General features: G+C 43.2%; 2 protein-coding genes and 1 non-coding gene across 12 annotated transcripts in view; 1 reads left to right on the top strand and 2 right to left on the bottom strand.

The window, feature by feature from the left end:
* Positions 1-25,252: 25,252 nt before the first annotated feature.
* On the bottom strand, positions 25,253-94,263 carry Npnt (nephronectin). 5 transcript variants are annotated; one of them, XM_021157580.3, is made up of 14 exons: positions 94,003-94,263; positions 92,154-92,254; positions 75,766-75,816; positions 61,205-61,297; positions 58,118-58,210; positions 53,645-53,764; positions 52,126-52,245; positions 50,493-50,627; positions 50,164-50,286; positions 48,477-48,872; positions 35,152-35,238; positions 34,317-34,415; positions 29,219-29,475; positions 25,253-27,974 (listed from the first exon to the last, which is right to left on the bottom strand). In XM_021157580.3, the coding sequence occupies exons 1-14, from the start codon at positions 94,071-94,073 to the stop codon at positions 27,891-27,893; spliced, it is 1,830 nt and encodes a 609-aa protein (XP_021013239.1). In that variant the 5' UTR covers positions 94,074-94,263; the 3' UTR covers positions 25,253-27,890. The 5 variants fall into 5 exon arrangements, with proteins under 5 accessions (XP_021013239.1, XP_021013240.1, XP_021013241.1 ...); XM_021157581.3 differs by lacking the exon at positions 75,766-75,816 and having other exon boundaries at positions 94,003-94,261; XM_021157582.3 differs by lacking the exon at positions 58,118-58,210 and having other exon boundaries at positions 94,003-94,260.
* LOC115030683 (U6 spliceosomal RNA) lies at positions 84,366-84,472 on the top strand. The gene has a single exon (XR_003836287.1). It is a non-coding gene; the product is annotated as a U6 spliceosomal RNA (small nuclear RNA).
* Positions 94,264-125,948: 31,685 nt separating the features above from the next.
* Positions 125,949-135,485, bottom strand: part of Gstcd (glutathione S-transferase C-terminal domain containing) — a 104,115-nt gene continuing 94,578 nt past the window's right edge. For 5 of the 6 annotated variants that reach the window (XM_021157659.3, XM_029475262.2, XM_085835512.1 and 2 more), the window contains 3 exons: positions 135,369-135,399; positions 130,336-130,405; positions 125,949-127,397 (listed from right to left, as the gene is read on the bottom strand). In XM_021157659.3, the coding sequence (XP_021013318.1) occupies positions 127,261-127,397; positions 130,336-130,405; positions 135,369-135,399 (238 nt within the window). In that variant the 3' untranslated portion in view covers positions 125,949-127,260. Of the gene's footprint in view, positions 127,398-130,335; positions 130,449-135,368; positions 135,400-135,485 lie in introns of those variants that run through there. The other variant, XM_021157660.1, reaches the window with a different exon arrangement.

Below are 135,485 nucleotides of genomic sequence, written 5' to 3'. Positions count from 1 at the left end.
CTAGCCAAGAAAAACAGTGAGCCTGAGTTGGCATTTCTATTTCTACCAACTACATTTTCCAGTCCTCTTATAAACATTTTGTAACATGTATCCGATTCTCTTAAAATGAAATTTACAGATAGTTCCTATCAACACTGATAAGTAAATGTACAGATGATCTTTGCAACAGTAAACGTGATAGAATTAAAAGATACCAAGTCGTAATAAAACCATGTTTCATAGAGGATGTGTGTGACGAGAGCAGCCCAAGGCTGTACCCACATAGAAAGGGCATGCTTGCACTGCAGGTACTGTCAAGGTGATAGAGGAACATCCGGGTGAGAAACTCAAAATCTAAGATTGGGTGGAGATTTGTAAACTGGCCCACACTTAACAGATTGTCTGGCATTTCTGTCCAATAAAGGACAATAAAAATGCCCAGTTGTCACAACAAAGATTGGCATGTGTTTCCCGAGTGAAGGAGACATCCTCTCCCAGCTGAGTCCCTTATCCTGTGAGGGAGGAACCTGGAGCTCTCTGCTTCCTCTGCACCAGCTCTTGCTCCTGCCCAGAGGCCAAGCCTCCTGGCATCAAAAGCACTTAGTGTCATTTCCTGCTCCGATTTCCAGGCCAGCTGAACCAAAGGCCCTCTCGGTGAGCAATATCAGATTCAGCAAATAAAAACGCAGTCTGCACAGTTAAACTCGGACTTCCGGTGAACTATGACTTATGAGACTTACTTTAAAAAATGTTTGTACACACTGAAATTAACTGATGTCTGTACACCTCAGTGCAGTGGACTACACAGAGGATCATCTGAAGCTTGGCCCTTCATATTGGATTTTACATGTTTGCTACTAGAACATAGAACCTATTTTACGCACCTTTTTACTACCAAAAATGAAAAATAAATGACAGAACTCTAGGTAGAAAAAAATATTATTAGCTTTAATTCTTTTTTGCAGCACTGAATGCCTACATTCAGTGAGAATTATTTAAATTGTGTTCAAAAGATTACATAAGACCTATTTTATACTGAAAAAAAATATTAATTGCTTACCTGATATTTGAATTTGGCTGAACATTCCAGATGTTATCTGGCACTCTTGTATCTACTATCAACAGAAATAAATAGTAGTCCCACCAAGAGAGTAGGGGAGGGAGAGAGAGAGAATGTTGAATCCCTAAACTATAATATTTGTGGTCAGAGAGAAAGCCCACCAATGGGTATTCTTCAGCATTTGAGGGAGACCCACCCACCCACCCACTCACTCAGAACATTCTTTTGTCAACAATTCACACAAAGAACTTTGTGAGTTTGCAGTTCTTGAGTTAAAGTCTCCATGATATTAATGCCACAGAGAAATGCCTGCTTTGAAAGTTAAGCCTAGGGTACCAATATGCTTTCAGGATCAAAGGTAGGAATTGAGACACCAGACCACATGTAACCTGGGCTCTCTGCAGAATATATCTAGTTATATCTGCCCTGTTGGTAGGCAAAGGCACTAAGACAGTGGGACAGACACCTTGGGGCACCATGGTACAGGACCGGAACTCCAGTTCAGAAAATGTGGTTCCCAGAACAGTAACTGCAACATTCTTGTAAGTATAAAATCTTGAGTTCTATTCAGATTTACAAAATAAGGATATGTGACTCCTGCTTTTGACACGATTGTAGGAAGTAATAGGCTGATAACCACTGGTCTAGAACATTGACCTGCTATCTGGCCTAGAATGTTATCCACATGTCACAGAAAGGAGGGCAGCAGAGACAGGGTCATGTTCTCACAGATTGCTTATAGCCTGGCAGTGTAACTGTGGCTTGGGAGCCAAGGTGACAACGTGGAGGAAATAGTGTGACTTCATTCCAGTGAGAGTCCAGACAGAGAGCAGCAGTCCCTGGGCACCCTCTCTGCTGCTGAGCTGGGCCACAGCAAATGGCCCATCTAGGCTGCTCTAATGACCACTGGAGCCTTGCAGAAGTAAAGAAGGTACAACCACACTCACATGGCTTCTAGGTCCATTCTTCCCCATGGGAATCCTAAAAAGAGTAGCATTAAATAAAAATAAAAATAATCCATTCTTGAGGTCACATGAGATCTCACTGAGGAGGTAGCTAACCCTGGATGGGTCACTGGTGGAACCAGACTTTCATGCCCTGCTGCTATCAACAGTGCAGGAGCTGAGGACATGCTGGAGGCAGCCATGTGTGTCATCCTGTAAGTCCGAGGAAGCCTGACTTCAGGAGGAAAGGAAATTCATCTTAGTGTAGGGTTAGCCCAGGAAATGTTCATGCCCTCACTTTCTTGATGACTCTGTGGTGTCCACAACACAGAGAAATGTCTTGGCTTGTACTTAAAGGCAAGAGAACCACAGCCCCCTACACACATGCACGCACGCATGTGCAATCGTGGTCTCCTTGGTGCACTGTGGTGAGCTACACTGAAGGTTTCCTGGCTGACAATGAAAGCCTGCTGTCCAAGCATCAATCAAATCCACGGCCTCCCTTCACAATTATCCCATCAGCTTCAGCCCCAGGAAAATAAACAAGCTATTCAAAGCCTTCTAGACGTGGTAGTCCTAGCCAGACCCACCTCATAAACAGTGGTCTGGCAGTGTGGGATTTCTCGGTGCTATCACAAACGGAGATCACATTTCTGACCACCCTTCCTGTGGTTGGGCTAGTCCCTGTCTTTGAAGATGCTAATTTCTGAACACTGGCATCTCCATTTTCTTTCTGCCTTGTTTAGCCACTGGAAACTTAAAGGGTCTTAGGTCCAAGTCAAAGATACTAATTGCCCTGTTGAGCTTCTGAACAAAGAGTTGGGGCTGACTCTTGCCAGGGCCTCCAGGATGTAGGTTTTGTGCTGGCTTGGCTGTGTATGGCTGGTGCCCACACTACATATTTGCTCCTCTGTGGAGCTGCCTCCACAGGACAACAGGTCAGTCCCTCATGTGACTACTCTTCGAGTTGCTTGGGAACTTGGGCATTTTCTTAAAATATTTTTCTAAAAATAACTTTTGATGGGTTATATTAAAATTAACATCATCATCCAAATTCACTTTGGATAGTCTTGTCTTGATTCGCTACTGACACAATTAGTAGGAAAGCACTCACTGGCACAGGTTCCTCTGGAAAGTATCCCCTGGGCACCAGGAGATCATCAGCCCCTTGTGAGCCAAGGATGCTACATTTCTTGTCAATGGCTCGGTGCCTACCCTTCCTCATCCAGGGTGGCTTTGTGCCACCAGGTCCTGTAAGATAAACCTTGTCTTGCTGCTATCTTTTATAGCTGAGTTTCCTGTGCCGTAGAAGAGGAAAAGTCAAAGGATACAAATATTTTCCAGTGTCAGGATCTGCTCAGAGCTCGATCCCTCCCTCAGGTCTGCAGCCTGGAAGGTTGAGCTCACTCCAGGCAGCCCTCTCACAGAAGGGAGCCTTCTAGTGTCTGTCTGTCTCTCAATCATCGGTGAGGGGTGCGGCAAAGGAGACTTGATGCAAGCAGAGCCAGAAGGGAGAATAGAGATACTTGGTCCTCACCAAAAGCAAAGAACTGCGGTGGGCAGAGACAGCCCCTGTAGAAGCAGCTGGCACCACTCACGCACACACACAACTGGCTCCCCAGCCCACTGGCAAAATGTGTGTGCCACTCAGGTCCTTTCACCTCGGGACAGACTGCTTTAGTTCTCCAGCCTTTAAAGCAGGATCAGGTGTTTCCTGTTTAGGCCAGAACACCAAGCACGTAACAAAGGCTTCTTTGGTGTTCTGGAAACGGAAAGCTGCTGGCATGGCTTGCCCATCTCTCTACTGAGTGACACTGCTCCATCTTACTTGTCTCCCTTCCTTCCTTCCCTCGTCCTGGGTGATAAACAGATCGAGAAGTATTTTCCGTTTCACCTTGAATGAGCTCCTTATCCCCCATAGCCGTGCACTGACATTCGATTCTGAACTAGTCCAACAATGAGGGGTTTTTTTTTGACACATGCTCAGTGGGGCCCAGAGGAAGAGGAAGAGAGAGGACTTTCCTTGGGAGAAAAGATAACAGAAATAAACAGTTTGTTGACACTGTCTGTAGGTGCCTCCCAGAAAAATGGCACAATATCATGGTGGTTTTCATTACCTCCAGGGAAGGAGTACAGAGTAGAGGTAGAAGAAAGCTGAGTCCTTCATCTGGGGACACTGTGCATGTTGGTTAATGTGGTTTCTCCTTCATTGAAAGGTTTGCTGGCCTGAACTAAGGATGCTAATGTGAGGTCGTTTGCTGGGTTCCCTGGCCGTGCTTTCCTCATTAATCAGAACCACATTTTGCTCATTTGTGTTCTTGAGGAAGCTGGTGCTGAAGTATACAGCATCCTCTGTTTGGGGACTGATGGAATAGTTCGCCAGTGAGACGGACTTTTCCAGATACAGCGTCCAGGCCCCACTTTACAGAAACTAGTCTGGACTAGTTCCTGAAAGGCAAAGTTTGACTTTGTAAATGAAGGAGTGAACTCCGACCCCAGAAGTTTCCATGGTCGCTGGCCCTTAACCTGTTGTTTGACAGAATGTACCTGGGCTCTGGAGTTACAGTGGCATGGCTTCCACTCCTGGTACCGCAGCTCACTGACTGGGTTTAGGAAATCACATATCTCTTTGTAAGTCCCTAAACCAGAAGCAACAATAGTCATCTTGTTAAGATTCAGTCACCTAATTTACGTTAAATTCTGAGAGCGTTCACCAGCCGATGCCTTTCTCTGGCTTCATTCTTGTCTTTCCTATGTACCTACCCTAAAATATTCTATTCTCTGCCCTATTACTTCAACTTCTGTCAATGAACAATGAACAGGCAGAACACTTAGTGATTAGGAATAGTTTCCACACAACCCCTCAGGTTAAGAGAGGATCAGAATCCTTCCTGAATTTGATAGTAATTATGTTTCTTTCCAGATGTGGGAGCTGGCTCCTAAATGTATTTCCAAGCCAGATTTCTTTTAACACCAATTTGATGTTTCACATGATCTTAGCAGCTTCTTACCTAGAAGTCTAGTTGGAATCCAAGAAGGTCTGGATCTTTCCACAAACTCCCCCCTCCCATAGTCTTCTAAATCATCAGCAGTGGGGGGGTCTCCACGGCTCAGATGTAACCTTAGACCTGCTCTGTGTGCTTCTTGAGCCTCTATGCAATCAGCCAGTAGAAGCCATTGGCTCAGCCCTCGTCAGCATCCACAAGCCATGCACATCTGCAGGACATTGTCATCTCCCTGGACCATACTTCCTGGTAGATGCTGGCACAACTAACTGGGCTCCAACTGACATTGGAGTCCTGGTCATATGTCTCAGTTACCAAGCACATTCCAAACTCAGGGCTTTCCTGCTGTGTTGGGGAGTCTCTTCTCTGGCATCTGCATAGCTCCTGTCCTGTCCTCTGAAGGTCCACACCCAACACACTCAGGCTCAGCCATGCCTTTGGGTCTTCCTAATCAAGCATGATAAGGAAATCAGTGCTTATTGTCTATCCTCCTTCACAGCTCTGCAGAGCAAGCAACGCCATCAACCATCAACGCTGCTGTATGACTACCACCTCTTCACTACGAATGACCAAGTGGCCATTGGCTTTATTTAACCCAGTAGGGCTGCAGTACCTGGGCATGACAGTTTCTGTGTGTACTTCACTTTATCAACTTTCTCTCAGAGTGCTGTTCTGAGAACTTAAGAGTGTCTTCTCAAGAGTCAGTGGGTGCAGAGAACCAGGCTCAGTTAGAAAGTGTGGTGAATTATCTTAGGCATATGTCAAGGTGCACACTATGTAGAGGGCCAATGAATCGCCCCACATCTCTGTCTGCAAGGTACCTGTGACGGAACACTTGACTGCTAAATTCTTTCGTTCACTTCCTCATGTCACATCACCTCAAAAGTCACAAGACCCCAGAAGTTTCTATGAATGTTTTTGAGCCTCAGGAAGTCATCCAGCTTCCACTAGCTCTCTCAGGAAAGCAGTGTGCAGCCTGCCTCTGGCCATCAACAATGACATGAGACCGATGCCTTTCCACCACGGAGCCAAAGAGCAGGACCAGAGTGTGAAGTGGTTCTTGAAATGTGTGTTGCAGAAGCCAGGGAAACGTGTGTGCACCCCAGCAGCTCCCCTCCTAGGGATCCACAGTGTGAGGGAGACAAAGGTGCTGGGACCCGGAACAATAGACTGAATTCTCGAGAAGACCACATGAGAGTTGAGAGAGAGAGAGAGAGAGAGAGAGAGAGAGAATTTTTTCACCCTGAAGTTGAACAAACAAGTACTATATTTCAAATTGTCTAAAGTAAGGACCGCTCTGTCATTGATTGAGCAGGCGCACTCTATTGGAGACCTGATATCAAGCAATTCACAAACAGATTTAACTGCCATTTGACTTGGGCCTCCAATGCTTCCTCTCCCCCTCCATTTCGCACTATTAGTTCCCTCTGGTTCCCTTCACTCATGATCTAAGGTTCACCCTGGAAATTTCTTCAGTGCCTGCCCTGCACCCCAGTGTCACTGCAGAGGGTAATTCTGTTCCACCCATCCTTTGGCTCGTCTCTCTTGGAACTTTTATCATAGTATGGTATGCGTTGTTCTTTGCTGCTTCTGTAGCAGTTTGTGGTTTCCATGGAGACTGTTGTGTGTTTGCGAGTATGAGTTAGCTTTCCCTCAGCAAATCAATGTCAGGTTAGACAGAGGGTAGACAGGTATGAGTAGACAGATGACAGCGATGATACATAGATAAAGCACGAGTGAATAGATGCCCTCATTTTAAAGAGAATGTAGGAAATTAAGGCAGGATAGGAACCCTTGCCAGCCTCAAATCCAGTCCGGGGCTGCTGGCCAGGGCCATACTGTGCTGCCCACTGGTAACATTCTTAGATAATCTATGAGAGAAGGCTGCCATGCTTTGTGCTTTCTCCTTCAGTCTGTACCAGTCCTGTAACACCCATGAGCCCATGCCCCCTTACACACTGCAAGGTGTTCAGTGGGTTGAGCCCCTGCTGTCTTAACACACAAAGTCTGGACCCAGGAGCTGGGCTTTTGTGGCTTTCTCGCTTATCTCTCTCTCTGCTTTGCAGGCACCCACACCTCACAGTTTGCCCTTCTGTAAAGAGACCAGGAGAAACAGGTCTTTCCTTGTCGGAATCACAATTAGAACTATCCTCAGATCCTGTTAATAACTCCCAGACAGATGCATCATCCAAGCAATCCCACGTGCTACCTGATATTCCAGTGGAAACGTGCGAGGAGCTGCCCTGCAGCCAGAAGGTCTGCCTTTACACAAACAGGAGCAGCTCCTCAGCGCCTGTGCAACCTAGGCAGGTTTCGCAACCTTCCCTGGCCTCTGAGCCTCCTTTTGCAATCAAGTGGGACAATGGTATCTGACTGGGGTTGTGTAAGGACGAAGTAACACGCATGAAGTCGACATGTCTGGCACAAGTGCAAGCTCATTAATCGGGGCTGGATTCCCCATGATGCTTTTGTTGCCAGCCATGGAAGATTGTGATTCAAGGTACTTCGAAATCAGCAAGTCCTCTGTGGGAGGGGTGGAGAGATGGAGGGACGGCTGTGGGGTCAGGACGGTGCTCAGGGTGCGCAGTGAATTCAGGGTTACTTCCCGAACCTAGCTGCAGCTCCACCTTGCCAACTCCCATATCTGTGATCTCTACCCGTAACCCTGATATCCTCTGAAAGCCTCCAACCCCCAATCCATAATCCGATGTTACCAGCAACCAGAAAAGATGTTTTTACATGCCCCAACCACTGCTGTTCACAGTGTAATACTTGGATCTGATCAGAGAGTGATTGAGACTACAAGACCCATTGAAGCCACCATTCTGCTTATCCAGTGTCCTCCTCCCCAAGCACGGGGAGCCAGCCCTGAGAAATGTCAGATTCTCTTTGCTGGGCCTGCCTTCTTATGCCCCCTCCTAAAATTCTCAGCCCCGTGGATCTTACCTGAGACAACCTGTCCTGGCTAGCTCCTGCCTCCCTCCAGAGCACCAACCTAATTTCTGGCTCGATGCCACTTTGAGCTTTCGAGGTGGGAGCCAGAGAGTCTGAGCTGCTAAGCCGCAGCGATGTGGGTTGGTGGTTAGCTCGCTGGAGCTCGCATTTTGAAATAGTTCTCACATGAAAAATTGATAATGGTAGAAATTTGGGAATGGCTCAGTGAGAATAATTAACATTTTAGTAAAAATGAAGAGCTGTTTTGGTAAAGTGCCCTTTTCTTGTTTGTCTTTGTTTGCCTTAGTTTGTCAAATACAAAATCTCAAACCAGTAAAATGGGAAGACCTCCCCCCACTCCCCAAATCCAATAAAAACAGAAAGATAAAAAAACAGCCTCCATCTCACACAACTGAGGAGTTTCTAGGATTCTCACTACGGAACTACTTGAACTACTTGCCCACCTAACCAATGCGACATGGCTTGATGGTTAGAGTCCCATTTCCTTGCAGTCTTTAACAGTATAGATCATTGCATTCCGTGGTTTACCACGATGCATTTCAGAAAGCCCAGGCATGGGAAGCATTTAGTCATGATAAACAGGATCTTGCTGACGCCTACACAGATCAGATGGGCTCATTGGGTGAATGGGGATGTGTGTTTTCAACCATGTGACTCTGAGTAAAGACTGTTTCTTTTAGTATTTGCTTTGTTCATCTTAAAAGGGAATAGGGCATATTACTGCCCCCCCCCCCAGATATCAATGAGGCAATGTGGAAAACCATGAGGTGTCCTAAATGGAACTGGCTTGTGATGACTGCTTCTGGGAACAGTTACCCAGAAGGCAAATTAAGACAGGGATTCCTCTATAAACCCCTCCCTCCTCGTGATCACAGCAGACAAAGACAGATTGAGCCCCACTTCATCTGGGTGAGCTGGTTGCTGTGACATAGGATCATCTTCATCATTTCTTTCTCCTTCTCAAACTTTCTGGTTTCAGGTCTAAGAGTCCTTCCAGGGACATGGGCTGTCCACAGCCAGTGCTCATGGCTGGCTGGTGGCTTTCCTGCAGAAGTTCCCAGGAGCAAGCTCCCTGGGCACCCCTGGATAATTTTTAACCTTGCAATACAGGCCGTAAGTTCTTGTCAGGGGCTAGATGGATTGATGTGGAACGTAAAGGGTTATTTATTTACAAACCTTCTCACATGCAGGGTTATGTTACCAGTGGTGAGGATGTCTTGCCATGCAGGACAAATGTGCAAAGCAGACATTCTTGGAGCCAAGACCTAAGTGGGTGCTGTGATACTCTGATTGCATTGAGTGGTGATTTTCCATAGCAGTAAAAAGCTTTGAAGATACAATGGTGGCAGAAGCCCTACCATTCTGCAGAGGAGGACCTGCACCACCTCCACACATGCTTTCCAAAGCCATCTTTAAAGCCAAGTCATGTCTTCATCTTGAAAATCTCCCTTGTCTGTGGAGAGCAGGTGAAGACCTGAGTATGTATGTGTGTATGTATGTATGTAATGTATGTATGTATGTATGTGTGTATGTAATGTATATGTGTATGTATGTATGTATGTGTGTATGTATGTGTGTATGTAATGTATGTATGTAATGTATGTATGTAATGTATGTATGTAATGTATGTATGTAATGTATGTATGTAATGTATGTGTGTATGCAATGTATATGTGTATGTATGTATGTGTGTGTATATGTATGTGTGTATGTATGTATGTATGTATGTATGTATAACATGAGTACAGCCAATGTTAAGGACCCAGAGCCTCAGATCCACAGGAATGTAAAGGCCTTCCCTAGGCTATAGCTGTTGATACTGTATGCAGAAATTCCCAGTCACAGCTTTCTCCTCCCTGGTGACTATAGTCTGAGACTGTCCCCTACAAAGACCCCCTACCAATCAGCTAATCAGCTTCCTAGTTCTGTTGAGTACATAAACCTATCTTCTCAGACAGCTGTATGTAATAAATGAGATCCGATTCCTGGTCTTCTGATGTGTCTCCATCAGAACACACAGCCCACCCGAGCACAGACTTCCTGTCCATTTCTTTACCTTGCATTTCTGTATTGCCATCACCCAAGGCAGGGCAACCTCAGAGCTGTGAAGGTCATGGCATTTGACCCCTCTTACCATCTCATCTCAATATCCCTGTAAAGTCACTGTAGCATAAACTCTCTCACTTCATTGTGACCTGCCTTGTCTGCTGGTACCTTATGTACACTTATCATCTCTGAACAGGTGAGCTCTCTGGGGTGAGCTCTCTGAGGTAACCTCTCTTAAGGTGAGCTTGCTGAGGTGAGCTCTCTGAGGTGAGCTGTCTGAGGTGAGGGCCATGTACTCTTCTGCTTCCAGAAACTTTAGCTCAAGTAAATCGCCAATCAACCAAACCTTTGGAAAAATTCAAAACAGGATCAAACATCCTTTTTTCATGGTCCATGCTGCAGACAAGTGTCTCTGTGGGTGGGGTTATGTTGAGTCACCACTGAAGAACACCACAGATGCTTTGCAATATAAACTGTGTGTCACTGCCTGACATTCTTGTCCCCTCCTTGGGTATTTAGCAGTGTCCTTCCACAGAGTAGGTGGGAAACACCACGTGAAGCATACTTGACAAGAGTTGGGGCTGGAGAATTCTGGCGTGAGCATCTGTGATTTTCACTCAGCACTTCAGGTTGTTTGTGATGGGAGAAAAAGAGAAAGGAATGGCTGTTGTGGTATAGATGAGTAGACATGAAGACTCATCTCTCCGGTGATGCCATATGCTGGGAAATTGTGCCTGCAGGCTCCACCCTCACTGTTGGCTCTACTGAGTAGTGCAGAGGAAGAAAGGGCTGCTCACCATCTTCCCACACAGTCTATATCCAGCTTCCATAGCACTTTGCACTGTTCATCCACCAGGTAGAACGAGAGGGCTCTTCACAGTCTTGGTAAATCTGCCCTCTATAGCATGTTTCTGGACTGCAAAGTCACGGGGGTGATCCCTGGACTCAGGGAGTAGTGACTGAATGAGGGATACTCAAGAAAGCAGTGCTAGTCCAGGAGACCAAGGTGCAGTCTTTCGGTGCTTCTCAGAGGCCATAAATTCCAATTACCAAAAGTTTCAAGGTACGGCTAGAATCACAGTCAGAATCTTCATAATATCAAGGATTAACAATGATGGCAACAATTAGGGAGTTACAGAGCCCAACTGTCCTTGTAGAGAAGTTTTGGCCCAGAAACACTGTGTTCCGTTCAAGGCATCAAAGTTTCAGCCATTTATACAAAAGGCTATAAAGCCGCCTGCATTCCTCAGTGACAGATACCACATAAGCTGCGCTGTTCAGTGAAATTAGATGTCATGATTCATCATAGTAATAGACTCTAAGCATTTAATTAATCTAATTATATGGGAAATCTTAAGAATTTCTCAGGGATATTTCTTTTAATAAGACAACTCCCCAAAAGGAAAAAGAATCCACAAACTCAAATTTAAAAATCACTTAAAGCCTTCTCTGGATGGTCCTTGAAGTGCTTGCTGGCAGGGTCACAACAGTCCCATCTGGGGTCAACATGATGTGGCTAACAAACTTCTGCCTAAATCCTGATGCCTCTACCTGCAGCGTTCAGTGTGTATCAGAAAACTGCAGCATCCCAGCCTCGCACTGGCAGGTACTTTCATGTGTCTAGACAAGCACACATTTTGTGCACCAAGGGAAATTATGTGAGCAATATCAGCCCAAGCTGATTTCACAGCTGCACTGAGTTAATTAAATGATAGTCTTTTTATTTTGCAAAGTGTGTTTGGGTTATTCGTTCAAAAGACATCAGCTGAGCCTTATGTGCAAAGCATGGGGCTTGCCGATATTCAAGTGGCAAAGAGGAATTCAGCATAGAAGCTGAGGCTCAGTCTTACAGGGAAGGGAAATGGGCTCAGAACTCAAACCTGACTGGCTGACATAAGGCAAAGCAAGGGGAAGAAAGGCTCTAAGAGAGGCTTGATATGATGGTGCAGCCTCCAAGTTCTGTCCCTTCAGTGGGACCTTCTGCAGGTGACAGTGAAATACCCGTGGTATCTGCTTGGAGATTTATTGAGAGGTGAGACAAGGTCTCTAGAGGAAAGGATTGTAGTAACTGCAGCAGAGTTTGAAATGGGAGTCACCCTCTCATTCTCTCTAGGCAATGTTAACATCTGGGTGCTTGACACCTTACTAACTCAGCGAGCTTAGGAAACCTACCTTATCCTCTATGGCTTCTGTTTTTCTTTTCTATAAGCTAACCATGGTAATCCTTATTGTTAATATATAGGGAAGATCAAAAGGCTAGCCCACTTACACATGGCTAACTCCCCTTACACATGGCCTTGCAGTTCTGCTGTTCTCCGGAGGTTAGCTGGCCATGATCCAGGGCTGGCAGGAGAAAGCTGATGGTATCTATGGAAAGGTTTCCTGCTTCCTAAATAGCCCCTATTTCTAAAGTGTCAAAGTCAGAAACCTTTGTGCAGAGCAAAGTTAGGAAACTTACAACAATGACCAGGAGAAGTCACCCTGGACTCCAGGGCTGCTTCTCTCCCAGCTGTGAATGTACCTGCCACCTACACACAGTCCTTCAGTGTGCCAGGGCTGTAGAGCCTCTGCGTTGAATTTAACCTCTGTTTGTAATATAGTCAAGCACCCTGCACTACAACTTCAGAGCCATTCTGTGTAGAAGACGAAAGGTAATAAATAGTATTTACCATCCCACAGGGCTAAGGTTAATGAAAACATTCTATTCTTGGCACATCAGGCTAGTGGCTGATGACATGAGTTGTTAGAGCCATCTTCATTACTCTGTTTGGAAATTTTGGTTTGGAAAATGATAACCTCTTTTAAAACGTGAAATTTCTAATAAAATAAAAAGTACAGAGTGTTGACGCGTTAAAAGTCAGCTAGTTGAGGGGTCCAGAGGTTGCTTTGAAAGATGGGTGATGAGCTGCTGGTCTCATGGATGTCAATGCTTCCTTCCATTGCAGGATTCCAGCAGGCAAGACTCTGAGGAGAGCAAGAGAATCCCTGTCCACAGGCCTCCCTCACCCCCAACTGTGGCCACTGTGCTTCTGCAAGAGTGGACACAGACCCAACCTGTCTTTACCAACCAGTGTGGTTTCGGCCAAACTCTTTAGGTCTCCATTCTTTGTGTAAAAGATAAGGAAAATACCCTTTCTTCTTACAATGAGAAGTTTCGAAGAAACACTATGGGTCAGCAGCTTGACTCTGTGAGTTCTCCAGGAGGAGTTATAATTAGTCACAGTGTCTGTGCCAGCTTCCTTTTCATATTTTGTTCTGACTCTCAGCAAGTGGTAGGGACACTTGCTCTGTGCCATGCCATCCTTCCTAGGTTTAAACTCAAGCAATATCTAACTCAAGAAAGAAAGAAAGAAAGAAAGAAAGAAAGAAAGAAAGAAAGGAAGGAAGGAAGGAAGGAAGGAAGGAAGGAAGGAAGGAAGAAAGAAAGAAAGAAAGAAAGAAAGAAAGAAAGAAAGAAAGAAAGAAAGAAAGAAAGAAAGAAAGAAAGAAAGAAAGAGAAAAAAAAGCATGCCTTGCCCGATTGGCTAATTAATAATTTATCTAGTTTAGATGCCAAAGGTTTATGCTCTTTAGGAATCTGAGCTGCATAAACCTAGACGGGGTTTGGATTCCCCATGCCTTTTGACTCACAGCTATTTATTCCAAGGTTCTCTTACTTCAAAGGTCGGTAGTCATGGTCTTATGACCACCAATGGATTTCTTTGTCTGGTATCTGTTCCCTAAATAGGCTTCTTTTCCACGAATGTGCCATGTAAGGTTGTTTCTGTTCACATTCTGCTTTCTACCCTGGACAATCTCCAAAGCCTTACTGGACTGAAGGTAGCTCGGTGGGTGATGGCAGAATGGTCCATTCACCTTGCTCCTTATACAACTGTGATTTATGCACAGTCTAGCCTTGGGGGTTAATATCCATTGACCTGTGGTCTGGTCAGGTAAGCTCTAGCCATCACGTACATAATCTCTGCCTCCTGGTGTCAGTCATTTGAAGAGCTATGTGCTTTGAGTTTGGAACCGGAATGTAAATGTTTGGATATATACACATGTATTCACTACCAATATGTTAACACTAGACAATCTAAACCTCCGACGAGCACAATGTTAATAATAAGAGGAAAGACTTTCTAGTTCTGTGCTAAGTTCTAAGAACACATTACTCCTCAAACTGATCTGCATTAAACCCTGTAGATTACAGTAAGTAGGGATCTAAACAGAAAGAAGGCATATCAGTAGCCAGGTACTACTGCTTCGAATTCCTGGGCTGCAAAGGCCGATAAGGATGCTTGGGATTCTGATCCACTAGGTACGTGATGTGATAAGAATGAAACTCTAGAGGTTTAAAGTCCTGTAACTTAACTTCCCAGACAGGGCCCCTACAAGAGAAGGCACGGGGCCTGCAGACAACCCAAATGGAGGTCTGATTCATTTGCAGTTCTTATGGTGTTGGCTTTGCTATGGCCAGGGATTCTACCATTGTTGAGAGTCGATAGAGACATCGTTGAAGCCTCCTGCTCAATATGCTTGCCCCCATTGCCTGGGAGGAATAATGAACACTTGCTGGACGACCCCTCTGTATGCCCCCAAATCTTAAATGGACTGAGCCCAGCCCACATCTGAGTGGAACAAGAGGTTGCTGGGGCACTTGGATGAATCCTCGATTTGGATGGCATGGAGTGTTTCAGACTCTGTAGGGATGTCAGGCCCAATATGAAGTCCACTGTCTACACTCCTCTCCTCATCAAGCAGGCCACGCCTTTCCCTTTAGTGGAGTCTCTGAGTTCCAGTGCAGAATGCGGTCACCTCAAGGGAGTCTTTTTGTTAGAGCATTGACTCTTGATTTCACTCACAGAGATAGATTCTCTCCCTGGACCCTCCTCCAAGACTCCGGAGCCCACAGCACCACCGCTGAGTCAGCTCAGATTCTCTCAGGTCATTACCAGCTCGGAGCCCACAGCACCACCGCTGAGTCAGCTCAGGTTCTCTCAGGTCATTACCAGCTCGCCCTTTCCATCTGTGTGAGTCACTGAAAAAGTCAACCTCGGTTCAGTTTCTGTGCCCTGGGTACTCACCAGCCACGGTGTTAGTAGGTAACACAGGCCTGGCTTCCTGCCCAGAGCTCCTTTGGCCTGGGTTTATGCAATTTGGCTGGAAGCAGGAAGAACTAACCTTGGTTTGGTGGCCCACATCCCGAGTGCCCTCTTTTCACAGGACATCCGGCTTTTTGTCTGCCTTCCTGACCAGGTCCTATGAAGTCACTAGTGTTGCTACAAAACTCCTACTCCATTACACCAGGTCCCCTGTGAGAGACAGGAGACCGTAGAACCAGGCAGAACAGCACTATTGGGCAATCAGGGATCTTAGTGAATAGCATCTCCTCTCCTCTGAATAAAGAGTAAACTGAAAAAGACCAAAGCAGAGCCTAACACATCAGTTCCACCAGGGATTTAAGAATGCTGCTTGCATCTGTGACCACAATGGCTTCCTCCTCAGAGATATTCTTGACCAGAACTGCTAAGCAATTCTAGACACCAAGACTGTCTTCTTCTCTGGGCAGTCTTTACTAGGGCCTTAGGAGTTTGGAAAACAACTGAACCATGTGGAGACTTCAGGGAGGCCTGGGAGAAGAGGCTCCATCAGTCTTGCTTGACAGGGAATCATGGGCCACGAGTATGGGCAGAAACATTAGTATTCACCAGTCTATCCTTATAGGGTCAGAGAAAAGGCAAGCAGGGAATGTAGCCAGATCCTAGAAAAGATAGAACTTGCTAAATTCACAGGTCGATGGGAGCCCAGGCAAAGGGAATTACCAGTCTGAACCCCACCCAAGAACTTCCATTTCTACACATGTAAGGAGGACTTATATGAAAAGAAAGAACCTAGAGGCAGATGAGAAAGGTTAGAGGGACTAGAAAGATGGCTCAGTGGTTAAGATCACCAGCTGCTCTTCCAGAGGATCAGGGTTCAATTCCTAGCAACCATGTGGATGGATGCTCACAGCTGTCTGTAACTCCTGTTTCAAGACACCCTCATACAGACATACAAGCAAAACACAAATGAACATAAAATAAAAAAATCAATTTATTTTTTTTAAAAAAAGCTCATTTGTTATAAATGAAAAAAAATTAAAAAATCTTTTAGAGTGGGGAGAAAATGGTTAAGAAGAGAAGATTTGGGGAGAATGTAAAGATGGCAGGAAGTACTATGTTTCCAAACATGGTGACATATGCTTATAATGCCAGTGCCAGGAAGCAGACCAGCCATCCTAGCTACTTGGCATTCCAGGCCTGTGAGAAACCCTACTTTTAAAAGCAAGGGTGGACAGTTCTTATAGAAGGACACCTGAGATTGTCCCCCAGCTTACACACACACACAGCACCACAAACATGCTTCAGGAAACATTAAACAGAGCGAAGGACAATTTAGAGAACTAAGTGCTCACTGTCTCGTCGGGTTTTTAAATGGACAAACACATGCGCTGGAAACAAAACACACTCAGTCTGCAGAGGAAGAAGTAAGAGAGGCTGACGTTTCTAAACAACAAATGATTACTCAAAACCTTCTAGAAGCTCTGCTCCAACGGTAACTTTGAAAGAAATCACTGCCTCTGTTTACGAAAGCAGCAAAGAGCTTCGTGGAATATAAACCAAGAACTGCGTCTTCATATTCACGTACTCTTGAGTTTTAAATATAACTAGATTGACCCTGGTTTCAATATGAGACTTCTAATCTCCTTTGAGAATGCCCGGAGTTCAGATGTGGTGGTGCTGGGTCGAAGGGAAGTCTTATACTGGGGACAAAATAGCCACTGACCTCACATCAGAAGCTGCCAACCACTCCCTTCAATGTGAGGATTTCCTTCATGCCCAGGAAACCACAGGGTTTCTATAGTAGGTGAACAGAAGGGTGGGGTCAGGCCACGACTTGACGCTGTGTCCTCCCGAGGGGGCATGTGATGAGGTCAAAAAAACTTGGAAGCAACAAAAAGGGACTTGTTTAGAACAGCTGGCTAATCTTCCTGGATTAGCCAAGATGGAATCAAACTTGACAAGACACTTGTGAAGTGTAACAGGTCACAGCAGATAGAAGTCGCTATTAGTGGCAGTTTTAAAAATACCCAGAGATTTTAAATTTTTTATAAAAATAACCCATTACTCCTTGCATACGAGTGTGACCCATTTAAGGAGACATTTATGGCAGCTCACTTCCTTGGTGATTTCATAAAAAACATGAATGAGAGACATTTGCCTTTGAATGTGAGGGGAAGTGAGCATATCAAAGTAGAAGCGGTATCTTGAAGTTTTCCTCCCAGAATTACCAGAGCCCTCTGAAAATTCACTGCATAGGAAGTTTCATGAGCTGGAGGGGAATGGAGAATGCAAGAGTCTTGATTTGAGCTTGTTCAGGGCAGAACTGGGAAAAGTCTCTCTGTTACAAACCAGGCCTTTAAAAGAACAATCAGAAGGTTAGATGTCTGTAACAATACTCCAGAACATTTTAGTGCCCATTTTCCTGGATCTTTCCTGCTCTGAGTAAGGACACAAGCGTGGAACCCATGTGACAGACACTTGGGAAGCCTTGAGGTGAAGACAGCCTTCAGCCAGACAAAGAGAATACAGTTAAAACAACAGACTGAATCCGGTTAATCTTTTGAGTTTAGAAGTGGACCTTTGACACAACTGTGTCATATGAGGCCACTTTCCTGACTGTGCTCATAATGGTGGCCTTGTAAGACCTTACAAAGAAAAAGACCCTGAAATGGAGAAGCCAATTATCGCATGTCCTGAAAAATTAAAGATAATAAATATATGTTGTGTGAAGCTGACATTTGTGGAAATATTGTCCACCTTTAATCCCAGCACTTTGGAGGCAGAGGCATGTGGATCTCTATGAGTTCCAAGCCATCCTATTCTACAGAGTGAGTTCTAGACCAGCCAAGGGTTTATATTGAGACTTTGTCTCAGAAAAGCCAAACCCAAAATGCTAAAAAGTGTTTATTTTATGATGGTTGTAGTGGCATCTGCCTTTAAACCCAGCACTCAGGAGACAAAGTCGGGTGTGTCTCCATGAGTTTACAGCCAGACTGCTCCACATACTGAGTTCCAGGTCAGTCAGTGATAGAGAGTGAGACTCTGTCCCAAAAACAAACAAACAAACAAACAAACAAACAAACAAAAAGATATCCATAGGGTGGATGGGGTAGAGACATCTTCTGCCAAAGCCTAAAGCCCCAAGTTCAATCCCAGGAACTACATTATGGAAAGAGAACAGATTCTAGCAAGTTACTCTCTGACTTTCAAATGCTGGCTATGGCATGTTGACTCAAACAGACACACAGACAGGCAGACACACACACACGTCATAAACAATGAAGCATAACACAAATATAAAACCTACACATTTCTCATTCCCTAAAACAAATTATGGGCATCTTAACAAGCAACACTCAAGAGCACGTTACTTTTCTTCCATTGCAGCAACTAATATGATTAAGTATAAAGGGTTAGTTTTCTCCCTTCTCTGGGCTCAAGCCGTCACAGAGCAAGAAGTCCTTTGGAGCAGTTCAGTAGCAATACTGCAAAGCAGTCCTACTGGCCCAGGGCAATGAAAGAGGTGGCATGCAGAGGAATGAGGGAAGCGGTTTGTCTGAGTCTCCAGAGATCCATTTCTCTCATACCTCTGTGGTTGGGATAGCTCAGCTCTTTCCCAACTCTGGAGGAAATAGTTACAAAGGTTGGTAGGGTTCATGCAGCCATTTAGCGCAGTGGTTCTCAAACCTGTGGGTCAACCTGTGAGACCCCTTTGGCAAACTGCTATCTCCAAAAAATTTATATTGTGATTCATAACAGTAGCAAAATTACAACTGTAAAATAGCAAGGGCATAATTTTGTGGTTGGGGGTGGGGGTCAGCACAACATGAGGAACTGTATTTAAAGGGTTGCAGCATTAGGAAGGCTGAGAATCACGCCTACAGCATTGTTTGGAGGCTGAAGTACCAACTCCAGTTTTATTGACTGTGGGTTTGTTTATCCCACTGGTGTGCTTTCTGCAGAGTATAGAGAGGTACCCCAGGAAGGGGCCCACACACCTCCTGAGCCCCGCTAACCTCCAGTGCAAACCTCCCCACGGTAGTCAGCCTGAAAATAACCCACTTCTAAGAATAAGGCCACTGTTGTTTTGTCTTCGCTATTTTGTTTTCAAATATAACCCTGAAACGTCCACACATTTCTCCTGATGTTTTATAAAGAATTCTCTCAGAATCTGATCCTGTGGAGTGGTTTTTTGTTTTGTTTTGTTTCTGGTATCCAGCAACTGAAGCACTTGTTGGGATAAAAAGCTATTCTCAAGCAAATTCATTGTGCAGTGTCGTGGCTATGAGGCAGGTGCTCTGGCATTAGCGATGAGTGATGAGTATGGGTGATTTTCTTCCAGGACTGGCATGAGTCACAAATGCACCTGATTTCTCATCTCTGGTTAGCCTCACAGGTAATCCAGCCTTCAGTCTTCCAGAACGAAACTTTGTTACAAACAAAGGTATCTAAACATTGACTTTTAAACCTCAATGCAGTAAAGTGTTAACTAAAACAGCTTAGAGAACAGTGTGGGTGGGTTTACCCTAGAGCCAGGAAACCCACTCCATAGCCAGCCATTGCTAAATCCTCTCTGAGGATCACTGAGTAGATGGGACGCAACATTGCGTTTTGTTGTTCTTTATCTTGTGTGGTGGGGAATGGGGCAGGGGTAATCAAATGCTTTTGGATAGAGAAAGAGATTGACATTAGACAGCCCCCCACCTGTCTGTCTCTAAAGGACAACCATCTGGCTGCTCAGGTCTGGCTTTCCAGAGAATCTGACCTACTGCGCTACATCCCAGGGCCTCCAGGGAATTCCCTGGATCACTGGAGCAAGACAGGGAAAGAAAAGAGGCCAGCAATTACAAAGGGGCTGTGAACCATGTCCCAAAGCATCGTTAGGTTTCTGGAATCTCAACGCGGCTTCTCTCCAGAGACGGCCAAAGTCCCTGAGAAAAGATCACATGTTTATGCTGTCTCCTTTCCAGAGATTTCTACGCTGCCATGCATATGAGGTACTAAACACAGGTTCAAAGTCAAGGAGATTGAGTCTGTAAGTGTACGTATGTCTGGCCTTTACCGGTGGGGTTAGAGATCAGAGGTGCTAATAGGAGAAAAAAAAAAAAAAAAAAAACTCTCAGATGGTTTACACCAGGTTCCAGCCAAGATTTCCAGGAGGAGATCGGAGTTTCCCCTTCTTCCTTCCTTGTGACTCGTACATCATCCCATAATGAGTATTTATGGTTTTTTGTGCATTTACTAAGACAGTTTACTAGATTTCTGGAGTATAAACATGTGGCTATTCAGACCCTCAGCCTCTTTCCACCCCAGCAACACATTCCATTCTCTGCTGCCTGTGCTATGGGAAAGAAACTGAAAACTAAGGTCTAGATATAAATCATGGCTACTAGTACCTAGTGCCCACTTGACCTTTGTGGATTTGGTTAACACAATGACCCTGTCTCTGATGTAAGGGCCTTAAGAGTATCTACATTCAAACACTAGAGTTAGATGAGGACGTTTTATTTTTATGGCAGGATGGTGCCTGAGAAGTGGGCTAGGGGTATGTGGAGGCAAAAATTCATTCTTGACGGAGATGCTAGTGTCTAAATTGGATTTCCCTAGTTGTCTCATGAATGTTCTTCCTAGCTATTACACACACACACACAGTTTAACCAAAGCACTAGCTACGAAATCTGAGGAAAGTGGTATAAGATGAAGGAACAGTTTATAAAATGCCCTGAGCTGTAGCCAAATGCGGTCACTAGCCACAGTGTTTGAGAATTACAGCTGAGTGCAGCAGCAAATGAAAGCCAGATCCTCTGTAATCCCCAGGACTGCGCTTCGGGACCTGTGGTATGAGGCTAGAGTCAGATGGAACCTAGAGCGTGGTAACAAAAATAGCCTGCTCTTCTGACCATCCTCGACTGCCTTTGTGGGGAACATTAGCATGAATGAGTGTCAAGTCGGGGTGGGGGTAGATCTTTATCACATTACAGGTGCAGATGGGCCTTTTAATTTTACAAATGGCTTCACCAAAGACTTGAAAACATAACTAAAGATGCAGAAAAAGCATAGGGTCTGATCTCCTTGGGTACACAGATAAATACCAATCATTCCTTGAATTTTTGTTTTTCAAAGTGAAGTTGCTAGCATTGTGCAACAAAACTCCTAAATCCTTACTTGTGAGCCCTGAGACCCTGCACTGGTATGAACACAGAGCCTATGAAGTTGCCGATTGCAATTTTCCTGAGTACTAATATAGATTTCTCCAATTAATTTACCAAAGACCTAAAGACACCCTGTCACCAGAAACACTTGTTCTTACCACTGAAACATCTGTTGGATCTTTGTGAGTCTGTCCTGTGGGGTCTAGGTGGCTCTCCACTCTTCAATAGCGATATGTTGTTTAGCAAGGCACTTCATCTCAAGTCTGCCGTGGGAAGCAACAGTTTTTATGTCCTTAGATTACAGTCGGGGCTCAATAAGACACTATGGAAACCAGCCGGGAAATTTTCAGAGTAGATACAAAATGTTGCAAGTCACACGGGTGGCAAAATATCCCAGGTTCTCCTGATTGAGAAGCCACCCCAACATGGTGGTGAACCTTCAGGGCCTGCAAAGCACTAGGTGACTGGGGAAGATGCTCCACAAACTGAGGCAGGACAGGGGGCTCACTCTTGTTTGTAACCCACAGCGTCCATCTCCACAGTGAGGTCCTCGAGCTTTAGGTGGGGTGGCCGTCAGCGTCGGGATGGCTGATAAGTCGAGAAAGCCAAAATGCGGCTCTGCCCCAGGGTCTGATTCTAGGTCCGGGCTGAGCTTGAGGGTCTTCTAACAGGTTCCCAGGTGGTGTTGACTAGAGGGATACAGGCACCGGCTTGGGTAAAAGATGGTGGTGCTCGTTCCATGGGAGACTTCTGTGCAGGAGAGAGCTGAGCTCTGTAGAAATACCCTATGCGCTAATGAGACTCTTTCAGGGGTATGGGCATCACCTGGGCAGCCTCGTTATGGGAATTTGCTTCAACTAGCCCTAGGTGGGCTGCACCTCGCAGGTGGGGCTTGTGCTGCTGAGCACAGCCACTGGGGAGGCAAAAGTATTCAGTTGTTGCCTGATGAATTGTGAAATCCCATGCTTCCCGTCCCTTCTCAGACACCTATCTTGCTCTTCATATGACTTCAATGCCACAAGAAACAGTGTCTACTTTAAAAACCAAACCAAAACAACAACAACAACAACAACAAAAAGCTAACTAAACTATCCTTTCTCATTTAACAACAGATTTGAAAACATGTACCAAAATAATACACTCCCTATAGAAAGGTAACAGAACAACTGGTCTGTGACAATGTAGCTTTGTGCTCTGTTATGTAAATTGCTTAGGTATTAAGCCATCATGGAAGAGTTCACTCTTTTATCTCCAAATTGAAAGTAGTGTCATCCACAATATTATGCATTTCCATGAAGGGGGGATGCCACACTTTTAGAACTGCCAAAGACTCAAATAGATAAAAAGAAGGAACATAGAAAATGAGCAGATTTTAAGGATCAAAGAAATTAATAAGGGAGTTTTTTCATCCAGAGAAGGAAGGAATTAGGGGAGAGGAGGCTTGTGGGTAGGCCACTAATAGTTGGCTGTAACTAATACATTGGGGCTACAGTAACCTGACAGTTAGTGACTAGGTCAATAAGGGATTGACTCATAGAGGCCATGGGAGAACCTTCAAGGATTATGAAGTGAGAAATCACAACTACCAAATTCTACCGTGGTAGGTGTGGATGGAGACTGAGGAGGGTACCCAGGTTTCCTAGGAACATTTAAGGAGTCACCTCCATGAGTGGTGGAAGTAGAGATGGCAAGCAAACCTGATGGCAAGGCTAACCTGTGCCAGGGTTAGCTACAGAACTTGCTTTGGTGGTGCTGGGCCCACCTCAAGCTCCGCCTCCTATAGACCTGATGTGGAGGTGGAGAAGTTTCATTTCTAACATTCCTGTATTGATGTTGGTTAGGGTGTTGTGTCGATCCGCATTTAAGATAATCAACTTAAAAAGCGGAAATGTATCTGGGCTCAAATTTCAGACTATGTTCCTCTGGCAATGGGTTTGCTTCGCGCCTGTTGAGGGGTAAGGAGCCAGTGGTGGGCAAAGCTGCTCATGTCGTGGCAGAGAGGATGCAGAAGGAGGGAGATGAGAAGGGCTGGGATTCCTACCACCCCCCTTGAAGACACACCGCAGACATAAGGACAGAAGGACATAAGCAGAAGGACATAAGACCTTCTGCTGGCCCCGCTCCTTAAAGTTTCTCCATCACCAACAGTACCAAGTTGGACCAAGTTTCTCCATCACCAACAGTACCAAGTTGGACCAAGCCCCATACACCCCACTGGAGGAGACTGTAAATTCAAATATATATATATATATATATATATATATATATATATATATATGTCTTCCTCGCCCTCCCTCCCTCCTAGTGTATGCTTTAATTCATTTAATCTTTTGAGACAGGGTCCTTCATTATGTAGTCCAAGCTTCCTTGAACCCATACTCCTCGTGCCTGTATACCCCACTCTCCCCACACTGATGCCACAAATCTACACTGCCAGCCTGGTTCATTTATATTTATGTGTTTTCGATGATAAGTTCCGGCTATCTGTTCGAAGTAATGTTCTGTACCAGGTAGGCACATTTATATATGTATATATATATATATATATATATATATATATATATATACATATATATATATAATGCTCAGAGTTTTTCAGAAAAAAAGTACTATTACTATGGTTAAGTGTTTTATTCATGTAGATCTTGCCAATGCTGACCTTCAGCCCATCTAACATTAGCACTAATAAAGTCCCTGCCCAGTTCACTGTCACTGAAGCCTTGCCACCCATGGTGTGGCCTCTGGATCAAGAGTGCCTCAGACATCACCTGCAAACACCTTAGAAATGGAGAATCTTGAATTTCATCCCTGCCAGGAGGAACTGGGAGTCTAACTATGCCTGCAGGGGATTCCCAGGCACGGTGACACTCAGAAAGCTTCAAGAAGGTCCTCAAGTCCCCTCAGCCTCAGAACCCTCCAATACATATCTCAGAATGCTAATTCTGCTTTTGTGATTTTGAAAAGATGTCCCTTCCCATCTCTAGACAGAAACACCTCATGGGAAAGTCTGCTCGGCACTGGTCTCCAGAGCCACACACATTGCTCAAATATCTGTTACCATTACACCCCGATTTCCTTCATATCTGCTTCCCCCAAGCTCAGCAGAGCTTCAACTGGATTTTCTCAGATCTTGAAGCGATTAGAAAGAATCCCTGAGGTGGGAGAGCAGAATTGAATTGGAAGACTTGGGTCCCCAGCAGTTAAAGAGTTCCCTGAGTGCAGGGGAGAAAGAAAACACTCAGCGTTGCCAGGACACGGTCCAAGAATGGAGTTGTATGAGGAGAATTCTAAATGCTTGTGAGAAAACAAGCCTTGTGACGTCAGTCTCTTGAAAACTAGGAATTGTTCTTGGAGTGTGTTTTTGTGTTCCTCCCAGGTGTGGCAGAGAGGGGTGTTTACCTCAGCTTACTCATTATTGCTTGTTGTTGTCACTCAATTAAATGTATAAAGTATCCATTATACAGCTCCATGGAAAACATGCTTTTGCCACTTGCAGCTTGCCAGCGTGATCCTACCCCCCTTGAACTCACGAGAAAGTTGATCGTGTGATTTCTCTAGAGCAGTGATAAACGTGTTCTCCCTAACTCCCTGCAGACTGCTGCTACTCCTGTATGTTTTCATCTTCTTCCTTTACAGTTGGTTTTCTTTCCACCTGAAAGTGACTGGGGAATGAAATGTTATAAATTAACAAGATCACTAGTAAAAGGTTTATGTAATACATAATATATACCTAAGGATTTACTCATAGCCTAGCTTGGCATATAAAGCAATGTTTTCAGTAAATTACAGAATGTAACTAATTTACTGGGGCAAGCATGGGTCCTCAGTGACCTGATCTCTCCCCTGTCTGGGCATGTGATGAGTGGGCTGTATATTTTAAACCCAGAAACCTTAGTGATATCTGTCTTCCACACTTCCAGGTGGTAAAGAAGATTTCAGCATGGCTTTGAAACAGTAGTGTGTCACCTCGGGAGCCCGGTCCCAAAAATCAGAAGTCAAAAAACCAAGGAAGAGGCAGGTAGCAGTAGGAACAGTGATTTTTATTTACAAAGATTGCTTTTATTTTTTCATTTTGAAAACCACAAACAATTCTCACTTTAGAAAACATTAAATAATAGACAAGATGTTATACAGTACTTTGGATAACTTCCTCCATCAGTGTAGTGCAATGGCTTATTGGCACCCAGGAGTGAAATTCTCGATTGCATTCCCCTTTCTTCCGAATCAGCTGTGCAGTTACATGACCAAGAAGGAAATGAATCATTTAAAAAAAAATGCACCTAAGAACATCTTAGGTGCTCTTTACTTCTACTTCAGAAGCCCCAAATGGCAAAGTCACTTGGAGCTGTTCAAAAAGCATTACCAGCTTGTGGAACTTGGAAGGCTCCTGGTGAGAAAGTGAGTCATGGAAGGAGGCGAGGACGAGGGCTAACGGTGCTGTGGTTGACACACCTTCAGTAGCCATATTAACTTGTCAATGCAAGCCAGAGGCAATGCACCAGACAGAATCTCTCTGCCTCATGTTTCTTGGGGGTCTCTTTGAAAAACAAGTCTAAGCATCTACTGAACAAACCGTGGGGGTCACACCCTTACCCAGGAATCAAACATTAACACCACCATAGTAGGACATTATTAAGATTCGATAGCACCTGTGTGACACATCCTCTCCAGGAATAAAGAATTTGGGAATTTGTTCTGTTAATACTGCTGGGTTGGCTGTTGAGTGAAGACCCTTTCAGTGAGCTCAACATCTCCTTTTGTGCCCTTTACAGGAGGAGGCCAAGAGTAGAAAGCCTACCTTGGAGCTCAGTCCAAACTGCTCAGTTCTGGAGATGGCCATTATCATGGACTACTGTGGAGACCAAAGTGTCTTCTAGTGTCCACGATCAGGGACTTTACCCTGAAGTACGTACACCTTAAATACCTAACATTTTATGTAGGGTTTTTTTTTATTTTAATGGAGGGAAGGGAGAAAGAAGATAGAGAGGAAGAGAAGAGAACAGAAAGGGAGAGAGAGATGAACGTAGAAGTAAGGGGGGGGAAGGAGGGAGGGAGGGAGGGAGGGAGTAGGAGGAGAGAGAATGAATATGATCACACTTCTTTTTTGTAAAGGATTGGGCTTAGCAACTGTCCCTGCCAGGAAAGTCCCCCTCACACTCTAGCCTAAGCCTGTTCCCTCTGGTCCTATTCTCGGGACACATGGAGAACTCTTGGTGCCAACCCTTCGCAGCCTGGAGGAGCCCCCACGGTCTGCCCCTCAGTCTTCTCTTCTCCAGGCAGAACACTCCCAGTTCCTTTAGTTTGTCACCATAGATCTTTTTTTCCAACCCTTTAATCATCTTTGTGTCTCCTGGCAAAAACAGCAGAAAATATTTTGATTACTTACTTAATCAGAAGGGAGAGAAACGTTAAGGAGAAAAGTTGACTCTCTAAAGTTATGTGTTTTTTTAATACAGAGGTCTGACAGGGAGGAGATGAAGTTGGGGCTCTGTCGATATTAAAATTCCAATATTGTCCTCCTTGACGGTGCTAGTGTTGCTCCATCATCGCCAGCGTCACCTCTGTGCACAGGCCTGCTTCCTAGCCCAGCCTCAGGTAACACATTAGCTGCACTCGTGGAAACCTTGCTGATTTAAAGCTCATTATAAGCACCTGTCTTATGGGCCGTCCTCTGGTCCTCCGCTCCCCACCCCCACCCCCACAGAATCTTTACAAAACTTCTTACTGGTGGAGGGAGGCATGTAACAATGGTGAAAGCTGTCAGTTTAAAGTATAACTGGAAACATAGGGGTTTTATATATTAACTGCAGGTCCTCACTTCCCTTTAATGGTTTTCTGAATAGGTCAAACTCAAGGACACAGAAACAAAGCCATCATGACACTACCCCAAGCTGCACACCTTTGTTAGTTTTCTTGCTGCTGGTTTAAGTCATAGCATAGATGACAGGTCACCATGTTTGTTTGTTTTTTAACTCAGGGGATCATAAGCTGCCTTTGACCTTGCAACTAGAGTCTGTGGATATTAGGAACAGGTAAATACTTATAGTAATAGCACATTTACACAAACACAGTACTGCTAACCAGGAAATTCCATGCCCACCCTATATAACTGTCTTTAACAGAAAGACACAGTTTACAAGAATAAATGCATCTTAATATGTTGCACACCCCTCCGTTATAAAGAGTATGGATTGAGGTCAGGCCAGAAGTAACTGAAGTGAAAAAGATACACTAGTTTCACAAGCACGCTGTACATCATACTGTCATACTGTAAGCAAAGTCACTACTACTCATGGTACAACACTGGACAGATCACAGAATTCCATTTGCACAGAATGAAAACGTCTCCCGTAGTTGGCTAGCAGGCCCACTCTATAACCAGGAGGAAGGATGGCCCCGGTCACACATGCCAAAGGCCTTCCTAAAGAAGACACCAGTATAAGGTAGCACCCCAGAAGGGATCTCCAGATGCTCCTGTACGTCGAGAGTGTCACTGTTCACTGGGATTGCACCAAAACAGGCCACAGAGACCCAAGTCACCAAGCAACCTTCCTCCTGACCCACTCCTGCCCTAGGCCTGATAAGAGGGAGACAAGAGGGCAAGCATTGGGAAATGAGGGAGAGCGACAAATTCACTGCTAGCTCGGGAGCTGCCAGGGGTCTTCTCAGCAGCGACCTCTTTTCAAGCTCACATCATCCAATCCAATCTCCCCCGTGTGACCACGCCTTTTTTCACCCTTGAAGATGACCTAGGGAGAGAACGCATACACTGGTCAGGCCTCCTCTGCCCCTTTTCCAGTGCTCACTCATGGAGCATGGTAAGACAACCCTTCCCCCAAACCGAAGATCAGATTTCTATGGCAAGTGGGAACACTAGAGCTCAAGGGCCAGCCTTATCCCAGGCCCTGGCCTTTCGGGATGCCCTCCAACTGCTCGTCCAGCTGCTCACCAGACCAAATGGCCCAGAATCAGTTACTCTTCAAACTGGCATTCTCACTACACACTCGTTTACTGCAGAAATGTTGACAAAGTAGACAATGGTCAAAGATTGCCAAGCTTTGGAAGGAAGAAGAGTAGAGTGTGACACAATGCTGAGGAAGTAGGGGCTAAAGAGCCCCCAGCTTTTAGAGATTTCACTCTTTCACATTTTATCCTCTGTAGGGTATCCCTGCTCCCTTAAAACTGGACCAGACCTTTCAATACTATGGCACGAAGCAATGCATTTAAAGGAGGCAAAGGCAAAAGGTACACAGACATCTAATGGCCCCCCTGAAAGCTGTAATGGGGTCTGTGCTTCTAATGTGGTCTCAAGAAACTCTGTAAGAATGATGTAGACACTTCAGGGCAAAGTTGTATAAGCGTCTACCTCAGGATGACATTTTCTGAAAGTCACCCGTTATATTTGGTGACATGTGACAGATCATTTTCTCACTACCCAGAACTTGGTTATTTAAAATAAAATTTAAAAATTAAATACAAATAGCATCCCCATTCAATACTTCCACCATAACCCCTCCTGGACAACACTGTTCAACCCTGGAGCTGGGCTCCCACCTGGAGCCGCTTAACTCATCTTTGGGCCAAAGGGGGAAACGAATTTCAAAGAAACACTTAAAATTAGAAAGAAGAGTTACTGCGGCCACAGAGGTAAAAGTTGGAAGGTTAAGGAAGTGAAGGTAGAGGAAAAGCAGGCACCGTTAACCACAACACTCAGACCCTGGATGTGTTTAACAACTCCTTTTTTTTTTCCTTAAATTTTCTATTACTAATTTTCTCTCATTGGAAACAATTGATCATCACAACTGAGAGAGGGTCTGGTGGTCAAGGTTGCAATGAAGAAGAAGGATGAAGAAGCAGAAAAGAATTTCAGGAAGAGGCGATGGATGGAGCCCTCCAGGAAAAGCCACAAAACACTGGACCTGAATTGTACAGAGCAAGGCTCCTTGCCAGGCTCTCCCATGAAAGCAGCACTTCCGTTTGGGGATCTACTTACGCTTTTGACGTCAGCCCCTCGCAAAGTGATCTGGGTTTGCCTCCAGCCATGGCCACCATTTCTTCCCCACAGGGCTGCTCCGTGGGTACCGTGTTTCCTCACAAACACCTGCAGTGTGCCCGAGTGCAGCCCAGTCACCTTGTGCCTAAAGGACAGGCACAGGTCCCCTGAATTCATGAGGTGGCCAAGAGGTAACACCAAGCGAGCGGCTTTTCCCCCCGGGGCTTTGGCTGCAGACACTGTGAGATACTGTCCACCTGCAATGGCAAAGCAGGGCCTCTTTCTAGCACAAACTGCATGGACAGGAGATTTTTAATAAACTTCATACAGTAACATTCATTGATAAAGAATCGCAGATCTCTATGAAGAAAAACAATAGCTTATTTCTATGCCTGTTGTAAATGCTATGATGTTCACAAATAACACCCACTTACTTTGCCCACAGAGAACAAAGACAATGTACCATGATTTCAGGATTAGTAACCGAACACTGGCTGTTTCCTTGGAATAGAGTCAGACCCCTAGCACATACATGCACTGCCTCCTGATCCTCACCATCTCTGTGCTGGTGGGCATCCCACACTGTTTTAGTAAAAATGACCCAAAATTTCCCTGGTAAGATTTATTTGTAGACAAGTAATCTCAGGGCAGTAAAACACACAGCTTGTATACACACACACACATACAAGTTAAAAACTGTATATCTCTGTCTGTCTGTGTGTCCAAATGTCTGTCTTGTTGTATCTAAGAGAACATAAAAACTTAATAAAAGCCCTCCACTTTTGACAAGTCACCTTGGCTGACCTCAGACCCCAACATCTATAGAGCAGTGCAATTTAAAAAAAAAAAAAAAAAGAGCTAAGCACCAGTAAAGTGGGGGCAGCTGCTTTGCAAGGGAAGGTCATGAGTGTTTCAAAAATCAGCGCTTGTACGGATGACAATTCCTGCAGGCGGTTTTTGTCACAGGCAATTGAGGGTTTCAACATTGATTTGTCCATGGGAAGAATGTGGTTGGAATGCTGGGCACTTGTTATCTGCTGTGGGAGAAACCTCACTTCCTTTTCAAAGACAGACCATCACCATCACCACCACCACCACCACCACCACCACCACCACCATCACCATAAGCTTCATTTCTACACGACATGGCCAGAGACTTGGGTGTTTTTCTCTACCAAGTTCCTGTTGGCATTTCTCCTAGGTAACAAAGGACTTTGAGTTACTGTGATATACCCTTGCCCTGTGCTAAGTGTGTTCCCTGCAGGCTGCAAAAGCTGGAACCAGTCAGTCCCATCCCCACCTCAAACTTCCCCACCAGCATCCTAGGACAGAGTGGGGAAAATTAAAGTTATTTGTATGGCCGATGTTCCAAAAATATAGCAAAAATAAAATAAAATAAAAAAAAAATTTAAAAAGCCAGAAATTTGCTGACTCATGTACCGAGTCAATGAAAACACAAAGCAAACACAAGGCGTTGGCTTCCTCCTTCCTTATCTTGGCTCCCTTTCCTCACATATTGACAGCCCCAAAATACTGGGCCAAAAGTTTTATGTGCATGTTAAGTGTCTGTCTAAGTCTGCTTCTGTGGTTAAGACTAAGGTAAGATTATTACGGTGAACCTGCCAGGTTTAAGAAAGCAGGGATTATCTTAAGCCCTAAGGAATGTATGCTAATACCATTTTCTAGACACTGCATGCAAACAGCACATCTAACAAACCAAGGTGCCCAAGACCCCAACAACCCTTTTCTACACATATTCAAAACTCTACCATTGTAACAGTGATGAATACAGTTGCTTCACTTCTTCCTCCATGCAGCCGCGCTGACTTGGGTTTAATTTCTCTTTAATTTTGTTCACTGGGTGACTCATTGTTGGGAGGAGTGGGAATGCCCACACGCCATAGCACACATGTACATGTCAGAGGTGTATGGCTGGAATTCCCCAGCACTCCGAGGACCCATTCTGAAGGGCATACTGACACGAGCTGTGCACTTGCTCAATCTGTCAACTCTCTGCCATCTTATGCTCTTTCCATCCTTTTCTCCAATCTAAAACATTGCCAATCCCCTTAGGGTTCCAGGGGACATTTTCTGAATGACCACAGACCCTCACAACTGGATTAAGAGGTCATCTCATCTCAGGTGAAGCTTTAGTCCTTTAACAACATCTTAGCAGAGTCCACCCCACCAAACACCTCCAGCAGAAGGCTCTTCCCCTCATACCAGTCTGCTCTTTCTAGCAGCTCTACTGAACGTTCTTTTTGAGAGTTTAAATCCATCTACATTGTTTTCTGGCACAGATCCTACTTCTTATGCCCGTTTGAATCACAAAGAACAACTGGTCAACCTTGGGTCAATTGTTTCAAAGCAGTACATTCTGTTGCTTCTTCTCTAGGTGAAACATTCTGGCCTTCACCTACTTTTCACAGGTCAAGGAAGATACACCTCTCCATCCAGGTCACTCTCTCTCTTCTGAATGATGTGCAACTAAGTCCCAGATAAGAACGGCTGCCCAGAAGTGGACCAATCACTTCACCATAGCATAATTTACATTGTGGAAAAGAATCATACCTATAGACATAGTCTATCTTCTTAAAACAAGTCTCATGAGATTCACCCATAATAAAGTCCTTATGTACCAAATCCTTCACATTTAGGTCTTGCTTGCATCTTTTCACAGTTGTGGTTGGTTTCTAGAGCTTGAGACACACTTACCATCAGAGTTTAGCTCTGTGTGTAGCCCATTAACCTAACCTCATGGATGCTGGGTCTGTTAACACACACAATCACTTTCCACTCTGAGTCACAATTAGGTCAAGTTTTCTTCAGTATCTAAATTCCATTTCCATTTCATCCAAGTTTTTTGGTTTTTTGGGTTTTTTGTTTTGTTTTGTTTTGTTTTAAATAAAAACTAGAAACCAGCCTCTGGGAGGCAGATCTGTGCTGAGGGGTTAGCCCAGCTAAGCTGCTGCCATGGCTGCCACGATCTTTGCATTTGCTCTGCTCTAACACAGTCCGATGACCACGTAAGATATGCCCCCATCATTCCACATTTCATCTATCTCCTACTAGAGGACAAGAAGAATGTGACCCACAGCCTGAAACATCTGCAAATATGGTAACAATGAAAGGTGCTCAATAGTAGCACATGGTTCTAAAAAAGTGTTCTAAAAAATCAGTTTAGTTTGTTGTACAAGGACTATTACAAACAGCCTGTTTCTACAAAACAAATGAATTTTTTAAAATTTAGCATGAGTGCATGTACCTTCATGCTGTACCTTACCCTTCATGGTGTACCTTACTCAAAAGGGTTATTTCACTACAGCAGTGAATATTACTGACAAGCTCCTCACCCAAGCCTGTACATCTTTCTGTTGTGCATCACTCAGGTCGGACCCAGTCGCTCTTAGAGGCTGGATGTACTCAGTCCAGGCACTGAGCTGACTCTACAATATACTACATTTCTTTACTCTAGCTTGTGGCCTGAGGAGGCTTGCATTTGCCTCAGGGGATCAATGCTTCTCTTGTGAGATAAAGACAGTATCACCTGATTCGCTGGATGGAGATGAGGATTAAATAAAATTAGTGAGGTGAAGACTGTGCTGGCATTATATCAGATATTAACATCTGTTGAGTCTATGTTATTTATAGACACTGTGACAGTTACATTATACTTGGAGTTAATCCTACATGAGTGTGAGTAATTCAAGACATAGAGATGAGTACAATTAAATTGTTGTGGTATCACAAAAACTCTCTCTCTCTCTCTCTCTCTCTCTGTGTGTGTGTGTGTGTGTCTGTGTCTGTGTGTGTCTGTGTGTGTTATGTTTTGACACAAGTTCCTCTGTGTGGCCCTGGCTATTCTGGACCTCACTCTGTAGACCAGGCTGGACTTAATCTCAGAGATCCACTTGCTTCTACCTGCCAAGTACTGGGATTAAAGGCATGCATGCATGACCACCAAGTTATAGCAACAGACTTTAAAAACTATATCAATTTATTGGATAATCATATCTTAAAAGTTTACCTCAAATATTTATTCTTAAGTATCTTTCAATTTTAATTCAATATTCCTTCAATTATATTTAATTATTTTAGAAGCGCTAATGAAAGTACTTTGGACTAGTTATTTGAAGCCTTGTTTCTGAGACTGTACACACCAGAAGGACACTCTTAGCACTATTGGGATCCTTGGGGAGCCAACTACCACCCCTCAGACCTGTGTGCCTCAAAGCCCCATCCACCTGCACCACTGTTAGGGTAGATTATACACGCTCACACACTAGCTTTTCTGTGTTGTGTTCTAAAGACTGTGGCATGTGAAAACTGGGCTTTAGATGCACATAAAACAGTACTTTTCCTCCATAGCTTGTGTGTCTTATCCTTAGAAGCTAGAATCAGAACCAAAGGAAAAAAACAGAACCTAGATTTCTCACCCTTCCATTAAGTTGGCTTCACACTAAAAACCCCCACTTAATTACAGAGGGAAGGAAGAGTCCAGGGTGGAGCTTTCCTTCTTGAAACGAGGTAAAGTACCGAATGAGCCCTGAATGCTCACATTAGTAAGCAGTGTATAATTTACAAGTCTACCAATTTCCCGAGAGTCCATGTCTAAGTCCAGCTTTGTAATAAGCTTCTCTTGGAAGCAGGGTGGTAGCATGGACTCTTGCCTCTAGGATCTGACTTGGAGTAAATTGTTTCCAGAGGGCCACTGTGCTGTGTAATTGTCACACTTCAGTTTCAATTGCTCCATCATCTACAGCTCAAATCTTCATTAACAAATCCAGGGGCATAACTGACCAAAATACTTGCAAACTGTTGACCGGGGGGATAGGCCACTGTGTTACTGCTTTTACATGGAGGAATTGGGTGCGACAAGTATTTTGAAAAGTATGATGCAGGACAAGCCTAAATGCTATTTACCAAGCTTTTTGAGGCAAATCACCTGGCCTCCTGATTAACTACTCATGCTAGGAGTCTAACGGACAGCTAGCAAATCGTCTCTCTTAAAGAAGATGGAATATACATAATAGGGGCAATTTTTTAATGGTCAAGAGGATCAAACAGAGCCAGGAGGTGTTACATTGTGTGACTTTACCTGCTGGGTCCCTGGCTGTCTCCCAGTGCAAGTCACTATCTTTTTCTCTGATCCATCCACAGAGTCCATGGTCAAAATTGCAGCTGTGTATGAGAATACCTGCAAGGAGGCGGCCAGAGAGACAAGATGACAAACTCAACAGAAAACAGCTGGCAAGTCGCAAATAATAGGTATCTATCCATATAGCAGGAGTTTTCTCCTATCCAAACTTAATATCCCAACCGAACACTTTGCCCTGAACTTGAAAGACGATGATGCACATCTTTTGCCAGCACAACTGGAATAGATGCTCAGCTGAGAAAACAGAACCAAGAGCACTCCCGACGACTCATGACCTCATTGGGTTGTCACTGTTAAAATCTGACTTCCTTCTCACAATTCAAACAGTGCTTTAATGTGATTTTAAAAGAAAATGGGGGCCTGGAGAGATGGCTCAGTGGTTAAGAGCACTGACTGCTTTTCCAGAGGTCCTGAGTTCAATTCCCAGCAACCACATGGTGGCTCACAACCATCTGTAATGGGATCTAATGCCCTCTTCTGGTGTGCATGAAGACAGCTACAGTGGACTCATATAAATAAAATAAATTAAAAAAATAATAAAACAATAAAAAGAAAATGATGACTCATAATTATTTTTTGCTCAAGTGATCTAACCAACTGGGTTGTCAAATACAACAAAAGAGAAGGACAGCCTAACTCCCTTAGATGTGACTGGTGCTCTACAATGGTACTTCCTGAGGCGAAGGAAACCCACTATTTTGTATCCCAGCTGAAAAAAAAATTTCAAGTTCTTTTCCTGGGATGGGGGTCAGGATTGGAACATAACAGCGTCTACCTGGGTCGTCCTTTGCTTCCTCATCCGCGCTGACCCCTCTTTCGATTTCAAATATTTCAAACAGGTCATTTGACGGCTGCCGTGGAACTACAAAAGAGAAGAAACCAATGGTTGGTTGTTTTTTTATGAGACCTTGCAATGATCCCGCATCTTTAGCAAGAGCAAGGAAAAAACCTATGCATCTCATTTCATTTTCTATGAAGAGCAATACAATTTGTGTGCAGAGATTTGTTCTCCAACATTAATCTGGATATAAATGAAAGACATCATTTTTCAAAAGTTTTTAAAATTCTAAGCAAGAATAAGTTAATGGGCCAGGTTATGGCTCGTCTGAGCCCTGAGTTTGGATCCCTACCCCACATGTATAAAGCTGAGGCAGGAAAACACACCCATAACTCCAGTGCTGTGGGGGCAGAGACAGGAGGATCCCCAAAATCATTTGGCCTCTCTGCCTAGCCAGACAGAGCTTCTGGTTTGGTGAGAGACTCGATCTCAAAAAAAAAAAAAACAAAAAACCAAGGGGAAGATAGTTGCTTGCCGATCTTTGCTGCTAAAGCTACCCACTGTTCTCACTGCTGGTGTCGCTGCTGCTGTTGTTGAGTTTTAACTCAAAGGTGCAGCTCTGCCTTCTTTCAGATCTACCTCCATGCCGCAATGTAAAAGGCTTGGCTTTATCTTCTCATCCCCGACCTCCAGCCAGCGGCTGTGGAAATGTACAGCTTGCCTGCCTGGTTATTTCTCTCTCAGCCTCTCATAAAACTGTCCTTGAGCTTCAAAAAAAAAAAGAAAGAAAGAAAGAAAAAAAAAAAAACGAACGAATAAACAAAAATGAAGTGGGTAGTAACAAAAAAGACACCCATGTTGACCTCTGGTTTCTCCATACATACACATATGAACATATATGCACACACATTGAACACATACATATACCACACACACACAGACACACAGACAAGGGGAGGAAAATAAGTATTCATGTGAAAATATGCTATGAAATAACTTCAAATTTTTAGCTAAAATTGTCAAGTTCCTCTCTGTGAAAGACACAGTAGTGAATAGTTTGCTGGTTTCTTGCAGCATGTCTGTCCCTCAAAGGAGCTCTGTACAGTAATGTACACTAGTTCACACCGATTTCCACAGCCTTCCTGATCTCAGCAGGTTCCCCAGCTCCTGTAAGCTCCAATATAGGAGGCTTCCTGGTAAGTACTGGCCATCCACACAACAAAATACACACCCTTGCCCAAGCATGCCAACCATTTCCACACCCCTGGTATTGATCCTCTTCTTCCTACTCATTAACCTGAACAAGCACCCCCTCTTCCTTTCAGGCTGAGCATAAATCTCAGAGAACCCTGAAAACTTTCCGACCCTTGGTAGAATTATATTCTTCTCCACTGCTCACCAGTAGTCCCGTTTGCATATTTCCTTCCTATGCATTTGTAAGGAGCTCAAGTCTCTCTCTCTCTCACACACACACACACACACACACACACACACTATCTCTCTGCTAGTCTCTGAGGTCCTCAATGGCATCTATCACATCCGACTCACATGGCATTTCCAGGGCTCAACCTGGTGATCACTAAACCCATGTTCTCTGTCAACACGCTTCATCAAATGTCACCAGTGGGTTAGAGCTTAAGGATGCAATTCAAGAGGACCGATTCAATTAAACCCTTGTTTAAGCATCAATGCGATGTATATTTGATTTTTAACCCAACGCCAATCCCCGTGGTGGGCACCGAGGAGACAGCAAGGAGAGTAAAGAAGATCAACAAGCTTGAAGTTTAATGGCAGACACTGACATCACACATGGAGATAAATGGACATTGAAAGCTTTGAGAAGGGGCAGGAAAGAAAAAAAAATGCCCGAAGATGCCTTGAAGAACAGCTGGGTCATAGAGCAGAGAAAGCCCAGTGAAAGCTGTGGTCAGGAGGGGAATTCCTGACCAGAGGCCAGGGAGTCCTTACTCCCTTCTCCTGCCAGAAATTTAATTAATACTTTATTTTTATAAGACAAGGAATAAAAGACATAGCCTACCACAAAACTGATGACATTCAGACAGGTTTCCCCCCTGTAGTTATGTTACTATTGCTAGCCAGGACTTTTAAAACTGACAGTCTTGGACTATTTGCAACTGTATTTAGCTCAGTACATCTGGACTGTTCCCCTGCTTTTGTTTCAAAAGTCAAAACGGAAGTGCCTTCCTATTTCACAGGCCACACACCACACACACGCTGTCAGGTATGACGGAATCCAAGCTAAGGCAGAAGATGGATGTGGGTAGATGGTCCCTGGGGCTGCTGAATGACTGACAGCAATTATACCCAATGACAGCTTTCCTTTCCTCACTTCAGCCTCTTAGAGAACACCTTCCTTCTTGCCTACAACATTCTAGGTAAATGTGCTTCATTTCCCATGACATTAAAACTTGAGAACACAATTGTGTGTTTGTTCTCCTCTTCAGTAACATAAATCACTCTGAAATGGACAAGCTCAACCCCTGTGGCGTAGAGTCTGAGGGCATTATGACTGTTCTGCCACCCCACCCCCATGAAGGCCTGTCCAATGGCATTTGCTTGTCTCCTGACGTGCCCGGGTGCTCTGACACAGGAGGCTGTTTTCTCAAGGAAGAGCGGGAGGTTTTCTCCAGACAGAACCATGTAACCTGAAAGGGAAAGAGGCAGAACTTTCCAGGCCAAAAGCACAGAGCCATCATTTATCAAAAGATGATGCTTTGGGCACACAGTGATATCGAGAGCGCCACGGGACCTGGATAAAGAGAAAGGGACAGGATGAAGCGTTTGCAAAAGAGCACTAGCAAAGCCTCAGATGGCTCTGGAAGACCAGACAACTCCAACAATTATCTAATTAACAGTGATGATCACGGATACACATTTCCCAAGGATTTACCCACCTGATGTGATCAGCGCCCATCTATGCTTACAGCGAGCGCTGTGTGCTCCGCTCTGATCCCTGCCAGGCTATTGCCTTTCCTCAGCACCTCAGTGTGGTGGCTCACTAAGAAGATCACTTTGAAGGGTCAACAGAGGGTAGAGTACACGCCTGATATATGTAATCGTGTGTGAAAGTCTCATCTGAAATACGCATGGAAACTTGAAACACTTTAATGTGTCTCAACAACACATTAAAAATGTTTTTTAAAGACTAGAAAATAGGCTCATCAGGAATACACTAATAATGTGGTAGTCTGAGCCGGGCGGTGGTGGCGCACACCTTTAATCCCAGCACTCGGGAGGCAGAGACAGGCGGATTTCTGAGTTCGAGGCCAGCCTGGTCTACAGAGTGAGTTCCAGGACAGCCAGGACTACACGGAGAAACCCTGTCTTGAAAAACCAAAAAAAAATAAAATAAAAAAAAATAAATAAAATAATAATGTGGTAGCCTGAACATTGAAAATTAAGTGACTTTTATCTTTGCTGATTTGTTCAGTCTTTTAAAATTTTATATTTTGAGGTGTTAAAAGGAAAGTTTTAATATGAACAACCCCTACGTGATCTGGAGAAGGAGGTGTTTGTAAGGACATCGATACACAGCAGCTATACATCTGATGTTTGCATCCTGATCAAAGGGCTCTGGATAGTCTTGATGTCTGATGTAATCTAGGTTATAAAACTGAAATGTCTGTGAAATCCGAATGCTTTCTTTGATTCAAGGGAGCAATCTTAATGAATGTAGAAAATACTAATTAAAATATCTGAGAACAGATGAGCAGCGATTTACACATGTTTTCCACTACTCTTCCTTGCTTGATACCTTGGTTAGTAGTCACTTTCGATAAGCAGAAACATATCTGATACTTTCTTAGAACCAGAATGGTATAATAACGATTAAAAAGAATAAAAGATGGTAACAAGTGTTCCTGTCTGTTCATTTCCTTTCCTTCAAAGTTCCCCACTCACTGGGTAATACGTCAAAATGCAGAGTCCACGAGGTGCAGGGCCCTGGAAAGCACCAGGAAATCATCAAATGTATCCTTCTCCTACCTTCATCCATATCCTTCTCCTACCTTCATCCATATCCTTCTCCTACCTTCATCCATATCCTTCTCCTACCTTCATCCATATCCTTCTCCTGAGGCAAAGTAGGACACAATGAGGTTTTAATGGAAGAGGTGCTTAAGTGTGGGTATGGCACGTAAAGCCTGACAAAGCTCACCCAGGAAGGGGAGATGCTGAAGCTCTCTGAGAAGTGAGCTTTGTATTAAGATCTGAAGGAAGAGTTTCATGATCGAAGGCCCCGGAGAATAAAAGGGTGAACCCCCAGTCAGCCGAAGAGGTTGGGGGAGAGGCAGAGCACAAGAAGAAAAGCTCCAAACGGAACTGCAACTGCACAATGACTGTTTAAAGCCTTGCTGAAATGTTGGATTTTTATCTTGATAGAAATCAGACACTCAAAGAGTTTGACAGTGGTGCCTAGGGAAGGTTTACCTGGTAAAATCATCACACTGCTGTAGCTTAGAGACTCGAAAGGAGGAAGGTAGGAACAGAAAGCATTTATGACTAGCCACATTTACTATAAAGAATGTGCACATGCTAAAAAGCGTTCTCCAAAAATTTTCTGACATTATTCCATATTGTACCAACAAAAATATTCTTATGGTGTAGTGGTAGACGACTTTAATCCCAACACTTGGGAGGCAGAGGGGAGCAAATCAGTATAAGTTCAAGGCCAGTGTGGCCTATATAGGGGGTTACAAGCCATCCAGGCTACATAGTGAGGCCCAGTCTAAAAATGGATGGATGGATGGATGGATGGATGGATGGATGGATGGATCAATCTTGATTATTGTAGATAGATGGATGGATAGATAGATAGATAGATAGATAGATAGATAGATAGATAGATTCAATCTTGCCTGTTATTTCTAACTACAATCTGTATAAATAAAATAAGGTACTAACCCCAGATATGGAGACTGTGGGATACTGATGATATTAATCCCAAATGATAACAGTTGTGAGGTATAGAGGGTACTAAGCCCAATGAAGACTAAGGGATGTATGTGTGATTGCAGCAGGCTAAGGACACAGGACTCTCCCACAATGGCTACAGAGTCCTGGTGCCCATCAGGAAAAAAGCAACTGGGAGAAGAAGCTGTCCTCACAAAAACTGCTGTCCCAGTCTATTGTGTGCAGTCTCTCCAGGACTGTGACCATATCCACATATAGTCTATATTGATGAATACGATTTCTCAAGCAGTCATCTGCAGTTTTTACCCAGTAAAACCTCAAGAGTAAACACAGAGAAGAAGATGTAAATATAACTGCACATACCTCCCACTGCCAAGCTGCTTGCAAACCTGTCAGCCTTCTTCCTCAAAGGCAGGTTTTCATACTCAGGTTCTGTTTAAGGTGGTTTGTATGACATTGTCCAGGCCAGTTTATTGTTGGACTAAAGATAACATATAACCCCTGTCTTGAATTCTTTCTATGCTTAGAGGTTTGCTGCACTGAAGCGAGAGGTCTGGATATATCTAACTCTATTCTATCCTCATGTCTTCTAGATGGGGGAAAACCCACCTAGATATTTTAAAAGACAACCGGGTGGAAAATGGAAATGAACGGTAAAGGCTTTATGGGATAGTATTCTTTCCTCTCCCTCCTGCTCCCACTTCAAACGTAGAACACACTAAGCAGAGAGAAGAAAATTAAAAAAAAAAATCAGAAACCAGTTTCCAATTTCCTTATTCTTATTCAAGAAATATCTCAGGCAAATGTTGGTTACTCGACACAAGAACAGGGCTGCTGAGCCCCTGCAGAAACTGCCAGCACTTTATCCCATAAGGTGGACCTGCAAGTCAGAAGACAGCCTAAGAACAATGAACAGAACTAGTAAAACTTACCTCCCTGGTGAAAGCTGAACACAGGCCCAGCTGCTCAGCAATGAGCCTGTTGTGGCGGCGACAGACCCCAACTCCTCCATAGACTGCGTGTGACTTTTAGAAAGTTTCGGAGGAACTCAAAGGCACTGCCCAGGGAACTCCTAAGAAGACCGAGACTCTAAATCTTGGTTCTTCACTAAGGATGGTTTTAAGAATCAAGAGAATATCCCACAGGCTTGGTCCTCCTGCCCTCTTTTAAACCAAAGCAAACCATAAAGGCTAGGCTGGTGTGCACCATAAAGGCTAGGTTCCTCCAGGCCAGTGTGCACACCACACAGGTGCTGAGAAAAGGCCCAGCACGGCTCCTTGAACTGAGCATAGCACACCTGAATATAAAGCCCACCTACTGTACGAGAGAGGTGTGGCCCACTCATCCAAACCATCAATCAAAAAAGGAAGGGGAGCTTCTATGTCTGCTACCTCATCAAACCTTTGATTTAAGCTTGCCATCTGGACAGATTCATCTCCAGGAGACAACTGTCATTATACCCACCGTGAAGAAGGTGGGTGTGTGGCCTCTAGTTTAACATCTGCTTAACTTCGCATGTGCTATGAACACCTGATCTATACACAAAGCCCACACAAAGCAGCTCGCTTCCATCTTCATCTTCTCTGCTCACACTTGTAAATCAAATCAATTTGGGTTGAAAAGACAGCGTAGGCTAAAAACAGCATTAAAACTGTAGTGAACCATAATAAAAAGCATCAAAATAAAGTTTCGTCATCACTAGAATATATGGCTTCTCTTGTGAATAATTAGGAAAGGCTATTATTACAATCCAAATGAATCCAGCATCAGTGGTCATAGAAACAGCTAATGTTCCTATGTGGCAATCGCTGTGACATGTGGTTTGCACAGACCTTCCCATCTAACTCACAAAGCTGCCCAGTGAAGTGCATACAACAACTACCCCAATGATCCAACGCAGAAACGGATGGAAGAATTTGGCAACGTGTCCCAAACACAATCCTTTTAACTATAACAATTGTTCATGGAGCTTTTAACATTTCTGATCTCCAACCCAGGACACATCGTTCACAAAGAACTCAATTTATACTTTCTAAGAGGAGCCATTTTTTTCTTCACCACTCACTGCAGAATCCTATTAAAATACAAATCAAAAAATCTTAAAAATTCTCAGAATCAATAGCACCAGACCCTGACCTGTGTGCAGCAGCAACATGATTCTCTAAATAACTGGCAGAGATTGAATCTTCGGGAGATGTTAGCGTGATCCTGGGGCTTCTGCAGGTCTCATAGTCCTAGGACCTTCTCACCCCTCTGCTGAAACAATCAGCACCCAGATGAGAAGAGAGACTGAAATATGTCCATGGCTTAAAATGTTGGGATCTACAGACTACAAAATCAGTAGAAGAGAAATAATGGAAAGACAAAACAAAACAAAAACTCCAGGGACAGCATGGTGCCACAGGGTAGCGCTCAGAAGGACAGGAGCGATTTTCCATTTCCTGTTTGCTATCTGGGTATCCAACCCATTCGCCTGTTCGGCAGCAACAAGACTGGTTTTCAGACACAGTCATTTATAAAAGAATGCAGCAGAGGTGAATTACATTTTATTCTATAATCGTGAGCCTATAACACCTTTCTCTTTGTTTTATACAGTATGGATGGTCATTGTCTATTTTGCAATTATTGTTATTTTGAACATCCTACATCTGGCTAATTCTGTATTTAGGCAAGACGTGGCTCTGTTGGATAGAGATTGCCACTGGGCCACACAATTTGGCCTGCAAATATAGCAACAGCATACCTGTGAGTGTGTGAAAAATGCAGTCTGAGATCCTTTCCTATCCTCATTGAATTAGCATCTTTATTTTAATAAGACCAGCATATAATCTGTAAACACTGCAGACCCGAGACAGTGTGGAAGAGTGTATACACACCAGAGGAACCCTAAGTGAGTATTCTAGTTTATTCTAGTTCAACCTGAATTCTGAAAACACTTCTTTTGGGGAAAAATATGTGTGCTGGCCCAATTGATACTCTATTCATTTAGTAATTTGAATCTTTTGGCTGAAACTGGTCAGTTATGGCGCATTCTATTCTGAAGACCTTTTTGGAGGAGTTAGAAGTTAATAAAACCCATAATAGATTTTGGAAAACTAGAAATGTTTCAGATGAAACTGGCATGATTAAGAACCAGAACTCCCTGGGGTATTTTCTCAAAACGACAACCCCATTTTTCACTCTTCCTTGGGGAGAGCAGAAGTCTATTACCACCACCCTCTTCCTAAGGAGGCATCGTTACAGTAAATCATGGTTATCCTTAATGACGACAATGGAGAATTTAAAAATCACTGCATGGGGATAACGAGCAGGCAATGAAAACCATCCCAAGCACCAGGAATATCGTATAGCTGTGGTTATTACTTGGGAATTTCTTTCTTCCTGACTTTCATATACATCCGAACATATGGAGGCATATATTTTTATATCCAATTGGGGTAAAATGGTCTCTATGTATTTTTGCATTTACTTTTTCAGTTAACATATTTTAAACATGGATATTTTCCCAAGTAGCATTTAAAATGAATGTGTCTTTCTGGTATACTGTTAGATCAGGATGCATGCTCCTGCAACTTCTTCTGCTAAGACCTTTATCGTCGTTGCTCTTACGTAGCTCTTACCTTCCTACCTCTGTGGACAGAAGGGTCTTGCTTTTGTGTTTAGTCCCCGTTTTCTAGGGATCTCCTGTATCCAGATAGGCACACTAGCATTTCAATCTGTTTCTCTGCTCGTGTCTGCTCAGTACAGGATTCTCTCCATCAGACTATGTAAGAACGGCCTCATTAGTCTCAATGCAAGCTACTTAGTCAGGACTCTTGGTTATTGTGGTGAGTGGTCTCCATACTGCCTAGTTCAGCCAAGACCTGACCAGAAAACTGGTGGCAGAGAATTCTAATCCTATGAGTGAAATGATCCCCTAGTTAAATCTATCGGAAGACGTTACACTCTGTAGGACGCTTCCCCTAGAGATTTACAGGGACATTAGCACATTAAAGGTTTGAGGAGCTGGACAGCTGACACACCTTGATAGCAGAGCTAAACCTGGTATTTCTTAATGTATTTGACTTCAGAACTTGCATAACGTTTCAGGTAGCTAATGGCCTATGAAACACACTTAGAGAAACACTGCTTTGACCCAGTGATGGAAGAACAACAATGTCACACTTTGCAGGGACATTAATACAGTTCAAACCAGCCTATTAGCTAGTTTCCAATTAGCTCTGAAAATGCATCTGATTAGCTTTCTAGTCCCATTTAACAAAAAATCTTTAGGATGCCTTATGTAGGCTTAGGTCCTTAGCCTGTAGGTCACGACCACTTTGCCAACCCCTGTCTCCAAAAATATTACCATTATGATTCATAACAGTAGCAAAATTAAAGTTATGAAGCAGAAATGAAAATAATTTTATGGTTGGGGGGTCACCACAACATGAGGAACTGTATCAAAGGGTGACAGCATCAGGAAGTCTGAGAACCACTGCCCTAGATTATTCTTATTGTGAAACAGGTGCTTAATATTTCATATCCTACATGAAAGGTGACTTTTAATATATTTATTCTCCCCACTATGGTTAAGTAAGTAATCATTATTTGTACACTTTTTACCTGAGTTCCCTCTGACCTTGAACTCACTCGGTGGAAAAGAAGGCCTGGGCTATCCATCACCCGTCACGGCAGTAAACAGAGCATTTGAGCAAAGTTGCAAACTCATAAATACCAGTGATAGGAAGCAAAAGCAGGCTTTCTGACTCGGCGTCTTGTAAAAAGCGTCCTGGGGGGAATCCGGTCCAAGTGCTTCAGCCTGCCTTCATCATCTTTTCCTACAATTTATGCTAAGTCTCAACATCAGGCTTAAACCTTAAAAGCATACTGGATGTAGAATTTTCTAGAGCATGTTTCTTGCCAATGGCCATGTTACCCTATATGAGGTAAGAGTAAAACTGTAATCTGAAATAACGGCTCATTTGGAAGGAAGGTGATCACAATCAGGAAGTAGAATTCAGCTGCAACAAGAAACAAAACTCGAACTACTTCGAAAGAGGTGGTTCCTTCCCTGAAGTACTCCTCAAAGTACATGGGAGGTGAGTCTTAAAACAATGACCGAGTGCCATCACCTCTGAGTCTACACAAATATTATGATTTCATAAATCTAGGTGAGGCATAAGGTTGTCTCAGTTCTGAGCTGGGTTATGGGAAGGAAAGTTGGATATAACGGGGGTGACTTAAGCACCCTCATAAGACTATGGCATATAAGAGTAAGACTCTTGGATACTTAAGTAATGTTATTTTCGTAATGTTTCTAGGCCCCAAATTAAAACGCCCAGAGACTATGGTGATTATCACAAAAACCACTTACTTGAAGTTTAAAATAAAAGTTTGCAATTCTGTGTCCTTTCTCCTGTAGCAATAGCACAGGAACAAAATGTTGGTGTTGATGGTACTCTTTGCAAGCCCACGTTGTTTCATAAGCCTTTCTTGCATTAAAAAAAATACGAACTTTTAAACAGACAGACCTTCATAGAATAAAATTCTAAAGTAAATTTCATTTTAACGAACTTGAAGAGCCAGGAAACAGACACATGCTTTGAGATAACTGTTCTCAATGGATAACATCTATATAACATTAACAAAAAGACATTTTTGTTAACATCAATACATTTTACCGTGGAAAGGATCCTTCATTATACAGCACCAGGACCTGATTATGTTTCTAACAATCTGGAAAATATTGTATTTCACAATCACCTAGACTATGGGCGTATGGTAGATTTTGGATATATAAACCAGGAGAGAGAAGACTTGGCCCAGAGGGCACAAGCTCGTGGCGAGACAGAGTGCTGCCTTCCATGTAGTCCTTTTTAAAATAAAATACCTCAGTTGAGCTAAAACTGTACTAACATTTCTTTTTACTTTCACAGTGAATAGATAATTTTTTTTTCCTGAAGAAAAAGCTTAGTAGCTTTCCACTTTTCAGAATATCTGTAATAACCATAAGAAACCAAGTTAAGACAGCTCCACAATCTTCTCCCATGCATGAACCAAACTGAAGAGCAGTCATTGCTGAAGATGAAGGGAGAGTGAACTCCTTCCTGGCAAGGCTATCTGTGGCATGTGACAGCCCTGGCACAGGACCAAAGTGACCTCCTGGGACATTTCCTGAGGATCACACTGTCTCACAGCCGGCGCTCTGAACATTCACCAGAGCTGTGCCCCACCTCCACCCGATTCCTATACCAGGTCTTACTGGTGAGTGTCAACACTATTTTTATATCCTGTATGTGTATCTATATGTGAGGAGAGAAAACATTAAGAAGAGCTCTTTAAAAAGAAAAACTATTAAAAGGAATAACCAGAAAGATGTCCTCTCAATTAGTGTGTATATTTATGCTGCCAAAATTTTATGAACAATAAAGGCAGCAAAATAATGTAAATATCATAATTGGTTGACACATGAGTTAAAAAATCACATTATATAATGATCACTAAGAGATGGGACAATACAAAGGAGGGAAGAGAGAGAACACAGAGAGAAAATTCTAAAAACCAGTTTAAAAAAACAGATATGCACATATGACATGTATATTTTGAGAGCTACCATGTAATTCTCCTAAAACTTAGGCAGATTTTCTAAAAAATGCACAACCACAATAGAATGAATCTCAACATTCCTCTCAATGGACAACAACCAAAAAGAAACAAACAAAAAAAGGCTGATAATCTTATGTAGGCAAAAGCCACCTTCATCTTCTCTTGTGAAGAACAACTGTCACAGGGGGCCAGGGAGATGGTTCAGTCAGTACAGTGCTCAAGTCCAACCCCTGGAAACTGGGTTGAAAATACAGAGCTAGGCCTGGTAATGTACGTTTGTAGACACCAGTGCACCGGAGAGTCAGACAGAAATGGGTCCCTGTACCTTGATAGCTAGCCTACTGGGCAATTCCAGACCAATGAGAGACCCTGTCTCACAAGACAAAAGTGGTTGACTGTACCTAAGAAATAACACCCTAAGTTGTCCTGCGATTTCCATATGCACACATACTCAAGTGGATGTACACTGGCACACACGTGTATACACACATACACACACACACATAAACAAATTACAAGCATCAGTTTCTATTTATGTCAAAGAAAGTATACAGTGACATTTTAGCTCCATCATGGGGAAAAAAAGCATCGAGTAAACTGGTAATGAATAAAAGTCAAAGGAGGTACGCATAACGACTGCACAGTGAGCCAATCAGAAGTGAACTGCAGCCGGGCAAGCCAATCAGAAGTGAACTGCAGCCGGGCAAGCCAATCAGAAGTGAACTGCAGCCGGGCAAGCCAATCAGAAGTGAACTGCAGCCGGGCAAGCCAATCAGAAGTGAACTGCAGCCGGGCACGCGAACAGACACAGAGTAGACAGTATGCCTACTCCGATCTTAGTCTGGGGATGAGAGAAGAATCTTCTCTTCCCCACTCGCCCGTCCCCACTGAGGGTTCTACCCTCTGCTCTGCACCTGTGAAGGGCAAGGAGTCCTAAATGTGACCCATCTCCATGCCACACCAGCTAACAGCCAGTATGAGGGGAGATGCTCAGCCCCCCACCCCCACCCCCATGTAACCCTCCAGTTGACTGTCTTTACTGCTTCCGGCTCCTGTGTTCTCTTTTCTCTACTTCCTTTAGCTAGAATGCCTCTCCTCCCTCAAACCCTCTGGCCAGTTTCACTTAGGGATCCAAAAAGTCGCATAGCACAAATCTGACCCCTTCATTCCACTCCTTTAACAGTCTACAGGAATCCCACTCACTGACACAGTTTATCTAACACAGTCTGTTGCCCCCAAAGGATGCTCAAAATTCTTCCCTGAATGAATGGACAGCTAGGTTAAAAGTTAAATACCATTAGGCATAGTAAGTTTCCCACACTTGAACACTATCATGTGGGAATCCCCACAGTGGACTGATCTGTGCTCTACTACTTGATGTTTGTAAGAGTCCTCCCCACCTACGCACATTCCTCCCTATGCCCAGTCATACTGACTCTTCACACGGCTTTCTATCATGCATCAATCACCATGAATGGGCCTTAAACAGCTAACTCTTTTTAGCAGTTGAGTTTACCAAAAATATTGCCTAGGGTTGAACGCCATCTTAAAGGGTCTATTAAAAGATGATAATAAAGGCTGAAGAGATGGCTTGGTGGCTAGTAGCAGTCATTGTTCTTGCAACGAACCCAGGTTTGATTCCCCGCACACACATGGTGGCTCACAACCAACTGCAGTTCCAGTTCTCGGAAATCCAGCGCTGGCATGGCCAGGGTACACATTACATATGTGAAGGCAAAACACTCATCCACCTAACATACAATACATAGAGCTTTAAAGAGATAATAATTTGTGCGACTTACTGAACACATCTCCTCTGGGTTTCTGAGGATCCGTCTGTATCCTGTTGTCAACCGTAATTACTCGTGTAGTGGTACTGGTAGCAGGTGCTATAGTGGTGGGGCTGGGAGATGGCCTTTCTGGGGTTGGTGGTAGTGGAGTTGTTCTGGGCTCTGTCGGGAGGGGTGGTGGAGGTGGTGGAGTAGGCTGTGGTGTTGGGTTTGGTGTAGGTCTTGTTGTTGGCTTGGAAGTAGGCCTGTTGGTAATGATAGGAGGAATATATGGTGTCTTCAGGGGCCACCTCGTACTCCCAGCATCAGGAATCCTGTTAGCATGTCCTCCATCGCCCTTTGAGATTGTACCATTTCTTTCTGGCACATGGATTGGACCTGAAGGTTCAATCATGACTTTGGGTATATCTGAAAAAAGAAATAAAAAAAATGAAAATTAGCATGAAGATATTTCTCTCTAAAAACTGCAACAGGAAAGTGCAATCAAAACACATACACAGAAACACCTCATGGTAATTGAGCCCTATTTTCCACATTTATTGTCTTGTGTATAAGAAGTCACACTGTTTTCTGAATAACAAATGTGTATGTGTTAGGATACATGCAAAAATATATTGCTGTTTCTATAATGAATATGTATTATTTGACGCACAAAAAATGTTTTCAATATTTATAAAGCAGTAGCAACAGAAATCAGTATTTTCCCAAAATACGGAAAGATCACACTTTTGTGAGAAATGCAGTCTGTGCTGTGTCCCCGCCTGCCTGTGTGTTATGTAACTGTGCTCAGAAATCTACAAGCTAGGCAGAGACCTTCCTCACCTAGACTTTAGAGGTTGTAACTTACATAAAAAATTAGTCTTAGAGTTGACTGTTCTTCACATTTGGTAAGTTATATTTGCTTTCTAAAGTGACATTTTTCTGAAGTTAAAAAAAATTATCTGTGGAATATTTCCCACTGATAATCTTCACCAAAAAGAATCAATATTTAAGCTGCCCTGAATGATAGCCTCTAGAGTAGGAATGTCTTCATGACACTTCAACAGCCCTTCAGTCCACAGGATTTTATGCCCTGTGATTTTTCAGTAAATATTTTACTCAGGAAATTTTAAAAAATTATCTAGTGTTAGATGAAACGTGTGGCAAATTATGGCCTTTGGTTTGTCAACCTTTCATCTTCAAGAGCATGCATTTCTCTTGTTTATCTGGTAACCCACTACTCCAAAGATAACTTAGGAAAATCTAAAAGCAAAGCAGTTTTAAATGTAGAGAAAATAAACATTGGAATTATTTGCAGTAGTAGAGTTAAGAGGCACCAAACCAAAATAAAGAAACATGTAGAATATATCCAGATATCACAATGCAATGCTAACAATGGTTTTTATTTCCGATTCAACAAGCTCTAATTCCCAAAGAGGGCTCCATCTTTTTTCCTAGCCGAAAGGAAGCAGCCCCCCTAGACTTTACTCAGGAAATTCTAAAGATTTTAAAATTAGAATGTTTTAGAGTGTTTTTTTAAAATGTTTTTTAAAGTTACCCAATAGTTGATTTTATTGTTTATAGAATACCAGGCTTATATTAGTAGGTTTGAAAAATCACGCCTTCAATAACCAATTGTGTCCCTCATCTTCCTTGGCAATGGCCTTTATGTGACCCCCTATTCCCTGAGGAAATGAGAGCAGGAGGGGGCGTTACTCACACACACAGTTCAGTCCATCCCCCTCGTATCCATCTCTACATTGGCACTTGTAGGACCCATGTATGTTGTAACACCGGGCATAGCTGCTACACTGGTGCTGTCCAAGAGAGCACTCGTCGATGTCTGCAGAGGTAACAATGGTGACATGAAACAGCATTACAGAGGTCCCCAGAAAATGGCAGAGAACAGAAAAGTACCCGTGGCTCCAGAATGACTGGTGGGTTAAGGTGACATTTCCCCTCCCCTGTCCCTGTTCAGCTGTGACCACAGCTGGAGACTTCTCAACGCTACAGGAAGAAATAGTACACAAGGAAGGGAGGCTTCATTACCGTGGCACTGATATTTGCCTCCAATGTACATGAGGTCGAAACCAGTGTGACACTTGCAGATGTAGCTCCCAAACGTGTTGACACACTGTCTAAATCGAGGGCAGGAGACTCTTCCAGTCGCACATTCATCAATATCTAGAAACACACGTTAATCACGTCTTAGGAAGAGCAAAGATGGGAGCTTGTTATAACTGGTATCCCCCTGGCTACCCCGGCATCACACTCCACATTGGAACATCCCCAAAACAAAAAATTCCACACCTCCAGGTTTCACCTCAACCTCCTAAACTGAATTCTTCTGTGCTCACAACCAACAGCAGTAGATACGACACCGTCTACTTAGTTGCTTCAACTAAGCATGCGCGCTAAACCTTTGGCTTACAACTCCTAAACCACCACCAAGTCCTGTTATTTCTACCTCTAAAAGACTGCTGGAACCTGCATAGCACCGTCAACCTCCCCATTCCTACCCAGCATCCCTCGCTTTAGACTGAGACAAAGAAGTCTGGGAACTGGACTGCCAATCTTATCTCCTCCAGTCATTTCACCTCTATGCAGGCTCTTTAAATTTATTTTAAATTTTATTTTCTATGTACACTGTTTTGTCTGCATGTAGATGTGTGTACCATGTGCATGGCCCATGCCTATGGAGGCCAGAGACGGTTGGATGCCCTGGGACTGAAGTTACAGACTGTTGTAAGCTGCATTGTGAATGAATCCTGGAAGATGAGCCCGTGTGCTCTCAGCCAGTTGCCTCTCCAGTCCCTTGGCATGTTCGTTCTGTAGCTAATGGCCCAGGTCTAACTTTAGGAATCCCCTATGGATGATTTTCTAAGACAGGCCCTTTTGTTTCTCTTACTATCTTGTGCTAGCACTTAGCAGGGCCAGTAATTTTATTGATTATTATTAATGTTTTGTCTTCTCCCATAGGAAGTCACTTCTTTAAGGACCAAATCCTCATGTGCTTTGCCCGAGGCTATGCAGCCAACATAACAGTGTCTTGAATACAACAGCTGCTTAGTAAATGGGTCTTAATTAGTGACTAGCTCCATGCAGGAGACTCCACTTAGCTCTTTTGAACTTTTGGAACACATGAGCTCACTCGCTATTTGCAATGGTCTTGTGTAGTGTTATTCATATTTTAAAGAAAGGGAGGCCCAAGCTCAAAGAAAGGAAGTTCTTTTCCTAGCTAAGGTTACATAGCTAGTCTGCAGCTCAGCCAGGTTGAGAGAGTCCAAACTCTGCCATGATCTAAACTGCCATCTCAATGTTGTGGGAAAATGCTATGCCCTGTGGTGCAGCCCGTGTAATGCCGTAGCCTTGGTGACATGCTCAGCTCCATTGCTCTCTTCCTTCTGGGCTACAGAAACTGAGATCCAGTTTTCCTGAACCCAGTGCTCTGTTTCCTGCAGGGTTTTTGCACATTTGGATGGATTCCTCCATCTCATGCTTCTTCCTGCCCTTTGGATTTCAAAAATAAGATTGTGTTGGTCCATTCACAGGAATCTAAAATACCTGATATCTCCAGGAAGGCAGCTACATGCCTGACTACGTAACTGCCTTTTCCCTTATCCCTTTGACTGCCTTTCTCACCCCACAGCATCTCCTCAGAATGCTTCCCGAATGCACTCACCCACACAGGTCCTCCCATCGGGAGCTAGCTGCAGGCCAGGGGATGGACACTGACATCGGACCTGTCCTTTGACCACGTCACAGCCATACTGACAGTTTGCCATGGAACACGATAGGGCACCTGGGAAGAGAGTGGGTGAGTGGCTGCCTCCAGGAGGAAGAAAACATCTGTAACTCATGTACTTCTCTCACGTGTCCAGCAATAGGTGTCAGTGATTCAACAATAGGGAGTCAATGAACCAGCCCTCCAAGAAGGGCGAAGCAGGGTGGGAAGATGCTCTGGGACCATGGAATGATTGAAAAGTAGCCCCGCCCCATCATCCCCTTTGATGCTTTGGAAGGATTGATAGGTAGAGATAAAGCTTTCTCTGACACATACTGTTCAGGTCAAACTGAGGAGTGTCTCCAGATGACTTGAGTTAAGGGATCTTCCTAACCAAAATACCAAACTAACTGTCTCAGCTCCATATTCAAACCCCCTATAGGACAAAAGAAGATTCCCTATAGAGCCCCACAGTGTTAGGGGACTCTGGAACCATGAGTCAAATGCAACTAAAATATATTTTCATCAACTCAAAGTTCCAGGGATATGTCTGTGTAGCACTAAATAAAATTAGGTACTATCATTTTCTATACACAATTCAAATAAATCCGGCCACTACTTGTTGATTATAATAGAAACGTAAATTTTCAGCCTACAGAGACCTTTAGGGTAGTGACCATCTTAGAAACACATCCCAGTGATAACAGAGAACATCACACAATTCTCTCTGATAAAGATACACATGAAATGGACCCTCTTAGGCCTGGGGATGTACCTCAGTTGGGAGAATGCTTGCCTAGCCTGCATGAAGGCTTGCTTTAACTCTAGCAATTTATAAGACCAACTGTGGCTGTGCATGCCAATAATCTCAGAACTCGGGAGGTGGAAGAAAGACAACCAGCCATTCAAGACCATTCCTATATATATATATATATATATATATATATATATATATATATATCATGTTATATATATATATATCATGTTCAAGGCTAGCCTGGGATATATGAGATCCTATTTATAAAAATAATAATAATAATGTTTTCCTGATGTTATATTCATTTCCACTTAAAACAGTTTTTTTTTGATAATTCTTAAATCATCTTATAAAAATGATCTGAGAAATATTTTTGAACAGACCGGATAAATTCTCTCTAAGCAATGCCCCAGTGATCATTAAAATTCTTTTACATGGAGAACACAGGGAAAAACACGCTGAGAAAAACAGAAAATGTGATTCCTGCTCCAGATACAATTTATAAACCCATTTAATGTTGGCCTGCACAATAAGAAGAATGTCATGTATATAAATGTGCACCTCTGGTTTTGATCTTTAGTTCCTCGGGCGTGCACACAAACACGCTCACACATCCTGTTGAGTGGAGATGAAGAGGCAGCCTCCCCAGAGGCAGGCTACCAAAGCATGTCAGAAATCAAGCCCAGAGCACTTAGAGAACAGTTAAGATTCTTGACATACTTGAGCAGGACCCGTCTGGCAGCAGCATGTATCCGTTGAGGCAGTAGCACTTGTAGCTGCCGAACGTGTTCATGCACCTGTGCTTACAGGGCCGAGGCTTCAGGCCACACTCGTTTAAATCTGCGAACAGTGAGGGGTTAAATCAGAGACATCACAGCCTCAGCTCTGCTGGGAAATGTTCAAAACACCCCTCAGTGGAGAAGATGAGGGCAAAAATGGGTCAAGACAGTGAAAGCATCACTTTGGTGACAGATAAAAGTCCATGCGTATCATCCTAACTCGAATCCTACATTGGGGGCCCCCAGAGGCTGCTTGGGACTTTATGGATCTCTGAGCCTTAGGGACAGTTGGGAGCATTCTCCTCACAGACCTGTAATTCTAATTACAGACCTGTCTGTAATTCCTACAAAGAGCAGCATGCTCTCTTGTCTGTAGGGTGCTCTGTTGTCTGCGTGACTGCTACTAAGCTCACAGTACCTGCGCTCTGTCATTAGAGCCACTCTCGATAATGGATTCTATTAAAAAGGATACTACATGACACGTTTCACTTCATAGAGAATGTGCCAATGTTAAAACATCAGAATGAGCTGACCTGGTCAAAGGGCAGCTATGTTTTCAGAAGGGAAAAACCCTGCAGGGATCAGACTGACTGATTCTGTTTGTTTGTTTGTTTGTTTGTTTGTTTTCTTGTTCAACTTAGTAGATGCTATACTGACTTCAGAGTAAAGAAAATTCAGCTCCCTGCACACTAGTCCACTCAGTCACAAAACAAGATTTTAAAGCTTTTCAACACGTTTTCCTTCATGTGGCAGTTAAGAGGAGCATGTGGGAGCACTAAGGGACAAAACATCATTATGTATTTTATGTTTATTGGCTTAAGTATCAATGGGAAATTAATGAATTCCACAATATAAAAGTTTTTGCAACACAATTTGTACACTGCCTCAAGTGAACATAAAATTCGCAATGACATAAAACAATGAAATAGTAATGCCCATAATATAGACCTCATTAAAAAGAAATGTGACCACATGCTCACTTTGTCTGGAAACAGCGGCATAAGTGCCCGATTAGCATAATTTAGTGATCAATTTATCCATATCACTGAATAAAAATACAGATAGTATAGCTAGCTACCAAGCCGTTTCCTAATCTAATCAAAGTTAAATCTGACTGCTCCTTTCCCAGAGGTCTGTGATAATTTCACTGAAACATCCAGTTATACCATGTTTTAAAGTCACCAAATAAATATTACACCTCAAAATATTTTTCATATTAACGGACTTTCCAACTTGGTCTTTTTTCTGCCCTTACCACAGTGCAAGCATATTGGCAGCAGGGCAGATTCTAGAAAGGTTAGATAAACACAGCAAATGTCATTTCCTATGTTTTCTTCAGTTTTTTGTTTTTATTGTCTCTTGCCCAGTCAAAGGTTTTCAAAACAGAACCACATTTTAAGTGTTTAAAAAAAGAATCCCTCTTCATAGAACGTGCTGTGTAGATTGTTGTATCAAAAAAGTAGACTTCTCTCTCCGTTGAAAGCTGCAGGAACAAGCGTGGCTGCCTGAGGTGAAATTCTCCTGCCTGTTCATACTCTTTTTGCCTTGTATTTAAAACCGTATTAATCATTTGCATCAGGAAACTCTTTCTTAGCTCCTAAAAGTTTTCTCCTCCTAAAAGTTTTCTCCTCATCCTTTACATCAATCCTGCCAGTTCACACTGGCCTTCATGGCTCCCGGGAGACAACCTATGAAGTACTTATAAAGCTGACTGTAAGAGAGAATCTTATTTCAAACGCCACAGAGTAGAGTAAGATATGACTCTGTATTTCGGGAGAAGGCTATTGATGGCTTTTTAGAGTGTCAATTAAGATTCCCTAGTTTATTTTTAGAGAGCAACAGAAACTTCTGGTGGTTTCTTACGGGAACCAGCAGCTGTTTACAACCAGGGCAAGCTCACAAGCCAGGAGTATTTGATGCCAGTGGGAGTCTCTCTGACACCCGCCCCTACTTAAAGCTGAAGCCAATTAGCGGCGACACATCCACAACCCGGTCCAGTGTTGGCCAGTGGAGCCCTAGGCATGGCTTTGGGAATCCAGCCTGCTTGCCAGAGGTCTTAAAGACTGCCTTTAATCCATATTTATCTTTTCCTTCCCATGGGAAAAGTGTTTTGTGGTTAGGAATCATGAAACCGAAAGGATATAAAAGCTAAGAGCTGTGTTAAGGATGCTGAAGGGTAGCTCTCCAGAACTGATGGCTCTGGTGTGGTGCACATGAGGAAGGACTCAGTTTTCTTTAAGGGGCTGGTCACTGGGAGTTTGACCATGCTCCAGTGAGCACACAATGGACTTGATTTTTCCTCTTCCTTCTCCTCTTCCTCCTCCTCCTCCTCTTCCTCCTCTTTTCCGGGTAGGTGACAAAGGTAGGAAGACTGGGAAGTGAGTGTGATCAGGGTTCATGAAGCAAAATTCTCAAATAATCAATAAAAATATTATGTAAAAAAATGAGCAAACTGTCATTTTTTTAAAAAAAATCTGAAAACTTGATTTATGAAAAAATATGGAAAAGGAAAAAACAGAAAGCATTCAATGGGTAAACATTAGGAGATATTGGTTCTATTACCTGATATTAAAAGCTATGTAATAATTCAGGCATGTAGAAGCAACTTGAGCAATTTTCTAGCAGCTGCTAATGGACAGGATGGCATTCCCTTGACAGGTGTTTGGTGTTATGTTAATATCCCCGATGACTGCCTGGCTCCATCTCCAACAGACTCACAGTGCCCCTTACCAGAACTACGACAGGCCTAGGAAAACAGGGGTCCAGCCTGTGGTGGGAACAGCAAAGCTCCTGGCATCTTTTCCTCAGGGTTTCCAGTGTGTAATTATCCCACCTTATTTCTGTGTTGACCCAAAGCCTTACAAAATTGAGGTACTATGTGATAAATGTGGTACTCACATCTGTATTTTTATCTAATCAAGTCAGAAGTTTTAAATGACACTTTCAAATTATGGTAAATGTCCTTATAACAAGCACGAACGACGCCCCGTGATCCTCACTGTCTTAGAGAAATTTAAAAGTTGGTACATGAGTCTAGAAAATAAACCTAAGTGTTTTTATTTTAAGGTTTCTTTAATCTTACCCTGGAAGCATAGTATAAGATCTATAATAAAATTATAACGAATTCTATCATGAACATAGCTTATACCAAAGGATATAATTTTATCCCTTATATTTAGACACTTTAAATACTACGCATATAATTCATGAAGAACATTATCATCACGGCTACATTTAAGCAGGCTGGTGGATTCAGGAGCTAGCAGCGGGAAGGTGGGGTGAGAAGGGAGCTGGACCAGAACAGAAATGCAAGCTGCATAGCGTCATTATTTGACTTCAGGACAAAGAGAGTCAGAAATTGTATTAGCATGCAGACAACGAAAGGTAGCTGGAAAAACCTGGGAGAAAGTCCTCACATTAGGAAGCCACTGGAGTTTTACAGAAAGCCACCTTCCGTTCACTTTAAAGCATCTGGACTTTTCCCCTTTGATGCTTACATTGGATGATATTTGAGAAATCTAACCTTTGAAACTTTATGTCACAGGTGAATAGATGTCTAAATATCGATGGCCATAACTCTCTTAATTATGAGCAACTCTAAAATGAATGCCAACGTTTTGGCTCCTTGTACAGAACGAGTACAAATTTAGCAAATTCCCCATCAGCAGAGGCAACAATTTTTCACCAGCAATCTCAGTTACTGTGAGTTAAGCACATCAGCGGGTAAAGATAAAATCTAGAACTGGAGAGTGCTCCTACCACCTTATTCCCCTACAGATGCTTTCATCACTATGGAGTCTACAAAATAGTTCTGGGTTAACGGGTTCACAGCAGCTCCACAGACAAGCAGGGCAAGAGCTACCTTCCTGTCCCCTACTACACAGTGGGGAATAAAACTGAGATGCTTCCAACAGACTACCAAGGAACAACTGATTAGGACCAGAACTCCACCCTTTGGCCATTACAGAGTGTGCACCAAAAGGAAGGAGCCAAAGTGTGGTCTGATTTCTAAACAAACCTAAAACCCCATATCCCAGACAGTAAGAGAAGAAGGGCATTAAATTCCTTTTCAAATCTACTGGAAAAAGTCATCGAAACTCATAGCTTCGTAGAGGAATTATTGACTCTTCCTATATACGAAAACAAAACCTATCTTGCAATCTGATTTTTGGGAGAAGGTTTCCAAACTCAGAGAAGAGGGGAAAGTAGCCATTTGTGGTACAGGAAGAGGAGAGAAAGCTCCCTGCTTTCCAGGGCACAGAGAATCAGCAGCAGGTGACAACTCCCAGGCCTGCTTTACATGCTCAGGCTGAAGGCTGGGCATCTCTGCACCAGCCTTCATTGCAAGAAGTCACATAACTGCAGGAAGCCTTGCAGGTGGGAGTAGCAGCCACCTGAGACAACGTACGCTCACCCCTTGAAGGTACACTTGTGGCTTGATGATCCGGGGGTTGGAAAAGAGGCTGTTCACTGCCTTGGTCAAGAGGAGTTGGGTGGAAGGACTCATCTTCACAGCGGGAAGAAGGTAATAAGAGTCAGCTTTGAACTGATGTCATTTCTAGCCCTAAAAATCTTCACAAGTATATATTAAACAATTACAAAATGTTGATGGAGCTTAATAGGGCTCTGGCTACTTCACAAATAATTTCCAACCATTTTCTCTCTTTCTTTATTTTCTCTCTTACAATTTCTCTAGTCACCTTCCTTTCCAAAGAAAAATTATAAATTAATAATCTACCATTCTTATATCATTAAAAAACAAAAATAAGATTAGCATGTCACATTCATCAACAGGAGTTAGACAATGAAACTAAATTATATAAATATTGACATAATCAACTAACCCTGTTTAGAATATTAAAGTTTAAATGACCAATTTAAGAGTTATCATATATTGTTACATTGCTAATAATAGTTTAAAATATTCCCAAGCAATGCACAAATGCTTATTTGCATATGGACTTTACCTAAATTATAAGATGACAGACCACCATGCTTTTATTCAAAAGTAAAAACTTACGCCTCGTTGAATTAGAATGCACATCAGACACTTTAAAGAGCAATGCTAACTGTTACCTTTGGTATCTAACCAACTACGGCGACCTGACTGGGCTCAAAGCTGAATGTCAAATGTCAATGAAGCCTCTTGGCTTTCTGTGTCACAACGCTGTTTATCGGTCCCTTAACCTTCTAAATCAAAGGCACATTTGTTTCTGGGGTTGGAACTTTTAGAAAGCAAGGTTGTTGATAATACCCTAGTTAAGGTGAAAGCACTCACAAGTGTGCTCAGCTCGGCAATCGGCGATGCTGTAAGCAGTACGCACCCAGACTTAACGTCTGGCTCTACATTGTGGTTCTATGCTGGTCTTTCCTTGGGATGAGGAAATCAACATATGGCTCAGAAACTAATCCAAAACTAGTTAGTAATCAATACTTATAAACGATTTCTTCTGAAATTAATATGAAATGTTCATTTAGAAGAATGTCTTAATTTCTTAAAAAAAAAATTATGACCACATGATATGTTTGCGTGCTTCGAATCTCCAGGTGATGTAATTTACATGCCAGAAGGAATTTTCCAGTGAGACAACTATAAAAGGATTATTTATAATGTATTCTTTCTTTACACTTCTTTACATGGGATAGATTTGTTTGGGTAAAGATGCTTAAGGAGAAGGAAATAGGCATGAATCACATTACTGGAGAATAACAAGGAGGGGGGGAGCAAGTGATTAAAGATAATCTTGTCAGAATTTAAGTTTGAATTCCATCCACTGTAAAAGGCAGCGCGTGTCTTAGAGAGTATGCTAATGATTTCAAAGGCATAAGTTCATAGCTGACCTTAGAGCAACAAGTCCAGAAAATGACTCAGAGGGAGGAGCGACACCCCACCCCCTACCAGCCTGGGTGTGTAGACTTTTAAATCTAGCCAGTTGAAAGCATGGTTTGCCCTCCCGTTCTGGTCGTGCCCAGGCATCTCTCAAGTACTAGTGTCTGTTATTCATTCGAGAGCTTTATTCTTCCAAGCAGGTTCCCAAGGCTGCTTCTGAAGCAGATGGTACCTGCACTGAGATTACCTTACTCCACTGCCTAACTGATCATATGCTAATTTCCAGTTATGTGAGATTTTTCTTTTCAAACTTACTGCTTACTGACATTCCTCTATCTCTGAAGCATGCTTTCTACTTTATGAAAATGTGTAGGTCTAGATAAAAGCAGTTAATTTATTGTATGGTAAGTCTGCACAATTTGCTCTAGTAAGGTTTATAGGGACTTCAGGCTGAGTGCACACTAACCCAGGCATAAGGTGTGATACCAAAAATCTCCACAGGACTCTCTTAGGTTCCTATGACTTTTAAGACCAAGAGTCCTGTGTGAATCTGTCATTCAGTTACTAAGTGGGTAATGTGCACTTAGCAAATATGAGTCCCATGCCAACATTCCTTAGGAACCCAGAAATCAGAGAGGCTGCAAAGGTCCTTGCTGCTCAAGAATGAACCAGGCCTGTTGGGATGCACCCTGACTGCTGTCTTTACAGGGACACCAAAGTCACACACATGGTTTAAGATATGTGAGCTTATTTTTTGTTTTCAAGTAAAGCATAGCTCTTATCTTTGCAAATGAAAGTTGACATTAACTTGTCTTTCTTTTTAGCGTTCTAACTCTAACAGTTGAGATTTGCAGGTATAGTTAATTTAGAAGAGGAGTCTGGTGTGGAAGGCTGTGGAGGAAGAGTCAAATAATCAAGTTTCCAGTTGCAATTTTTCACTGAAGACTAGCATAGCAAAATGAATACGGAGGATGTAAGCCATAGCTCGAAGCCAACATAGCCTTTCTCAACTAGTTCTGTTTACTTAGGCAAGACACCTAATATCTCTGACTTTGGGTCTCTTCAAATGTGGTCAGTTTTGTTATTACCTATATACCTAAGTATAACAAATGGTATTCCATTTCCTAAAAGACTTACCAACTTATTAGTGGAGAAAGAAGAAATTCTAGAATGTAAGACTTTTAAAACCATATGTATGTATGTATGTGTGTGTATGTATGTATGTATTTTATGTTTTATTTGTATGCATGTGTATATGAGGTGGTAGTGGGGTGTGTGTGCCATGGCACATGTGTAGATGCCAGGGGACAACTGTGTAAATTTAGTTCTCTCCTTCCACCTTTATGTGGGTTCTAAGGCTCAAACTCAAGTTACCAGGCTTACCCAGGAAGAGCTTTTATCTGCTGATCCCTCTCAGGGCCTCAGAATATAAGAATTAAATTACAGATTTAACCATTTGCTTCTTCACAAACAAAATCTAATGAGTATCCAAGAACACAAGTACGGGAACATCTTTTGGGAAAATATATTTGTCTAAGATTTACCATCCTTTTTTGGTTTTTAACTCTTTCATAGTTGGGAGAAACAGCTATGAAAATGGCTGGGGGCAGAATTTGGAATTCTTTATGTGTCCAGGATAGAGGTGCCAGGGCTCCCCCATGGTTTGCCTACCTTGGTTGCAGGTTTTCCCAGCAAATCCAGGGTGACATTTGCACTTGTTTGGCCCGACGCACTCTCCGTGTTTGCACTGTGGTTGACACACAGCTGTGGAAAGAGGACAGTGTGTGTCAATCCTGGGTCAGCAGTGCAGCCCCCATAAAGCGCTAAGGTCACAGGCCAGTGTGACGATACAGCACTAACAATTTACAGTAAAGTCGCAAAAGTTATGCTAAAAGTTTCTTTCTGCAACCTACACTGTGAACATGCATGTATGAATTTATCATGTATGCATCACTTGGGACTGAAAAATTTTGTCACCTGAGCATACTGCTCAAATAATTAAAAAAAGGTCACACATACCTTCACAAAAAATGTTCACACACAATTTCAAACGTACTCTCTCAAGTACAAGTCAACAAAACGTTTAGTCTGAACTTACTGGGTTTCTATGAAATCAATAGTTTTCCAGGCTAGGATGTGACTTGGTAGTCAATCACTTTCCTAGAATGTGGGCGACCTGGGTTTGATCAACAATATGGTCACAAACCAAAAAGACATAAATTTCTTATTAAAGATCAATGAATTACTTTATAGGCAATCAAAGCCTAAAAATAAATGAAATAAATAAAAACAAAGTTCTTCATTACTTCTATTCTCAGATATTCTCATCATCTCAGTCCCTCTTAACCCTGGTGTGCATTACAGTATTTTTTTTTCAACTTATAGTGGCTTCCTGTATCTCAGCAAAATTGAAAGTTCTCAGTTTAACCTTATTCTTCTCTAACAAACACACTCCCTTCTCTCACAAGAAGGCAAGTCTTTTTCCAGCCCAGAAGTTTATCTCTGCCTTGTATCAGTGGCAGTTCATGGGGATCCTTTTCTTACTGGGAACATCTGGCAATGTCTAAAGACATTTTGGGGTTTTCTGGCAGATAGGGAATAGACTCACCTACAGATGTCCCACCTACAAAATAAACTATCTAAATGACACCAGAATGTCATGGAGCCAAGGACGGGAAAGACTGTTCTAGGATATGCTACCTGTTCATGATATTACTCTAATATGAAAAATAGCAGCATGATTTCTGACTTCAAGGAGCTGACAATCTATTTAAAGCAAAATTATCCCATGTTCCTTTCTAGATTTAGAGTGTGTCTGTGCGTGTGTGTGTGTACACATGCATGTGTGAATATAGGCTCTGAAGAATCCAGAAGAGAACATCAGATCCCTTAGAACTGGAGTTATAGGCTGTTGTGAGCCACCTAACATGGGTATTCTGAACCAAATTTGGGTCCTCTGCAAGAGTAATCCACACTCTTAAAACACTGACCCATCACTCCAGCCCCATGACACATGTTCTCAATTCAAGATAATAATTACTTATGAGCATAGTAGTTAGCAAACAGCCAATGTGTAAAGACATCACCACATACGGGCTTGGACAGAAAGCTTCATAAAGACAAGTGTGCTGGATCGTGAAGCATGGGAACAGAAAAGAAAGATCACCCATGGAGAGGAAACATGTGCAGTGAAAGTGGACCAAAGGTGAGAGGTCAGTCGAGAGGCCTGGGTAGCTAACAAGATGAGTAAATGCTCACGGAAGAGTAAGAAGCGACCGATCGTGCTTGGAATGAGATTGTGGTGTTCCTAAAGCCGCAGACTGAAAAGTGATACTTTATCTGCAGGAAATGGGAAGTTTCTGGAGGACTATCATGATCAGGAGAATTACTGTATAAACAGGAAAACCGTGAGGACACTGGTGTGGTGAATCATTTCGAGGTAAAGGGGAGCGATTAGGTCCGAGAAGTTCAAGTTCAGGCTGGACCTAGACAACCATGATGTGTGCTCCTGACAGGAAGAGATGAACTTCAGTAAACAGCAGGTGCAAAGCAGATAGGCCTTGAGCTAGGGCACCGCCATCAACCCTCCCTCTGCCTTCTGAGACCGTGGACTCCTGTTCCTTCTCTGCAGCCTATGCTGTGCTCCACTGTGGGATGCGGAATGTTCCAGTTTCCTCAGACAATTCTCAAACATTCCCTTGACACTGCTGTATCCGACCTACACTGTATATTCGTTTTGGACAATCCCTTGCTCAGCTCTCCTTGGTCTCCCACGAGTGTACTGTCCCTGTCCCTGTCAGCCTATTTATTATGACAATTAGGCCCATTGACTACAATCCCTACTGTGGTTTTCTAGTATTACTTCCAGTGAATAGGTCAATAGTTTATACTGAATGAAGGTTTTTAAAGGAAGTCTTCCAAACATGGTTCTCTGTAATATCTAGACCTCATCATCGAGCAATTCAAGTCTGGGGGAAAAAAAGGTTCATTTTAGAGAGCAAATATTGCAGCACTGTTAAAATGGCTCTGCAGATAAGGGTGCCTACCACCAAGTCTGCCCTGGTAAGATGGCTCAGCAGGTAAGGGTGCCTGCTACTAAGTCTAATGAGCTGAGTTTGATTTCAAGGCCCTATATGGTAGAAGGGAACCTCCAGCTCCCACAAGCTGTCCTGTGACTTCCACTGGCACCATGGCACGTGCACATTGCACATACATACCTGAATAGATAAATACTTTTTTTAAAAAAGATTGCTATTCCCTTGATTATGACATTTTTATATATGAATGTAAACTAAATAATCAAGTCTTCTGAGGCACCCAGAACTTGATGTTGTCCTTAAAAAGTAGCATTACATATCTGTTCCATGTGAGTCAGAGTGATAATTCCCTAGAATAACTGGGATGTGACAATATCTGAATCTATGGAAAGGTGGCTTTAAAAGGTCCCTGTAAACATGATGTTCATTTGGAGGCCAGTTGATGGTGCAGACTTGTGGCCTCCAGGTTGGACTGCCTTTGACCTCTGACCAGCTGATGGCCATCCATTCATGGCTTTTGGGTACCTTCTACTCACAAAGGGTTTTGTTGTCCTCTCTCCTTTCTTATTTGCTCTCAGCAGGATGCCCTAATCTTAGGAGCATCAAATGTACACACTCCAAGAGGTCAGGGCCGTTAATGGTGCTGCTACATTTAGGGACTCTGCTGATTGCGTTTCTACCTGACGCAACCAGCAGTTACAGATTACCCAACAGCTATTAAAAGAGGTAGAGTACACAACAGAGCTGACACAATCAATTACTTTCTTCAGAGAAAATTAAAACTGTCGACAAAAGTTTTGATAAAATCCCCACCCCCCCAATCTGGGTTTTAGGTCTGGGATAGAAGTCGGTAAATATGCACCAAGCATTTATTATACTTGATACACACATATGGATAGATGGAAGCATGACTAATTTTATTTTGGCCACGCCAAGAGCCAGGATTAGAGAATTTCAAAGTGGGGAAGGAGTGTGGACAATGACTGTGATCACAGAGCCTCAAGTCTAAACTACCACCACAGAGAACAAACATCCAAGGGAAGGGGCAGTGGAGACTACAGGCAAAAGCTTTCTAGTGTGAACAGGTGGAAGAGGGGAAGGCAGTGAGGGGGTTCTCACCGAGTGGGACATCTTTGTAGGCTATCCCCCCTGAAGTGCTTAGACAGCAGGTGAGATCAAAGGAAGCCCCAGAGAGAGCACAACAGGCCAGCAGCATGCTTTGGCTTCCTGCCTTTCCATTTCCTTGTTGCCTTACTACAGAATGTCTTTCGGCTTTTACTTCATATAAAATATGCACGGTAAGTTTACAATGGAAAATTACACTTTCTATTCTCCTTGGCAGATAGGAGTAACCAAAGGACTCAATTCTAGCTAATTTCTAATATAAACAGAAGTCACTGAGTGGAGCCATTAGGATGCTACTTAGGGGAGCTTGTCAAAAAATGCCTGTCTGTGCCATACCCAGAGATCCATCCCATAATCAGCCTCCAAACGCTGACACCATTGCATACACTAGCAAGATTTTGCTGAAAGGACCCTGATAAAGCTGTCTCTTGTGAGGCTATGCCGGGGCCTAGCAAACACAGAAGTGGATGCTCACAGTCAGCTATTGGATGGATCACAGGGCCCTCAATGGAGGAGCTGGAGAAAGTACCGAAGGAGCTGGGGTGGGGGGGGAGGGATCTGCAACCTTATAGGTGGAACAACAATATGAACAAACCAGTACCCCCCGGAGCTCATGTCTCTAGCTGCATATGAATCAGAAGATAGCCTAGTCGGCCATCAGTGGAAAGAGAGGCCCATTGGTCGTGCAAACTTTATATGCCTCAGTACAGGGGAACGCCAGGGCCAAGAAGTGGGAGTGGGTGGGTGGAGGAGTGAGTGAGGGAGTGTGTGTGGGACTTTTGGGATAGCATTGGAAATGTAAATGAAATAAATACCTAATAATAATAATAATAATAATAATAACAAAAAAAAACCCCAAAAACCCCGCCTGTCTGTATTCCTGCTGGGAATGGAGAGTTACAGCTCACTTCTGACCAGTGATGCTGAGAATGAAAAGAAAGATAGAGAAGGATTCATAACATCAGCCCCACTCCTTCTGGCACTGTCACACCCAGCTAAATACAAACCCTGACTGGTCTTGAACACTAGGCTCTGGAATACGAACTTAACAACCTGCTCTTATCAAGACAAGGGTATTTTTTCTGCTTTTTTTTTTTTTGGATACACAGTTGGAAGTCCTATTAGTAACTTCTAGTATAGAAATAGAACACACCATGTTTTTTGTATCTATAATGCCACATACTCTGCAAGTATGCAAAGAGCTTCATTAATATATATAAGTAATCAGAAAGCGCATGCTTATTTTAAAAGCTATGCAAAATTGGTTCCCCTTTTTTGTGTAAACTGGCCTGCCTAGTAATAACTTATTCCATTGTAACATGGCTTTCAGGGATGGGCAAAAACTGCATGCATAAACTATGCTACTCAGTGAATTGAGACATCTGCCTGACTGAAGAGATTGATCTGTTTTTATCTTGTAGTAATCTTCCAAACTGTCAACAGGAGATAGTCCATGGAGCCTGGAAGAAATATACTCCAGGTAATCAGAGAGGCTTACCTGGGTTCTCTGATCTCTGTATGGACCAGGAACACGAGAGACAGGCCACATTTGATGGTGTACTGCCCCTGCCATACTTATATGGTTTCAGCTCAGTAAATAAAGGCCTCTTGAGGGTCACTGATCTGAGAGATTTTTGTTGTCCCTTCAAGATAGTGCACAGAGGTACATCACACTCAAAACATGACCCAATATTGCTGTCACATCTCTGGGGTCGTTGAGTAACTGCTAAGTCGTTGTTTTGACTTAAAAGACAAACAAGTCTCCATATTCAAAGCAAACACAGTTCGTCAATACCCCAACTCCATGCTTCTCACCTATGAGTATATTCTCAAATTTTACTCGGAGTCATCCTAACTATTACATCAGGGCTTGTGAAAGCTCAACAATGCCTTCTTGTCCTGACAAAAATATCGCTCTATCTATCCAAAGCTAGGAGACAATTAATCTTACTTATTAACTGTGTAATGTTTCATACCCACGTGAATCATACTGGCCACCAAGGGCCAACGTCTGGACTAAGGAGGACAAGCTGTGATGCTAAGGGGACAGCTGTTCTGGAAAGCAATGAGGACAAAGCCAATCCAAGCTCTATCCTTGACAGGGATTTTCTTAATATAAGAATGCCTCTGAGTCCTTGAATCTCATCTGTCATTTTGACATGGTGTCCTGCCTTCCCTTCCAAGTCATCTTCCTTAGCAACAAGGTGGTAAAAGGCATTCAAGAGCAGAGAAGAAAGAACAGCTGTAAAACTGTCTGTTAGAGAGCTCCCACAATTCCCTGCCACTCCATGGACTGGATTTGGGTAGATTTGGGGAGGGGGAGGATGCAAATATGAAGAGAGTCTCATTTGCAAAGCACAGTTGACCTTGGAAGAGAAAACATTGCTAAAAGCTATGTGAAATCCCTCGCTGCTTGTTAATAGAACCTAGAAGGAATGGAGGCAGAGTTTATAAAGAACTGCTGGAAAGGGCCCTGAGCCATCACATATCCCATGCAGAACAAAACCCATCAGGCAAGATCTCCAGATGAAAACAACTCTCAGTTTGCCCCAAACATCGTATTGACACTCGTCAATTATTCAACAAACTCAAAACATTACATTCCTGCTGTAATTAAAAACAGTGTAAAGAACCTCTGGTTCTTATCTAAAAGGCTATCGAGTAAATGCTCTCTTGGACACTAAATTAAAAACCATTTCACGTGGCTGAATTTTTCCTTGTAGTATCCATATAAGGCAGGAAAGATGTGGCCATTGCCGCTGAAAATCAGCTCAGGCTAAGTGAGTTGACCAATTTCAGCAAAAACATCTTGGTTCAGGCCAATGGTGGATTAAAAAAAAAGAGGGAGGCCAGAGTGTGAGGTAATTTGGAAATAGGAAGGAGAGGTTATGATAAAGTGCTAAGCAGAGAGGAATGAGAGCCGAGATTGGTGTTCAAATGCATAATGGCACGTAGTGACACCTCTAAGGATAAGTGCCCTGAAGAAACAGTCTATCATCCCCAAAGACTCTAGAGGAACCTGCTAGAATATCTTAAAATACAATAATCTCTTTGTTCTATTGCTCATTGTATACTCTGAAGCTTTAATGAAGTATTGCTACATATAAGGGTCTGTTGTTGTGGTTTTTTGGGCGGGAGGTTGGTTTGTTTGGGTTTTTGCAAAAATTGACATTATCATAATTAAACTTTTAACTAATAATGAACTATAGTTAAAAAAAAAGCCAGGATTGATAAATTGGTACCCACTTAGAGAACGAAGTGAAATAAATAACAGTGCCTTCCAAGAGCTCGCTTCGATTTTCTGTCTCTGGGAACATCCGATTTGGAGGAATTTCTCAAGTGTCGCTTTCATCCCTCACTAACTGCCTGTATTTCTAGAGAAGCCCACAGGAATGGAAGAGGCTGCATATGCATCTTAGTGCCTCCATCCAGCTTCTGTTGATCCTCACTGAGCACGCTACCATTGCCCTTCAAAACTCTCTCCTGGGCTGGAGAGATGGTTCAGCGGTTAAGAGCATCGACTGGTCTTCCATGGGTCCTGAGTTCAATTCCCAGCAACAGCTTGGTGGCTCAGAACCATCTGTAATGGGATCTGATGCTCTCTTGTGGTGTCTCTGAAGAGAGCAACAGTGTATTCACATACACACACATACATTTTTTTAAAAAGCATTTTAAAAAATCTCTCTAGGTACTGGTGTCATTTTTCAATTTACTTGAAATTTTGCTCCTGTGTTCATGGAGACAGAGTGGGATTTAGGGTAAAGCCAAATCAGAGTTTAAGCTCGTATGAGAGGCTGTTACTGTGCATTCCTATGGAAAGGTAGATAGTTCTGTTTTCTTGTTAAGTGGCTATGTGTAGCAGGATGCACAATAGAGCTTGGGTTTTTCTTTCTTCAAAGAGGGAGACCATAGAAAGTTACAGCATTCTTCCACAGCAGAAAGCAGAACCATATTTACAGACTGTTGGAGATCTATGCAAAGCATGTGGAAGTTGGCTTGGTGAGTTCCCACTGGCCAGATTCCGGATGGTGGGAACATCAAGAAGAGTAATAATGCCAATGTATAATAATTGAGCCACAACAGAACCCATGGGCTTGACGAGATTCCAAAAACAGAAGAGGCTTGCTGCCTCCTTGTAAAGGAGGCCAGGTAGTAAGACATATGATGGAACCGGAGAAGCAGGACATCATAAGCACCATTGAAAAGATGTGAAGAGTATCTACAAGCCAACAGAAGGTACAGGCTCAACTCACCCCACTGTGGACCATCTACTAATTCATAGAAAATGATAGTAAGGTAAGAAATCAGGTAAAATGTCAGTAGTTACAGAGAGAGTTCATCAGATGGAGTTCATTGATATCCACTGGCATCATTCTTCCTTCTTTTCAACTGAAACTTTCTTGGGTTGAGAGAGAGAGAGAGAGAGAGAGAGAGAGAGACAGAGACAGAGACAGAGACAGAGAGACAGAGAGAGAGAAGAAGAATTTGATAATATGGATACCTAGACTAGCATTCTTTGAGAGCTATTGCTCCTTTTTCCAATGTGTTTTCTTCATAGGGGTTGAGTACAGACATTGGAATAAGAAATCTGGGGAAACAGATGAACTATAAAGATTACCCAGCTGTTTTCTCCTCTCAAAGCTAGGCGAGAAGCTAAACATTCACCACATTGTCTTTTTCATTTTACTTGATGGAAAACTCACATGACTCAGATCAAACTTGCCCCCAGGTTTACTGAGAGAACTGAAAGGAACCCTGCAGTGAAGTACACAGAGCATCAGCTATCTCAGCATGCTAAGTGTTCATTAAAATGGTGTCCTAAGGATGGCAAAGCGGAGAAGCCCTCTCCAAGACAAAGTACGAGAACTATGGCTATAACAAGTGAATGCGACTGATCCCTTGTCCTGGAGCAGGTAGGTTCCGTAGGAGACATGGGAGCAAGCACAGATGTCTTGAGAACAAAGGACCCGGGAGGGGCAGAGCTTGTCATGTGGGTTTAGGAAAGCGACAAAGTGCTGTAGAAAGCAGTGCTGACTGATTCAACAATGTTGACAAGACATCAGATAGCACAACGCAACAACTCATCAAGAAATGATGAAACACATTATAGTGTTTCAATTAGCTTACACTTACCATATCTATTTTAGTTGAAGATTTGATCCTCTCTAAGGGGACACCAAACTTACGGAGGTGTCATCGTTAAGGACAGAAAAACTTTAATGTAGCCATCTTTTCCTTCTTCAGTAACAAAAATCCCTATGTTCAAAAAGTTCACTAACATGTGAATCAAGCCACACACTCATTGTTTCAAAAATTAAATCAGTATTAGGACTGTGCCTACACTAATAGGATGTGGGATGTTTGTGATTTTGACCATTTGGATTTATTTATTTATTTTAAATTATTAGTTGTTCCCACATTGACTGATAGAAAACCTTAGACAAGTCTTGATAACCTAAATGCCCATTAGTACAATACTGGTTAAATGAGAGAGGCACAACGGTCCTTCTCCCTCTAGCATGTGGACTTCAGTCCAAGCCTAAGCCACCATTAGAGGCTTCCCTTGACTGAGATTTTGGAATGGTGGTCTCTCTGTATTCACTCATAGGCTCCCTTTATTTGCCTTGCCTCATCATCCTTGCCTGAGTGCTTAGATAGCATGCAAGCCATATTGTATGTCTGAATTCTTCTCCATCCACAAGTGTCACCTCCAATCACGTATGGTGTCTGTTAGACTCATATGTAGACAGGCTTCAGGACTCAATTTTTACCTTCACTATCTCCAAAATTGGCTTTAGCCTCTTGTACTAAGTACAGCCCTCCTCGGGGCTTTTTCTAAGTCTCTCTCTATATGTCTGTTATAAATCACAAATACATACATTTACATATACATATTTCATGGTATATTTGAAGAGTTTCACAAATCTAGCTCCCAGACCTTGAGTTCTTTAAATATACAAAAATTCCTTTGAAACATAACGCAGTCTTCTGACAGAGACAGCCATGACAGGTATCCAAGGTGTTAGAAGAACATAGCCGAATTTCTCGGCATAGAGGTGGAAGACAAAAAAAATGCCAGGGACTGCCTTCAGGACTGAGTAATGAATCTGAAAGGAGTGGAAATGTATAACGTGGGCAGGGGAGGGGACTCAGAATGAACAGCAGCAGAATGGTCAGAAAGGCACAGGAAACAGCACAGGCTCTGCACCTGAAGGGCCATGCCACAGAGAGACAGACAGACAGACAGACAGAATATATATATATATATATATATATATATATATATATATTCTCAGTAGAGTGAACACATGTAAACTAAGTTCCTTTTTGAACCCTAAGAGAGAGTTAATGAAATATAAAGTTACAATGGAGGCAGAGTAAAGATGTTCACTTTCACAGTAAATTGTCCTTCCTAAAAATCTGCTCATTAGAATTACATCTCCTGCATATTTTGGTTGTTGGTTTTTAAATTTTTTTGATTAGATATCTTCTTCATTTACATTTCAAATGCTATCCCCTTTCTTAGTTTCCTCTCCAAAAGTCCCCTATACCCTCCTCACTCCATGCTCCCCAACCCACCTACTCCTGCTTCCTGGCTCTGGCATTCCCCTATACTGGGGCATATGATCTTCACAAGACCAAGGGCCTCTCCTCCCATTGATGGCCGACTAGGCCATCCTCTGCTACATACACAACTAGAGACACAAGTTCTGGGGGGCGGGGGGGGGGACTGGTTAGTTCATATTGTTGTTCCTCCTATAGGGTTGCAGACCTTGTTGTTGGTTTTTGAGACAGGGTCTTGACAAAACCCTGCCTGGCCCAGAAATCAACACATAGACCCATCTCTGCCTCCCAAGTGCTGAGAGTAAATATGTGTGCCGCCAGGCCTGGATCCTTCATAATTTTGATTCCTATAATATAGAAAGTCCTATCCCTTCACATTTACACGTGGGCTGAACTGACTGGACAGCATGTCACAGATGCTGCTCCACTGGGTGTAATGGTGTCTGAAATGCTGGATCACCCTCAGGGGCAAACACTGCAGCAGAAGAAATAACGTTGGTCCACAAACCCCCAGAACAGCGGAGGGTGCATGACCCAGGCTCCATGCAAATGTAATAACAGAATGTAGAGAAGGCACAGAGGTCAGCTGTGACAGTAAGGACAGCATACAAAAGAAAGTGGGGTGTGAGCCCAGGCTTGACTGAGTTAGGAAGGCATACAAACTCCAAGAGCAACCCCGCCCGCCCACCCTTCCCAGCAACCACTCACTTTCCTCTAAACAGTCGTCTATAATTAGAAATGCTAGGGACATCAAATAGAAGAGGCGGTGGGGGCGGGGAGAGAGAATCTGCTTATAGAGGGTGACTTTTTTCCACCCTTGATATAAAGAGATGCTGAATCACTGCTTCTATTCAAATGTGGGCCCCAGGGTGACCTGGATGGCATCTTCACACCAACCGAACAAAAGCTTTTAGGAAACACTTCAGCAAATAGGATATGATTTTGCCTACGGCACGTTCTTCAACTTCAAGATGACCCTCTGTTAGGTATTTGTGACAATTAACGAGTTGACTGGAAGGGTCCAAGAGCAGAAAGGAAGATATAAGTAGTGGAGGGGGGTGTAGAATCACCCTGTGCCCGCCAGACTCTGGAACACATCAAACTTTTCCATTTCAAAGCCTCACAAGTATTCCGCATTTAACACGTCCCAAACTGGCGTCACCATCTACACCTTCTCCTGTGTCCTCTCTTTCACCAAAGAACACATGGGAAACTTTTGACTCCTCCTCAGTTCTCCTTCTTGATTCATTCTTCTTCACTGTCTTCCACAACAGCCACTTCGTTGGAATGAGTATGTGCCAGTCCCTGAGCTAAGTGCTCTGTAAATAGCTTCTCATTTAATCCTCACTTAGAATTCCAGTGAGGTAGGAGTCTTATCTGCCTTTTGCTAAAATGAAGTTGTACTCAGAAAAGATCCTCAGGAAACCCCACCCCACCACTGCCTTCACGCTCTGAGTCCCCATCCATTCTGTTTTGGGGATTTTTCAGTGCCTTACTGTCCTTTCTATTCCCCACTACTTACAACCAAGTCTAACTTTTCACCTCGCACTTTTAAAAACTCCAGCTCTAAACCTCAAATAGTTATTCCTTAAACTGCCAAAGAGGAAGTTCCAAAATTAGCCCCAAACCTCAAATGTCTACACGTGCCAGGCATTTGCCCTGAAGGAAGTGAGCCTGGGTAAAACAGAGCATGGGTTCCTTCCACCCGGGCTGCTGCTTAACACCCTCTAGCCCATGGGTTCCCTGAAGCAATGCCAAGTCACCGATTTTCAACACTGTCTGTGGAATCCACGTTTTCCTGTAAAACACTGACAATTTCAAAAACAAGCTAAAGTGTCCTGACCGGAAAGAAATTCACCTTTAGGTTGGGCTCCTCGGAGTCAGCGCATATGCTCTAAGGTAGTTGCAATTTCCTTGATTCAAGTATTTACCAAGGTCCTGTTTTGCCCTGTGGTCAAGGCTAATCTACTTAGTATGATGACATCAAAGGCTCCCGAGACATCCCTACTTGCTCCTCTTATCAGACATCCTTCAAGCATTTACCCCACTGCCGTAACTGGGATGCTTACACTTCCTGGAATGTGCTCATTTTGGCTTCTGCGATCTTTGTGCAGTTCTCTGTTTTCCCTTCACTTGCCTTATCCACAACTTAGCTGGGCCGTCTCTTCTGGTCTACAGTGCTGTCTACTGAGACGCACATTCGCAGTGTCCAACAGCATTTACATCACATTACAATACATCTCTCTCATCCAGCGCTGCCGTGGACCTTAAGCCCTGATGCTGAGCGGAACTCAAGATCAAGCATGTGATTCGGTATTACTTACTGAACAGACGAATTAACTGAACACCATGGAACCTACGGACCTCTCATTGCTCCGACTCAGAAAGGATAGATTCTTCCCCTGAGCTTCCTCAACTCTTCTTTAGTTGTCATTTATTGTTATTGGGGGAGGGGAGCCACACATGTGAGGGCTTGAGCGCCACGGTGATGCGCATGCGCAGTCAGTTTTTTCAGGTCTACCTTTTATAAAGGTTCTGGGTGTTGAACTCAGGTCACCTGCCAGGTGTCATGCGCCCACAGAGCCATCCTGTCTGCCCACCCTCAACATTTCATCCCTAACTTTTTCCTATGTTAGAGTTATAAAAGGAATAAAGACCAAAATCTTATATGACTGAGTTCCTTAAGAGCGAAGGTCCATGCTCTGTTCATCTCCGTGCACCCCTGGCTCCTAAATTTAGCTCCTGGTAAATCACGGTAACTGTAAACGCTAAGGTTCCGGAGGGCAACTCTACTTTCTTCTACTTATTTCAAGTGTAAGCACTGTGAGCTAACCAAAACCGTTCCCCTGAGGGCTTTATGCAAAGATATTATTCACAACAGGGAAAAGAAGTGGCGCCAACCAAAGACAGCACTCCAGCAAAGGGCTTTATTCTAGCAATGAACAACGAGGAAAATGTCCTACTTCCTGTTAACTCTTACAAAAGATGGACATGGGAAATGAAAAGCAATTTAAATGTGCTCTTCGCCCTACAATGCAGGGAAACACAGCTCAGAGCTCTGCGATCTACGTTAGAAAGAACACATTCATCAGGAACCGTTTAAACATTAGTTGACATGTCAGTGTGGATGGAGGAAATATCAGAGGCACCACCCCTACATCAAAAGCTGCAGACAGCGACTACTGACGGAGGGAGAATTAGTCCTTCGCTGGGAGGAACCCCCTAAAAATGGTCATCCAATATCCAGTGGTCAGCCTTAAAACCATACACATACAAGTGACACAACATGGACCCAGTGGGTTGTATTTATATAGTTATTTGCATATACATATGTAACAATAATTAAAGGAAAAGGCCATCAATATTGGGGGGGTGAGAGGTCAAAGGAAGGAGAGAATAATATAATTGTGTCTTACTTAAAGAGTTAAGGAAATTGTTCTCAGATGTTGGATCTGACAGTCCACACCTGTAATCCCAGTCTTTGGGGTCAGGGGAAGTCAAAGCAGGAGGAGTCAGAATTTGAAGTCAGTCTGGACTATATAGAGAGTTTGTTTACAGCTGACCTGGGGGTACATAGAGACACCTGACTACCTGATAGAGAATGAGGAGGAAGGAAGGTGCGGGAGGAACAGAGGAGGGAGGGGATGAGGAGAAAAGAAAGAAAGGAAAGGAAAAGAAAAGAAAAGAAAAGAAAAGAAAAGAAAAGAAAAGAAAAGAAAAGAAAAGAAAAGAGAAGAGAAAATTTTTTCTGTAGCCAACAGTCTACTTATGACCAGAAACTTGCCCCCGCCCCTCAAAAAAGTACTATTAATTTTTTCACCAAATGTTCTTATTGAAATCCTACCTTTGAACCGTCTCTAGGGACATGGGACACCTCCTTCAGCACCCATGTTGTGTTGCCTCCTTGGATTGCACTTTGTAATTTGGTATTACCTCACCCAAATTGTTCGCTGAAGTTGTGAAGGGCTTGGTAAGTGACCTTACTCAGTGCACAGATGTATAACCAAAGCACCAGGATGCAGGTGTGCTCAATATACAGCTTGTTGTTTGATACAGTAAAAAAGATTTCTTACCTGAATTGTTCCTCGGAGAATTAATAAACATGAAACATAATTCCCACAGGTTAGTGATGGGCTGGCATTAGTAATTTCACTTGGTAGACTTTAAATACATATATACATTTGCCTCTCTAGGAATTAAAAATTTAAACTGTCTTCTAGGTTAGGATGGAGGTCAGTTTATTAGATTTGTAAATCAAGAGGAAGAAATAAAATTTGAAAGGAGAAAGTTTAACCTAACCACTCAGTTAAAGTTAGAAGAAGTAAAAGGGAAAACACAAAAAACAAAACACCCCACTTCTCTGTGGAATAGAGTTTCCCCCAAATAAGACACTCAAAACCAAGAAATGTTAAGCCTTTCTTGTAGCTTTATAAAGTATCTTTCAGATGTTATGGCCTTCAAGACATATATTAGCCAAAATTATGTCAAGAAATATGTTCCTCTAACCTTTGAGCTGGCACCTTATTCTTGCTAGTCTCTGCCTTAAGACGTAGAAAGCTGCAAAACAAATGGCCAAAAAAAGAAATTCCAGATCTTTTCTCTGTAAGGAGGCGGGGCTCGGGTATGACCAACTTGTTACATTCCGGGAGACTTACACACATTCAACTTTCAGTGCTTCTCTGAAACAACAAAAAAAAATCTAGGACATGTTTAAAATAGTAATATTTTAGTCATCATTTTGTTATTAGAAAACATTTTATAACAAAAATATTAAGCAATAATTGAAGCTATGCTATTCTTCTATAGTCCAAGTTCTTCTTAAAACCGTTTAAAACATTTTTTAGTGTGTGTGTGTTGGGGGAGGGGCATGTGCAGGCGTACCACAGTGTACACTTGGACATCAGAAGTCAACTTGGCAGAGTTGGTTCTGTCCTTCGGCCATGTGGGTCTCAGGGATCAAACTCAAGTCCCCAAGGCTAGCAGCAAGTATCTACACAATGAGCAACAGGGACAGCCATCTAAATTCCAAGTTCTAATGAAATATTTCAGAGTTTTTGCAACACTGTATCTTTTCCAGTATTTCATTTTCAAAACCCTGATTCTGGGTTCTAGAGTCAGTATTCTTTTATTTAAATCAATTTTAGATAAAGCAACTAAAAAAAAATATAATGACCAACTGTGGCTCAACCAGTACCCCGGCTGGTAGCTCGTCCGTCATGACCATTCACTTACCTTTTTTCTCATAAGCCACACGCTCCCTTTTCTCTCCAGCTTTGAGAAAAACACATTTAAGTTTGTCTTCTTCCCTTTCGCGGCTCTGTCTTCTTGCGTGGCTGCTTTGGTTGTCAATAGCAACAAGAACTAACCACAAAACCTCAGCCATTTCCCTTGGAGATGCATTAATATCCAGTTCAATGAAAGGTAAAGGAAGAAACCCAAAACACTACAAACAATGGTCAGTGCTGGACCAGTCTAGAGTCCTGGGGTGGGAGAAGAGAAGGTTTTATTACATCTCTCTTTGGATGAATGCCTTCCCTCTTTAAAACATAAAACATCCACTTTAACATATGATCGTTTAGTGTATTTGTCTAATTTAAGGGAGGCTTTTGGGGGGTGGGGGTAACAGAAGAAGCATTTGCAGGGCTGATTTGACTCGATCAAAGCAATAATTTAGCCATCCACCCAGAATGATTACAAAGTATTATTAAAGGCAAACACTACATTCGTTTGCTGGATTTTTGGTTTGTTTATATGTGATTTCTATGGATGCATGCACGCATGTATGTGTGTTGTATGCATGAGTATGGGGGTGTGCATGCCAGTGTAAGCACATGCAGAGGCCGGAAGAGGACACTGGGTGTATTCCTCTATTGCTCTTTACCCGACTGCCTTGAGATGGAATCTCTTACTGAACAGAAACTGGTCCCTTTGGTGAGGCTGGCTGGCCAGCACAGTCCCTCCTGGGACCACACCGCCTCCTAAAGATGCTGGACTTACAGGAATCTGCCATCAAGCATGGCTTCTTGTTTTAATGGGTGCTGAGGATTCAAGCCCAGGTCCTCCTATGTGGACTTACCCACCCATCTATCTCCAGGCCCAGGTCCTCCTGTGTGGACTTACCCATCTATCTCCAGGCCCAGATCCTCCTGTGTGGACTCTCCCACCGAGCTATCTCCCGGCCCAGGTTTGCTAGCTTTTTTTCCCCGTGTTGGTTATGTTTATAATTTGCATGTTGTTTTAATTGCCTTTAATTATAAAATAATCCACCATATGTTGACAGAGACCTATTTGTTTAGATAGAATAATGAACTGCATCAGATATTGTCTAAAGAAACACTGAAAATAAGTCAAAGCATAAGGCACATTCCGGATGGCATATTTAGACGTTGGATTTGTGGCCATGATTATGCATGAGAAAGAAAATGTAAGCGAACACTATTTCTTTATTACATTCCATAACCAACTTTGAATAATTTATCTGCAAAACTATTTTAAATTATTTTAAACGAAAGAAAAAAGAGTCACAAAAGGATAGAAAGCATCATTATTTACAAGCCAGCTCTCTCAGTACCACACAGCCCAACAGTTCTGTATAGTCTATTTCCTTAGAATAGCTTTAGGTTGGGTCACATTTTTCTTAATTAACATGAGGTAACCTGGAAATACTTGATTTGGTACGTTGATTGGTATCAGTATGCAGCAGGCCTAGTAAGACTTCTAGCTTAAATCTCAGCCAATGTCCTACATTCTAAAACTCACAGAGTTTCTGGGGTCTAATCTCTCCTGATGGATAAGGACATTTTCATAGGCAACCTATAGCGCAATTTTTTTTGAAAAGTTGCCAAAAATACATTCCCTGCATGTGCTCTGTGTCTTAGTGCAGCGTGAGAAGCTCTGGAATGGAGCTCATTTGGAGCTCGTTATAATACAGAAAAACCTGGCCCACTTTTCTCCTGATAATCTGGTCCTCTACAGCTATTGTAAAGTGATTATGGGTGTCAAATACATTCAACATTGTCCGCAAAGCCACTGGTTTGTAGTGCAGGACTCAGTCTTCCCTGCCTCCATTCATCGGAGACTTCTGATAATTCACACTTTGCTACATACCCTTAAAATTAATAAGCACGTGAATATGTTTATGAAGCTGTTGCACACTAAATAAACTATTAAGTGACCAGCTTTTCTTGCCTGCTGAGCACAGCTTTGTGGATTTGGAGACAGTCCTAAGGTTCAGACAGTGTTAAAGATGACGGGGAGATGTACTTCGGTGGTACAGAGTGGACCTAGCATGTGCGTGAGCCCTGGGCTTGATCTCCAGCAATGGAAAGCAATCTTCAGAGCCATGCATGATGGTATGCACTTTTAATAGCAGCATTTGGGAGGAATAAATAGAAGGATCACAAGTCTGAGGCCAGCTTCGACTCCATGGTGGGAACAGTAAGGACAGGAAGAAGGGAGATGCGAGAAGAAGCCAGACGAGGGATAGGGCACAGAACCTGAAGGTAGTAACCCCACAGTCACAGTGCAGATCTGCTTGTTTGAAGTTTAACTTACTATAAAGAATTGTGAGCTACTCAACTGTTAGGCTGCTTAAAATTGGAAAGAAACAGTTAAGTACTACACATTGAGATGGCTTGTACAGTTACAACATGAGGCCCAGAGTCCCTTAAACATGTGGCCCAACAGGCCAGGGGCCAACTCCTCACAGTGACAACCATGAGGGGCAAGCATGAGAGGGAAAGGAACACATGTCATGTCACCCTTGAGCTACCTGCCAAATCCTAACCACCAGCCACAAAGGCTACCAATCTCAAAAGCTCTCCAGATGCCAACCTTAACTTGTATAGTTCTCATTGTCAAAGACTTGGCATTAATCTGGGGAAATCTCTTCACAGTCAGTTAGTGAACTTGGCACAGTTACACACAAACATGCAGGATGACAGACAGCAGAGCACAGGAAGTTAAGAACCCAGGAGAGCCCAGCTTGCAGGATGCTCCTTTGTGGCTATTAAAGGATTCATTAGTGCAGAGAACTGAGCAGTGAGCAGATGTATACATAATTTTATACTTTCCTAAAAAAGCCATTTTAAATCCCAATTTTAAATAAAAAGTGAAACAGCATATCATAATTTTAATCCCTAGCCATATGTAGATAGATACTAAGATAAGGTGAGTAACTTAATTCATTGATGGATTTTAATTCCAATCTGAAAATAAAAACCTCTCAGAATACCATAAAATGTACAAAACATAAGTATCCAGTTTAATACACACACACACATACACACACATGAGAGAGAGAGAGAGTATATGTGTGTGTGTGTGAGTGTGTGTGTGTGTGTGTGAGTGTGTGTGTGAGTGTGTGTGTGTGTGAGTGTGTGTGTGAGTGTGTGAGTGTGTGTGTGTGTGAGTGTGTGAGTGAGTGTGTGAGTGTGTGTGTGTGTGTGAGTGTGTGAGTGTGTGTGTGAGTGTGTGTGTGAGTGTGTGAGTGTGAGTGTGTGAGTGTGAGTGTGTGTGTGTGTGTGTGTGTGAGTGTGTGAGTGTGTGTGTGTGTGTGTGTGTGTGTGTGTGTGTGAGTGTGTGTGTGTGTGTGTGTGGTATATCCCAGTAGAGAAGATACTAAAGAATTTTGGTTGTGGGAAGCTTATGTTTAGAGTCTAGGAACAGGAGGCATGGCTCCGTGATTAAGAGCACCTAATGGGCTCACAACATCCACACAGAGTGGCTCACAGCCACCTGAAACTGCAGTTTCAGAAGACTCAATGCATTTTTTTTCAAGCCATTACAGGTACACTCATGCATGTACCTACCCCCTGTCTCTCCCCACCCCCATGCATACTTTTAAAACTTAAAAACTGGGGCTAGAAAGGATGGCTAATCAATTAAGAGCACTGGCTGTTCTTCTAGAGGACCCAGGTTTGATTCCCAGCACCTACATGCCAGCTTACAACCATCTGCTATTCCAGTTCCAGGGATCTGATGGCCCCTTCTAGCTTACATGGACACAAGTCATGTCATGGGCATGTTGCCTAGTCATATGTGTATGCAAAACAATCATACATGTGAATGTATGTTATGTTTATATAATAAAAATAAATGTTAATTTTTATAAAAAGAAAACATACAAGAACATAAAGTTGGGTGGGTAGGTAGGAAGAATCGGGAGTAATTGGGGGAAGAAAAAACATGATCACAATGTATTGTATAAGATGTTTTTCAATTAAGTAAAAGAAAAAATTATGCATGGGACAATTACTGTCAGTTTAGCAACAAATACCTTTTATCATTTATGGAATTCATTGAAATTGGGTTTGATATTTGGCATTTATAAAAATAAGACTGAAGGTTGTCGAGGTTTGTGGTTCCGCTGTTGTTGTTTTGGTTTTGGTTTGGCAGTCTCACTGCAGAGCTCTGGCTGTCCTGATCTCACTCTGTAGACCAGGATGGCCTTGAACTCTTGGAAAGCTGCCTGCTTCTGCGTCTCGATTACTGGGATCAATGATGCACAACCCCATGACTAGGAAAAATAACACTGACTTCACAGAGTATATATTAATCTAAGAATTACTGAGTGCTTTTCTTCCTTTTGTGTACACAGACACAAATTTAAACTGTGATGAAATAGTCCCTAAAGAGTCTATCAATAATATCCACTATGGAAAGAGTCTATGAATAATATCCACTATGGAAGGCAATGCTGACCAAGCACAGAATCTGATTATGTTTTAGCAGGGAAACAGCCAGAGAAACTGGACAACATTCTGGGGAATGTACGCCATTACTCCACAGAATGGGTGGAGAGATATTACCAAATTAAGTAGTTGGCTTTAAATTTCACTGACAAAAGTCATCTATATCAAATCCTTACTTACAAATCTTGCTTTCCTGGAGTTCGGCACCTACCAGTGCTAGCCCTGACTCTTAGTGGAAGAAGCCCCGCTGGGAGGTGAGGCTGTTTGTTCTCCAGATGCAGCTACCGTATTCTAAAGGCAGAAATCATCCTGATATTTGTGTCTACCTCCCTCCACCAGAATTATATTGCTTTAGGAATTTTATCGCGACAAATTAAAACTCAAGTTCCTTATAGAAAGATATGGAATGAACGAACAGAAGATGTCTGTGAATATTTACCATAGTAACTCATCTGGGCTGTAATATATTCCTCTATGCTGGCTTTAAGGAGAACTTCATTATGACCGTAATTGTCTCTTTAATTACCTATTAACAAGTAAGGAAATAAAAAACCTAAAACAATGTTATAGTATATGAAAGTAGAAAATTATATTTGGTATTAATTAACCAAATTGGTATTCCTTAACCAAATACTAATAACATGCATGTTTTCAGTAAGCACAATTACTTTTCTTCTTGTCCTACATGTTCCTAGGGAAGGACTGACAACCACTTTAGACCAATGCAACTGCTTTCCCCCCAATCTAAACTGTCTTTGCTATCTCCTGTTTGGGGAGGACAAATCTTACATTGATATCATTAAGAAGAAAATGCTAACTCCTTGGTTCTCCAAGGCTGTTCAAGGTGAGAATCCAAGCAGCTCAGATTGCTGCTTCCTGTCTGGGGAACAGGAATTTCTGCTTCTCTAAGGGGACAGGGGTCTTCCTGGATTTGTGCCCTCTCAGAACACACACCATCTTTTCGTTATTATTTGGACAGTTATGATGTTAGTTTGTTTTCAGAGAGACAGAAAGAGTGAAGGAAGGAAACATGGAGGAAGGAGGGAGGGAGGGAAGAGAAATTCTTATAGGGTGTACGTGCACCAGGATTTCAGGTCCCATTGTCAAAGGTGCTTGGTGAGGGATCCATGTGAATCAGCCTCGCTTCACGCTGCAGTGACCTAAGTTTGGATTCCAGACTATCGTATATTCAGCTCATTCTTCATGCTCCGCTTCTATCTAGTCAGCCCTAAATAGTTTATACAGAGCAGCCCTCTGTCAGGTTCAGACAGACTAGGAGATCAAGTAGGCTTCATTAGAACTCCTGTATGAGGCTTTGAAGAACAGAGCTTAGTGAAGAAAGCAGCACCATTGCTCGCTTCACTGGCCATTGACCATGTAGTAGTATAAGGCGGGTATATGGTGCCTGGGTATAATATCTGTGTTTGTCTCTTTACCCCACACCGTAATTTATATGGGTGCATAGTGAGATGGTGATGAGTTTCTATGCTCATATCTAATGAGTACAAATTAGTGTAAGAATTTCCCACTGATTTCTTCCCAGCACCTATTTATAGTGGAGCCCACGGTCACCTCCCCATACTCACCCACGATGCTAGCCTCCTGCTCTCTGTCTCCCACTTCTTACTTAAACACTTTCTACTCTTAAAACAATGGTTGAAAAGGATTTGAAAAGCGTCATTTTACAAACAAGAGAGGACATAAGCAAATCGGAATAAGGAGATCAATCTGCTTAAGTTTTAACACATCTTCAGGGGGACCAAAAGTAGACAGTGACTGAGTAGGAACAAAATCTCCTTATAAAGTCACCCATGATTTATTCTGTTTTAAGTACATTTTTATAAAGAAAGTGCAGAGTAAAATGAAGGCTCTCTCAATGTGGAAACAGGATGTCACGGAAGAGTTTTCCTGTATGTAGTTGTATAAGACAGCAGTGGTGACAGACGGACATCCAGATGAGTCACTGTAGTATAGCTTATAAAGACATAATCCTGAAAACGACCTTCATGCATATAAGTGGGAGATTATTACTGTACGTCTGTACGATAGCCAACTGTGAAGCCATTTAGAAGACTGAGACAGGCTTACATGGCCCTGTAAGGAGTGGTCCTTAAACACTTTTGAAAGGGTACAGAAGAGCTTCAATTTATGCTATTGCTACACAAAAAGTGAAAAATCTTGAAACTATGTAGACACTTCTGCATAGATCAGTAAGAAACAGTGACTCTCTACCGGAGACTAGAACTTAGTGTTGAGAAAACAGAAAGGTAACAGATAACGTACTGTTTCTGCAGCTCCAGGGGGCTTTCTCTCCCTCTCTCTGGCCCGCCACACCTCCTTCTCAACTTTTTACTTAAATATCCATTTCTTAGCTTTTTTTTTTTTTAAATGAAAGATGTATTATGTAAATGCCTTAACCAGAATAGGCAATAGAAAATGTAAGCCCACATCCCACAGCTTTAGAAACACTGTGATCAGGGCTTTTGGTCTTTCTGTCATAATGTGTCCCCAGATAGCATTCCAGCTTTGGCTTCTACTCCTTCCCCATACATCACGGATCCAGTAACACAGCACTCACCTCAGGTACACTGAATTACGGCTGAAGTTAAAAGCAGGTTTTGAAAGACTATGTGAATCTTTCTTACAAATAGAAAATGACTCTATATTCATAAAACTAGACAATATAATGGCTGCAGGCCAGGAAGAGATTTTGACAAATAGACAAATTTCAGTCCATTCTGCCGCCAGTGGTCAAAGGTCACTGGACTAAGAAGAAACATTAAACCTGGATTAAACTAGGGTCAGACTAATGCCAGGCTTCCTTGGAAGAAGGTAGAGAGGAAAGTATACTAAGATCAAGCAACAGGCAACAGGCCAGTCTCTGGATCCAGCGTAACCCAGTGAGAAACCACTCTCCCACTGATCAAAGCTAAGAATCCGTATGCTTTTCAGACACACACAGAACTCTGCCTACATATTAGGAGACCACAACTCAGCATTTTTCAGCATTATGATCAAGGTTATTTTAGAAGCAGCACACAGATCTAGCAGTAGAGGACTGCTTAATTAATTTCAGGACAGCCATACCATAGAATACTTTGAACCTATAAGAAGGAGGCTTTTCCCATACGGATGATAAGAAAATGACTTTAAGGTGTTCTTCGAAGAAGGCACAGGGCAGTTTATCTACTAGGTTGTATTTGTACCATGCAGGTAGGTGGTAGGAGAGACAGAGAAGTTAGCCAGAATATGAAAAATATCTCTGAAAGCTACATAGGGCACCTGATAATACTTATGTCTCCGAGGAATGGTTATCTCAGGAAGTGAACACATTTTCCTTTCTAAATTTAAGATTCTTAAAAACAAATGTTGGGACAAAAAGTAAAAGCCTATTTTCAACTGAAAGAAAAAGGCGCACTCTCTTCAGTAGCACATACCCTAAAATTGGAGCAATACAGGGAAGATGCTCATGGCCCCTGTGTAAGCATGACACACAAATTCGTTAAGCGGTTTATAGTTTTCGCATCAGTTTCTGTATTCATGTGAATGTATAAACTTGCAGTAAGTTTTGAATGAAGAAAAGGCAAAGTCACCTCTCTGTTGTAGAGGAGACAGTAAGAAAGGCTGGGTCAACAGACTCTGCTTTCCTACCCCTCCCCCACTGCAGAGAAAGTCCTATCTCTCTGTTGAATAAGATCCCTTATTTACTGTGGGGGTGATCATGCAACATCACTGATCACCTCAAAGCAGCTGGCTCGACTTGAACTGTACAGAGCATGAGTCTGGCAGATAGAGAGCAAGCATCAAGTAGGAACGGTGGGTGGGCAGGACACTCTCGCCAGAGGGAGGGTATCTGGTGAGAAAGCACACGTGCTCTGATCAGATGAGCCAGTTTCTGAGTAGCAGACACCACCACGCTGCTCCTTGGTCCCTGTGTGCAGAGCTTGTGTGTGCCCAGCAGTGTGTTCCTGTGGCGGGGTGTGAGGGCAGGCCAGGGGTGTGAGGACAGGCCAGGGGTGTGAGGACAGGCTTGGCTGATAATGAGTCAGAGTCTACTGAGCTTCCCTCTCACTAGGCTGTCCCTTCAGCCTGAGAAGTACTAAAACTTCTAGTCTGTAAAGGTTAAGAGCTGCCCGAATTACCTATAGGAAGGAGCTTGGGAAATTAGTGGCTTTTAATGGTATTACTTCAAAGATCATTTCCACTCATGGAAAGAAAGGAAAGAGTGAAGGCATTTCTTTAAAACTGATCTTTGAAGACTGCATGCACTCAAAAACTACCTGTTTGGAAAGGTCAAGATTCTTCAACACTACTTTGTGCTTGGAATTTGCATTCCAGGACCACTCGAAGTCACTCAAGGAACAAGATGTTCCTAAATAGACCTTCCAGGGAAGTGGTGTGTGTGTGTGTGTGTGTGTGTATGTGTGTGTGTGTGAAAAACCTTTGTTACAACAGCAACAAACCCAACTTCACTTCTTAAGGATTTGGAGACGCAGGTTTGGTGACATAAGCAATTCTAAAGTTATCCATGGCCTTGCTCTTATTCCTACCTTAAAAACAAGCGAGATTCTACCATCTAACCTCATCATTGGAAGAAGAAGCTAGAGAGCTGAGGACAATGGGCTATGAAGCTGACAGAGATGCCTGCCAGCAACCTTTCATATAGCCCCAGATAGCATGCCCACCCCAGGTTCCCAGTTATTCCTGGAGTACTCATAATTGAACAGTCATAAACTGTTTTATTTGTAAGATATAATCCATGCTCAACACAAGTTGTTTTATTTGTTGGCTACCAATGGAAAGATGTTTGCTAGGAGTAATGTTAGGATTGGATTCTGTGTAGGCATAATGTTTTTGTGCACTGTGTAAAGTTTACCCGTGTGTTATTCAAATGGAGATGTCTCTGTCCTCATATCTTGTTTTAATCCGGACACGGCATTGCAATGTTTCTAGCAAGAATCTCCTGTCTTAAGTTTGTGTAAACAATTCTTACTGTTTTATTCTGTGCCTTGTCAATAAATGCTCACCATCCAATGGCTGGGCAGGAGAGAGAATAGGGCGGGATGTCCACTAATGAGAGGTAGGAGGCCAGATGTACTGAGAAGGCTGAATTGGAGCGGTGATAAGGGGGTCTAAAGAGCCAGATCAATGATAGCATGCAAGCATCACAGGATGGGACTGGGAGGTAGCCAGATTAGCATAGAAAGTAAGGATAGATCATTAGCTGCTCAGTGATGGAGGTGCAGTTTTAAATAAATCTTGGCTTCTCTGTGAAGTTATTTGGGATTAACACAGGGTAAATAAATTCAGCCGCTGGATTACTTCACTGTTTACATTTACAGTGCTGGGTGGCATGAGCAGGAACTATGAGGACAGACCCCATGCCCACAGGGCTGTGAGGGGAATATATATAACTTTCCAAAGATGACTTCTTATTGAAGGACCACGGGATGCTGCTTGGTGGCAGTGTACTTGCCCAGCATGTGCAAGGCCCAGGGTTTTATCCTCAGGGCTGAAAAGACGAATTTTCTAATTTCTAAATGTCTAATTTACTCATAACTATCTTAAAGAGGGTGATCAAAACCTAAATTAAAAGTTGTGGCTTATGAAATTATATGAATGGGGACAGCCAATCAATGGTCTGTACAAGAGTCAAAAAAACCCAAAAACCCAATAAATCATATTCTTTTTCCAAGACTCGGGTTCTGAGCAAAAACATAAAGAAAATAGGAATCATAAAATTGAAGTATCTCCATTACTGACACCGAGTCCTATGCCTTTATCAAACAGCCTCTTAGCTGAAATGCAGAAACAATTCGATACTATGACAATCAACCTCTCCTGTATCCACAACCACTGACCAGTATCACATTCTCTAACTACAATGATTTCATAACTTCTAATGGTTTCAGATTTGCTCTTCCATGGTGGGTCCCTTCTCTATTAACCTCAAGAAGTCTTCATGTGGGCTTTCTGTGGCTAACATGTCAGGAGGACTGAGTCCAGAACTAATGGCAGTCTGTCCGTCTGTGGATGCGGTTGTTCACTCTTTCCCAACCCACCAGTGGAAACAAAGCGAGGAACCTGCATTTGCTCTGCTCTTAGGGAGAAAGGCTACAAAACCACATCAACCCACAGCATAGCCTTTAGTTCCCTGAGAGCCCAAGGGCTCTGAAGCCAAGACCTGGAATGAGCTGCACTTTGAACCTTCCTTTGCCTCTTTAGGAAGTGCGTGCATTCAAGAGAAAATACTATGGTCATAACAAGAAGAAGTTGTAGTGCTTAGTACCAGACACTGTGTTCTTTCTCACCATGGAAGTTCTCCAGTGGAGTTTACAGGCAGCCTTCCTTGGAGATCTGCTAGTGGCTAAGCAGGTACAAAAAGTGAGGGGCCTGAGCTCAAGGCCCCAACTTATCCAGTGCTTTTACTTGTGTGTACTGCATGGTGAGCCTTTATTATTTTTATTTTTTATTAGATATTTTCTTTATTTACAGTTCAAATGCTATCCCGAAAGTCCCCTATACCCCCCCCCAGCGCTGCTCCCCTACCCACCCACTCCCACTTCTTGGCCCTGGCGTTCCCCTGTACTGGGGCATATAAAGTTTGCAAGACCAAGGGGCCTCTCTTCCCAATGATGGCCGACTAGGCCATCTTCTGCTACATATGCAGCTAGAGCCATGAGCTCTGGGGTACTGGTTAGTTCATATTGTTGTTCCACCTATAGGACTGCACACCCCCTTCAGCTGCATGGTGAGCCTTTAAAGTGACATAAAACCCAAGAACCCTCAACTACAGAAGTCTCCACTTGGCAGAAGGAGAGAAAACGTTAACGTAATTAAAATGAAATGTGCCATTGATGGGGAATCTAAAGTACAGGAAATTACAAGCAAGAAACAAACACATGGTGACAACAGTTGAGAGACCGAGGCCTGTGAGCCGTAAACATGTAGCCACCAATACATAGGTGACTGCAAGAGAACTGCATTGGATAATGATGAAGCCCATAAATATTCAATGCATTTAAAGGCCCGAGACAATTAGAAAAATCAAATGTGGAATTTTCTATGTGGAAGAGAGCTATTTATGAGCCGAGAACACAAAACAACGAGTCAAAGAAATAGAAAGACGCCAAAGATCTAACCCAAAAATGAACTATGAAAACACAACCTGCCTATTTCTGGAAACTGTCAGGCCTTTCCAGCAGGGCAGGAATGCTAAGAGTGGACTCCGGGTGGCACGGGCAGGGAATATGAGGACAGACCCCATGCCCACTGGGCAGTTCCTCTACTCTGTCCCTCAATAGCCCTGGAGAGAAAGATAGCAAGTTCCTGAGTTAAATGTGGTTTTGTAGCTAATGGTAGTAAGCCAGACAGGAGGTCAGACGATTCCGTGACCCTGCAATGTGAGTCTCTCCAAACAAGTTCAGGAAAAGGAGAGCAAGCAGGAGCGAGATGCAGAGTGTCTTGCATAGATCATAGGACTCAGGTGACACTAGGGTCAAAACATGTCACAAATATTCAACCCAGGAGAGTAGACACTCCCTGAAGGGCCTCTGCTCAGAGGCCATAAAATCCAGTAGACAACATAATATGGGTACCACCTTCCCCCACTAACGCATCTACCTAGAGAGAACTGAGCTGCACAGGTGTTTCCGGTTAGTGTTAGCCATTTGTAGGAAAATTCCAAAGTGAGTTAATCAGAAGAGAGCCACGGCACCTTTGATAAGCAAGCGACATGGGAAAAAAAGAACACTCAGATTAGTTAAGGGTCAGAGAGCCCAAAATATTTTTCACACTATGCTTTTGTAGAACGAGGTTAGAAATTGCAGAGGTAGCTGACTACCAGACTTATTTCAACTGAATTTTGACTGTAAAGTCCCCCATTTGTAAAGGCATGTGAGACAGCCGGGGCTGTTCAGAGATACTTCATTCATCCCACAAGCCACTTCTTGGTACTGTTCTGCCCCTTCCAGCTGACCTCTTGCCCTCACATTCCTCTACCTTAGAGCAAAACAAAGGAAGGCAGACTCAGCAACTGACAGGAGACATTTGGACCATCTAAGACTTGGCAGAAGAAAAACAAACAGAAGAATACTTCTACCCCTGGATTCATCTCCACAGTCTCCCCATCTTTAGTGGTAATGGCTGAGGCTCTTTCAACTTAAAGGGCCTTCAGTTCACTGCACCAGGGGAGCTTGGGAACATTTTTAATCTGGCCAGTAGTGATCCGAGTGTGGATTTTTCGTGATTGAAGAACACAGAATCTGACATATACATATGTCCTCCAGAACTGTAGTCATAATTAAACATGACCAAGTACAACTGTATAGCCGTTGCTTAGGCCAAGAACAGTTCTCTGTGCTTTATAAATGATAACTCGTGTGAGCGCTCTGTGTCGTGAAGGTGCGTGAGATTTCAGAATGATTTTAGAGACAGAGGACATGAAGCACGGGAACTCGGTGAATTGCTCAGCCAAGGTCACACAGTCAAGAAGGTCAAACTGGAATTTAAAACCAGGCTGTCTAGAACCAGAGTCTATGTCCCCCACCCCAGATACGCTGGTTCCCCAACTTTACCACACCCCAGATGACCTGTGACACATGCAGGACTGTGTAACATACATCCTTAATGTGACCATTCCCGTCTTCAGTTTCTGTGTTACACTTTCCTTACTCGGGAGCAACAAAGAGGGGAAGGGAAATGCTGAATGTCGCTACATTGCATTCTTGTAAAAAAGGAAATGAAGGCTTGAAGCTGACAGTGCCCTCAGTCTTTTAGGAAAGGCAAGGGAGACAGAAAAGCCTGGGAAATCTTTTGGTTGGTTACATTTTATAATATACTGTAACCTTAAAGAGCCCCCCGTACTTATCCAGATGCAGATTTGCCAAGCTGGTGCATACTTGAGACATTTTAATTACTCGGTACAGAAAAATAGAACAGTTCCGAGTGTTGCTTGGGGAATTCCTCTCAGGAGCCCAGGGGTTTTTACCCTAGAATTATTTCGACACACCTGGCATTGAACCTACATTCTCCTAATCTCTGCCTCCGGGGCAGGTGTGAAGGTGTGGCCCACTGCTGCGCCAGGGCATTCTGCCAGGGCATGCCTCCTTGACCTGGGTAGAGCTAGGCGACTGTGTGGACCTCGAGGCCCTTCAGAGTTTGATTCCCCCATTTCCTGAAAGTTACTGCAGGCAAGAAGGAAGATAGGCTCCTTCCTGCAAAGAGGCTGACCATGTTTTTATCTGGGATGGACTGCTTCCCTATTGGACCAAGAGAGAGAGAGACTATACTCTATTTTGCCTGGTGGCTCACCAACCTTTATACCTGCGAAGGAACCTCTGACTGCCAGTATTTCTAACACTGTCATGTGTTTGGCAGAAGGCGACTCTCCACCAGGTGCCAACCCTGTTTTGGACCATCTTCCTGCAGGAACAATGCTGAACTGACTGACCAGTGAAAGCCAACAGTGCCTGGTCCTTCCTTGTACTAGAAACTAGAAACTCCATCTCTCTTCAGGAGGAGGCAAAGGTTGGAATGAGCAAGGGGCCAGTGTGCACAAGTAATAAGAAGCCAATTACTACTCACTGCCTGTCCTCAACCAAAGACGATAGCCTGAATGTCCACTAGCCAACCTGTGGCAATCGCTCTCCTTCCTCAACCAAGTCAAACAGTAGCAGATTATTGGTATCAGCTGAGGGGACTCTTCATCTTTTTGATTCCTCAGTCAGCCAGTCCATCTGTGAGCCAGTCTCCTCCATTGCCCTCTGGACTTTATGATCCTCCTTCTCTATGACACTTCATGGCTGACAAGGTGGAAGTCCCACTGTAGAGCCCTCCTCAGTCCCCCATCATCTCCACGGATGTCTCAGAAAGGTACTTGATCATTTGGGGTAGGGTGCATCTTTTTTTTTGGAGGGAGAGGGGAAAATAGGAAGAGTGGGATAAAGTTTGGAGGTCCAGATCGAAGTAAAATCTGAGAAATGTGCCAAATCACTCAAAGTTTTGTTTATGACTAGCAGTTGTATCATTAAAGTATCTACTTTGATCATGAATAAAATAGAAATCAGTATTCTGATTTGTCACTTACTATATAAGACTTTGATCAATTACGGAATCTATAAACGATGTTTTCCAGAAGTTTCCTATGACACTATCAGTTGGCTCATGTGGATGTCAGTATAACTTCTCTTCATCAAAAAGGACTTGAAGGGGCTGGAGAGATGGCTCAGCGGTTAAGAGCATGGGATGCTCTTCCCGAGGTCCTGAGTTTAATTCCCAGCAACTACATGGTGGCTCACAACCATCTGTAGTGGGATCTGATGCCCTCTTCTGGGACGTCTGAAGACAGCTACTGTGAACTCATATACATAAAATAAATAATCCCCAAAGAAAAGAAAAGAAAAGAAAAGAAAAGAAAGAAGGAAGGGAGAGAGAGAGAAGAAGAAGAAGAAGAAGAAGAAGAAGAAGAAGAAGAAGAAGAAGAAGAAGAAGAAGAAGAAGAAGTGGAGGAGGAGGAGGAGGAAGAGGAGGAGGAGGAGGAAAAGGAGGAAGAGGAGGAGAAGACTTGGAAACGGCAAGCGGCCACCTTACACAGCAGTTCCAGTGGTGGTTTTACAGGAACTCTTAAGTTCCCAGTTTATTTAGTGTAAATAGTGTCTAGACTCACTATCTCACCGTCATCTCAGAGCTTGGAGCAAAGGAGGGAGGAAGCCTGATGAGAACCCTAGAGCGGAAGGAACTGAAAACAAAAGTTAAGTGTGTAGACCGAGGCTGGAGCGATGACTCAGTGATTAAGAGACTGATGTTCTTCCAGAGGACCTGCGTTCAATTCCTAGAACCAACATGTTGGCTCACAACCACCTGTAACTCCAGTACCAGGCTATCCTCCAGCACCAGGTGGTGCACATACATGCAATCAAAACACCCTTACACATAAAAGAATAAAATACATTGTGCTGTTGGACAACACAGTAAGTGGCTCTCTGTAAATGGCAACGCTGGCACTGTGACACAGGTGCCTCTAATTAGAAAGGGGCAGAATAAAGATTTGGGTCAGATCTGCACAGTTAAGACTTATTCAGTAATGGTAAGCCCTCCAAAGTGCAGAGTAAAGTCTAGAACCATCACACACACACACACACACACACACACACACACACACACACACACCAAGGAACAGGAGTCTCCAGCCCCAATACTCACGTTGGCACTGTCCCCAGGACTGGCGGGCCCAGCCCCAGCAGCAGTCAATCCTGCTTCCATAGCGACATAGGCCGATTGAAGATACTATTTGCCTGGGCCACCTACCAAACAAATAAAATATTTAAAATAAATAAAGACACCTGAGATTTAAAATAATTTCCCCTTTGTTTTATTTAGAAAATATATATACTTAAACCACACCCAGTAATTTTCTACAAGCTCCTTACTGTCTGCAAGGAATTGGAGAATAAGACACCTTCTCAGTAGTAGTCCTCCAGTGATCTAATTTCTAATTGTAAAGTTAAATGTACACACACCCAGCCCACAGGAGTAGGGAGAAGAAACCGTGTTGGCTGCAACCAAGAAAGCTCAGGCTACTATTCACGGGATGGTTTCTGAAAGCTTGAAATAAAACAGATTAGCCAGACTCACAGCTGTTGGGGGTGGGGAGGAGGGGGCAGTTTTGACTAATGCACCGGGACGCTGAAATGTGCTGAATAACAGATCTGTCAGAGCAGAAAGAATGTTTGCTTCGTATAAAGGGCAGATAAGGAAATGGGCAAGAAGAGGAGCTTATTCAAAAATCAAATGCAACCAAGCTCTTTCTATACAACTGCCGCCTCCTCCTCCTCTTCCCCACCACTGCTGTAAGAAAAGCCCAAAACCAGGCCGTGAAGTGTCTCAAGTGTCCTTGTATTTTACCAGCTGTCTGCATCAGCAATCCACATTATTTCCCTCTCCGATGTAAAGTGTACCCAGAGAGACTGCAAGTTTAGGATTCAGATTTATGCATCAGATCACACTTACACCTGTGACTGTTTAGATTCACACCTACCAGACTTTCTGGACACCTAGGCTGTTTGGGACGCCCTTTAAAAGCTGTTAGAAATTACAAGTGTGTGTGTGTGTGTGTGTGTGTGTGTGCTTCTTTGTAAATGTGTGTGCCCCAAAGTAATGCACCACAAATCCAAATGTGGGCAAAGAATTGCTTTTGGAAAATAAAAGGCTTAGCCTCTGGCTGCTTTCCACTTTTCTTTAAACTCTTTATCTCTTCAATTCATCTTCGCTTTACCCTCAGGCCCAAAGTACAAAACAGCCCCAACTTCTATTTCCTCCGACCAGGTGGTGAACCAGGAGCGGGTGCCTTTTTCTTCCGCGCTCTGTGGCTTTTCCTCTGGTCCCCTCCAGGGACAGGAAAGCCAATCAATCCTGGAATTGATTCGTTCCAAGATTGCAGGTAAAACAGGTGCGGCATCTTCAAGGCAGCCCTGGGACAAGCTCTGAGGGATGCGGACAGAGGTGAGTGGTGGTGTGAGCCAGCGGGAAACCTGTCCAGCTGAGGCCTTCAGTGGGGACTGAGCCCGGGATCTCCGGGGAGATCGCACGGTGAGCTGCCTTGGGGGGACACGGTGAGTGACAGCAGAGACCCTGCCGGAGGTTGTTGGGACCTGTCAGAGCAAGCAACAGTCAGGCCCGCCAGGTCTGAGCGGTGCCGCGTGGTACACACACACACACACACACACACACACACCGAGCGCCTCCTCTCAGTACTCATGTTAAGCTTGTGTACTCCGACCCACAAACCGAGAGCCCTCGGGTGCCATTTGTTCCAAGTACCGTCCTCGCCGCCACCCTTTATCGAACCGCCGGTCACCTGCAAGTTTCCCCTCGGGACACAGTCCATCCTGATCACTGGCTGTAGGGACGCTCCACGAGTCACCTGTGTCCCGGCTCCTGCCCGCTCTCACCGCACACGGGGCACGAGCCTCTCTTTCTCCTGAGCCCGGAGCCAGGCTGCTCGACTCGAGGTCCCTGCGGGAAAGGGGAGGGCACCCGAGACCCGCCTCACCTCCCGTCGAAGTCGGCAGCCACCTGCAGGTAGAGCGAGGACGCGAGCACCGCCGCTAGGAGCACAGCCATGCCGGAGGACCGGGACGCGGGGACGCTGAGGGTTGCGGGGAGCTGAGCGTCCCGGGATCTCCCGGCCGCCTTCGGCGCGGCACCCGCGGCTGCTGGGACGCACAGAGCGCGGCGCGCAGCCGGGCAGGTCTGCGGCGGGCTGGCAGAGCCCCTCCGGCTCCCTCCTGGCGAGGGGAGGCGCTGCGGCGGGAGCCGCGCCGCCCGCGGGGAGGGGCGAGGCGGGAGGGACGCGCCGCGCAGCCCGCCGCCCTCTCTGCCCCGCCGCCCTGGTGCCCTGGGCGCGCGCCGGGGCTCGCCCCTCCCCGGGCCCCAGGGGCAGGGGCGGCTCAGGGGCGGGGATGCGGCGCGCAGGCAGCCTCGGCCACGGGTGGCGCTTGCCCCCCGGCTGCGAGAAAAGTTGGGAGCAGAGCTAGGGAGAGGGCGTGCCGGGTGACCTGCCTGAAAAAGTGAGCCCAGCCGCCAGAGGCTGGGGCGACAGTGGGGTTGGAAGTGGAAGTAGGCGTTCTGTGGGGGTAGACAGATGCCCCCCACATACACACGCAGGCGGGCCACAGGGGAGAACCCAACTTTTCTGCACCTACCGAGGGGTTCCTGGACCGATTAAGGCAGGCAGACCCAGATTGCTTCTCCTACAGAGCTGGAAAATCCCTGCACCTTTTAACGGGGGGCGGGGGAAGGGGTTCGGCTCTCAGGTCGAATTTTGAAGAAGAACCTTGGAAAATTGTCTGTCTCCTGAAGCTCCACTTGCTGCACCCCGTGGGTAGGGCAAGTGCTCCACCCCAGAGGAAGGGGAGTTAGTTACCACTTAGCTTGTGGTGTAGCTGGTCTTGAGGGGACCTCTTTAGAACCATTTGAAGTAGTTACTGAGCTATCGTAAAAAGCATTGTACCAAAGGACTGAAAAGAAATGATTTTCATAAATATACGTTCAAACTTAAATCATTCCTGTCCTTAGGCCATACCCCCAGTGGCTGGCTGTCCTGTCCTCTCTCTCTTCAGTCCATGATCTCCTGGCCTGGCACCCTCTAGGCATGCATTGAAGAGGTTGCGTGTATAGCTGAATCTCATTTCCTTGCCTAAAAGTCACCCTAAAAGCCAAATAAGAATGCTATTTAAAATTGTTATCTTCCCCTCTGGTGTCACGTCCAACCATACTTTGCCCCCCCCCCATTGTACTGATCTTTCCTCTTACAGCATAATTTGTTTATCTATGCCTTCTTTCTGTGGTAATGTAAACTCTCCAAGAAGAACATCTTTGTTTAGTGCCTACAACATTGCCTGGCACATAGTAGGTGCTCATAAATGTTAATCGAAAGTATTTGTTACCGTACATTCAACTGTCACTCCGTTCTCATCATTTTAAGGTTTCTGCTACTTCAACTTGTTAATGAAAAGTTCTGTGCCAGTTTGGTTACACTATCCTGATTTATCAGTATGTGTAAAAACAGGACTTTTCTGCAAGAAAAGGAAAAATAATAGTTCTTTGATTTCCAAGTTGCTTCTGTTAGCAAAAGAAGTTTCTATTTTAATCTCAGAAAATTATCTTTGCCGGTTCAGGCTTGGGACACTGTTTTAGGCAAACAGCTTGGTGTCATCCATTTCAGATGCTTCTAACAAAGTCCAAAATAGTCTAAGGGTCAAAATATTTTTTTTTTCTGCAGAAAAGTCAAATGTTTGTCAGTGTAATGTAGGCTTGTTTCCAGACCCCACTGGCTACTCCTTGGTGGCATGCATTGCTTATTGGCTCCTGTTCGGTTCCTGAAAGAGCTCCATTGGCACAGTGGATGGTTGAGTTAACCTGCAGGCTAGAGAATAACTTCAGAAGAGGGAAGAGTGATAAGTGGAAATAAGACAGTGACTGCACACTTCTCTGACATAGGTGGGTTTTTTGTTTTGTTTTTTGGTTTTTTTTTTGTTTTGTTTTTGTTTTTTTTTTTTTGCCTAGAAAACCTCCACAGTCCTTCACTTGAACAATCTCCACTTATACTTTTCGGATCCATGCTTATAAAAATTTTTGGCTTGTCTTCTATTATATGGACTTCTATAATATTATATGTCTCTAAGAGCAGCTCTTGGTGAATTATGTTATAATTGGCTCTCTCCCACATTAGGTCTTTCTAGCTAACAAGAAGCCAAAGGTAATACCTCTCGTGCCAGTACATCCTGGGTGCTCGGCCCACTGGCTGGCACAAGGCTTAAATAGGTTGGCGGGGTTGAATGGACAGGCATACTGTCTGGTGCACACTCGCTCCTGCCTGGAGGAAGTGGATATTGTATCAGTCTCTTGTATCATGGCTTGAGGAGATGATAAAGGATTTCTATAGTGTATCAGGCCATTGTGTTATAACTAGTGAACACTAGTGATTGTGTTGTGCCAGAAAACATCATGAACCCCAAAAAGATCACCACGGGGCCGATTCCAATGCAATCTCATTAGGATCTCTTTATTCAAGCTTGAGCTTGGGCCACACCACTGTCTCTGATGCAGGAGAACAGGAGGGAGCCTCGAGCCCATATAGAGGCAAGAAGCAGGTATCTAGCCTGGTACACATCTGATTGGGTGGCATTATGGCCTTTAACATAATTGGCTGGTGCTGGGAGCCAGACCATAAACTTAACTTCTGCTTTCCTCCTGATTGGTGGTTGTTAGGAAGTGAAGTGCCAGGGGCAGGCCTGTAACCTGGAGGTGCAACTTGATGGGGAATAACCTAGAAACTGGTGTTAGACACAGGTCTTGTTGTGGGGGTAGCCTGGAAACTGGTGCTAGGTACCAACCTGTTAGTTAACTTGAGTTCAACCTTGAGGTCCAGTTTTCTAAGATGGAGTCTGAACCCAAAAGATTTGGTCTCTCAATTGAAAGGAAAAAAAAAAAAAAGCAATGGGATTCCCAGACTGCTTCACCAAGTTGATCACTCTTGTTTGTTCTGTGTTGGAGTTTAATCCAAGGTTCCATGCATGCTAGGCGAGCACTGTAACCATTGAGCTGCATCCTCTGCCCCACTCTTTCATTTCAGCCTTAAAACACATCAGCAGGAACGAGATCAAATATCCTGCTTTTAGCAATAGCTGCACTTAACCTGTAGGACAAATGGTTGGTTAGGTTTCCTGATACAAAACACCTTACCAGGAGTAATCCCAAGTTTCACATATACAAAAAAAAAAAAATATCTGCCATTGGTGGCACCGTGGTAGAAATGACAAATGAGAATCAAATGTCTAACTTTCAACCTCCAGAAATGACAAGTGCTTCATTATTTAGTTCTTTTATCCCAACGAATATTCATCATAGAGTCTACAAACAGTCATCTCTAGGTACCAGGACTTCAGCTGGAGACAAGGTCAAGGCTGCCCTGAGAGACTTCATAGTCCCCTGAAGGAGCAAGGTATCATCCACTGAAGAGAGGCAGATGCGAAGAGGTTGGAGCATGGGTTCAGTGAAGACAGAGGGATGCGAAGAGGTTGGGGACTCTTCACTCGTGGATCTCTTCCAACTGGCACCTTTTAGAAGGCTTGAGCCTTCATTGTTTTAAGGAATTCAAAGAGACAGACGTTTTCAGGCCAGACTCACAGTTTCTGTGGCAACTAGGCTTCCTTAAAACCTCATAAGCTTGGGATCTGGTTGCTCCCAGTCCATTTCTTTTGCTGATAACCACAGCTAACACCGATTCTAAGCCTAGTTTCTAAGCTTTAGTTCCTTTCTTCCTTCTACCCATACCTTCCTCTCTCGTCCTTACAAAGGCCACCTTGAGGCCAGCAGACACACAACAGCCATTTGGGGGGACAGCACCCTGACTCTCACCAGGGTGCTGTCCTGCACCTTTGTATCTACTAAGTATCAAGGCATAAAAGTAACTCTTCAATCTCACAGGCCCCGACTTCTCGACACTCCCATTCCCTTTTATTTTTGCACATATGAAGTACTCGGTTCTTAGCTGACCTTTCTACTGATGCCTTACCAAAAGCAATAACGAACAGAAAATTACACTAACCTCATTATTTTTGTGTCTGTATTTGATACATCTGTCTCTTGATCTGGTGGGAGAATCAGCTCCGCAGAGCTGTCATTTGGCCTCCATTCGTGTGCAATGGCATACGTGACCGCAAACAATAATAAAATAATTGTTTAAAAACATTGATATCCAGACATGGTAGAAAAACGTTCTCCCATGTACACCTAATCTCAGATATAAGCATCAAGGATAAAGCCCTGAACCCGTGCTTAGCAAATATAGTCTAGGAATATATCTGAAGGAGCCATTTTTATAAATTATTTACTTAAATTATATATATGAGTACACTGTAGCTGTCTTCAGACACATCAGATCCCATTATAGTGGTTGGTTGTAAGCCACCATGTGGTTGCTGGGACTTGAACTCAGGACTTCTGGAAGAGCAGTCGGTGCTCTTAACTGCTGAGTCAACTCTCTAGCCCCGAAGAAGGGATTTTAAGAAAGTTAATTTCCGAGTCCCATGTGGGTCCTAGTTAACAAACTATCTTCTCCTTCTGCATGAGAATTTGACTGCTGTTCACATTCTAGCTCCTTCCCTCTTTCAGCTTAAAAAGGTAGCATGTGACCCATATTGCCTGTAAAAATGGCTTCCACACAAATAAAATGTAGTCAAGGGGAAGCAAATACAGTAACTAGCAAACCATCGCATTGGGCACTGCTCACATGACTTTTCTGTGCCCATTCCTTGGAGGGCCCCTGGACACCATGCCTATAGTGTTGGCTCAGAGATGGCCCAGACAGGATAAGTTAATTATGTTCAGGCAGTTACACCTATGTAAGGATGCTTTTCTTTATATTTTGCACCCAAGATCTGCTGCTATGTGAGCTGTTTGCTGAAGAGGGGCATTGGACGCTCCTGTGCAGGCACAGGGTGGTCCCCACCCTTTATCCTTCAGAGAAAGCAGGTGCTAGATGTGGTCATGATAGTCTTGTGGGCTCAGTTGTTTACTCACACCTGAGAAGAACTCCTGAGAACATAATACAACCTATGGAGGCCTTATTAAAAATAGTTATATTAATCAGTTATAGAATAGATATGTATTTGAATCATATCTCAAACTAAAACAAAAATACTCTATAATAGTGAAGTACTGGGAAAATTTTTATTAATGTTAAGAAAAAAATGAAGGAACAGGCTTTTTGTTTTAATTCTGCAAGTTTGATAAAATTAGGCAAAAATATGTTTTGAAGGCATGAAGCCGTTTTCTCTTATTTGAAACATAAATGGCATGTTGTAATAATTATTTAATCTCAGTCAAGGGTTTCTACCCCCCACTTTTTATCATTCAATTCCCAGATAAAAGGCATACAACTCATATTTATAATAAGCCTTTAATGAATGCACTAGAGCTGAGTAGATATCTACCCTGGGCTATTATAATCTACTTGTCCATCGATAACCCCTCTTATTACTTACTGTGTTCCATCTGAGTAGCTCTTCACTCCAATTGGCCAGCCCTCAAGGTCATGTTTTCATGACTTGCCTAACCCATGGCATCTTCTCTCCCTACTTCTCTCTCTCTCTCCTCTTCATGGTCTCTGATCTGACCACAAGCTCAAGTCTGGGAACCCAAACCTTGCCAATCTCTCTTCTGTCCAACTATAGGCTGCAGGCATCTTTATTCACCAACCAGGAATAACCAGGCCTTGGGGGCCAAGTACTTAGCATTACATAGGAAAAGCCTAAACCTTGATAATGACATGGTTGCGTAACAAGAGAAAATGAGCTAATCTACTGTAGGGACTGGAGAGGGTGGAGAAAGGATTCAACAAGCAAGGTGGCTTGATGCTCTTCCAGATGACCCAGTCCTTTCCCAGTGCACACATCTGGTGTCCCACAACCACTGTCTCCAACTCCACTGCAGGGCTCCAGTGCCCTCTTCTGATCTCTGAAAGCACCTGTGCACACCCAGCATACAAAGACACACACACACACACACACACAAATTAAAAAGACTCTTTAAAATAAAATGAATCTATTGCAGTTGATGTCATGGCACATACATGTAATTCTCATGATTGAGGAAGCTGGGGTAAGAGAACTTCGTGAGTCAATGAATTCAATAGAACTCGGGCAATGTAATGAGACTTTGTCTCAAGACAAAAACAAAATTGTGAGAAAATAACAATATCCTATAAGCTATTCAGTTATAAAAAATTGTAATATGGATATATACATATAAGCATTAAAATATAATGAAACCATTAACATTGAATAATTCAAATTCTTATGTTAGTTTTCTCCTTATAAGCCAAAGTATTTCTCTCTTAGCTAACGTAACACACAAGAAAAGAAATGCTCCAGGCATGGTTATTTAAATTCTGAGTGTTTCTCATCTGCTTTCAAATAATTTTGCGAAGGGTAATGGAAGGCTTTATTTGATATCCTTTGGATTCTACTTGAATTTAGCTGAAATCGTCGAAGTGGCTGGGAACCCTGGACAGCAAATTAGAAAGCAGCTCCCAGAGCTCTAAGATAGCGTTCTATTCCGTTTCCTGCTCCTCGACCTCTTTTTGTGTCACAGGGTTTTACTCACAAATTAAAAAAAAAAAAATGAGTTCTCTTGTTTACTTCTAAAGAAGGGAAGATGGTTCCATGTTTATAAGATGTGTTTCATATCCCAGAGCCAGACATGGCGATGATACCTACCTTCTGTAACACACTATCCTTAGATCCACAGTAAAAATTCTTTCCACTAACACAAAGCTCAGAGCAGGCTGGACAGGTCTCCCCAACAACCTTCTGCAAGCGACTACGCAGGAACCGGAGTCTCCCACCTTTGAAACAGCTCTTTTATGCACCCCGCTACAGTTGTGAGCATTGTCAACATCTTAGTATATAGAACTGCCTGGCAGGTGGGCTTCTGGGCGTGCCCACCGGGGATTGCCTTGATTACATTAATTCGGGTGGGAAGAGCCACACACCACACCCATGGGTAGGTGGTACCATTTCCAGGCTGGGAGTGTAAACTATATAAATGGAGCAAGGGAGCTGAGCAGAGGCTCGTATTCATGGTCTTTGCTTCCTGATTGTGGATGTCCTATGAAGAGTTGCTTCAAGCGCCTGCCAATTTGGCTTCACCGACCTGATGGACTGTACTTTGGAACTTTGAGCCAGAGTAAACCCTTTCTCCTGTGTCGCTCTTGTCACGGCGTTTTATCACAGCAAAAGGGAAATAAGTGTGCCACCCTACTTAGTTCATCTTATTTTACCTTGCCCTGTAGATGGAATGATAAAGGGACCAGGGATGTAAAAGAAATAATTTTATATTGGGCCCCAAACTAGCTGAGACTTGACAGAGATGCTGAAGCTGTCAGACCTTGCCAAGCAGAGTTTGTCAAAAGACCAGCATGAAAAAAAAAATTAAAAAGACAGTAAATGCTAACAGAGATGCCTAAGAGAAGGCAGAGCCGCAAGGCGCCTGTCCCTCTTCTTTATCAAGGAAAATGGAGCATTGGAGAATAGGGAACCTGTAAAGTGAGTCATAAATTTTGCAACTCATTTTCTATGAAGGACTTGAATGGGAGACTGTGATGGCCTGACTTCCTCCGAGGCAGTATATATCTAAGTTGATAGTGTAATTAACATCAAGCTTAAATGTCGGCAGACTCAGTGGCGTGAACACAAATCTTGGAATGAAGTATTTCAAGGAAGGTGTCATCATCAAATGTTCCCTTGCTATGGCTGCCACTGCACATGTAGGATTTTTAACACTCAATTGCTTCTCTCTCAGGTGTATCTGATTGAAGCAAACTCATGATGGTTATTTAAAGGAAGCTTACTTATTCGGCTGCTCCCTGTGGACTGCCAGAGGAGAAGGACATTAGGATCATGAGGAATTACAGTTGGAAACGGAAGAGTCTCCAGGAACTGGCATTTCTTTCTCTGGGGGCTACACATTCTCTCGCTTGTGTCTTTCTTTTGTCTCTACTTTATCCAGTCTGCAAACTAGCTGTCCTCATGGCCCTTCTAGGCTCGGCCTTCAGTCACTCTCCTTCTTCTGGGACCTTGGATGCATGTCTAGTCACATTACCATCCAAAAGGAGGCTCCGGCTCTCAAGAGAAAAATACTCAGCCTTGCTTGGTTCAAAGGCAGGTACCTGTCTTTTGCTTGATCAGAGAGGATCAAGTTTATTTGGTATTGCCATGGAAAGAACTCAAGCCCGAGTCTATTTTTAGATGAGGAAGGTCCAGGAACAAGGAGAAACCTAGCATGTATCTAGAGTGCTGTGAGCTGGACACCGTGTTTGAGAATATCAGAAAAACAGGTACAACGGACACATTCCTATACTGAGGCAGTGGGGAAAATGGGACACACTAAGAGGGTTATTTGCTGTATTTGTGAACAATTCACCATTAAGTCATTACAATGTTTATTTTGTGTAAATGTGTGCCTGAGTGTTTATACGTCTGTGCATCACATGAGTTGCTGGTGCCCAAAGAGGCAAGAAGGGGGCATACAATCCCCTGGAGTTACAGGCAGTTGTGAGCTGCTATGTGGAACCTGAGACCTGAACACGGGTCCTCTGTGAGAGCAGCAAGTGCTCTTAACCGCTGATCCATCTCCAGCCCCAATGAGTTTTAAGTTCATAAATTTCCTTCCATTAATTATGTGAAATGTGAACACTGAAATAAAATTTTTGTACATTTTAATGTTAAAAGTTTTACATGTCGAATCATGATAATTTTTGTATTTAAAAATCACAGGACGTGACACATTTTGTAGAGAATGTCAGGTTAGTATTTATGCTGGGAGCAACTGTCAAACCATGGTTTCATTTCGTTTCATTTTAATTAATTAACTTATTTAATTAAGTGGCATTCCTGATGGGGGCCCTGTGTTTGTGGAGGTCAGAGGGCAATTTGCAGGAGTCTGGTCTCTCTTTCTACCTTTCAGATCCCAGGATCAAACTCCCTCCTGTCACCACTAGGCTTTGGGGCAGGCACCTTTGCTCACTTAGCCATGTTGTCAGCCGTCAAGCCTTGATGCCTCTTTACTGTGATGTACTCTAATGGGGGCAACGCGAAAAGTCTCAGAACTCAGTGGAGAGGCATTTTACGTGTTTCCCATGCTACCATTACTTCTGCCTTTGGTGTAAACTAGAAACGGTCTAGCTCAGGAAGTTTCTAGAAGCCGGGCAGTGGCATAGGTGTTCAGTTTCCATTACTTGGGAGGTTGAGGTGGAAGGATGACTTGAGGTAAGAAGTTCTAGACCACGCTGGGCACTGTGGTTAAACACAAAACCAAAAGCTAACTAATCAACCAAGTGAAGGAGAAGCAGGCCCGCCGTGCGTGGCAGCGCACTCGTGTGAGCCTGCGCTTCCAGCGCGTGGGAGCTGGGGGCCAGTTCAAGGCCACCTGGGCTTTGTATCACAACCAAAAGCAACAAAAACTTCCTAGAGAAGCAACTCCTGCTGCCACCATTGTCCTGAAGCAGAGCAGAAGCTCAGTGCTCAGGCCTGGCCTGACCCTTTCTGGAGGCCTGAGTTGTGTCAAGGAATGCAGGCAGCTGGATTGACTCTTACATCCCAAGATCCCCTCTTCAGGATCAGAATGCATCTCCAGAACAAAGACTTTCACTGCAATAACATTTTCTAACTTGAATAAATAAAACTTGGATTTTTTTTTAAAAAGCAAAAGTTGAATCCTTTTATCTTTTCCAACAATCCATATAATGTGAAATCTTTTAAATATTAAAATGATTGCACCCATTTTTTAAATAAATAGTTGCTTATCATATTATAGTGGAGAAATAATTTATGTGAGTGTACAGTTGGAAATGTTTTCTGAAAAATTTCAAACTAGAGTTTTAAAGAAAGCATCTCAGAGAAGGTTTGAAATTAATCCTCTCCGTTATTTTGGCCTTTGTAGTCTGTGTTTGAGGCATGTGTGATTGATCTGTCTGAAGTCCAGTCAATGCCCCTGCATCACCCTGGCAGTGACTCATGTTTGCATCCTTCACATTGAGTGGCTATGGATTACTTAGTGGCTGTCATCTTCAGCTAAAGAAAACTATGTCTTATGTTGCTCTCACAGTTGAAGACGTCTCATTCTATATTCAACTGTGATTTCTTAGGAAAGACATTTTTTTCCGGAGGGCTGAAAAAGGATCTGGCTGAACTGTAATGCCAGACATCCGCTCCCCTGACCTTTACTTGGAGAGAGGAAAAGGGAATTGGGAACATGAGCAGAACCTGCAGTTTATTTTCAGGAAAAACCACACAGCTGATGGTTCAACATCACCCCTGGCCTTCAAAGGAGGCATCTGAGACCCAGCGAGGTTCAGTAAATCACCCAGGTCGCTAGCCAAGAAAATAGAGAGACTAGGTTATAACCTTGGCTTGACTCATTCCAAAGCTCTGTGCAGGGTGCTCTGCCCACTGTACCCTGTGGTGTAGTGATTTCACAGACTGTAGATGCATATAGCAAATGTGTGTCTGTAACACAACTGTGGAAACAGTTCATTTTGAGATGTGTATATGTACTAGCATGGTGGAGTGATAGAAATGTTCTTATTCTATCATTACCAAACTGCACCCTCTGTAATATTAGGGCAATCCGCTTTCTACTGTAAAAGAGGAGATAATAGCTAATTCGCATTCTCTAGGGATAATACTAATACTCTCTAGGGAGCCTATGCAGTGAACGCCACTAAGTTAGTGATGCTACCATGGATTCACAGGCACTGTAGCAGTGATCACATAGGACTATCATGGAGACTGCTGCGCATCCTCCAACGGCCCGGGCTGTGAAGGTCTGCTAAAAGGAACATTGCTTTATGCTTTGGGGTTCTGCAGGCATTCTTACAGGAGAAAGGAGATTTGAGAGTCACAGGTAACCGACTGAGTAAAACCTCAGAGCTGGGGATGTGGAGATTGCTCAGTGCTTAAAAGTGCTTATGGCACAAGAGGTTTGACTCCCACTGCATCAAGCCAGTTAGCTACAGTCACCCTATTTATGAGCCCAAGTTCACCTGGGAGACTCTGCCTCAGTTAACAAGATAGAATAATGAAGGAAGGCTTCTAATGTTAACTGGCCTCCTTGCTCAGCATGTAACTACACATGCATATACACATACATATGAACACACATGTAAACAAGCACACACACCATACATAGTGATTTAAATATGTTCCTCAGCCCAAGAAGAGACACTATTAAGAGGTGCGGTCCTTCTTCTAGCTGCCTAGCAGTCTTCTCCTGGGTCCCTTCAGAAGAAGATGTAGAACTCTCAGCTCCTTCTCTAGCACCATGCCCGCCTGGACACTGCCATGCTCCTGCCTTGATGATAATGGACTGAACCTCTGAACCTGTAAGCCGGCACCAGTTAGATGCTGTCAAAAGTTGACTTGATCAAGTGTTTCTTCACAAGAAAGGAAACCCAAACTAAGACACCATATATTCATACAGATAAGAAAAAATATAGAGTGCTAAGAAGAGGCCCAGGGGTGTCTTTGCCTCAGATCAGCTCCGCACAAGTGAAAACCAAGACAGGTGATGGTTAAGTTTATGAAGACAGGGCTGGCAAGAAGGTGCCTTCAGTACAGGCCTCTGAGCCAGAGGTGGGCATTATCCTTCCTATGGTCTCTCTCTCTCAGCCAGGCTCTAGAACCTTCCAGTTACCTTATTTATAAGGGAATTCCCTCCGAGACAAGTGCTATCCACCTTTCATTAGGAGACCAAAACTGGCCCCAAAGACAAGAGAGATACTGACATTGAAGATACGAAAAGTGTTTGCACAAATATTTTTCCTAAATACTAACAAAAGAGACTATTTCTCAGGCTAATAAATCCATGATTTTTATATTTGTGTTTTATAGTAGAGAAGCCATTCACCTAAGTACTCTGGGTGGGTTTACTGTTGTTACTTAATGTAGATCCCCAGCTGTTTACATGCATAGATTGTATGGAAAAACGGAGAAGGGGCGCACTGGCGAGGCATTAGGAAACTCCTTGATTTGTCCTCAGATGAGGATGTTTTTTAGCTTAGCCTGTTGGGGTTTCATACAGTGCAGGCTGATGTCAGGCTTCCTTGCATGCTACACCCGGCTAAGTGTGACTTTGAACTTTTAATTCCCCTGCCTCTACCTCCTGAGTGCTGGAAGGAGGACCATGAACCACTATGTCAGGTGTGTGCAGTACGGGACAGTGAGCTCAGGGACTCATGAATGCTATGTAAACACTCTACCAACTGAGCTAACATCCTAGACCAGGCGATCAGTTAAAAACATTTTATAACTTTTGAGTATGTGTGTGCACAGGATGTATGTGTGCCAGTACCTAGTCCATGGCACGTGTGTAAAGGTCAGAGAACTTTGTGTGGTTGGTTCTATCTTCCCACCTTTACAAGTGTTCTGTGTTTTGAACTCAGATCACTAGGCCCACATAGCATCTTTACCCACTAAACCATCATGTCAAACTTACATAACTGGCTTTTGAGACTCTCCATCTAATTCTGATATTTGCTTCAGTAAACCTGAGGTTGGGAATATTGACAAGGTGGCTTTAACGAAGACATCCATGACAGTACGTGCAAAGGAATTGGAAGAGTGAAGACCTGAAGAAAGTGTCATAGTAATCAAAAGAACATAGAACCGAGAAAAACACAAGTTTTAGTGACTGGGTAGGTGCTGGGTTGGAGCTGCAGTGAATAACTGTGGTCTTCCTTCTAGCACTCCCTCTTGGGAAGGCTCTTGGTGGAGGCTGTGCAGTAAGACTGTCCTTCAGACAATGCTGTTAATCCGGGTGTGTCTCCCTGTTGCCACTGCCAATCAGGACTGGGACATCTGCTATTTGAGGTTGTCATTTTTCCATGCTGTAGTTATAGGTTCAACTTGTGTTCAGGTCCTAAAACCCATATAGGGGAATCAAGATGCTCAAGATAGGAGAGCTCTGAGCAGAAATGAGAAGGAAATAGTGGATCCCCTAGATTCATAGTTGTTCGTTGATGTTAGCAGGGTGGCTCCAGTAAAAAGATAGAGGGCCTTTCCTGGCTCGTGTTCTGTGGCTCTTCAGTCCATCTTCCTCATCCCAGCCAGTGAGTCTACCTGGTAGAAATAGCTACTGACTCATGGTCTCAGTTAGTAGAGCCAGCTCTTCCCTCTCATTGCTATTTCAGAATGAAACTCAGGGACACAAAGGGATCGCTGAAAATCACAATGGATACTAAGAATTCCCACCTACGGACTTAGCTGGTAAAAGGAATCTTACATTTGCAACGCTTAGGAGATAAAAAAATACTCATGAACAGTTCACTTGGAGAAAAAAATGTGATAGTAAAACTCAAAAGTAGCAGCTGCCTGTAATCCAGCTACTTGGGAGGATGAGGCAGAAGCATCATGAGTTGGCAGCCAGGCTTGAGCTGTATAGTTACCAACCTTGCCCTTAAAAAAGAACTAACTGCTGGCATAGTCTAAATGATAGAACATGTGGGTATTGACATAAATGTTCATGAAAGCCATGGGCTATGTATTTAGGAAGCTATTTATTTGAATATATGTATAGCTATTTGAATATTCTGTCTATTGGTTTGTCCACAATTAATATGCCAGCTATTCAGAAATTCAATTTGGAATATTTTTAAATGATTTGCTTTGTCATTTTACTTTATTTATTCTATGTGGATGCATGCTTTGGCTGCACATATGTCTGTGCACTGCACGCATAATGTCCTCAGAGGCAAGATGTGGGCTTTGGATCCCAAAGAACTGGAGTTGTAGACAGTTGTAAGATGCCATGTGGGTGCTGGAGACTGAACCTCAGTGTTCAGGAAGAGCAGAGGTGCTCTTAATCACTGAGCTGAGCTATCTCTTCAGCCCTGCTTTGTCATTTTAAAAGAGCCATTGACATATAGTATAAATAATTACAGTAGGGGCTAGAAAGAGGGCTCTGTGGTTAGAGCATATACTGCTCTTTCAGGGAACCGGGATTTGTTCATTCTTAAAATCCATGTTTCCTCTCTCTCTCTCTCTCTCTCACACACACACACACACACACACACACACACACACACACACACACACACACACTTAAAGAATTCAACCACAAAAGTGGCACAAAGGAAAGTAAACTATGTTCACGCCTTGGGTCCCACTTCCTAGAGGGAAATATATCAACTGTGTGCTAACTCCTGAAGGTGTGAGTGTACATGAAATTCAGGATTAATGACAAAGAAGAAACCAGCTCCATTCAAAGTGTGTCCATGAGACCATGTCTCATTGTCATAGCACAGCTATATAGCTCTGGACCGGACACTTTCAAGGGACAGCTTTCTAAGCAGGGAGGAAAGGGAATGGAATACAGCCAACATAACCATCTCCTTCTCCTTTCCAGAGGCCTAAGCAGACTTCAGTCAAGAGAAGTGAGTGGTCATTGGTTAGGCAGATACCAATTGTTGCCTCAATATTAACCATAACTTAATATCTGTTCAGAAATTGAGAGAACACACATTTACTGATATGTATATATATATTTGTGTATATATATATATACACACACATGTGTATATATATTCCTGCACATATATATATGTATATATATATGTATATATATATTCATGCATACTTGCCTAACTAGCATATTTGTTCAGACAACTGTGAAATGATTGCTACACAGTAACGTCTTCACTATTGCTAATTATTATTATTGTTGTTATATTTATATTTTTTGAGCAGACATTTTTTTTTTTAATGAGAGTTATTTCCCAACAGACACTACATTTTGCTGGACCAGTCCCTTATAAACTGGTGCCGTCACACTCACAAAGAGATTACTGCAGAGTCCTTTTGAAACGACCTAAGAATTACTGTGGGCTGAAGGAAGTGCCATTGAGACCGTGAACCGGCTCTGGAGATAACAGCGAGGTGAGTAGGTGTTTACTTTCTGATGAGTATCTAGCCACAAATATTTTCTAATCATGTTAATATGCAGGCAGAAAGAAGAGGGTTGGGTATTAAACATTTTTTGGTGTATTTGTACAAAATATCATGTTAGCAAGTGAATTTTAAATTGTTGACAGATTTCTGGAGGGGAATGGCCTCACTGGTTCTCTCCTGGCTTGTGCTGCCCTGAAGAGGAGGGATATGGAAGAGGAGGTAACATAGACACTCGGGACGAGAAAGCCTCGTTTCTTCTCTTGTTAAGCACAACTGGATGGGAGGCAATACAGGAGAAATGACACAGAGGAGAAAGTCCTTTAGTTCCCTGTGACAGGGTGGGTCCTGAGCCAGGATGTGAAGTGAGCAGGCACTGTTGGGAGCCCGGCTCCCATAGTCCTTTGCCTGCGTGGGGCTGGCCTTTCCTAGTCCCGGAGACCAAGTAGTGAAAGAGTTTGCCTTTTTTGGTTAAAATCTCTATCTTTCAGTCTCATTTTCTCATTGTCATCGTTAATCTCAAAATGTGTTGCTAAGTACAAAAATATGATTGTATGTGACAAGCTATTTAATTTCGCAGCCTTCATGTCCTTCAGTTGCCAGACAAGTACGGGGAAGGAGATGATAGCTAACATCTCTTGCAGATTTCAAGTGCTGAGACCAGCCTAGCTTTTTGAAGTTAGCTGGTCACCAGAAGCATCAGGGGAGGTCTGAAAACAAAGTCCACAGGCCACTTCTCTGACTCCGACTCACTCATTCAGCTAGCAATCACTGGGGGGCTCGGGTTAAATTCTGGGGACACAGTGGTATAAAAACCAGACCTAGCCTGACCCTGCCCCATTATTTATGGAAAGGGCACATGAGTCCAGTAATTTGTGTTTCAGAACAGAGCTCTGAAAACTACAGTTCTGAGAGGCAGAGTGTCCGGCCAAATGCACACAAAAGAGACTTCTAAGGCTCTAAGGCTCTATCTACTCTTTCTTGGGCTTTAACAACTTTATTATCTGAGAAACACTGACACTTTTTACTGTAACTTCTAAATACTGCCTCTAACGTACGTGTGTGTGTGTGTGTGTGTGTGTGTGTGTGTGTGTGTGTGTGTGTGTGAAACATAAATGTTAGCCAGAAGATAACATGTGACAGATGTAGATATATAAGCAGCTATTAGGTGTAGTTTTAACAAATAAGCATTGGTTCTGGATTGGTTAGCTATGGGTATCAGCACAAGTTGAAACAAAATTGTATTTGATTTGAAATGAGAGTGACATTTTATTTTAGATTTTTTTAATACAAATAAATCAATTGTTGTCTAACGTGAGTGCTAATTCTATTTCCTCCTTTGTGGCTTTTGTAACTTTACCTATCCCCACATATCTTGGTGTTTTATTTGTGATGAGTCACCACAACCATGGCAACTCTGATTAAAGGAAGCATTTAATTAGCGCTTGCATGCTGTCCATGGATTTAGTCCATTCTCATCATGGCGGGAAGTGTGGTGGCACTCAGGCAGACATGGTGCTGGAGAAGTAGCTGAGAGTTCCCCATCCGGATCTGCAGGCAGCAGGAAGAGAGGAACTAGACTTGGGTAGGCTTTTGACCTCACAGCCCATCCCCAGTGTTCTTTCTACGAGGCCACACACAACCTTCCCAAGCCACACCACTTCCTAATGACCACACATTCAAAGGCATGAGCCTGTGGGCGCTGTTCCCCACCAGTCACCACACCAGCTATCATACTTTGAATTAAGATGAAATATTTTACTTAGTGATCTACGTTTCATGCTTGCTGAGTTATTCAACTTTATTTCCTTTTGAATAATATTAGCAACCTAAAACAAGTTTAGAAAAATTCCTTTTAAGCCTCCCAAACTACAAATTGAATAGGAAAAACAGCTTGACCTAGTTCAGGAGGGTAACCACAGGACGCAGTAAAGATCAGTGATAACCAGGGAGCTGTTAAGAGTTAACCCTTAATTGCTTACCTTGCAAATGAGAATCTTTATCATCATTTCCCCCATCAATGCCTATATTCCAATATATTCAGTTAAAGAATGAGATAACTTTTTAAAATATTTTTTTATTTTAAATTAATTTATTTTTTTTACACTCCATATTCCATTCCCCACCCCTCTCCATCCATACTCCGACTGCTCCACATCCCACACCTCCTCCCCATCCCACCCTGTCACCATGTGGATGCCGTCACCCTCTGTCCCACCTGACCTCTAAACTCCCTGGGGCCTCCAGTCTCCTGGGGGTTAGGTGCATCATCTCTGAATGAATACAGATCTGGAAGTCCTCTACTATATGTGTGTTGGAGGAACTCATATCAGCTGATGTATGCTGTCTGTTTGATGGTCCAGTGTTTGAAAGACCTCAGGGGTCCAGGTTAATTGGGACTGCTGGTCCTCCTATAGGATCACCATTCTCCTCAGCTTCTTTCAGTCTTCCCTAATTCCACAAGAGGGGTCTGCAGCTTCTGTCCATTGGTTGGGTGCAAATAACTGCATTTGACTCTTTCAGCTGCTTATTGGGTCTTTCAGAGGGCACCCATGATTGGTTCTTTTTTGTGAGCACTCCATAGCCTCAGTAATAGTGTCAGGCCTTGGGACCTCTCCTTGAGCTGGACCCCACTTTGGGCCTGTCACTGAACCTTCTTTTTCTCAAGCTCCTCTCCATTTCCATCCCTGTAATTCTTTCACACAGGAACAATTATGGGTCAGAGTTTTGACTGTGGGATGGTAACCCCATCCCTCACTTGATGCCCTGTCTTCCTGCTGGAGGTGGGCTCTATAAGTTCCTTATCCCTACTGTTGGGCATTTAATCTAAGGTCCTTCACTTTGAGTCCTGAGAGTCTCTTATCTCCCAGGTCTCTGGTGCACTCTGGAGGGTTCCTCCAACCTCCTATTTCCTGAGGTTGCCTGTTTCCAAACAATAAGATAACTTTTAAACAGCCCGTATCTGTTCAAATCAAGGCTTCAGTTAGGTGACATGCCTTGTCTCATTATTCCCGTTAGAGCCAGGCAGAGTTTGCATGATTTACAAAGAAAGGTATTTTTGGAAGTTTAGAGGTCCAATACCAAGTGAGAACATATTGGGTGTTTGGTGAGGTCTCCTGTGTTCCCAGGATGTTGTCTCTTGCTTCAATTTCACATGGGAGAAGGCAGAAGGGTAGGCGTAAGGATGGAGAGATACTAAGAGGTTAGCAAAAGCAGGAAGGGTGTAAACAACTTTGAGAGTAAGGGTTCTAGGAAGGGGAGAGTAGCTGTGGGAGACTGGACGCTTGGGACCCCACAAAGAGTCATGGTCAAGTCACACAGCATCAAAGATACTTTCACTAAAACAGGGAGCAAGGTGCCATAATCATATTCTCTCCTGCTTTCTGCCTTCTGATTTTCTGCTGATGTTTCCTCAAGCTTCCTGGGGGCAAGGAGCAGAAGCACAGACAATGGACAGTGGGTATGTGGACAGCTTAAGAAAAGCCCAGACTCTCTAAATCAGCAGACTCAGTTTGAAGGAAGTAGGTCACGGGGAGCATGCCCTTGGAGGCTATACCTTGCCTTTGTGCCTGACAATTACTGTTTGGCTCTACTTCTTGGCTGCTATGATATGACCATGCTTCTCCTATTATATCAGACTAATACTTCTGAAACTGTGTGGCCTAAATAAATCTTTCCCCCCACAGGTTGTTTATTTGCCGTTTGGTCACCACCATGAGAATTCTGATGACTGTTTTGTCTGCAGAACAGTTTGTACTTGCTACATTGTTACTAATCCCAGCTGCAAGAGGGATTTATGCATTTATGTGGTTTCTCCTGTTATACTGTACAGAGGAAATTATAAAAAAAGGTGAAGTCAAATGTTTAAAAATATATTTTAGATTAGCCGTACGTTGGTCCCATCATTTAGTATGATCTAGAATTAGACTTCGATGACTAACATAACAGGATTAGTAGGTATTCCAACCTAAGAGCACATCCCTTCCTAGGAGGAATTATAGCATCTTTATCATTAGCATGGATATGTCTACAAGTCAACACACACAGGAAGACATGTGTCTTAATAACTTAGTGATTGAACATGACAAGGTAGTCTTTACAAATTCGACAAAGGAGTTGTTGTTAATGCTGCTGGTGACATGGAGGAACACATTGGCTTTGGGGTCCTGCAGAATGAAGAGGGCAGCAGGTCACATGTCATATCCCAAAGGAGAATAGTGGGGCTCTGCTAGCAGCCACTCATGTGATATTAAAAAGGTTACCTGGAAGGTCCAGTTCCATTATCAAAGCAAAGATGCCATTACCAGGAGGTCACATGAGGAGAGTGAAACAAAAGGACCAGAGGTAATTTGACCCAGGATGACAGATCAAGTGTCATATACATAATGTGTATATCCAAGAAAGTAGAATCCCTCTGGTGGTTTGAGTATGCCTAGCCCAGGAAGTGGCCCTGTTGGAAGGTGTGGCCTTGTAGGTGTGCCACTATGGGTTTAGGCTTTAAAACCCTCATCCTAGCCAGCTGGAAGTCAGTATTCTGCTAGCAGCCTTCAGATGAAGATGTAGAACTCTTAGCTCTGCCTGCATCATGCCTTCCTGGATGCTGCCATGCTCCCACCTTGATGACAATGGACTGATCCTCTGAACCTATAAGCCAGCGCCTATTAATTATTGTCTAAGAGTTGCCTTGGTTGTGATGTCTGTTCACAGCAGTAAAACCCTAAGACAGTCCCCTTAGAGGGAAAACACTTGAGACCTCACACCACAATCTTAGAATCTCAAGGAGATGGACTGGTCACTAGTTTTCAAAGATTAATAGACTAGCATTTCTATGACAGAGAACACCTGAAAGCGTCCAATTTCCATCTAGTTGTCTTATGTGAGAAAGTCAACAAAAGTGTGAAGGAGACTGGTATTAAACCTTATTCTCCTTATAATTTCTGATTTATGGTAAATACTAGCCATTAGTGTATTCAGTTATTTTTGAGGTACTAGAATGATCTTTATTCATTACAACTTCAGTGTCCATCATATAGAATATATGAATAATTTGAAGATTGTAAAGAGGCTGTTGAGACATGTACAAAGTGTGCTTCTCCATGACATCCTAACTGCTTTTCTTTCACAATTCCTAGAGCACATTAAAATCACCAACAGCTTCAAGCCTGGGTGTATTTTGTTTTTGAGACATTTTGTACCTCAGGCTGGCCTGGTCTTTGACCCATTTCCATATCTATCAGACTATCTGTCCTCATTTGGCAAGTTCACTGGAAATACTAGCCTCTGCCCCTCGTGAGGGAATTTACATTTATTTTGTTGTGAGATGGCCAGACTTGATTTTAAGTGTGTTACAAACATGCAGAATTTTTCCTTCTCTTCCCCCTCCTTTTTCCCTTTCTCTTCACTTTTCTTCTCCTGGTCATCCTAATTTTTATAAACAGTCTCCCATGTTGCCTAGGTTGGCCTGGAATTGCTGAGGTCAAGTGATCTTGGTACCCCCATTGTCCCAGCCTCAGTAGCTGGGCCCATAGTCACGCTCAATCACATCCCACAGGACTAATTGCATTTCAGAAAATAGCACTTTGATCTGTCATTCTCCTCCTCCAAGAACTGACAGGCTTCTCGCTTCAAGACTGTGTTATTGGATACTATTTGCATTTACAGATGACTTATGGTTTGGTCTTTGTTCTCATTTGCCTTTGTTGCAGCACTAAAACAGTGAACAAGGCACTTGGAGAGGGCAGTGCTTATTTGGCTTCTAGGTTACAGCCATCATTTAGAGAAGCTGAGGCAGGAATTGAAGGCAGGAACTGAGAAACACTGCTTACTGGCTTGGATTCCTCTGGCTTTCTTACTACCTTTTATTTCATTTTTTAAAAAAAAATTAATTTATTTTTTTACTTATTTACTTTGCATTCTGCTCACGGCCCTCTTCCTGGTCACCACTTCCCACAATCCTCCCCCTACCTCCATTCCCCTTCTTTTCTGAGCCTGTGGGGATCACCCTGGGTATCCCCCTGCCCCCAGCACTTCAAGTCTCTGCTAGGCTAGGAGCTTCCTCTTCCACTGAGGCCAGACAAGGCAGTACAGCCAGAAGAACATATCCCACAGTCAGGCAACAGCTTTTGGGATAGCCTCTGCTGCAGTTGTTCAGGACCCACATGAAAACCAAGCTACACATCAGCTATGTGTGTGGGGAGACCTAGTCCAACCGTGTATGTTTTTGGTTGGTGGTTCAGACTCAGAGCCCCAAGGGTTCAGGTTAGTTGACTCTGTTGGTCTTCCTGTGGAGTTCCTATCCCCTAATCCTTCTTTCTATTCTTCAATAAGAATCCCCAAGCTCCATGCACTGTTTGGCTATGGGTATCTGTATCTGTCTGAGTCTGTTGCTGTGTGGAGCCTCTCAGAGGACAGCTTGCTTCTGTCTGCAAGCATCATTAATAGTATTAGGGATTGGTGCTTGCCCATGGGATGGATCTCTAGTTGGGCATGTTATTGGTTGGTCATTCCCCCAGTTTCTACTTTATCCTGAATTACTTGTAGACAAGATAAATTTGGGGTTGAAAGTTTTGTGGGTGGGTTGGTGTCTCTATCACTCTACTGAGGTTCCTGCCTGGCTACAGGAGGTGGCCTCTTCAGATTCCATATCCCCAATGTTGTGAGGCACAGCAAAGGTCACCCCCGTTGATTCTTGGGAGCCTCCTTTCTTATATGACTTACTGTGGCTAGAGCTGAGGTTAATTATGCCAGTTTACTCATTTTGCATTTGTTGTTCTCACTAGTCCCACTCCCAAAAGTGTGTGTGTGTGTGTGTGTGTGTGTAGTATATGCTTGAAGTGTTGGGTCAGGGTGTAAACAAACTCAACTTTTAAGACAATCTCATTTTCTATCTTTACAAATTCTGATGACTTTATATATCCAGGACAAGGTCCGGGTAGACATGGACAAAGGAGTGACTCTGAAAAGGGCTATAGGCAAGACTAAACTTTCCATTGGGTTTAGGAAGATGCGAGACTTCTACGAGGATCAGAGTTATATCTTCTGCTCCACGAGAGGTCTGAGAGTATGGGAGATTCCAGAGGAAAGAGCTGTGTCACACTCCTTGGGCAGTAGACTGCAAACTTGAGGTTCCCCACAGATTTTTCTCGATTTAAAAGTGACATCATATTGCCCAACTGGATATCATAGACAACTTGTAAAAATGTAGGAAACTTAGAATGGAGGCTCGGTCTCAGGAATGGAGTCCATTTTACTTTCCTATAAGCTACACTGGTTAGGATGAGTTATTGATACTTAAATATCAATAATTGATGAGTTATTAATATTTAATTGATAAAAGTACTACACCTGTAAAATGCATGATCAATACCCATCAGGCAAAGCAGTGAAAATAAGAGATCATGAATATTATGTGATAGTACAAAATATAACAGAATAACTGGAGACTAATAAAGTTTTCATATGAAAATATTTGAGGGCTGATGAGACTGCTTGGATGGGTAAAAACAATTGCTGAATGGGCCTGACAACCTGAGACGGCTGAGTTGCTAGTATCCACATGAAGGTGTAAGGAGAGTCTATGCATATGGAGTTGTCTGCTGACCTCCATATGCATGGTCTGACACATATGCTCTGCCCCCAACTAAAGAGAAATAAAACATATTCCTTGATTCAACACTACTTACCATTTTTTCCTATTCTTTCCACAATTTTTTGGATCAGTTTTGTATACTTTCTATATACCTTAGATCTTAGTAAATTTAGGGTCATAAAACTCCCCTGAGAACCTGTTGGTAAAAGGGGTACCCTCTTAGTAGCAGAATACATGCATACAGTATGGGATAAAAAGCATTTATTGGCATGTTGGGTCCTGTGTATTGAGTCACAGGATAAGGGCACTGCTCTAGAATAAGATATTATTCTCTTTCTTGATTAGTGACTTTCAATTAACCATTTAACTCAGGCCAGTAAACTTTTTTTTTTCTTCTGAAAATTGCAGCAGTGTACAAACTTTTAGGTTTAGTGTCAGATCTCCATGAAAACCACTCAGCTCTGCTTATGTAGCACAAAAATCACCCACAGAAAGCACGGATGGGTGGGGAGAACTGAGCATGGTAGCACATATTTCTAACCTTGGTATCTGGGGGACAACATGAAGAGTTCAAGGCCTCTGAACCTTGTCTATTGATACTGTATTAAGTTTTTTAAAGGACATATGGTAATGTAGACACTTGCCTAGTATATGCAAGGTCCTGGGATCAATGGCCAACACTAAACCAAAACAGAACAAATCCAAACACAGACAGGTGAATGTGGTTAATTTCTAACAAAATTTGATTAACAAAAAAGTAGCATGGTGTTTGGCTTTGGCATTGGGCTGTAATTTGGGCATTTATTATTTAATTCTTTTCAGACTAGTTATAAAGTGGAAAGTGCTTCCACCCTGACCCACAGGGATCTTGTGCTTGCAGAGCAAGAGGGCTGAGAGAAGAAAGCCTCTATCTTTAGCATCTGAATGGGATGTGTCCTGCACAGTGTTGCTTTACTGATAGTGAGCAGGGGTCTGGTCCATGGTTCTGCCTGCCTCTCCATTACATAAAGCATAAATGAAAAGCAGAAGCAACCGTGTAGGTCAGGTAGGGGATGTGGTTTTGGTTCAGCCAGAACTCTGCTGTCACCTTTTCTTAGGAACTACAAGATCTTTTCGAAGTTTCCTCCTCCTGCCTTCCAATGCCACATTCTACAGCCTCTCAACACTTGGGACCTGCATGTTGGGAGGCATGTCTGGAGTGAGGGGCGGCACTGTGCCTTAGTGGCCTTTAGCAAGGCAAAGACTTTTTTGTGTGCACAGCTCTGCACTCCTTGGGCTGAGGTGGGGTCTGTCCATCTAAGTCTAAGTATCCTTTCATTATCAAGTCCTCCTGGTTTCTTGGGACAGCCTTAGAATATCGTACCACACAAAGCAGGGAACTGAGGAGATGGCATTGCTTGGTGCCTTTGCAGGTCACTAATATATCTATCTTCCTACAACACATAACAGGCAATGACTTCTCAGTAAAGCATTTCTTTAGAGGAAAATCCACATCCACTTGTTTGATGTGTCTTTTAGGATAATAACAAAAGAGCAGGGAGCAAATGCACATGATTCCTTGCTCCCATAAACTATGGCTTTGGGATGGGGAGCAGGCAGGGGACAATAATATACAGATTACAAGCCTTTGGTGTGCACACAAAGGGGGTGGGTGGGTAGAAGCTGCATCTCTGTGTGAGACCAGAGGTGCATGCCAGGTATTCAGCTAAGAGTCTGGCCATACATTATCAAGACTGGTGAAGGGGCCTTTTTGTCCCTGTGACCATATGGTTTTGCTGTGAAGCTGGGTCATACTCAGGAGCTTACCTGGCAGAATTGGAAAGAGCAGCATCTTAAGTTCCACTGAGAGAAGAGAGCCACTCCAGGGTGCAATAACCCTTTCAAGGTTCAATCGTATTCTGCAGATGAGGGGCCATTTGAAATAATGAGCAACTGAAGACCCCTATGTGCTTAGTGAACAGGGCAAGTTGGAGTTGTTGGTAAGAACAGAAGGGCTGAGGGGTATGAGTTGGATGGGGAGCATAGACTTTTGTCTGTTGTGTGCACATCTCTGCATTCCTTGGGGGTCTGTCCATCTTAGTGTCTCGTTTCATAGTGTGATGCATCTTTTGATTATTAAGTACTCCTTGTTTATTTGGACACCTTTAGAATACTGCACCTCACACTGTGCAAGTCCAGATGGCAGGGCAGCAATAGGATCTGTGCTAGAAATTCAGAATTTATCCCAGGCTATATTGGAAGACAATGCATCATGCATTGCAATAAGTAAGCAGATATTTTAAATAATCCGTGGGTAAGACTGCCTGCCAGGCTTTGTGGGTACATGATTGAGTTCATGGACCCAGTCTTCAGAACTTCATAGTTGTACCTTAAGGAAGATGTGTTCCTCTAAGCCTTTGGTCGTAATAAAATGAGGTGTGTTGAAAATCTCTGAGTACTGTGGACTCCAGAAAGTGGAGTAAGTAGAGCCAGGGCACATTTCCAGAGCTAGTACTGGGGAGGAGCAACCATACCTTAAGCCTTAGAATGGGTGATGGAATCTGTCTTATTCAGATAAAAGGATTTAGCATCAAAGGCAAATATGAGAAACCCCTCAAATTCTTAACTACTGCCAGTACGTACCAGAAATCTTCCTGTCATACATACACACTCTTAAAGATTGGCTCTTTAGCCATGTGTGGTGACTCACACCTTCAATCTCAGGATTTAGGAGGCAGAGGCAGGTGGATATCTTTTGAATTTGAGACTAGCCTGGTCTACAAAGACAGTTCCAAGATAGCCTAGGCTACACAGAGAAAACCCATCTCAAAATGAATGAATTCGTTAAGTAAAAAAAAAAAGTGGAAGGCTCTTGAACACACACACACACACACACACAGACACACACACCCACCCACCATACAGACCATTGTAAAAGGGCAGCAGGTCTACTGGATGCCTATGGGGCAGACATACCCTAAGAAGCTCCTGACTGTCCATCACACGTGGTCACGAACTTTCAATACACATTAAATAACAATCAATAGGTGTATTGCTCTGGCTCATCATTAGAGAGATTTATGGTTGCTTCTTCCCAGTAATACAGATTTACAGCACATTTTACACTAGGACCAGGAGACAGGACACCCAGGGACTGAGTATAAGTTCCTGTGCACCAACATTCTCCAAAGTCTTACTTTATTGCGTCGTTTCTCTTCTGAGAGAAAGTCTCACTATGTAGCTCTGGCCTAGAACTCACAACACAGACCAGGCTTGCCTCAAACTCACAGCGCTCCACTGAGTGTTTCGTCCCAAGTGCTGGTACTAAGGCTACATGCTACCAATGCCTGGTGGACTAGTTACTTTTCTATTGCTAAGAGAAACCAGCATGAGCAAGACAACTCATAAAAGAAAGCATTTAATCTGGTTTATGATTTCAGAGAGCTCACATCTTGAGACAGCCATGGTGCAGAGAGAAAGAGAGCACTATAAGTCTTTTGAAACCTCAAAGCCTGCCCCCAGTGACACATCTTCTCTATAGGGCCACACCTCCTAATCCTTGTAAAACAGTTCCAGCAAACAAGTACCAAGTATTCAAATATATGAGCCTATGGGAGCCACTGTCATTCAAATAGCTGACATGTACTGCATATCATTAGTATATTTCAGGATGCGGTTGCCATCCCAGTCACCTCTCTGACCCATAATTGTTTCTGTGTGAAAGAATTAAAGGGATGGAAATGGAGAGGAGCCTGAGGAAAAGAAGGTCCAGCAACAGGCCCAAAGTGGGATCCAGCTCCAGGGGAGTTCCCAAGGCCTGACACTATTACTGAGGCCTTGGAGTGCTCACAAAAAGGGATCTATCATGGCTGCCCTGCGAAAGACCCAACAAGCAGCTGAAAGAGTCAGATGCAGATATTTGCAGCCAACCAATGGACAGAAGCAGCTGACCTCTGTGGTTGAATCGGAGAAGGCTGAAAGAAGTTGAGGGGAAGGGCCATCCTGTAGGAGGACCAGCAGTCTTAATTAATCTGAACCTCTGAGATCTCTCAACACTGGACCACCAAACAGGCAGCATACACCAGCTGATATGAGGCCCCTAACACACATACAGTAGAGGACTGCCAGGTCTGTGTTCATTCAGAGATGATGCACCTAACCCTCAAGAGACTGGAGGCCCCAGGGAGTTTAGAGGTCAGGTAGGGTGGGGAGGAGGTGTGGGATATGGAGCAGAGGGAGGGGGGACGGGGTGGGCGGAGAGTGGAATATGGAGTGTAAAAAATAAATTAAAAATAAAATTAAATTAAAAAAAAGAAAAGAAGAAAGTGCTTCTTTGTTTTATACAGCAACTAAGAACTACAATATGTCAGAATTCTATACAGCGAATATCTATACATTTAAAAAGTCCCTGAAAGATAAAAGCTTGCAAGTACCTTGCTGATGGCTGCCAGCAAAGTCTTCATAGAGAATACTGTCAGTTTAACCTGATCTATTAGGACAGCAGTCCCAAGGAGACCAAAAAGAAAGATCTCATTTATCTTGGCTCTAGGAAGTTTAGGTGAGTCAACGTATTAGGTAATGCATTTAGAAAACATGATTCAGACAGTGTAGCTACTAGATACAAGCACAAACACCTAGAGGGTAAAAAAAAAAAACAAAAAAAACAAAAAAAACCAAGATGCTTTCAAAGTCAGCTAGCTGCCTAGCTTTAAAATTTATAACTTGTCTAAATAAAGAAATGAAGAACCAACCCAGAAAACGTCCAAGAAAATGCAACTTTAAACAGAAATTCAAAAAGAAATGGAAAATCCAAATATGCCAACAATTATCAAGGAAAAATACAGCTTAACTCCAATTCCTATACTTCTAACCTAAACAGAGCTTTGCAAGCCAGTGAATCAGGCATTAAAGAAAGACAATTCCAGGCTCAAGGGATGATTCAGAGGTTAAGAGCACAGGCTGCTCTCCCAAAAACTATGAGATCAGTTCCCAGCACCCACATAGCAGTTCACAACTGTCTGTAACTGTAGTCCCAGGGGGTCTGATGGTTACCAGGAACACTCCCAGTGCACAGACATGCTGTTATTTTCTTCAGATTGGTGATACTTGATAATCCTCTGTGTCTTAAAACTTCTTTCCAGAAAAACAGTGTAGTGTAGAATAATTTTAATTCAGCAACATGGGTGTTCTGGTTGGAATACAGACACACACCCTTAGTACACACCTTTAATCCCAAACAATGAAGGTAAGGTTAGTTTGTAGAAGGAAGTAACTATGCTTGAAAATGACGAAGTGATGAATCAGAGAAAGATTTGACAGAATGAGTAGAAATAGTATATGTCCAACTTCCAGGAGAGCAGGGAGGAAAGGGAGGCTAAGAGCAGTCGAGGGAGAGAGAGAGAGGGAGGGATAGGGAGGGAGAGAGAGAGAGAGAGAGAGAGAGAGAGAGAGAGAGAGAGAGAGGATGAGCAAGCGAGAGAGGACAGTTTTGTTCAGTCAGTAAATGTAATGGAGTAAGGTCAACGAGTTGGCAGTCCATGCAGGAGGAGGCAAGGCAATGGAGTTGAGTTCAGTTCTGTTCATGCAGCAGAGGCAGTTGAAGCCAGAGAATAAGAGTCAGAGGATTAGAATAAATTTCTCGTTAGTTTGAGGCCAAGCAGAGCAATACAGTGAGAAGCTGAGAGAAACCAGACTGAACCAGTCAGCTTGGAGCCAGATAATAGCTGAGTTGAACCAGTCAGCCATAGCTCAGAAAGAGCTAGAAAGGGTGAGCCTATTCAACAGTAAGCCTTGAGACAACTACATCTGGGGAATAAGAGCTACTTTTACAAGTGGGGGTAATTTCATGAGGGCTCATATAGTCCATATATCTTTACATGATAACTAAATAATAATTTACCAGGCTTAAAAATTTAATAAACTTTATAGTATGTAATAAATAATTAATATATTTAACGATATAAAATTGTTATAGTTTAGCAAGTATGGGTCTAAAAGCAGAATGAAAACATTAAGAAACTTCTGAGTTTATACTTAGTATATGATAAAGTCACCTCCATCAATGGAGAAAATGTAATTCTTTTGTTTTTTGAGACAGGGTTTTTCTGTAGCCCGGGCTGTCCTGGAACTCACTCTGTAGACCAGGCTGGCCTCAAACTCAGAAATCTGTCTGCCTCTGCCTCTGAAGTGCTGGGATTAAAGATATACGCCACCACTGCCTGGCTTTTTTTTTTTTTTTTGCTTTTTGTTTTTGTGAAAATGTAATTCTTATGACGGTATTGTGAAAAACAACTAATAATATGAACATTAGATTTTTATTTCAAGCCACTCACTGCAAGAAAGTTGTGCTGGTTTAGAGATAGAAATGTACACTAGTGAACAAGAGGGTACTGTGAACAAGGGGGTCAGGCTCCATCCTAAGCTGGCAGAACTGAGCACTGCTGTCCACATGGCACTGGTTTTATAGGCACAGGAATGAGGGAGTTGTGAGAATGTGTGCTAAGATTCCACCAGGCTGCGGAGCCCAGGCCCAGTGTGGCAGGGGCAAATTCTCTACAAGGCCTGGAGGAGCCACTGCATTAAGTGAGACCTAAATTGCAGGGAACCCAGAATATTGGCAATGATAAGTCTGTGATGTAGAATTGTAAGCTGAAATAAAGTATTTCTTCCCCATTTGTGTGATATTTTCTATTGTCAATTTGTGGTGTCTGGTCAGCTGCAGCACTGACTGTGATTAATGAGACCACAATCACAGAAACAAAACTTTTGCTCTCCTGGGACAAGTAATGCTAGTTAGCTGGGGCTGAGAAACAAGCAGGGATTAAGAAGAGAGCAGCAACCCTGAGATGAAATCTTCTGGGAAGTGTTTTCTCGGGGTCAACACAGAGAAGCTGTGCTCCAGAGGGGATAAGGCCGTGCCTGCTGCTGGCAGCTGGATCTGGTAATTTGTAAGTTTCACAGGTCGCAACAAGAGCTTGTCGGTGAAAGTCCAGCCTTAGCAGTAGAAGCCCTGGACTTAAAGAGGTCATGTAGAGAGGCTGAGGCTTGACAGCATCCGGCAGGGTGAGAATCCCCACGAACAGCACAGGAGAGGCTGGTGAGACGTCGGCCTCGCTGCGGTGGAGAATCCCCACGAACAGCACAGAGAGGCTGGTGAGAAGTCGGCCTCGCTGCGGTGGAGAATCCCCACAAACAGCACAGGAGAGGCTGGTGAGACGTCGGCCTCGCTGCGGTGGAGAATCCCCACGAACAGCACAGAGAGGCTGGTGAGACGTCGGCCTCGCTGCGGTGGAGAGCTCAGCACTCTGCGGATGGCAGTGGAGTCACCACCAAGGACAACAGGAACTGCAGAGTGGAGCTGTGTGTGCTGTGGACGGCAGAGCCTGGGAAAAGGAACTGGCTGGCTAGGCCATTCGGTGCCCAGAGGCTCGAGAGTGGGTTCCAGGCACTAAGTACTTAGCTTTTCACACCGCTGAACTTTGTCTTGGTTCTTCCCTCTTGGAGTAAGGAAGTATTTTACCTATTTAGATTTGGTAGGAGCCCACAGTTGATTCGGAACTTGTGAAGAGACTCTAGAGTTTTAGAATGACTGGGCATTTTTAGAGAGACTGGATATTTTGGAGAGGCCTGAACTTTGTTTGCAAGTATTTGTATTTTAAAGAATGCGGGACTCTTAAAATTATCCTCATAGATTTCATATTGGAGAGAAACCCCGCAAATGTGAAGAATGTGGCAAAGCTTCTTCTACTCTTATTGGATTTATTTTTAATTATATTTATGAGCGTGTGCCTGGTATGTGCACACCACTGCAGGTGCTCTCAGGGGGCAGAAGAGGGCGCTCTGCTCCCTAGAGCTGGAGTTACTGGGGTTACTGATCTGTTTTGATCCCAATGTGGAACTCAGTTCCTCTGCAAAACCAGCGCCTGCCTTCAATCACCACCCATCGCTCCAGCCCCTTCATCACAACTTCCAGTCCCTTCATCACACTTATCATAGCTGCTTTTATTGGAAAATTCTCATCATTGAAATTTCCTTGACCCATGACACTAAATATTTAATTAGTCATTACTTCATTATTTTGCATATGAGTATTAAAAATATTTCATCTTCCTGTATGACTGAAACTTGTCTGCCCAGATAAGATGGAGGTAGCCTAGTTTTACTAACTACAGCCCCGCTTCTCCGATTTAGGCTGAGATTATTGTCATTGGGACACTCTTCCTCTTGCTTGCTTCCAGTCCTTTTATGTGCCCTGGATGAGGGTCCTGGTCATGTTGTTTTAAACAAGTAATTGTGGCCCCTGTATCTGTTTCCAACCACAATAATCACAGGTGAATGCCATGCTGAGAACAAGTGAGGGAGATCTCACTGCACCCCTTCCTTTCTCTGTCTCCCCCACCCTTCCATAACTATTATACAAGCTTTCTGTCCTGGAAGAGAGGGCTGCTTGGAGCCCCCTGAGGGCTGAAGAGACTCTGATGGTAGGAATCCTACAGCAGGTTCCTCAGCCATCATTGCAGGAGATGGGAACTAAGAGGAGACCCACAACTGGACCATGAGCAGAGATCGAGAGATTTTGGAATACTTAGTCCTTAAAGGGTAAGTCACTATCAAAGTCCTCCTCTCAGGTCTTGGGAAGCCATGGCAAGAGGGGGAAAGAGTGGAAGCAGCAGAGGGGATAGGTAACTGCAACACCACCATGTCTTCCTGAGATAACCCATGGGCTTATGCACCTCAAGAGATCAGAGCAGCAGCACAGAGTCAAGCCAGGGGAGCGCCCCAGAATGGATAGAGGGGAGCGAGCACAGACTCCCACCCCTAATCCAGAAGCTATCTACAACTGACATCTGCAAAGGCGACATTTGTTTGCTCCAGTGGAGTCTCACCAGGTATATTAATCACACTTAAGGGTAGGCCCCATACTCAGCAGTAATAGACAACACAATACAAACTCAATGGTATTTTGGTAGACTTTTTGTCTTGCATTGCTTTGTTTGGGCATTCTCTCTCTCCCTCTCCCTCAATCTCTCCCCCTTGTCTCTGTCTGTCTTTCTCTCTCTCTCTCTGGTGTGTGTGTATTTTGAGATTGCAAATTGATTACAATTCTTCCCTTTCTTCCCTCCAAATCTCCCTATATACTCCTCTCTATTCTCCTTCACATTCAGGATCTCAATCTCTCTCTGTCTCTCTCTGTCTCTCTCTGTCTGTCTGTCTCTCTTAACTAAGCTTTTTTTTTTTTTTTTTTGTCTTACTGGTCTTATAGTTTCTGATATTTCTATGTTTTTACTTTTTTTTTCTGTTTCTTATGTTTTAGAAAACTCCATTATTTTGTTTGCTTTCTTCAAAGAGAAAGAGGGTGTGGAGCTGACTAAAGGGTTGGGAAGGATCTGAGAGGATCCAGGTGGAGGGAGAGCCATGACCACAGTACACTATATGAAAAGTTTTTTTTTTTCAATGAAATAAAATAGGAATACAAAATCTATGTATTATATTGTATCAAAGCATATCTCAATTTAAAAAAGAAACAAAGCAGGGTATAGTTAACAGTACCAATGGATAAAATACATAGGTACCAGGACCATCGCTCATCTTAAATCATCTCATAAATTAACAAAGTTCCCCCTCCATATTGCCTATTAAATTATTCATGCATTTTAAAGTAGAGTGGCAGATAAATAAAATCCTTAAGATTTTGCTTTAGATATGAAAACATCAAGATAAAATAATTAATCTTAATGCTAATACTGTAGGCTTATAGTTAGCATCACACAGCTGATAGTTGTCTGTAGGCGTAATTTAAAAAGCTGGCTGCTGGAAAGAAAACATAGGCAGCCAGCACTGTCCAAATGAGCTTTTCAGAGTCTGCACACTTCGCACCCAAACATAAGGCTACACATGATGGCATGATTACAGAATGCCCCCCCTGCCCCCCCAAGTTTTCTCTTCTAGATCTAGAAGATCTCCTTTGGAGGGCAAAACAATGTACCTCATGTAATTCATTCTTGAATTTTCAGAGAAAACAAGGCCAGGGCTTGGAGAACAATAGACCCTAGCATTTGTTAGTTATATCTCGGAACTAAACAACGCATACATTTACTGTTTAGTTAAAATTTACATCTAAATTCCACTTTTAGAATATATAATTTAGTGCAATTGACTTATAAATTTTTAGGTGAAATCTTTGAACCAGCAGTAAACTTATTTGTAATTTATGGGACATATATTTATATTTAAAAGGAGGATAGTACATGATATGCAGATCAACCAATGTCAGATTTAAAAAAAAAAAACCCACCAAATTTACCATTCTAGATTTTAAAAAATCTATAGAAAAGGTACATTGTTAAGACTATAAAACCACAACTACCTTGAGTTTAGCTCTGGTCACCAAGTATGAATATCTAAGGATTATAAAGGAAAGGCTGTGAGGTCATAGCCCGGGTTGAATATTCCACTGACATCATCAGGGAAGTAGGAGGAAACGGTTCTGCGGAGGGAAACTTGGCCACTGAGAACGACTCTTTGGCGGCTAAGGCTTCGGGGAATCCCCTCTTGGAAGCCTGACATCCTTCTGTGCACACAGCGGAGCATCCCTCTTCCAAGGTCTTCCTGCAGCTTTCCCAGCAGGCCCAGCATGCTCAGCTCAGTGCTGCTTCCAGGAGCACAGCAACAGCTCCCTGGACGGCCCCGGGGCTCTCCTCACAAAGCCAATGGCAGAGCATCACGTGTGAGTGCCCATCTACAAGGGGACACCCACAATCATGTTGTTTTTGGGAGAGCAGCTCTCTGGCTCCATGGAGATCACTTGAACAGAGTAGCCGTGTTCTCCTGCTGCTGTTGCTCTGTCCAGATCCACCAGGCCCATGCACTGCTTCCCTGAGACAAGGAAACACAGCGTGAGACACTTTATAAGCAATGTAACTTTCTTGCATACACAGGGATGTCACTTCGCAGTGACAGTATCCATCCGTCGGTGCTGTGGCAAAGGCCAGGCTCCCCTCGGCACTGCTTACCTTTAAGCTTAGAGTTGATCACCGTGAAGACCCACTTCCCAGATTTATCTTGGCTAGCAATTTCCAGAAGGCTAACTTTAAGAATGCATCAATAAGGATATCTCAAATTGCAACTACACATTCTACTTTATATTTTGGTCAAAAATTCATTTTAAGACCAATGTTCTATATTCCTATAAAGTCATATTATAAGTAATATTCTAAAAAAAAAAGTCTGTCTCTGTCAGTCTATAGTAAGACACTGCCGAATGGCCATCTGAAAGAGACCGCATTTCTCCCTGAAGGTTTATAATATGATAAAGAAATGCAAAGGGTCTGAGGAAACTCGTGACCATGTGCTAGTCAGAGTTCACCTCACTATGAAACTGGTTTTCTCTTCCCTTTGCAAGAGGAACCCTGACTGGCAAGCCAGCAGCTTATTTGTTTTCCCTTTCAAAAGTAGATTAGGAAAAACTGAGTTGAGGCTTCCTATACTAAGCCATCACTTGCTTTTATAATCTGAACTGTTCTACGTTTAATATCTAAGTTTTCATTCCTTCCACTTTTCTTTGATAATTACAACAATGCTCAACCATCACTTTACAATGCAGCAGCTTCCCAGAGTCTGCTGAAGTGAAGTGATGTCAACAGTCAGGCACACCACAGAAACAGGAAACCTCTCGTGTAACATGTGGGGCTCTTACAGACCAAACAAAACCAGGAACAGATGAAATTAGCAAGTAAGAATAAATCAGAGACTCAGACTCACTGGGTTGGTGTAATATACTTCCTTAAAAGGGCTCACAGCATGAAGATCAAGCTGTGTTAGAAGCTGATGCAAAAAGGTAGAGCTCCATTTAGAAAACAACCAACTCCTCTTCTCCCCAGCAGCTATCCACTTGGTTTCTCTCTGGCCTTGGACACTTCCCTTTAAGCCGTGTGCTTGCTTCCCATCCACTTCTCAGTTCAAACACTCTGTCAGAACGGGATGCTCCGCATTCCTTCAGGACCCACCCTGGTTTACAAGGCAGCTCACTGACTCTTGGCTGGGATCCCAGTGCAGTTAGTTTTTCCTTTTTTCATCTTGTAGAAGAATCTCATATTTTCCCATGTTAAGTGTCAATACAACTGAAATCCAGTTGTTGGCAACCTACATTTTGGGGGTCGGTAAATTTTCTAAAAATGTTTGTCAAGCATGGAAGTGGCAATATCTTTGACAAACTCTGTGGCTTTGTCTGCCCCTTTACCCTGCCCCTTCCCTGTAGCACTCTTGCCAGATGGGCTGCTTCAACCTGAGCACCCTCCCTTCAGTCTCTGCTCTTCCTTGACACCGAAAACTGACATTGATTCACAACAACAATCATGACTCTACTGATCTCTAGGGTTTGAATGTGCACCCTGAAAGGCACATGCTTGCAACTTAATCCCCAGTGCTGAGTTACAGTTAGACCTTAGCCTGAGGTGGAGGTATGCTGTTACTGTAGGAGTGGGTTCATTATTGCGAGTGTGGGTTTCTTACAGCGGGCCAAGCTTGTAAGCTTCTCTCTCATGAAGGCATTCCTTTCCATTGCTTGCTAGTGCTCCTGCTGCTCCTCACCCACTCTAGGTCTGCCTTTCTCTTTTGGCATTTGACACCTTCTACAATGGTATGACTCACCACAAAGTCTCCATCAGATTTAACCCTCTGATCCCTAGATCAGTGGATTATAAAGACCGAGCCTATACAGACTGAGATATGCATCTGGTAGAATTATAACAAGGGTATATATTACAGTGACTTAAAAAAAATCAGGAGCAATAGGAAAAGAGACAAAAATGAGAGGTTTACCAAGAGACGGCAGTTGTGGGCACAGTGAGAACAGGAAAGGAAGTCCCTTAGCTGTAGGTCTCCGTGCCTTTCCTCGTGAGAGCACAGTACTATACCAGCTTTAGAATATAAAGGTAATTATTTATTATGTAACATCTTCTTGAGTATAAGCTACTTCAGCTGGGCTCAAAGAAACATCAACAATCTACTCAAGTACACTGGAAAAAGGAGGTAATGTTAGAATTTTACAACTACGACAGCGCCCAATGTGGAGCTTCTGAGAAAAAAGTTTAAGATGCGATTTAACTCCCATCTACTTATCGTAACCTGTTTTAGAACACAAATATCTAGTGATGGGCTGAGAAGCTGTATTGTAGAAGTGAACAAGAGCTCTGTGTCTGGACCCAGATAACCTGGGGTCACAGCGTGGCTCTAGCACCTATCCGATGAAGAGGTTCACTCCTGACGTCAATAAAATATAAATAATTGTGTCTATCTCACTCATTTTCAGTGTTTAGGTGGATGATAACAATTGCAATTATTCTTCTAAACAAAAGTTTATTTTCTAAAGTGAAATCTTTGATGGATCTGTTTCTTGAAATGGTTCTGGGTAATGTTCAGTACTGCAAATGATGAATGTATGGGCCTGTGATCAATAATGTCTAAGTATTCTTTTATCTAAGAAAGACGCAGTATCATTCTTTATACATTTCTAGTGAATCAACTTTGGAATATGGAGTTGACATTAACATTTTTGTTATTTTCTTTGTGACTATGGATAGATCCTGAAGTTCATAACAGTACCAAAGATTTAATGTGAAATCTATTCAGTGCTCACAGATGCTAACCAAGATGTGACAAGCTGTCAGTCATAATGGTTAATGTGCATTACAGTTCCTGGGAAGAAGTTTTCTTAATGATAAATGGAGCAGTGTTTTCCCCAAATAGCCCCTATGCATCCACTCCAGGCATGCTGGGCATACCCCCTCAGCAGCTGCTTGGTGGAAGTACATACCTATGAGTCTCCTCTCGGGTGGGAGCTGGACAGCTGTTTGATCGGCAAATCTGCAGAGGAGCATGTGTTCCTAAAACGAGCATCAACAGATGTGGGTTTATTCTAATTCAGTGCTTCAGAGTTATAAAACAGAGAAGACAAAAACACGACTTCAATTATTCTGGAGTTCATTCCATAAAAAACACTATACAAAATTGAATAGCTGGAAAGAGCAATCCTAAGAATATTGTACTTAGTGACTTCTTCCCATCAAGTTGACTGTTTTTCAGATAACTCTCTCTCTCTCTCTGTGTCTCTCTCTTTTTGGTTTTTCAAGACAGGATTTCTCTGTGTAGCCCTGGCTGTCCTGGAACTCACTCTGTAGACCAGGCTGGCCTCGAACTTAGAAATCCACCTGCCTTTGCCTCTCAAACATTGGAATTAAAGGCGTGCACCACCACTGCCTGGCTTCAGATATATTTCTTAAGAACAGAAAAGAGAAAAACTTCAAGACCATATTACCTAGTAGTTTTTATCCTATAAACAGGACCAGGTCGTTTCATTTTGAAATTATAAAGTGTTAAGGGAAAAGATCGGTTTCCTGAAATTTTCCTTTCTCCAGGGGATCTGGACCTCTCTCTCATCTGGGTCTTAGAAGAAGCATGATGTGGCTTCTCACATTACTCAAGGATAAAGAAGCCAGTTATGGCAGTTTGGATGTAATTGGACCCCACGGGCCCATAAGGAGTGACACTATTAGGAGGTGTGGCCTCACTGGAGGAAGTGTGTCACTATGGAGGCAGACTATGAGGTCTTAAATATGCTCAAGTCAAACCTAGTGAGACATTCTCCTTCTGCTACCTGCAGATCAAAAACTCCCAGCAACTTCTCCAGCAGCATGCTGCCATGCTTCCCGCCATGATGAGAATATAGTGTCTCTTTACAGAAATATCACCCTAACCAGGACCCCAGTTATTCTCCAGGATTTCTAGCAGAGTGCCGGCTACTCCTCAGGCTAGCCCTTTTTATTTAAGACCTGAGGGGATGAGATGGAGACTGGTACTGTTATATGACGACTTTAGGAAAGGGCTTCATTAATGAAGACAAAGAAGCCTGTGAAAGATAGAGGCCACGTGTGTGCAGCACCCTTTAATCTACAAGGAGCTACAGCTAGTCAGTAGGCAGCAGTACGTTCTGCACCTTTAAGACCTAGAGCAGCGGTGGAGTCAGAGTAAAGCAGGGTGAGCCCAGACTGACCATTCGTATCCTTTGTACTCCGGACTTTACATTTAAAGTCCTCCCCACCTCCAGGCAAAGTGAGTCTTCCTAGTAACTTGGCCTCAAACTTGTAATCCTCTCCTCTCAGCCTCTGAGTATAAAGTCTCTATTTTTCAACCAGGTAGTAAAATATTAGTGGCCTTTCTTTCTTTCTTTCTTTCTTTCTTTCTTTCTTTCTTTCTTTCTTTCTTTCTTTCATAACAAGAGTATCTTTGTTCTAACTTTTATGTATTTAAACTTTTTTTTTTTTTTTTTTTTGGTTTTTTTTTCGAGGCAGGGTTTCTCTGTGTAGCCCAGGCTGTCCTGGCACTCACTTTGTAGACCAGGCTGGCCTCGAACTCAGAAATCCACCTGCCTCTGCCTCCCGAGTGCTGGGATTAAAGGCGTGTGCCACCACGCCCGGCTGGTATTTAAACATTTTAAGAATCACTATAAAATTTAATGGCAATGGCCCAGAAATTAATGACGTGGTTTGAATAAGTAAATTTTATAAAGCCTCCACAAACTGGCTAGCATCTAAATGGGACAAAAGATTTTAGAATCCTATGATCTGACAGAGTAAGAAAAAGTATTTCCTTTGTCTGCATGGGTTTCTAAACAGTATATTAGTATAGGTCATGCTGATGTAATCAGAAATTCAGGTGGGGTCCAATGCACTGTGCTCCTAAGTTTTACATCTCTTTCAGAATTATTTCTGTTCTCTTCAACACAAGGTTCTGAAAGGGCAAGGCACATGCAGGTGCTCGAAATATCTGCTGGCTAACTTTGAATAGAGAAAACACTCACCTAATTAGTTCTCAAAATCTCTCAGTAGTAATGAAGTTCTAGGAAGTAATAGGCTACCATTTGTCACAGTGTCCAGGAAGGGAAGATGCCTCTAAGACATTACACCTGACATCTTTTGAGGGCTGGGGACTGCTACCTGAGCAGCTCCTGAGGGTGCTGGAGTAACAGCAGAGAAACCCTGTTCACTGGGGTGGGGGAGTGGGAGCCCTGCTCTCTGGGACTAGGGTACACCACTTCTCTTTACAGCTGTGTAAATTACTTTCCGGCCAAGACCAAGGGTAGCTTTGTTATCTCCAGTCCATTCGCCCCATTTTTCCTGTAGAACCCTGTGAGTCCTAACATTTGCTCTCTAAATCTAGTAGTTCCCTAGGATATGACCATTGTAATCCAGCCAGCGAAGGCTTGCAATGTTCTGGTTCTAGATGAAGGCATGAGAAGAGAACCGGCTCTGTGGGTCTCTGTGACTGCTCGTATGGGGCAGTGAGGAAGGGAAGGAGAGTGCTGTAGGTAGGTGGAACAGGGCAGGAAGTGGGCATTTAAGAAGCATAAAGACACGCTCAAGAAGATAAAACTCTCAAGGCGGTAGAAATGAATGTTTAAGGAGACTCTACTTCGAGACATCTTGGTTCCTGGCTCCCGCCAATACTAGTTTGCACAGGTGAGAGTGTGGACTACAGAAGCTAACAGCTTATGGGACAGGTGGGAGCCACAGAGCTTCTAAGGCAGGCCCCATTTCGGGCTCCAGACATCCGGGCACCTTCCCTGCCAGAGGAGAGGTGTCCGCCCGGCCCGGGTGGGCTTTGCCGGAGCATCTGCGGGAGACATCTTGGTTCCCAGATCCTGCCAAGACTAGTCTGCACAGGTGAGAGTGTGGACGACAGAAGCTGTTCCAACCGGTAAGAAGGACACATGCTCCACTATGTTCATACAGCCTTATTTATAAAAGCCAGAAGCTGGAAAGAACCCAGATGCCCCTAAACAGAGGAATGGATACAGAAAATGTGGTACATTTACACAATGGGGTACTACTCAGCTATTAAAAAGAATGAATTTATGAAATTCCTAGGCAAATGGATGGACCTGGAGGGCATCATCCTGAGTGAGGTAACTCAATCACAAAAGAACTCACATGATATGTACTCACTGATAAGTGGATATTAGCCCAGAAACTTAGAATACCCAAGATATAAGATACAATTTGTGAAACACATGAAACTCAAGAAGAACGAAGACCAAAGTGTGGATACTTTTCCCCTTCTTAGAATTGAAAACAAAACACCCATGGAAGGAGTTACAGAGACAAAGTTTAGAGCTGAGACGAAAGGATGGACCATCTAGAGACTGCCATACCCGGGGATCCATCCCATAATCAGCCTCCAAATGCTGACACCATTGCATACACTAGCAAGAGTTTGCTGAGGACCCTGATAAAGCTGTCTCTTGTGAGACTATACCGGGGCCTAGCAAATACAGAAGTGGATGCTCACAGTCAGCTATTGGATGGATCACAGGGCCCCCAATGGAGGAGCTAGAGAAAGTACCCAAGGATCTGGGGGTATCTGCAACCCTATAGGTGGAACAACAATATGAACTAACCAGTACCCCCTGCCCCTCCCGGAGCTTGTGTCTCTAGCTGCATATGAATCAGAAGATGGCCTACTCGGCCATCAGTGGAAAGAGAGGCCCATTGGTTGTGCAAACTTTATCTGCCTCAATACAGGGGTACGCCAGGGCCAATAAGTGGGAGTGGGTGGGTAGGGGAGTGGGTTTGGGAGGGTGTGGGGGACTTTTGGGATACTATTGGAAATGTAAATGAAATAAATACCTAATATTAATAATGATAATATATATAGATATATACATGTATATCTACATATATATAAAAGGAGACTCTACTTCACTGTTAGATACAGGAACTAAAAGTACTGAAAAAAATCAGTCTCGTCCATACAGCCTTGACCATAAAATGAAACTACGTTTCACAGTGTTTATGTAAAAAGTGGAATTACATTAAAATTCAAACTAATTATCAAGCCTTAACAGATCTTTATATTTAGCTCAGATATCACTTCTTATATTCTGCATGTCATGTTACTGGACAGTTGCTATGGGTGATGCTCAGATGGATGGAAACTGCTCTGCTCAGGTTAGTGGCTCAAACCTACCACTCACGGCTGTTGGGAGAGGGATTTCCAAGTGGTATTATTTTGTGTGTGTGTTTCTATAAGCAAGAACTGACTGCCTTTGTTCCAGGCCAGAGACTGACAAACTTTGGTGCAATCAGCCTGGGAACTACTTTTGGGCAGCTCAAACCTAAGAACAATAAAAACAATATAAATGACGAGGACAATGGAGAATGCATAGGAGATTTGTATGTGGCCAGCAGAGACAAAAACACCTGACTTTTTATAGAAAATTTCCCTCTGTCCCAGTCTATCTTTCCAACCATGTCATTAGGTGATTGGCCTTGAAGACAGTTACCCTGTAAAGTAAAAGACGGGCACGGGCAGGCTCATGTCCCGATGGTGGGCCTCAGGGTGTCAGCATGAAGATGACCAGACTCTGGCTACTGCTACTTTAAGCAACAGCTGGCTCTTGTCCCTGTCAGATTTACTATGCCAGATAACTCGTTAACTTGCATGTAAGCAGGGGAGAAAAAAATATGAATCTCATATCCTTTCCAAATCTCATTCACTATTCAGAGTTAATCTGAATTAAAAAAATTTAAAGCCATACTGGATATTTTTGAGTAATCCAATATATCTGTAGATTTATAAGACAAATTTTGGGATGAAAAATATGAAGGATCAAAAGTTGCATAGGAAGGAGTAAGGGTAGTTCATGTCTGTAATCCAGCACTCGAGAGACCGAGGCAAGAGAGCTGCCATGAGCTGGAAGCCAGCTTGGGCAAATAATGAACTCCAGGACACACGGTACACGCACAAACAAGTATATGCATAGGACATCTACATCTCTTAAAAAGGGCTTACCTTGTATGATAAAGTTTTCTTGAATTTTTCACTAGAACAGAAAACAAAAAAGAATTAGTTATCATTTTAATGTAAAGAATGTCAAATAACCTGAATTATAAATAATAATATGTACTA

This window comes from Mus caroli, unplaced genomic scaffold (genome assembly GCF_978045245.1).
Source record: "Mus caroli unplaced genomic scaffold, Mus_caroli_1 scaffold_3, whole genome shotgun sequence".
NCBI lineage: Eukaryota > Metazoa > Chordata > Mammalia > Rodentia > Muridae > Mus > Mus caroli.
Note: the sequence above shows the minus strand (reverse complement) of the source record. Positions and strands in the feature narration are given on the sequence as shown.

Bases quoted from the DNA above. Each gene is read 5' to 3' on its own strand.
- Npnt (XM_021157580.3), bottom strand. From the start codon at position 94,073: ATGGCTGTGCTCCTAGCGGCGGTGCTCGCGTCCTCGCTCTACCTGCAG. The intron at 53,765-58,117 runs GTGAGCGTACGT...CACTGTTCGCAG, and splicing joins CACAAGTGTACCTTCAAGGG to ATTTAAACGAGTGTGGCCTG. The intron at 27,975-29,218 runs GTAAGTAGATCC...TTCTCTCCCTAG, and splicing joins GAGGGGCTGACGTCAAAAGC to GTCATCTTCAAGGGTGAAAA.